This window comes from Nerophis lumbriciformis, linkage group LG32, assembly GCF_033978685.3.
Source record: "Nerophis lumbriciformis linkage group LG32, RoL_Nlum_v2.1, whole genome shotgun sequence".
Taxonomy (NCBI): Eukaryota; Metazoa; Chordata; class Actinopteri; order Syngnathiformes; family Syngnathidae; genus Nerophis; species Nerophis lumbriciformis.
This window is the reverse complement of record NC_084579.2, coordinates 6,510,992-6,655,170: the sequence shown is the minus strand read 5'-3', so window position 1 is coordinate 6,655,170 and position 144,179 is coordinate 6,510,992. Positions and strand designations below refer to the sequence as shown.

The 144,179-nt window shown below is 40.9% G+C and overlaps 6 protein-coding genes across 11 annotated transcripts; 4 read left to right on the top strand and 2 right to left on the bottom strand.

The window, feature by feature from the left end:
- Window positions 1–3,630: 3,630 nt before the first annotated feature.
- fktn (fukutin) lies at window positions 3,631–25,790 on the bottom strand. The gene is made up of 10 exons (XM_061926834.2): window positions 25,564–25,790; window positions 19,281–19,337; window positions 16,120–16,311; window positions 15,906–16,052; window positions 15,697–15,827; window positions 15,506–15,638; window positions 15,301–15,430; window positions 4,362–4,495; window positions 4,154–4,278; window positions 3,631–4,024 (listed from the first exon to the last, which is right to left on the bottom strand). The coding sequence occupies exons 1-10, from the start codon at window positions 25,663–25,665 to the stop codon at window positions 3,811–3,813; spliced, it is 1,365 nt and encodes a 454-aa protein (XP_061782818.1). The 5' UTR covers window positions 25,666–25,790; the 3' UTR covers window positions 3,631–3,810.
- A 5,459-nt stretch (window positions 25,791–31,249) lies between these two features.
- apc (APC regulator of WNT signaling pathway) lies at window positions 31,250–59,524 on the top strand. 2 transcript variants are annotated; one of them, XM_061927092.1, is made up of 18 exons: window positions 31,250–31,437; window positions 32,269–32,436; window positions 41,240–41,395; window positions 46,133–46,220; window positions 46,291–46,486; window positions 46,582–46,690; window positions 47,118–47,231; window positions 47,299–47,361; window positions 47,443–47,493; window positions 48,810–48,896; window positions 51,033–51,210; window positions 51,291–51,491; window positions 51,571–51,666; window positions 53,600–53,739; window positions 53,823–53,900; window positions 53,978–54,094; window positions 54,174–54,388; window positions 54,462–59,524. In XM_061927092.1, the coding sequence occupies exons 2-18, from the start codon at window positions 32,308–32,310 to the stop codon at window positions 59,224–59,226; spliced, it is 6,783 nt and encodes a 2,260-aa protein (XP_061783076.1). In that variant the 5' UTR covers window positions 31,250–31,437; window positions 32,269–32,307; the 3' UTR covers window positions 59,227–59,524. The 2 variants fall into 2 exon arrangements, with proteins under 2 accessions (XP_061783076.1, XP_061783077.1); XM_061927093.1 differs by lacking the exon at window positions 32,269–32,436.
- A 4,789-nt stretch (window positions 59,525–64,313) lies between these two features.
- LOC133574751 (uncharacterized) lies at window positions 64,314–77,493 on the top strand. Of its 4 annotated transcripts, XM_061927006.2 has the most exons (12): window positions 64,314–64,741; window positions 64,880–64,954; window positions 65,031–65,291; window positions 65,370–65,544; window positions 65,629–65,691; window positions 67,562–67,846; window positions 67,914–67,940; window positions 68,000–68,111; window positions 68,188–68,279; window positions 68,338–68,409; window positions 68,484–68,614; window positions 77,060–77,493. In XM_061927006.2, exons 1-12 carry the CDS (start codon window positions 64,630–64,632, stop codon window positions 77,218–77,220), a joined length of 1,566 nt encoding a protein of 521 aa, XP_061782990.1. In that variant the 5' UTR covers window positions 64,314–64,629; the 3' UTR covers window positions 77,221–77,493. The 4 variants fall into 4 exon arrangements, with proteins under 4 accessions (XP_061782990.1, XP_061782989.1, XP_061782988.1 ...); XM_061927005.2 differs by having other exon boundaries at window positions 64,315–64,741; window positions 65,370–65,691; window positions 68,191–68,279; XM_061927004.2 differs by having other exon boundaries at window positions 64,320–64,741; window positions 65,370–65,691; window positions 77,060–77,491.
- Window positions 77,494–92,183: 14,690 nt separating this feature from the next.
- On the top strand, window positions 92,184–107,281 carry ugcg (UDP-glucose ceramide glucosyltransferase). The gene is made up of 10 exons (XM_061926824.2): window positions 92,184–92,795; window positions 98,345–98,489; window positions 98,555–98,657; window positions 98,725–98,826; window positions 98,897–99,009; window positions 105,921–106,099; window positions 106,174–106,260; window positions 106,337–106,444; window positions 106,522–106,600; window positions 106,668–107,281. Exons 1-10 carry the CDS (start codon window positions 92,698–92,700, stop codon window positions 106,836–106,838), a joined length of 1,185 nt encoding a protein of 394 aa, XP_061782808.1. The 5' UTR covers window positions 92,184–92,697; the 3' UTR covers window positions 106,839–107,281.
- A 3,885-nt stretch (window positions 107,282–111,166) lies between these two features.
- hsdl2 (hydroxysteroid dehydrogenase like 2) lies at window positions 111,167–116,469 on the top strand. Its single transcript, XM_061926823.2, has 10 exons — window positions 111,167–111,307; window positions 114,688–114,851; window positions 114,917–115,015; window positions 115,077–115,191; window positions 115,257–115,360; window positions 115,422–115,520; window positions 115,589–115,783; window positions 115,860–115,931; window positions 115,985–116,131; window positions 116,194–116,469. The coding sequence occupies exons 1-10, from the start codon at window positions 111,291–111,293 to the stop codon at window positions 116,436–116,438; spliced, it is 1,257 nt and encodes a 418-aa protein (XP_061782807.1). The 5' UTR covers window positions 111,167–111,290; the 3' UTR covers window positions 116,439–116,469.
- On the bottom strand, window positions 116,465–143,442 carry LOC133574629 (serine/threonine-protein phosphatase 2B catalytic subunit beta isoform-like). Of its 2 annotated transcripts, XM_061926821.2 has the most exons (14): window positions 142,943–143,439; window positions 142,560–142,757; window positions 142,361–142,485; window positions 130,421–130,532; window positions 130,202–130,347; window positions 127,633–127,772; window positions 123,608–123,685; window positions 120,822–120,916; window positions 120,614–120,739; window positions 120,470–120,547; window positions 120,319–120,403; window positions 120,150–120,247; window positions 116,819–116,845; window positions 116,465–116,749 (listed from the first exon to the last, which is right to left on the bottom strand). In XM_061926821.2, exons 1-14 carry the CDS (start codon window positions 142,992–142,994, stop codon window positions 116,595–116,597), a joined length of 1,515 nt encoding a protein of 504 aa, XP_061782805.1. In that variant the 5' UTR covers window positions 142,995–143,439; the 3' UTR covers window positions 116,465–116,594. The 2 variants fall into 2 exon arrangements, with proteins under 2 accessions (XP_061782805.1, XP_061782804.1); XM_061926820.2 differs by having other exon boundaries at window positions 120,319–120,547; window positions 142,943–143,442.
- Between the last annotated feature and the right edge of the window lie 737 nt (window positions 143,443–144,179).

Sequence of the window (144,179 nt, the reverse complement as noted above, 5' to 3'; positions counted from 1 at the left end):
GAGATGTACAATATTTTTAGTCATTTTTAATGTGTTACAATTTTCATGAATTTTATCGGTATCATACAAGTGTTTTTATGTATTCAATTTAAATGCTTTTTTTTTTTAATTGTATTTTATTGGTGGCATACAAGTTTGTCATGTATTTCATCATTTTTAAAATGTACTTTATTGGTAGTGTACAAATTATTTTAATTTGTATGTATTTTACTTGTACTATACAAGTTTTTTTTTTATGTACTTATATTTTTATGTATTACATTTTAATAAATGTTATCGTTTTTTTTATTTTTTTTATTGGAGATATACAAGGTTTTTAATCGTTTTTAATGTGTTTCATTTTTCATGAATTGTATTGGTATCATACAAGTGTTTTTATGTATTTAATGTAAATGCATGTTATCATTTTTTATTGTATTTTATTAGTGGCATACAAGGTTTTTAATGTATTTTACTGATAGTATACAAAGTTTTCATGTACTTTGTTTTTTTTGTATTTTATTGGTGGCATACAAGTTTGTCATGTATTTCATCATTTTTAAAATGCACTTTATTGGTGGTGTACAATTATTTAAAATTATATTTTAATGTATTTACATTTTCATGTATTTTACTGGTAGTATACAAGTTATTTTTTCATGTATTTATATTTTTATGTATCTAATTTTAATAAAAAAATTGTTTTTATTGGAGATGTACAAGGTTTTTAATCATTTTAATGTGTTTCATTTTTCATGAATTGTATTGGTATCATACAAGTGTTTTATGTATTTAATTTAAATGCATTTTATATATTTTTTATTGTATTTTATTAGGGGCATACAATGTTTTAAATGTATTTTACTGATAATATACAATGTTTTCATGTACTTTGTTTTTTTTGTATTTTATTGGTGGCATACAAGTTTGTCATGTATTTCATAATTTTTAAAATGCACTTTATTGGTGGTGTACAATTATTTTAAATCATATTTTTAATGTACTTACATTTTCATGTATTTTACTGGTAGTATACAAGTTTTTTTTCATGTATTTATATTTTTATGTATTTAATTTCAATTAAAACTTTTTTTATATTGGAGATGTACAATATTTTTAGTCATTTTTAATGTGTTACAATTTTCATGAATTTTATCGGTATCATACAAGTGTTTTTATGTATTCAATTTAAATGCTTTTTTTTTTTAATTGTATTTTATTGGTGGCATACAAGTTTGTCATGTATTTCATCATTTTTAAAATGTACTTTATTGGTAGTGTACAAATTATTTTAATTTGTATGTATTTTACTTGTACTATACAAGTTTTTTTTTTATGTACTTATATTTTTATGTATTACATTTTAATAAATGTTATCGTTTTTTTTATTTTTTTTATTGGAGATATACAAGGTTTTTAATCGTTTTTAATGTGTTTCATTTTTCATGAATTGTATTGGTATCATACAAGTGTTTTTATGTATTTAATGTAAATGCATGTTATCATTTTTTATTGTATTTTATTAGTGGCATACAAGGTTTTTAATGTATTTTACTGATAGTATACAAAGTTTTCATGTACTTTGTTTTTTTTGTATTTTATTGGTGGCATACAAGTTTGTCATGTATTTCATCATTTTTAAAATGCACTTTATTGGTGGTGTACAATTATTTAAAATTATATTTTAATGTATTTACATTTTCATGTATTTTACTGGTAGTATACAAGTTATTTTTTCATGTATTTATATTTTTATGTATCTAATTTTAATAAAAAAATTGTTTTTATTGGAGATGTACAAGGTTTTTAATCATTTTAATGTGTTTCATTTTTCATGAATTGTATTGGTATCATACAAGTGTTTTATGTATTTAATTTAAATGCATTTTATATATTTTTTATTGTATTTTATTAGGGGCATACAATGTTTTAAATGTATTTTACTGATAATATACAATGTTTTCATGTACTTTGTTTTTTTTGTATTTTATTGGTGGCATACAAGTTTGTCATGTATTTCATAATTTTTAAAATGCACTTTATTGGTGGTGTACAATTATTTTAAATCATATTTTTAATGTACTTACATTTTCATGTATTTTACTGGTAGTATACAAGTTTTTTTTCATGTATTTATATTTTTATGTATTTAATTTCAATTAAAACTTTTTTTATATTGGAGATGTACAATATTTTTAGTCATTTTTAATGTGTTACAATTTTCATGAATTTTATCGGTATCATACAAGTGTTTTTATGTATTCAATTTAAATGCTTTTTTTTTTTAATTGTATATTATTGGTGGCATACAAGTTTGTCATGTATTTCATCATTTTTAAAATGTACTTTATTGGTAGTGTACAAATTATTTTAATTTGTATGTATTTTACTTGTACTATACAAGTTTTTTTTTTATGTACTTATATTTTTATGTATTACATTTTAATAAATGTTATCGTTTTTTTAATTTTTTTTATTGGAGATATACAAGGTTTTTAATCGTTTTTAATGTGTTTCATTTTTCATGAATTGTATTGGTATCATACAAGTGTTTTTATGTATTTAATGTAAATGCATGTTATCATTTTTTATTGTATTTTATTAGTGGCATACAAGGTTTTTAATGTATTTTACTGATAGTATACAAAGTTTTCATGTACTTTGTTTTTTTTGTATTTTATTGGTGGCATACAAGTTTGTCATGTATTTCATCATTTTTAAAATGCACTTTATTGGTGGTGTACAATTATTTTAAATTATATTTTAATGTATTTATATTTTCATGTATTTTACTGGTAGTATACAAGTTTTTTTTCATGTATTTATATTTTTATTTATCTAATTTTAATTAAAAAATTGTTTTTAATGGAGATGTCCAAGGTTTTTAATCATTTTAATGTGTTTCATTTTTCATGAATTGTATTGGTATCATACAAGTGTTTTATGTATTTAATTTAAATGCATTTTATATATTTTTTATTGTATTTTATTAGTGGCATACAATGTTTTAAATGTATTTTACTGATAATATACAAGGTTTTCATGTACTTTGTTTTTTTTGTATTTTATTGGTGGCATACAAGTTTGTCATGTATTTCATCATTTTTAAAATGCACTTTAAAATTATATTTTAATGTATTTCACTGGTAGTACACAAGTTTTAAAATTTATTTATATTTTTATGTATTTAATTTTAATTAAAACATTTTTTTTGGAGATGTACAAGGTTTTTAATCATTTTTAATGTGTTACATTTTTCATGAATTTTATCGGTATCATACAAGTGTTTTTATGTATTCAATTTAAATGCATTTGTTTTTAAATTGTATTTTATTGGTGGCATACAAAGTTTGTCATGTATTTCATCATTTTTAAAATGTACTTTATTGGTAGTGTACAAATGATTTTAATTTGTATGTATTTTACTGGTACTATACAAGTTTTTTTTATGTACTTATATTTTTATGTATTAAATTTTAATAAATGTTATCGTTTTTTTAAATGTATTTTATTGGAGGTGTACAAGGTTTTTAATCGTTTTTAATGTGTTTCACTTTTCATGAATTGTATTGGTATCATACAAGTGTTTTTATGTATTTAATTTAAATGCATTTTATCATTTTTAAAATTGTAATTTATTAGTGGCATACAAGGTTTTTAATGTATTTTACTGATAGTATACAAGGTTTTCTTGTACTTTATTATTTTTTTGTATTTCATTGGTGACATGCATGTCTTTTAATGTATTTTATTGATGGCACACAGGGTTTTTTTTTAAAGTATTTTTATACAAGTGTAAGATGAAAGAATGCAGGGATGTTTTGAAGAAAGTCAGTAAACTTGAATCAGCGTCTCCCACTGAGAGAGAGGCCACACCCCATTTTCCTGCACGTTGCTCGGAGAAGACTTCCAGTCCCACGTCCTTAGCGGGACGCTCCACGACGGGCCGTAATTGGCTGTCACGTAGTCCAGGGTCTGACACGGGACACGAACTTTGACCTCCGCAAGCTCCGCCCAGCACAGGGAGAAGTGAGGGAAGGTGTACCTGTCACAGGTGCTTTCATTATTCTGTGGGCGGTTCTAAATCCTGCCATGTTTATAGTTTTAGCAGCACTCTGGCCATAGACCAGGGATGTAACATCACATTTGGAGATGTCGGCCACATTTCACGTACTTGAATTTCCTGCCGCTCTTGACCTGCGTGCCGCCGTTCCAGATGATATCTCGCTCCTGGTAGAAGAAAAAGATGTCCAGCTTGACGTCGTCCTTGACGAAAGAAAGTTCTAAGCTGTCCTCCACCTTGCAGACAAAAAAGGGTCAAAACTTTGTCAAACATCAAGCAAGGCCTTCAAAATAAGAGCACGGGCAAACGACGTCTTCACCTTTCCGAACTTGTGCTTGAGTGACAGGCCGACCGCTTGGAAGGCAGTGATGATGTCGGAGCGGAAGTCGCTGATAAAAATGCCGATGTCAACGTCACGACTGTATGAGATGATGCTGCACTGCCTGAACCAGCCTGCAGGGGGGCGACAGAGCAGCAGAAATATTGCCTCTCTGGGTGGGTGAGAAGTCTATCCATGTGTGTTCTATTATTAGTGTACCCTTACCATATTTTCTAAACAATACAGCGCACCAGTGTATAACCCACACCTACAAAATTTTAAAAGAAAACACTTTTTTTTTTAATTTATTAGCCGCATCGGACTATAAATCGCAGATACAGTGGGGCAAAAAAGTATTTAGTCAGCCACCAATTGTGCAAGTTCTCCCACTTAAAATGATGACAGAGGTCTGTAATTTTTTTTAAACAATTTAAACAATTTTTAAAAAAAGTAATTTTTTTAAACAATTTTAACAATTAATTTATTTTTTTTAATTTAAAAAAAAAAAATTAAAACATTTTTTTAATTTTTTAATTTCTTTAAAAAATAAATAAAAATTTTAACACTTCACTTCAACTGTGAGAGACAGAATGTGAACAAAAAAATCCAGGAACTCACATTGTAGGATTTTTAAAGAATTTATTTGTAAATTATGGTGGAAAATAAGTATTTGGTCAATAACGAAAAATTCAACTCAATACTTTGTAATATAACCTTTGTTGGCAATAACAGAGGTCAAACGATTACTATAGGTCTTTACCAGGTTTGCACACACAGTAGTTGGTATTTTGGTCCATTCCTCCATGCAGATCTTCTCGAGAGCAGTGATGTTTTGGGGCTGTCGCCGAACAACACGGACTTTCAACTCCCTCCACAGATTTTCTATGGGGTTGAGGTCTGGAGACTGGCTAGGCCACTCCAGGACTTTCAAATGCTTCTTACGGAGCCACTCCTTCGTTGCCCGGGCGGTGTGTTTGGGATCATTGTCATGCTGGAAGACCCAGCCACGTTTCATCTTCAAAGCTCTCACTGATGGAAGGAGGTTTTGGCTCAAAATCTCACGATACATGGCCCCGTTCATTCTTTCCTTAACACGGATCAGTCGGCCTGTCCCCTTAGCAGAAAAACAGCCCCAAAGCATGATGTTTCCACCCCCATGCTTCACAGTAGGTATGGTGTTCTTGGGATGCAACTCAGTATTCTTCTTCCTCCAAACACGACGTGTTGAGTTTATACCAAAAAATTCTATTTTGGTTTCATCTGACCACATGACATTCTCCCAATCCTCTGCTGTATCATCCATGTGCTCTCTGGCAAACTTCAGACGGGCTGGCTTAAGCAGGGGGACACGTCTGCCACTGCAGGATTTGATTCCCTGTCGGCGTAGTGTGCTACTGATGGTAACCTTTGTTACTTTGGTCCCAGCTCTCTGCAGGTCATTCACCAGGTCCCCCCCGTGTGGTTCTGGGATTTTTGCTCACCGTTCTCATGATCATCTGGAGCCCCAGATCGAGGGAGATTATCAGTGGTCTTGTATGTCTTCCATTTTCTGATAATTGCTCCCACAGTTGATTTTTTCACACCAAGCTGCTTGCCTATTGTAGATTCACTCTTCACAGTCTGGTGCAGGTCTACAATTCTTTTCCTGGTGTCCTTCGACAGCTCTTTGGTCTTGGCCATAGTGGAGTTTGGAGTCTGACTGTTTGAGGCTGTGGACAGGTGTCTTTTATACAGATAACGAGTTCAAACAGGTGCCATTAATACAGGTAACGAGTGGAGGACAGAAGAGCTTCTTAAAGAAGAAGTTACAGGTCTGTGAGAGCCAGAGATCTTCCTTGTTTGAAGTGACCAAATACTTATTTTCCACCATAATTTACAAATAAATTCTTTAAAATTCCTACAATGTGAATTCCTGGATTTTTTTTTCACATTCTGTCTCTCACAGTTGAAGTGTACCTATGATGAAAATTACAGATCTCTGTCATCATTTTAAGTGGGAGAACTTGCACAATCGGTGGCTGACTAAATACTTTTTTGCCCCACTGTATATACAGTACAGGCCAAAAGTTTAGCTGGTTTACGGAAAAAGTTGGCAGCTTAGTTGCCAGAATGTTTGTGTTAAATTGACATTGGTTTTTACAACATTATATTGTTCATGGAAAAACAGTACAAGTTATTATTTTATTCTGGCAACTTAGCTGACAGTTTTTCTACCGTAAAAAAAAAAAAGGACCGTCTTTCCATTTACAGTAATACGTCATTAAAAACAACAACTGTAGATTTTACAGTCAAGAACTGGCAGCTCAGTCACCATAATTCATACTTGCCAACCTTGAGACCTCCGATTTCGGGAGGTGGGGGGTGGGGGGCGGGGCGGGGGGAGTAGTTGGGGGCGTGGTTAAGATATATATATATATATATATATATATATATATATATATATATATAAATAAATAAAATAAATACTTGAATTTCAGTGTTCATTTATTTACACATATACACACACATAACATTCCTCTACTCATTGTTGAGTTAAGGGTTGAATTGTCCATCCTTGTTCTATTCTCTGTCACTATTTCAGAACACACACATTATACAAATATACATTATAAAATCAATAAGAAAATGGGAGCTCTAATTTGGGAGTCTGAATTAGGATCAGAAGTTCCTACATAAACATTGCGCACTCACGTCGCCATTTTGTATTGATTACTGCAGCTGTGCACTGGATTCATTCACAAATACAAACTACAACTCACAAACACTTTAGAGTTAGGCTCCACCATCAGAATGTGTACTTAAACTTATAAAGATCACATGGATATTATTCAGTGAGTTGATTCACCAAAACTAACCTGTTATAGAGGAGGAAAAAGCACACAGGACGTTTCAATTGTTCACAGACTGGTCGCGCTCATCAGAATGACAAGACACTTCCGGTCTGCAGGTGATAGCATTCAATTGGGAAGAAATGCCCTACTGCCCTCTACTGACCAATGTGAATACTGATAAATGTGTAATGACAGCTCCAAAAACGAATTCAAACCACAAAATAAACTAAATAAATCAACACAAAAATGTGACAAATTATGGGTGGGTCACATATGCATGTACAACAGGCTGTCAACACGTCACTCAGGTCCGCATGGAGCTGGAGGGGGCGTGGCCTCCAGTTCCGCCTGAATTTCGGGAGATTTTCGGGAGAAAATTTGTCCCGGGAGGTTTTCGGGAGAGGCGCTGAATTTCGGGAGTCTCCCGGAAAATCCGGGAGGGTTGGCAAGTATGACATAATTTTAACGCAAAAAACAGTAGTAGTTTTTTTCAATTGACAGTAATATGCTGTAAAGAACAACGTAAAATGTATTGTCCTTTTTATTAATTTGATGGTTAGTTTTCTGTAAAGTAAAGTATTTTTATTTATTTTATTTAGACAAAACATGTTTGGAAAGTACGATAATATACTGTATTATTTGTTGCAATGTTGGATACTATTAAAGTTTAAAAAGGTACGCAATTTCAAGCAGTATATATTAGGGCTGCGAATCTTTGTTGTCCCACGATTCGATTCAATATCGATTCTTGGGGTCACGATTCGATTCAAAATCAATTTTTTTCGATTCAACGCAATTCACGATTCAAAAACGATATTTTCCCGATTAAAAGGATTGTCTATTCATTCCATACTTGCCAACCTTCCCGGATTTTCCGGGAGACTCCCGAAATTCAGCGCCTCTCCCGAAAACCTTCCGGGACAAATTTTCTCCCGAAAATGTCCCGAAATTCAGGCGGAGCTGGAGGCCACGCCCCCTCCAGCTCCATGCGGACCTGAGTGACGTGTTGACAGCCTGTTGTACATGCATATGTGACCCACCCATAATGTGTCACATTTTTGTGTTGATTTATTTAGTTTATTTTGTGGTTTGAATTCGTTTTTGGAGCTGTCATTACACATTTATCAGTATTCACATTGGTCAGTAGGGGGCAATAGGGCGTTTCTTCCCAATTGAATGCTATCACCTGCAGACCGGAAGTGTATTGTCATTCTGATGAGAGCGACCAGTCTGTGAACAATTGAAACGTCCTGTGTGCTTTTTCCTCCTGTATAACAGGTTAGTTTTGGTGAATCAACTCACTGAATAATATCCATGTGATCTTTATAAGTTTAAGTACACATTCTGATGGTGGAGCCTAACTCTAAAGTGTTTGTGAGTTGTAGTTTGTATTTGTGAATGAATCCAGTGCACAGCTGCAGTAATCAATACAAAATGGAGACGTGAGTACGCAATGTTTATATAGGAACTTCTGATCCTAATTCAGACTCCCAAATTAGAGCTCCCGTTTTCTTATTGATTTTATAATGTATATTTGTATAATGTGTGTGTTCTGAAATAGTGACAGAGAATAGAACAAGGATGGACAATTCAACCCTTAACTCAACAATGAGTAGAGGAATGTTATGTGTGTGTATATGTGTAAATAAATGAACACTGAAATTCAAGTATTTCTTTTATTTATTCATATATATATATATATATATATATAGCTAGAATTCACTGAAAGTCAAGTATTTCTTATATATATATATATATATATATATCTTAACCACGCCCCCAACCACGCCCCCGCCCCACCCCCGACCACGCCCCCCGCCCCCCACCTCCCGAAATCGGAGGTCTCAAGGTTGGCAAGTATGATTCATTCAATACATAGGATTTCAGCAGGATCTACCCCAGTCTGCTGACATGCACGCAGAGTAGTAGATTTTTGTAAAAAGCTTTTATAATTGTAAAGGACATCAACTGATTGCAATAATGTAAATTTGTTTTAACTATTAAATGAACCAAAAATATGACTTATTTTATCTTTGTGAAAATATTGGACACAGTGTGTTGTCAAGCTTATGAGATGCGATGCAAGTGTAAGCCACTGTGACACTATTGTTCATTTATTTTTATTTTTATAAATGTCTAATGATAATGTCAATGAGGGATTTTTAATCACTGCTATGTTGAAATTGTAACTAATATTGATACTGTTGTTGATAATATTCATTTTTGTTTCACTACTTTTGGTTTGTTCTGTGTGGTGTTTGTGTCTCCTCTCAATTGCTCTGTTTATTGCAGTTCTGAGTGTTGCTGGGTCGGGTTTGGTTTTGGAATTGGATTGCATTGTTACGGTATTGCTGTGTATTGTTTTGTTGGATTGATTAATTAAAAAAAATACAAGAATAAAAAAATTATTTAAAAAAAAAAAAAAAAAAAAAAAATAGATTTAAAAAAAAAAAGAGAATCGATTCTGAATCGCACAACGTGAGAATCGCGATTAGAATTCAAATCGATTTTTTCCCACACCCCTAGTACAGGGGTCGGCAACCCGCGGCTCCGGAGCCGAATGCGGCTCTTTGATCACTCTGATGCGGCTCAGCAGCTTACTTGCTGAACCCCCCAATTTTCCCGTGGGTCTTCCGGATTTCGGTGCCTCTCGCAGAAAACTCCCGGGATTAATATTCACCGATTTTCACCCTTACAGCTATAATAAGGGCGTGCCGTGATGGTACAACATTTGGCGCTCTCTACAGTCTGTATTAACAGCGTGCCAGCTCAACACTTGTTATACAATATACATCTTCTGCTTGCACACGTATGTGACAGCAAGGCATACTTGGTCAACAGCCACACAGGTTACACTGACGGTGACCATATAAAACAACTTTAACACTCTTACTAATAATGCGCCACACTTTGAACCAAAACCAAACAAGAATGACAAACACATTTCGGGAGAACATCTGCACCTTAACACAACATAAACACAACAGAACAAACACCCAGAATCCCATGCAGCCCTGACTATTCCGGGCTACATTATACACCCCTGCTACCACCAAACCCTGCCCCCACCCCAACCCTGCTCCCTCACAGATCAACCCCCCCCCCTCTGTGCGTCGGTTGAGGCGGGCGGGGTTTGGTAGCGGGGGTGTATAATGTATCCCGGAAGAGTTAGGGCTGCATGGGATTCTGGGTATTTGTCCTGTTGTGTTTATGTTGTGTTACTGTGCAGATGTTCTCCCGAAATGTGTTTGTCATTCTTGTTTGGTGTGGGTTCACAGTGTGGCGCATTATTAGTAAGAGTGTTATAGTTTTTTTTATACCGCCACCGTCAGTGTAACCTGTGTGGTTGTTGACCAAGTATGCCTTGCTGTCTCTTGAGTGAGCAAGCGGAAACACCATACAACGTGTGGCTGATTAGGCACGCTGGTTGTAGTGAGTGCTATATGCTGTACGATCACGGCACGCATGACGCTGGCAAGCGCCATTCATTTAAAACCCGCGTGCCGCACCAGCTTTCAAATTCCATATAAAAGTGTGGGCAGCGTGTCTGAGAACACCTGGTTTATACATAGCACAAAGCAAAAAAAAACTTTGTATACAGTGTTATTTCATTTAAAATTTCAAGAAATTTTGCGGCTTGTTTTCTATAATTTGCGAAACTGGTCAAAATGGCTCTTTGACTGGTAAAGGTTGCCGACCCCTGCCCTAGTATATATATTTTTTCTGTCAAAATGGAAAAAAATCAATTACATTTAGTGAGAAAATATGAAGTACTTTATTGACGCAGGTGTTCGCGGGCCAGATAAAATGATGTCGCGGGCCAGATCTGGCCCCCCGGGCCTTGAGTTTGACACCTGTGCTGTAGACGTTCAAAAGACGGCGCTGTAGCACAAACAATGACACATCTTTTTGGTGTCTCTCACTGTTTTATAAAAAAAAGTATTTGTAGAATTCAAAACCCGTTATGCCCGTTTGTGCGCAAAGATCCATAAATTAGCCTCACCGTTTTATAAGCCATGAGGTTCAAAGCGTAGGGGGAAAAAAGTAGCGGCTTATAGTCCGGAAAATACGGTGACCGATTTTGTCATTTTTGTCCGGTAGCTCGCGATCGACGTAATATGACACCCCTGCTGTAGGCAATTCGGTATATATTACAAACCCCGTTTCCATATGAGTTGGGAAATTGTGTTAGATGTAAATATAAACAGAATACAATGATTTGCAAATCATTTTCAACCCATATTCAGTTGAATATGCTACAAAGACAACATATTTGATGTTCAAACTGATAAACATTTTTTTTTTTTTTTGCAAATAATCATTAACTTTAGAATTTGATGCCAGCAACACGTGATAAAGAAGTTGGGAAAGGTGGTAATAAATACTGATAAAGTTGGGGAATGCTCATCAAACACTTATTTGGAACATCCCACAGGTGTGCAGGCTAATTGGGAACAGGTGGGTGCCATGATTGGGTATAAAAACAGCTTCCCAAAAAATGCTCAGTCTTTCACAAGAAAGGATGGGGCGAGGTACACCACTTTGTCCACAACTGCGTGAGCAAATTGTTGAACAGTTTAAGAACAACGTTTCTCAAAGTGCAATTGCAAGAAATTTTAGGGATTTCAACATCTACGGTCCATAATATCATCAAAAGGTTCAGAGAATCTGGAGAAATCACTCCACGTAAGCGGCATGGCCGGAAACCAACATTGAATTGACCGTGACCTTCGATCCCTCAGACGGCACTGTATCAAAAACCGACATCAATCTCTAAAGGATATCACCACATGGGCTCAGGAACACTTCAGAAAACCACTGTCACTAAATACAGTTGGTCGCTACATCTGTAAGTGCAAGTTAAAGCTCTACTATGCAAAGCCAAAGCCATTTATCAACAACACCCAGAAACGCCGCCGGCTTCTCTGGGCCCGAGATCATCTAAGATGGACTCAAGCAAAGTGGAAAAGTGTTCTGTGGTCTGACGAGTCCACATTTCAAATTGTTTTTGGAAATATTCGACATCGTGTCATCCGGACCAAAGGGGAAACGAACCATCCAGGCTGTTATCGACGCAAAGTTCAAAAGCCAGCATCTGTGATGGTATGGGGGTGCATTAGTGCCCAAGGCATGGGTAACTTACACATCTGTGAAGGCACCATTAATGCTGAAAGGTACATACAGGTTTTGGAACAACATATGCTGCCATCTAAGCGCCGCCTTTTTCATGGACGCCCCTGCTTATTTCAGCAAGACAATGCCAAGCCACATTCAGCACGTGTTACAACAGCGTGGCTTCGTAAAAAAAAAAAAAAAAAGAGTGTGGGTACTTTCCTGGCCCGCCTGCAGTCCAGACCTGTCTCCCATCGAAAACGTGTGGGGCATTATGAAGCGTAAAATACGACAGCGGAGACCCCGGACTGTTGAACGACTGAAGCTCTACATAAAACAAGAATGGGAAATAATTCCACTTTCAAAGCTTCAACTGTTGGAATAATTGTTTGTAAGTTATCACAAAAGAAACAATGTATTACATTATGTTCCTGATGAGAAGATGAAGGCTGTCTTTCGAGGCCTAACAAGAGGAAGAAGGCTCGTGAAACTCCACTGTGATTTCAACACGGACAGATGGCAGGATCTGCTCAACTTCCAGAGGAACTCTCTTTGAAGTGTTAAACGAACTCTCTTTGAAGTATTTCACAAACTCTCTTCCAACTATTTGGTAACCGAGGTCAACGCTATTTACGACCCGCTGCCCTCTTGAAGTCGCTGTGGTCAGGAGACGGGAGGGGTTATCCATTGTCCTCCAACACCTGCCCCAGCTGGATCCAGGAAGAGCCCAAGCCCGAGACATCCTCTTCTTGGTCTTCAATGTGACCGAAAACAATGACTGTTTTACATACTTTCCATTCCCGCTGAGACATGTGTTGGTGCGTGAACATTGAACATCTAAATAAACGAGGAGACGAAAACCTTCTTCGTCAGAGCGTGGTGCAGGACTGTACAGACAGTGCAGTGGCCATGTCTCTCCTCAATATTGAGTCCAAATTGAATTCTGTCTCTGTTTGATTCCTTGCCTTTTGTCTTGTTTAATAGATGTCCTCAGTGTTTGAACGTGACATCAACAATTAGTTTCCTCAGTTCCCAATCGTTTATTGACTGTTGTTAAAAGAAAAGGTGATGTAACACAGTGGTGAACATGCCCTTTCCCAACTCCTTTGGCACGTGTTGCAGCCATGAAATTCTAAGTTAATTATTATTTGCAAAAAAAAAAAAAAAGTTTATGAGTTTGAACATCAAATATCTTGTCTTTGTAGTGCATTCAACTGAATATGGATTGAAAAGGATTTGCAAACCATTGTATTCCGTTCATATTTACATCTAACACAATTTCCCAACTCATATGGAAACGGGGTTTGTACAGGTAAAAGCCAGTAAATTAGAATATTTTGAAAAACTTGATTTATTTCAGTAATTGCATTCAAAAGGTGTAACTTGTACATTATATTTATTCATTGCACACAGACTGATGCATTCAAATGTTTATTTCATTTAATTTTGATGATTTGAAGTGGCAACAAATGAAAATCCAAAATTCCGTGTGTCACAAAATTAGAATATTGTGTAAGGGTTAAATTTTGAAGACACCTGGTGCCACAAACTAATCAGCTGATTAACTCAAAACACCTGCAAAGGGCTTTAAATGGTCTCTCAGTCCAGTTCTGAAGCCTACACAAACATGGGGAAGACTTCAGATTTGACAGCTGTCCAAAAGGCAACCATCGACATATTGCACAAGGAGGGAAAGACACAAAAGGTTATTGCTGAAGAGGCTGGCTGTTCTCAGAGCTCTGTGTCCAAACACATTAATGGAGAGGCAAAGGGAAGGAAAAACTGTGGTCAGAAAAAGTGTACAAGCGATAGGGATCACCGCGCCCTGGTCAAGATTGTGAAAAAAAAAACCATTCAAAAATGTGGGGGAGATTCAGAAGGAGTGGACAGCTGCTGGAGTCAGTGCTTCAAGATCCACCACCAAGAGACGCTTGAAAGACATGGGTTTCAACTGCCGCATACCTCGTGCCAAGCCACTGTTGACCAAGAAACAGCGCGAAAAGCGTCTCACCTGGGCTAAGGAAAAAAAGAGCTGGACTGCTGCTGAGTGGTCCAAAGTCATGTTTTCTGACGAAAGCAAATTTTGCATTTCCTTTGGAAATCGAGGTCCCAGAGTCTGGAGGAAGACAGGAGAGGCACAGGATCCACGTTGCCTGAAGTCTAGTGTAAAGTTTCCACCATCAGTGATGGTTTGGGGTGCCATGTCATCTGCTGGTGTCGGTCCACTCTGTTTCCTGAGATCCAGGGTCAACGCAGCCGTCTACCAGCAAGTTTTAGAGCACTTCATGCTTCCTGCTGCTGACCTGCTCTATGGAGATGGAGATTTCAAGTTCCAACAGGACTTGGCGCCTGCACACAGCGCAAAATCTACCCGTGCCTGGTTTACAGACCATGGTATTTCTGTTCTAAATTGGCCCGCCAACTCCCCTGACCTTAGCCCCATAGAAAATCTGTGGGGTATTGTGAAAAGGAAGATGCAGAATGCCAGACCCAAAAACGCAGAAGAGTTGAAGGCCACTATCAGAGCAACCTGGGCTCTCATAACACCTGAGCAGTGCCAGAAACTCATCGACTCCATGCCACGCCGCATTAACGCAGTAATTGAGGCAAAAGGAGCTCCAACCAAGTATTGAGTATTGTACATGCTCATATTTTTCATTTTCATACTTTTCAGTTGGCCAACATTTCTAAAAATCCCTTTTTTGTATTAGCCTTAAGTAATATTCTAATTTTGTGACACACGGAATTTTGGATTTTCATTTGTTGCCACTTCAAATCATCAAAATTAAATGAAATAAACATTTGAATGCATCAGTCTGTGTGCAATGAATAAATATAATGTACAAGTTACACCTTTTGAATGCAATTACTGAAATAAATCAAGTTTTTCAAAATATTCTAATTTACTGGCTTTTACCTGTATATTACAAAGGCAGGATTAAAGAGTATGCGACTATATCTACGCCAGTAAAGGTGTGAGATGTCAGGTGTGGTACCGAGGCAGGTTCCACTGCTGATCCAGAACGGGACGTGGAGACGTGTGAGGGTTTGTGCGGCCAACCCGAGCAAAGACTTGGCTTTGTTACGAAAATCCAAGGCGTCGGGAGTCGTGTCGTCCGGGTAGCTCTGACAGATCAAGCACACGCATATTTAAAAGGTCATGTGACTGAATGCTTTGGTTGACCTGCCGGGGTCTCGCACCTGCAGGAAGCGCCGGGCGTCACGGTGACGGCACTCCAGGAAGCGAGCTCGCCGCTGCTCGGACAGGAAGTCGGATATGTTCTGCGGGATTCGAACGTCGAGGCCGTCCATGACGGTCAGTATCAGTCGTGGCCTGCCGGGGCAGAAATCATCAGCTGCTAAGAAGAACCATCTTGATGGCGTGACAGAACCTGTTGTAGGCGCCGGCGTGGCGTCCAAAGTCCAGGTGCTTGAACGGCGCAAAGCCGCGATCCGTGTTCGCTTTGAGGCGAAGCGGGCCGTGCCAGAGGTAGTTGCCGCTACGCTCGTACAGGAAGACCACCTTCAAAATAAAAGCAAAAACCACAAGATTTATCAGAAGTGACCTTTTTTTGGGGGAGGGGTCTCGTGAGTGGCGCACCTGAATAAAGTAACCGTTGAGGCGGAGCAGAAGGTGCAAAGGGATCTCCTGCGCTGACAGGATGTCCAAACCGGCCAGTCGGGGATCTTCTCCTCGCAGCTCCAGCACCTCAAAACCCTTTTGCTCGGCAGCCGAGGAAAAAGCAGCCTGGGAGAAATAACGACGTCAAAGCCAGGCGCCGCTGCAACGCGATTGGCCATCTGCTGACACTCACGTCGTACTTCCACGAGTTGGCGAGGACGGCGAAGGACGTGACGGGCCGGCCGGTACACAGGAAGCTGCAGCGCTCCTCGCGCTCGCCTCGCTGCAATGCATCCTGGGTCAGCTGCCTCAGCGCGGCCCCGTCGGCGAGGAACAGCGGTACGTGGGAATGGCGTGACAACGCCAGGAACGTCTTCACTGTTTGCTGAGGACGAGTCAACCATTCAGATGAGCATGGAGGCACTAGCTACACTCACTCCTGACCCAAATGCACTAGCTACACGTAACTGCTGGAGGCACTAGCTACAGTCACACACTAAATGCACTAGCTACACTTACCTGCTGGAGGCACTAGCTACAGTCACACACTAAATGCACTAGCTACACATACCTGCTGGAGGCACTAGCTACAGTCACACACTAAATGCACTAGCTACACTTACCTGCTGGAGGCACTAGCTACAGTCACACACTAAATGCACTAGCTACACATACCTGCTGGAGGCATTAGCTACAGACACACACTAAATGCACTAACTACACTTACCTGCTGGAGGCATTAGCTACAGTCACACACTAAATGCACTAGCTACACTTAACTGCTGTATGCACTAGCTACAGTCACACACTAAATGCACTAGCTACACATACCTGCTGGAGGCATTACCTACAGTCACACACTAAATGCACTAGCTACACTTACCTGCTGGAGGCATTAGCTACAGACACACACTGAATGCACTAGCTACACTTAACTGCTGTATGCACTAGCTACAGTCACACACTAAATGCACTAACTACACTTACCTGCTGGAGGCATTAGCTACAGTCACACACTAAATGCACTAGCTACACTTAACTGTTGGAGGCACTAGCTACAGTCACCCACTAAATGCACTACCTACACTCACTAGCGACCCAAGTTACACTACCCCGCTAAATGCACTAGCCACACTTAACTGCTGGAGGCACTAGCTACATTCACCCACTAAATGCACTAGCTACACTCACGAGTGACCCAAGCTACACTATCCCGCTAAATGCACTAGCTACACTTAACTGCTGGAGGCACTAGCTACAGTCACACACTAAATGCACTAACTACACTTACCTGCTGGAGGCATTAGCTACAGTCACACACTAAATGCACTAGCTACACTCACTAGCGACCCAAGTTACACTATCCCGCTAAATGCACTAGCTACACTTAACTGCTGGAGGCATTAGCTACAGTCACGCACTAAATGCACTAGCTACACTTAACTGCTGGAGGCATTAGCTACAGTCACGCACTAAATGCACTAGCTACACTTACCTGCTGGAGGCACTAGCTACATTCACCCACTAAATGCACTAGCTACACTCACTAGCGACCCAAGTTACACTACCCCGCTAAATGCACTAGCTACACTTAACTGCTGGAGGCATTAGCTACAGTCACGCACTAAATGCACTAGCTACACTCACTAGCGACCCAAGATACAATACCCCGCTAAATGCACTAGCCACACTTAACTGCTGGAGGCACTAGCTACATTCACCCACTAAATGCACTAGCTACACTCACTAGCGACCCAAGCTATGCTAACCCGCTAAATGCACTAACTGCACTTAATTGCTGGAGGCACTAGCTACAGTCACACACTAAATGCACTAGCTACACTCACGAGTGACCCAAGCTACACTACCCCGCTAAATGCACTAGCTACACTTAACTGCTGTATGCACTAGCTACAGTCACACACTAAATGCACTAGCTACACTTACCTGCTGTATGCACTAGCTACAGTCCCACACTAAATGCACTAGCAACACTTAACTGCTGGAGGCACTAGCTACAGTCACACACTAAATGCACTAGCTACACTTAACTGCTGGAGGCATTAGCTACAGTCACACACTAAATGCACTAGCTACACTCACTAGCGACCCAAGCTATATTAACTCGCTAAATGCACTAGCTACACTTAACTGCTGGAGGCATTAGCTACAGTCACACACTAAACGCACTAGCTACACTCACTAGCGACCCAAGCTATATTAACTCGCTAAATGCACTAACTACACTTAATTGCTGGAGGCACTAACTACAGTGACCCACTAAATGCACTAGCTACACTCACTAGCGACCCAAGCTACACTACCCCGCTAAATGCACTAGCTACACTTAACTGCTGGATGCATTAGCTACATTCACCCACTAAATGCACTAGCTACACTCACTAGCGACCCAAGCTACACTACCCCGCTAAATGCACTAGCTACACTTAACTGCTGGATGCATTAGCTACATTCACCCACTAAATGCACTAGCTACACTCACTAGTGACGCAAGCTACACTACCCGTCTAAATGCATTAGCTACACTCACCTGCTGGATGCATTAGCTACATTCACCCACTAAATGCACTAGCTACACTCACTAGTGACGCAAGCTACACTACCCGCCTAAATGCACTAGCTACACTTAACTGCTGGATGCACTAGCTACACTCACCTTCTGGATGCACTAGCAACACTCACCTGCTGGATGCACTAGCTACACTCACCTGCTGGATGCACTAGCTACACTCACCCACTAAATGCACTAGCTACACTCACTAGTGACCCAAATTACACTACCCTGCTAAATGCACTAGCTACACTTAACTGCTGGATGCATTAGCTACCCTCACTCACTAATTGCACTAGCTACACTCACCCGTTAAATGCACTTGATGCCCTAACCCGTTTAATGCACTCGCTACACTAACCCGCTGAATGCACTAGCTACATTCACCCACTAAATGCACTAGCTACACTCACTCGTTAAATGCACTTGATACACTAACCCATTTAATACACGCGCTACACTAACCCGCTGGATGCGCTAGCTACACTAGCCCCTAAATGCACTAGCCCACTAAATAAAATAGCTATAAGGAACTGCTAAATGCACTTGCTACACTCACCCAATAAATGCACAAGCTATACTAACCCATTAAATGCACAAGCTATACTAACCCATTAAATGCACAAGCTATACTAACCCATTAAATGCACAAGCTATACTAACCCATTAAATGCACTAGTTACACTCACTCGCTGGATGCACTAGCGACACTAACCCACTAAATAAAATATCTACAACAAACTGCACTCGCTACACTCACTAGGGACACTAGCTACACTCACCCACTGGAGGTTGTGGTCCGTCAGGTGAGCTGTGCTACTCAGGAGGCGAGGGCCAGACTGTGGAAGAGATCACATGTCATTGACAAAGACGGCTGCCATCAAGTAACCCATACTTGCCAACTCTCCCGGATTTCCCGGGAGACTCCCGAAATTCAGGCGGAGCTGGAGGCCACGCCCCCTCCAGCTCCATGCGGACCTGAGTGACGTGTTGACAGCCTGTTGTACATGCACATGTGACCCACCCATAATGTGTCACATTTTTGTGTTGATTTATCTAGTTTATTTTGTGGTTTGAATTCGTTTTTGGAGCTGTCATTCCACATTTATCAGTATTCACATTGGTCAGTAGGGGGCAGTAGGGCGTTTCTTCCCAATTGAATGCTATCACCTGCAGACCGGAAGTGTCTTGTCATTCTGATGAGCGCGACCAGTCTGTGAACAATTGAAACGTCCTGTGTGCTTTTTCCTCCTGTATAACAGGTTAGTTTTGGTGAATCAACTCACTGAATAATATCCATGTGATCTTTATAAGTTTAAGTACACATTCTGATGGTGGAGCCTAACTCTAAAGTGTTTGTGAGTTGTAGTTTGTATTTGTGAATGAATCCAGTGTACAGCTGCAGTAATCAATACAAAATGGCGACGTGAGTACGCAATGTTTATATAGGAACTTCTGATCCTAATTCAGACTCCCAAATTAGAGCTCCCGTTTTCTTATTGATTTTATAATGTATATTTGTATAATGTGTGTGTTCTGAAATAGTGACAGAGAATAGAACAAGGATGGACAATTCAACCCTTAACTCAACAATGAGTAGAGGAGTGTTATGTGTGTGTATATGTGTAAATAAATGAACACTGAAATTCAAGTATTTCTTTTATTTATATATATATATATATATATATATATATATATATATATATATATATATATATATATATATATATATATATATATATATATATATATATATATATATATATATATAAAAAATAAAATAAAATAAAAAATATATATATATATATATATAGCTAGAATTCACTGAAAGTCAAGCATTTCTTATATATATATATATATATATATATATATATATATATATATATATCTCTTAACCACGCCCCCAACCACGCCCCCCGCCCCCCACCCCCCATCTCCCGAAATCGGAGGTCTCAAGGTTGGCAAGTATGAAGTAACCCATCCACTGGGTTAGCATTGACATCGACTAGTAAAAGTGCATTGGAACGGCAATTCCTATTGGTGAACAATAAATATAAATATAAAAGTTTCATCCTAAGAAAATATTTCTGTGCCATTTACTACAATGTCAAACTTTTATCCAACGTGCTTAGGCGAGCTGGCCGTGGACACTCAGCTCAAAGTATGTAGTTATATAGTATAGTGCGAGCCATAGACATCTTCTAAGGGTACGCAGCATGGAGCGCTACTGCCTACTGGCGCTGACGAGACGCGGGGCCGCCATCTTGGAGTGGTGATCCGCTCCACTCAGTGCAATTCATTTGGCAGGAGCAATGAACTGTCAGCGCATTTAATTCATCTTACCTCACTGAATACCACTGATTTTCACGCGCTTTTTTGTCATATGTTTAGCTATGATAAAGGACCCATTTTATTATTCATAGTTTGCTTAACAGTAATAGAATATTCTTATATGCTATAAGCATACTTGCCAACTAGAGATGCGCGGTTTGCGGACACAACCGCGGAGTCCGCGGATTATCCGCGGATCGGGCGGATGACATTAAAAAAAATTAGATTTTATCCGCGAGTCGGGTCGGGTCGGGCGGTTGAAATAAAAAAAAATTAGATTTTAAATAGATTCAGGCGGGTGGCAGTTAAACCAATTGGGAAATATATATACATATTTAAATGTTGTTACCCACATACGAAAAACGAGCAGGCACCTGCTGCATATGCCACAACAGAAGAAAGAAAAAAAAAGAGATGGACACTTTTACGGAGCGGAGAAGGGACGCCTCGCCGGGGTCCGGGACCGAGGCCCCTTCCCTCGAGAGGGCCCCACCGGGAGCCGTAGCTGAGGCGATCCGCGAGAAGGGCCCGACGCACGTCCAGGGTCACCACCGCGCCCACCGCACAGACACCCCGCCTCGTCCGCCTTCGCCGCGGCCGGCGTCACGCGCAGCAGGTAAGCAGCTTACCTGCCCGCCACCCCCGTGGCCGGGGGCTCATAACAGGGGTCACTCCGCGCGCTCCGCCCGCGCAGCTTACCTGCAACAGGGGTCACTCCGCGCGCAGTGCGCTCACGAAAGGGGTGGGGCTCACCCTGGTTGATATAGACAGCAGGACGGTGGCCATGGAAGTCGGAACCCGCTAAGGAGTGTGTAACAACCCACCTGCCGAATCAACTAGCCCTGAAAATGGATGGCGCTGGAGCGTCGGGCCCACACCCGGCCGTCGCCGGCAGCGAGACGCGCTTGGAGGTGCGCTCAGCGCGGCTCCCATATGATTGCGCACTGGTGTGCGTCTGGGCCGTGACGGCGTGGCACGCGAATATCTGTGCTGCATTGGATCAGTCTCCTTTCTTTAACAGGCAAAAGCTTTATAACCGTCAGGGACGGCGTGGCGCAGTGGAAGAATGGCCGTGCGCGACCCGAGGGTCCCTGGTTCAATCCCCACCTAGTACCAACCTCGTCATGTCCGTTGTGTCCTGAGCAAGACACTTCACCCTTGCTCCTAATGGGTGCTGGTTAGCGCCTTGCATGGCAGCTCCCTCCATCAGTGTGTGAATGTGTGTGTGAATGGGTAAATGTGGAAGTAGTGTCAAAGCGCTTTGAGTACCTTGAAGGTAGAAAAGCGCTATACAAGTACAACCCATTTATCATTTATCATTTATAATGCCTTGCATCGTCTATATTAGATATATAACAACGGGCGGGTGCGGGCGGGTGCGGTTCTGATCAAATGTTACATCGGGTGGATGGCGGATGGTTGACGACTTTCTGATGCGGTTGCGGATTAAATAATTGCCTATCCGCGCATCTCTATTGCCAACCCTCCTGAATTTTCCGGGAGACTCCCGAAATTCAGCGCCTCTCCCGAAAACCTCCCGGGACAAATATTCTCCCGAAAATCTCCCGATTTTCAGCCGAAGCTGGAGGCCACGCCCCCTCCAGCTCCATGCGGACCTGAGTGAGGACAGCCTTTTTTCACGATGGGAGGACAACAGGGTGACAAGAACTAAATCATCCAGACAAGAGATAAATTGTATTATTATGTTTATCTTACCTAAAAATAAATATATGTATTAATTTTTTTTTTTTAAACTAAATACATTTTCACTATATTTTGCTAAAAACATCAAAATTAATTTTATTTTTATTTGTATTTTTTCTGACTCCTTATTACATCCAGGCATTAGAATTATACATTAAAATAAACATATTTGAAATAATTAATTTTAAATTATCATAATAATTCATTTAAAATGACCATATTTAATTATTAAAATAATTGCTTGTTTATCAACAACTTTAGCATTTTATTCATTACATTTTGAAGCTCTCAGAAGCCAAGTTATGTTATATTCCTTAAGATTTATTTACGCAAGTTTGAAGTATCAACTATCTAAACACAGTTTTGTTTGCATATTTTCAGGATATATATATATATATATATATATATATATATATATATATATATACATATATATGTATGAAATACTTGACTTGGTGAATTCTAGCTGTCAATATACTCCTCCCCTCTTAACCACGCCCCCAACCACGCCCTGCCCCACCCCCGACCACGCCCCCAGCCCCCACCTCCCGAAATCGGAGGTCTCAAGGTTGGCAAGTATGGCTATAAGTGACCAGACGTCCGAGATCAAAACTGGGAATATAATCCCAGAGAAGGGGGGAAAAAACGGTCAAGTTGAAGAAACAATATGATTAAGTTATTTATACATGCGTATATCCTACATAAACAATGTATGAATACATTACATATCTATATGTATATATGCTTATGGGACGGCGTGGCGCTGTGGGAAAGTGGCCGTGCGCGACCCGAGGGTCCCTGGTTCAATCCCCACCTAGTACCAACCTCGTCATGTCCGTTGTGTCCTGAGCAAGACACTTCACCCTTGCTCCTGATGGGTGCTGGTTAGCGCCTTGCATGGCAGCTCCCTCCATCAGTGTGTGAATGTGTGTGTGAATGGGTAAATGTGGAAGTAGTGTCAAAGCGCTTTGAGTACCTTGAAGGTAGAAAAGTGCTATACAAGTACAACCCATTTATCATTTATCATTATATATCTTAGGGACCTATAGACTGTATCTCTGTTGCTGCAGCAGCAGAGTTTATTCTGTCTTGACACTTTGTATTGATATTTTGTATTACATTCTTCCCTTAAATGATCATGTTTACAGTGATTGTTTTATTTGTATTTTTTATGTATGTCGCTTTGGATAAAAGCGTCTGCCAAATACTTAAACATACATAAACACCTGAAAGTCTTTATATCAGCTAAAACCACCAATCTGTTTCACTGGATTCAGAATAAAACCAAATTCTGTCTTACCCAACAATGTTAGTATTTGAATATTGTTACTTGAAGACTTATTCCTGGTTACAATTATACTGTTAAGAAAGTATTGTCTTATACTTTGCCTAAAATGAGAATGCATCATAATCAGTGGCGGCTGGTGAATTTTGTTTTAGGTGGGGCTGAAAGTTTGTAAACCAAACCCCTGTAGGGGGGGGTCATCCTCCCCCAGAAGATTTTTTTGTGATTTTCACATACAAATATTGAAGATCTTTGCTCCTTCTCAACTCTGTGGTAATATTCTTTTCACAAAATACAACCAATAGTGGGCTTCACGGTGGAAGAGGGGTTAGTGCATCTGCCTCACAATACGAAGGTCCTGAGTAGTCTTGGGTTCAATCCCGGGCTCGGGATCTTTCTGTGTGGAGTTTGCATGTTCTCCCCGTGACTGCGTGGGTTCCCTCCGGGTACTCCGGCTTCCTCCCACTTCCAAAGACATGCACCTGGGGATAGGTTGATTGGCAACACTAAATTGGCCCTAGTGTGTGAATGTGAGTGTGAATGTTGTCTGTCTATCTGTGTTGGCCCTGTGATGAGGTGGCGACTTGTCCATGGTATACCCCGCCTTCCGCCCGATTGTAGCTGAGATAGGCTCCAGCGCCCCCCGCGACCCCAAAGGGAATAAGCGGTAGAAAATGGATGGATGGACAACCAATAATACGTTAATGTTAAATCTTACTTGTGAAAAGTAATCCCCCGATTCCTATTTTCAACAGTCCGCTCATTTGAGCAGGAAAACGCTGAACGCCATCTTTGTTTTCTACCTGTCAACTGTCAGTTTAGGCCAGGGGTCGGCAACCCGCGGCTGCGGAGCCGCATGCGGCTCTTTGATCACTCTGATGCGGCTCAGCAGCTTACTTGCTGAACCTCCCAATTTTCCCGTGAGACTTCCGGATTTCAGTGCCTCTCGCAGAAAACTCCCGGGATTAATATTCACCGATTTTCACCCATACGGCTATAATAAGGGCGTGCCATGATGGTACAACATTTGGCGCACTCTACAATCTGTAGGGGGCCGGGGGGTGTATAATGTATCCCGGAAGAGTTAGGGCTGCATGGGATTCTGGGTATTTGTCCTGTTGTGTTTATGTTGTGTTACGGTGCAGATGTTCTCCCGAAATGTGTTTGTCATTCTTGTTTGGTGTGGGTTCACAGTGTGGCGCATTATTAGTAAGAGTGTTAAAGTTTTTTTATTTGTTTTTTTTATACCGCCACCGTCAGTGTGACCTGTGTGGTTGTTGACCAAGTATGCCTTGCTGTCACCTACGTGAGCAAGTGGAAGCCCCATACAACGTGTGGCTGTTCAGGCACGCACGCTGACAAACGCCATTAATTTAAAACTCGCGTGCCGCACCAGCTTTCAAATTCCACATAAAGGTGTGGGCAGCATGTCTGAGACCCCTGGTTTATACATAGCACAAAGCAAAAAAAAAAACTTTGTATGCCGTGTTATTTCATTTAAAATTTCAAAATATTTTTGTGGCTCCCATTGTCTTCTATAATTTGTGAAACTGGTCAAAATGGCTCTTTGACTGGTAAAGGTTGCCGACCCTTGGTTTAGGCTGCTCGCCGGCTCCTCATCACCACTTCAAGATGGCGGCCCAATTTCTCGTGTCACAGCAGCCAATGCTGCGTCTACTTATAACATGTCTATGGTGCGAGCAGCGTGGCATGAACCTTGACATTATCAGGGAAAGACGTCTCACCTTGCCGACGTACTTCCGGTAGTAATAAAGCTGAAACAGGAGGAACAAACAGCTGCTCGCAATCAGCAGCCATAGCACCGCCGTCTGCTTCACACGAGACATCCGGTCCACTTGACGGAACCGCGCTCCTCATTCCCGCCGAACACTACTTGTGAGCGCAACCGGCAAAAGACGCGAAAAGTGTGCACTTGTTCACAACGAATCAACCTGCCGCCATCTTGAAAACAAGCTCAAATGAACCAACCACTTCCGCTTGGACCCTTCACAATAAAACACGCATCCTCGTTTTTTGTCTGGAGCGTTAGCCACTTTCGAATGAAATAATGATAATAACGACTGGAAACTAGGGATGTCCGATAATGGCTTTTTGCCAATATTGTCCAACTCTTTAATTACCGATACCAATATCAACCGATACCGATATATACAGTAGTGGAATTAACACATTATTATGCCTAATTTGGACAACCAGGTATGGTGAAGATAAGGTACTTAAAAAAAAAAAATTATAAAATAAAATAAGATAAATAAATTAAAAACATTTTCTTGAATAAAAAGAAATATATAAAAACAGTTACATAGAAAGTAGTAATTAATGAAAATGAGTAAAATTAACTGTTAAAGGTTAGTACTATTAGTGGACCAGCAGCACGCACAATCATGTGTGCTGACGGACTGTATCCCTTGCAGACTGTATTGATATATATTGATATATAATGTAGGAACCAGAATATTAATAACAGAAACAAACAACCCTTTTGTGTGAATGAGTGTAAATGGGGTAGGGAGGTTTTTTTTGGGTTGATGCACTAATTTTAAGTGTATCTTGTGTTTTTTTATGTTGATTTAATTAAAAAAATTTTTTAAAAAAAACGATACCGATAATTTCCGATATTACATTTTAACGCATCTCTACTGGAAACTGTACATATCGATTAAGTATGTTTAACAGGAACATACCATGAATTGATTAACGTGGACCCCGACTTAAACAAGTTGAAAAACTTATTGGGGTGTTACCATTTAGTGGTCAATTGTACGGAATATGTACTGTACTGTGCAATCTACTAATAGAAGTTTCAATCAATCAATCAAAACTAATACCTATTTATGAATTATATCATGAAAATATAAAGTACTTAAACATCCATCCATCCATTTTCTACCGCTTGTCCCTCTCGGCGGAAGTGGGTGCTAGATATATCCATCCATCCATCCATTTTCCTACCGCTTGTCCCGTTCGGGGTCGCTGGGGGTGCTGGAGCCTATCTCAGCTGCATTCGGGTGGAAGGCGGGGTACACCCTGGACAAGTCGCCACCTCACCTCAGGGCCAACACAGATAGACAGACAACATTCACACTCACATTCACACTCTAGGGACCATTTAAAGTAATTAAATCGTGTATGATAGAAATGTTTGTCAACATTATTATGCTCCAGGCAAAACAAATGTCTACTTAAATGTCGATTTATGAAAGTAAGGCCTACATTTTCTAATTGGCTTAATGGTTTGATTGATTGATTGAAACTTTTATTAGTAGATTGCACAGTACAGTACATATTCCGACAATTGACCACTAAATGGTAACACCCGAATACGTTTTTCAACTTGTTTAAGTCGGGGTCCACGTACAATTATCAATCACATGTTGGATGATGATTAAGAGTACAAAGGTCCTTAAATTGATATCTTTGTTAAAAACATTTAAAGTGATTTAGGTAGCCCTTTTTGGCTTTTTTTTTTTTTCATATTTTTTATTAATATTTAATACTCTGTCTGTATTTGCTTTTGTTTTCTTTCCTTGACATGTTTCGAGCTAATTCAAAAACTCCTTAATTCCGCACTCCATCCAGCTGTATAATCACTCGCCATACAGCAATAGATGATATCTGCCTATTACCTAACACCTTCTATGTCAGCTACTTCTCTTTGTTTCTAATGTCTATTTTCTATTTTCTGCTGGATCTACTCTCTATTTTATGCTGCTGCTGTCACATATACTGTAATATTGTACATGGTAATTGTTATATATTGTATATATGTTATAGACATAATATAATACATCTGTATATATAATATACTGTACACATATTATGTATATATCCGCATATATTCGTATATATGTTATATTTTATATCGCTATACTTAGTCTATTTATACCTGCATTGTCCTTTCTATCCTTACACTTTCCATCATTGTAACTGAGCTACTGTGTTGAACAATTTCCCTTGTGGATCATTAAAGTTTGTCTAAGTCTAAGTTTTGCTGATGTCGTGATTTGCTTAACCTGATGTGTAGATTGTTGGTCATGTTCAGGGGTCGGCAACCCAAAATGTTGAAAGACCAAAAATACAAAAAAAAATGTGTCTGGAGCCGCAAAAAATTAAAAGCCATATTACATACAGATAGTGTGTCATGAGATATAAATTGAATTAAGAGGACTTAAAGGAAACTAAATGACCTAAAATATAGCTACAAATGAGGCATTATGATGCAATATGTACATATAGCTAGCCTAAATAGCATGTTAGCATCGATTAGCTTGCAATCATGCAGTGAACAAATATGTCTGATTAGCACTCCAACAAGTGAATAACATCAATAAAACTCACCTTTCATGCACAACCTTAAAAGTTTGGTGGACAAAATGAGACAGAAAAAGAAGTGGCATAAAACACGTCCTAGAAAGTTATACATGTAAACCAGGGGTGCTCATTACGTCGATCGCGAGCTACCGGTCGATCTCGGAGGGTGTGTCAGTCGATCACCAGCCAGGCATTAAAAAAATAGTCCTAAAAATGAGCGATCATAAATCTTCACTATGACGTCACTTTCGTCACTTGATTGACATTCACGGCACCCGAGGGTCTTCTGAGATGACGCTGGCTGCTGCCAGCTCATTAAAATTACCGACTGGAAGGCGAGAAACACTTTATTTCAACAGACTCTGGCGCCGTACCTGTCGTCAAAACTCCAAAGACCGACTGCACAGTTGCACAGTTGCGCTAACAAAATAAGAGTCTCAGAAAGCTGGCGTGCACAAGCTAGCAAGCTACGGAGTTTGCCGACAATGTATTTCTTGTAAAGTGTATACAAAGGAGTACGGAAGCTGGACAAAAAAGATGCCAAAAACCAACCACTTTCATGTGGTATTGGACAGAAAGGAGGACTTTTTTTCTCCTCCATTCAAAAATGCGGACATTATCAGCACCACTGTCTAATTCCAATCAATGCAAGTCATCAGAATCAGGTAATACACCAACTTATGTTCTTGTCTTCATGAAAGAAAGGAATCTATATGTGTTAAACATGCTTGTATTATCTTTAAACACCTTTAACTTATTAACAATATTAACTATATGTGTTAAACATGCTTGTATTATCTTTAAACACCTTTAACTTATTAACAATATTAACTATATGTGTTAAACATGCTTGTATTATCTTTAAACACCTTTAACTTGTTAACAATATTAACTATATGTATTAAACATGCTTGTATTATCATTAAACACCTTTAATTTTTTAACAATATTAACTATGTGTTAAACATGCTTGTATTATCATTAAACACCTTTAACTTGTTAACAATATTAACTATATGTATTAAACATACTTGTATTATCATTAAACACCTTTAACTTGTTAACAATATTAACTATATGTGTTAAACATGCTTGCATTATCATTAAACACCTTTAACTTGTTAACAAAAACATATATTTCATAAATAAGTAAATGTAAATTATATATATGAATGAGGTAGATCCCCACGACTTGATCAATTGAAAAGTAGCTCGCCTGCAGAAAAAGTGTGAGCACCCCTGATGTAAACAAACTACGGTGAGTTCAAGGACCACCAAAATTAGTAGGACAAAACGACGCTCGCCAAATACTCGAATCAGTGAAGCATGTGTAATATAAACAGTGTGCTTTATAACAATTAGGGGGGTTTGTGTCATGTTTGTCCTCCTACAGAAACCATATTAAAACAAAAAATAGATTGTTTCCCCCTCATCTTTTTCCATTTTTCATACATTTCTGAAAAAGCTCCAGAGAGCCACTAGGGCGGCGCTAAAGAGCCGCGGGTTGCCGACCCCTGGCCATGTTTAAAGTGCCTTGACTTTTGTGTGCATTATACATACTTGCCAACCTTGAGACCTCCAATTTCGGGAGGTGGGGAGTGGGTGCGGGGGGCGTGGTTGGGGCGGGGGCGTGGTTAAGAGGGGAGGAGTATATTTACAGCTAGAATTCACCAAGTCAAGTATTTCATATATATATATATATATATATATATATATATATATATATATATATATATATATATATATATGTATATATATATATATATATATATATATATATATATATATATATATATATATATATATATATATATATATATATATATATATATATATATATATATATCCCCGCGACCCCGAAGGGAATAAGCGGTAGGAAATGGATGGATGGATGGATATATATATATATATATATATATATATATATATATATATATATATATATATACATACATACATATATATATATATATATATATATATATATATACATACATATATATATATATATATATATATATATATATATAAATAATTGACTTTCAGTGAATTCTAGCTATATATATATATATATATATATATATATATATATATATAATATATATATATATATATATATATATATATATATATATAATATATATATATATATATATATATATAAGAAATAATTGACTTTCAGTGAATTCTAGCTATATATATATATATATATATATATATATATATATAATATATATATATATATATATATATATATATAAGAAATAATTGACTTTCAGTGAATTCTAGCTATATATATATATATATATATATATATATATATATATATATATATATAATATATGTATGTATATATATATATATATATGTATATATATATATAAATAAAAGAAATACTTGAATTTCAGTGTTCATTTATTTACACATATACACACACACAACACTCATCTACTCATTGTTGAGTTAAGGGTTGAATTGTCCATCCTTTTTCTATTCTCTGTCACTATCTTTCTAACCATGCTGAACACCCTCTCTGATGATGCATTGCTGTGTGGCACGCACAAAAGTGCTTTCATCAAATGCACTAGATGGCAGTATTGTCCTGTTCAAGAGTGTCGCAACATTGCTGTTTACGGCAGACGGACTGCTTTACTGTAGACGTTCTTTATATTGTGGGAAAGCGGACTCAGGTCCGCATGGAGCTGGAGGGGGCGTGGCCTCCAGCTCCGCCTGAATTTCGGGAGATTTTCGGTAGAAAATTTGTCCCGGGAGGTTTTCGGGAGAGGCGCTGAATTTCGGGAGTCTCCCAGAAAATCCGGGAGGGTTGGCAAGTATGGCATTATAAATGTATGTTTGTTGTTCAATAAAAAAAATAATTTTTTTTTAAAATTAAATCGTGTAAATAAAATTTAAAAAAATTAAATCGTAATTTAAATCGTGTATGAATCAAACAGTTCAATTTTATATATTTTTTTGTTATTAACTAGCGCCCCCCAAAATAGTTAAAACAATCCATTCGTATATCTACTGTAAAGTTGTTTTAATCTCGCGTGCACGCACGCCTACTTGCACACGCACGCACATGCACACGCACACGCACGCACACAGAAACAAGATGGCGGAGGAGAGGCCGAGTGAAAAGTTTAAAGTTCACAGCTAGAAGTTCAAGTATTTGTTTGGAGAAGCAGGAGGGGAAATGTCGTCGCCGCTCCACTCGGTTTTGTTGTTTTTCGTTGCAAACATGTGACGAGTGTCGAGGACTTCGATGCTTTTCTAGAACGCAGAAGGTAAAAAAAAACAACCAAAAAAACACAATTGGAATCGCTCGTTAGCATAGCGGCTAAGTGTTTGTTTTGGTCAGACTGTTCGTGTTCGAAGATTCAAACTCTTGTTTTGCTGCCTCCACTTGGAACCAAACGTGTCCCGGCTTGTTTAAGAAACAAAAATGTGGTTTTTTTTTTGACGTTTAATGGCCAAGTAGCGGGTTGTCGCACGCTTGCTAATAGTTAGCATCAAAACTCTTTTACGTTCCGTGACAGTGACGTGGTTTAAACTATTAATATCACTACTTTTACTTTTAAGCATGCGATGTACGAGTCATACAAGTTGTTTTGACGTTACATTTCCAATATTTATTTGAAGAGATGAAACGAGTCATTGCAATAACGGCAAGTAGTGGTACATATTTCATATAAGTACAATATGTTATGATTCATATGTCTCTTAATTGCCTTCTAATTCGGGAGTCAATTATATTAATTCATAATGTGCTAGGAAGACGTTTTTTTTGCACTCAGAAAAAAAGCAAATCATCATAAATATGTCAAAATAGTAATAATGCTGGTCATGATAATTAGTGTAATATAACTTGCATTGTGCACACAGACAATATATGACGGCTGCATGATGATGATGGTGTGAGGCGACATGATTAGTCTATTTTAACAGATTTTTGTGGCTATGTGCATATATGATAAAATAAGAATAATGATGGTGTGAGGTGACCTATATTATAAGCTTATTTCAACTAATTTTCTCTTGTGTGCATACTATTAGATGATAATATTAGAATATTGATGGCGTTTTAACTGATTTTCTGCACACACAATAATTGCCAGACATCGGTAGCAGTCTGCTTGCTGCAGCTCGGGCAAAGCATGCTGGGAGAAGTGGGGCGTGGGCCCTCCCTCTTCGCAGTGAGCGGGGCTCCTGATTGGGCGGCGTGCAGCCCAGCTGACGCTTCTGTCAGACACGGCAGAGGAGGTGATGGAGGCGACAGCGATGGGGTAAGCTGCCATTTTCTCCTCTTTCTTCTTCCCTTCCTGGCGTTCTCGCGTCTCTGTGCGTGTCTTTGTCCGCCGCTGGACGGCGGGGAGGAAGATGAGGAAGCGGGGGAGGCGGCGGGGGAGGAGGCGCCCTCCTGTCATTGTCTTTTGTTTGGCGACCCGTCTTTCTCCGTTCTAAATGTTCTCTCAGACTTAGTAAGCCATGGAGGGAGGAAGAAGGGTGGGGTGGGCTGTGAGGGGGGTGCGAGGTTGATGGTGGGAGAGAAAATGGCCGACCACTAATGGAAGATGGAGATGAGGATAGAGATGAAAAGGAAATCCATCTGATTTATTTCTGTCTGTGTATTATATTTGTGTGGTGCGGCTGTACTTGTGATGTTGGTGACAGTAAACTAGTAGTCTTTGGCTACTGCTTTTACTAACATTTGATTGGTCCTTTCCATTCTTCTTGTGAGATTATCATTGATACGTGGTTAATGGGTGGATAGTAATCAGTACAAAATAAATAGAGGTCCGGTCAAGTTGAGTACTGCTTCGACCTGCTACTTTTTGAATAATTCATTAAAATGTTGTGTACCGTATTTTCCGCACCATAAGGCGCCCTGGGTTATAAGCCGCGCCTTCAATGAACGGCATATTTCAAAACTTTGTCCACCTATAAGCCGCCCCGTGTTATAAGCCGCATCTAACTGCGCTAAAGGAATGTCAAAAAAACAGTCAGATAGGTCAGTCAAACTTTAATAATATATTAAAAACCAGCGTGATGTGGGCGCGCATGGAGTCGTATATCAACATGGACGGAGCTGCGTGAAAAAAGCCACCCGGCCTCTTCGCGTAAACTTACCTTAACCACTCGCTCATCTTTTCTTCATCTATCCATCCCTTCGAGTTAGCTTTTATGATGACGCCGGCTGGAAAGGTCTCTTTTGGCAAGGTCTTCCTTTTGAATATCACCATGGGTGGAAGTTTCTGGCCATTAGCATGGCAAGCTAGAACCACAGTGAAGGATGACTTCTCATTCCCTGTGGTGCGAATATTCACCGTACGTGCTCCCGTTGTATCCACAGTGCGGTTCACAGGAATATCAAAAGTCAGTGGAACCTCGTCCATGTTGATAATGTTCTCTGGCCGGATCTTTTTTTCAGCTATCTTGTTTTTACAATATGCACGGAAAGTAGCCAGCTTTTCTTGAAAGTCTTTAGGCAGTTGCTGTGAAATAGTAGTCCGTGTGCGGATGGAGAGATTGCGTCTTTTCATGAACCGGAAACCTGTCGCTTAGTAGGAGCCATTTTGTGGTCTTTACAGATGTAAACACACAAAGGAAATGAAACGTAATATCCGCGCGCTTCTTCTTCTTCTACGCGGGCGGGTGGTTGCTTACAGTAGAAGAAGAAGCGCTTCCTGTTCTATGGGGGCGGGTGCTTACCTTGGCGGTTGCTTGCGTAGAAGAAGAAGCACTTCCTCTTCTACGGGGAAAAAAGATGGCGGCTGTTTACCGTAGTTGCGAGACCGAAACTTTATGAAAATGAATCTTAATATTAATCCATATATAAAGCGCACCGGGTTATAAGCCGCACTGTCAGCTTTTGAGTAAATTTGTGGTTTTTAGGTGCGGCTAATAGTGCGGAAAATACATACAGGATGAAATACAAGCCAATGTTTTTTTTTAATCAAAAATATTTATGATGGTCTCTTCTGAAGACTTGCTAATCTTCTCCTAAATAATCAAATATGCACTATGCCAATCACCTTGCAAATGTACTTTGTACAACGCAGTACAACTTGGTGTACTTACTAGAGTCAAGTTTTTTAGTTCAAAGTGTTGGTTCGTTTGGCTCCTCCCTGAGAATTAAAGACATACTGTGGATATGCAAGAACTCATAAATCAATAAAATAAAATGCAACTAAGTGCACAAACAGTGCCTGGATTTTCGTGGCATTATTGTATGTTTTTAAAAGCGGCTCGGCAGGAGAAAGTGTGTACACTTATTTCTTTGGCCTGACTTTGAACACACCCTCAGCCCATATCTAAAAGCCTTTTCAAGAATTCAATAAACTTTATTGTCCTACCAGCACACGTGAGATGGCACCAAATTTAGTACCCGAGGTCCCAGATTTACCACAGGAACAATATAGTATGTTCATTAGAGAGCAACTTCCATTTTTTTTGCTGAGAATTCCAGTTTTTGTCCTTCATCCCAGGAGTCTTCCTCCCGTTTTGTTTGTTGTGACAAGCCTCTGTTCACAACGCTCGCGGTATGGGCTCATTTATGGACCGCGGCAAGTTTTTATGTTTCGTGATTCAATCAAATAACGTGACAGAGATGGCTGGACATGAAGATGACATAATACACAGTACAGGCCAAAAGCTTGGACACACCTTCTCATTCAATGGGTTTTCTTTATTTTCATGACTATTTACATTATAGATTGTCACTGAAGGCATCAAAACTATGTATAAACATGATTTATATTCTCGTTTCTTTCAAAATAGCCACCCTTTGCTCTGATTACTGTTTTGCACACTCTTGGCATTCTCTCGATGAGCTTCAAGAGGTAGTCACCTGAAATGGTTTTCCACTTCACAGGTGTCATAGTTTTGATGCCTTCTGTGCCAATGTACAATGTAAATAGTCATGAAAATAGAGAAAATGCATTGAAATGAGAAGGTGTGTCCAAACTTTTGGCCTGTACTGTATATCTCTGCATAAAATTCCAAACTACGGTAGTAAGTCGGACACGTTTCCAGTGAGGGTTGGACTCCACCAAGGCTGCCCTTTGTCACCGATTCTGTTCATAACTTTTATGGACAGAATTTCTAGGCGCAGTCAAGGCGTTGAGGGGATCTGGTTTGGTGGCTGCGGGATTAGGTCTCTGCTTTTTGCAGATGATGTGGTCCTGATGGCTTCATCTGGCCAGGATTTGCCGGAAGGCAAAGCTCTCAATTTACCGGTCGATCTACGTTCCCATCCTCACCTATGGTCATGAGCTTTGGGTTATGACCGAAAGGACAAGATCACGGGTACAAGCGGCCGAAATGAGTTTCCTTAGAGAAGGGTGAGAAGCTCTGCCATCCGGGAGGAGCTCAAAGTAAAGCCGCTGCTCCTCCACATCGAGAGGAGCCAGATGAGGTGGTTCGGGCATCTGGTCAGGATGCCACCCGAACGCCTCCCTAGGGAGGTGTTTAGGGCACGTCCGACCGGTAGGAGGCCACGGGGAAGACCCAGGACACGTTGGGAAGACTATGTCTCCCGGCTGGCCTGGGAACGCCTCGGGGTCCCACAGGAAGAGCTGGACGAAGTGGCTGGGGAGAGGGAAGTCTGGGCTTCCCTGCTTAGGCTGCTGCCCCCGCGACCCGACCTCGGATAAGCGGAAGAAGATGGATGGATGGATGGAAAATTCCAAACTTTGTGTAAATTGACAAATAGGAGACTTATGTAATAAGTAACAAAGAGCAGGCAGCAGCTCACACTTTCTGTAACATCCTGGAAGAAATGATGTCAGCCAGCTTGAAAAATGTCTCACCTATCAGCTACTTGAAGGAGCCGAGAATTGTTTGTTTAAATGTTTGCCATATTTAGGAATCATATATTTCATGTTATTCGTACCATATTGAAAAATCCTTGATGTAAATGATGTTACAAATTGGGAAACAGGACGTGAAGATATGTCAGAACTTGCTATGAAGTGGTAAAGGGATAGGATTAAATAAACTCTGCTTCTTCCTACTCGATTAAAAAAAACATGTGATATAACATATTGAAACTGTCCGAAATAAACCTAACCAACCGACCAATATTTCAGGGTTGCTCACGAAAACACTTAATGTTCATCCTAATCCATGAGTTGCTATAAAATTGAGTGGATGGCGAGTTATTGCGATCAAGAAAAAATCCCATATTTCCCAGGAGATTTCCATTTTTTGAAATACAAATGTTGATGTCCCTCTTAAAACACATAATAAAGGTGTTTGTCAAACCCCTGATGTTTGGTTCTAAAGTAACCACAACATTAATGTCGCTCCTGCTCCGATGATTCCTGAAAAATATATATTTTTAAAACAACTTAAATCCTTGTTGATCTTTTTACTGATGTATACTATTCATGTTCAAATAACTTTTACGACAAATGAATATTGGCTCCAAATATCGGTTATTGGCTGATACTGCTAATAACAAACGGAAATGGCCCTGAAAAAAATCTTATTGGTCGATCTCTAATGTACATAATGATTTTTGCTTTTGAGTTTTACTGACATCATGTCCCACCCTTTAAATTTGCGTGGTGGTCAAGCTAGCTGTGTTCTCAATAGGTGCTAGGCGCCATTTAGCCTTTCTTGAAGACAACATGCCCTATGCTTGTGTTGTTTTCGGTTGTACGTCCATCCATCCATCCATCTTCTTCCGCTTATCCGAGGTCGGGTCGCGGGGGCAGCAGCCTAAGCAGGGAAGCCCAGACTTCCCTCTCCCCAGCCACTTCGTCCAGCTCCTCCTGTGGGACCCCGAGGCGTTCCCAGGCCAGCCGGGAGACATAGTCTTCCCAACGTGTCCTGGGTCTTCCCCGCGGCCTCCTACCGGTCGGACGTGCCCTAAACACCTCCCTAGGGAGGCGTTCGGGTGGCATCCTGACCAGATGCCCGAACCACCTCATCTGGCTCCTCTCGATGTGGAGGAGCAGCGGCTTTACTTTGAGCTCCTCCCGGATGGCAGAGCTTCTCACCCTATCTCTAAGGGAGAGCCCCGCCACCCGGCGGAGGAAACTCATTTCGGCCGCTTGTACCCGTGATCTTGTCCTTTCGGTCATAACCCAAAGCTCATGACCATAGGTGAGGATGGGAACGTAGATCGACCGGTAAATTGAGAGCTTTGCCTTCCGGCTCAGCTCCTTCTTCACCACAACGGATCGATACAGCGTCCGCATTACTGAAGACGCCGCACCGATCCGCCTGTCAATCTCACGATCCACTCTTCCCTCACTCGTGAACAAAACTCCGAGGTACTTGAACTCCTCCACTTGGGGCAAGATCTCCTCCCCAACCCGGAGATGGCACTCCACCCTTTTCCGGGCGAGAACCATGGACTCGGACTTGGAGGTGCTGATTCTCATCCCAGTCGCTTCACACTCAGCTGCGAACCGATCCAGTGAGAGCTGAAGATCCTGGCCAGATGAAGCCATCAGGACCACATCATCTGCAAAAAGCAGAGACCTAATCCTGCAGCCACCAAACCAGATCCCCTCAACGCCTTGACTGCGCCTAGAAATTCTGTCCATAAAAGTTATGAACAGAATCGGTGACAAAGGGCAGCTTTGGCGGAGTCCAACCCTCACTGGAAACGTGTCCGACTTACTACCGGCAATGCGGACCAAGCTCTGGCACTGATCATACAGGGAGCGGACTGCCACAATCAGACAGTCCGATACCCCATACTCTCTGAGCACTCCCCACAGGACTTCCCGAGGGACACGGTCGAATGCCTTCTCCAAGTCCACAAAACACATGTAGACTGGTTGGGCAAACTCCCATGCACCCTCAAGGACCCTGCCGAGAGTATAGAGCTGGTCCACAGTTCCACGACCAGGACGAAAACCACACTGTTCCTCCTGAATCCGAGGTTCGACTATCCGGCGTAGCCTCCTCTCCAGTACACCTGAATAGACCTTACCGGGAAGGCTGAGGAGTGTGATCCCACGATAGTTAGAACACACCCTCCGGTTCCCCTTCTTAAAGAGAGGAACCACCACCCCGGTCTGCCAATCCAGTGGTACCGCCCCCGGTTGTACGAACCTGCTCAAATCACAAAAAAGGGTCAAGGTTTCGTCAGAGTTCCTCAAGAGGTTATTAAAGAAGGCGGAAGGCAAGAAAAGCAGCTCACACTCCAGTCCAAGGGAGCAGAGTCGAATAATGCTAGAGTTTGCAGTGTTCACTTCCTTAAAGGTTTGTTTGACATACTTTTAACGGTTATTAGTTCCCATTTAAGTATTATCTTGATATTATTTGTATTTCTTAAACACACGTTTGCTACGAGTGTTTAGAAAAGCACCAACTCGGCGTCTAAATAAAAGGAAGCAATTGGGAGCAAAATCTAAAAGCTTTGACCAAAGGCAGCAGTCTTAAATAAAGCTTTCAGCACATACACAATGTTGATATCTATAGTTATATTTTAATAAAGACGGGGAAAAACACGCTGCTTGTAAACGTTACTTACAACAACAGAAACAAACATGGCTTAGACGCAAAGTTCAATTTTGAAATGCAACCTTACCCGAGCAAAAACGATGCATGTTTACCCGGGAGAGTCTTAATACCAATTTCCTTGACCCAGCCACACAAAGAAGTTGTAGACCTCCATGCTTTTCCAAGTTTCCATCTGTTTTGTCGCGTAGCATGGCGTCTGGAGCACAATAGTCCGATTTGTCTGAGAAAGCGACCGACGTGTAACCTTTGATATCACTCAAAAAATATTGTTTTGATAAAACTATAGGGATCTGCAAAGTTAGATTTTTTTTTGTTCGTCTGCTTTTTGCAGGAAGATTTAAGCCTCTTTTGTACTCCGATAGTTTGTGCGCAGCTTGCTGTACAACAGCCATCTTGGTTTGGTTGACCAACACTTCCGGAAAGAAGTCACATGTCGGAATACAAGCAATAGGATATAATTAGAGTAGGTTATAAATAGCATAGGTTAATAGAAATAGATAATAAACAGAATGTAGTCCAAATAGAATGTAAACAGTGTTTCCCGGAGATTGCCAAACTATTTGTGGCGGTATGGCCACGTCAACATGACGTCATCGTATAGTGCTATGACGCTTGTATTTTTCTTAAAATGGGTAAAAATGATGCGTCTTAAAATGTATCGAAATACAAATCTGTTATTAGTATCAACTAAGACGGTCAAAAATGAACACATTTAACTGATGCAATTACTGACAGGAAATGATCGCATTAATCGTGTATACATGCAGAATATTTTCACAACGTATTTTGACTGTACATGCTAACGCAGATGGTTACATAAAAGATGGTGCAGGTTCTTATTTGTCTTAAGTGTCCGCCCTGAGATGGGTAGGTCGTGAGTTCAAACCCCGGCCGAGTCATACCAAAGACTATCAAAATGGGAGCCATTACCTCCCTGCTTGGCACTCAGCATCAAGGGTTGGAATTGGGGGTTAAATCACCAAAATTATTCCTGCTGCTCACTGTTCCCCTCACCTCCCAGGGGGTGGAACAAGGGGATGGGTCAAATGCAGAGGGTAATTTCACCACACCTAGTGTGTGTGACTATCAGTGGTACTTTAACTTTTAACTTTATGCGGTCAGTGCAAAGATGATTTAGGAGACTCTGACTGGTGTACTATGGTAAACTTTACTTCAAAGTACACCCAGATGGGGCTTTAGATAAAACTATTTCAAAAAAGTAAGTTTTGAGGAAAATAAGTTACAAGAATTTAAGTAAAACATCAAAAAAATACATGACAATGAATTTGCATTTGTGTCCAAATATTGGGCTCTTTTTTAAGTTAATTTAAATTTGCAAGCGAACAATAATATAAATCATTCATCCAAATTCAAAAGCGTGATTAATCTGATTTTTAAAAAATCTGATTTGACAGCACTATTTTTTTTTCTACATTATATTGTTTTGCTGCTACACCCCGAGACTCCTTTTTAGAATTTTCTTTGTTTCTTTTAAAAAACGAAAACGGCGCAGAGTAGAGATGCGCGGATAGGCAATTATTTCATCCGCAACCGCATCAGAAAGTCGTCAACCATCCGCCATCCACCCGATCTAACATTTGATCAGAACCGCACCCGCCCGTTGTTATATATCTAATATAGACGATGCAAGGCATTAGTGAGGTTATAAAGCTTTTGCCTGTTAAAGAAAGGAGACTGATCCAATGCAGCACAGACATTCGCGTGCCACGCTGTCACGACCCAGACGCACACCAGTGCGCAATCATATGGGAGCCGCGCTGAGCGCACCTCCAAGCGCGTCTCGCTGCCGGCGACGGCCGGGTATGGGCCCGACGCTCCAGCGCCATCCATTTTCAGGGTTAGTTGATTCGGCAGGTGGGTTGTTACACACTCCTTAGCGGGTTCCAACTTCCATGGCCACCGTCCTGCTGTCTATATCAACCAGGGTGAGCCCCACCCCATTTCGTGAGCGCACTGCGCGCGGAGTGACCCCTGTTACGCGCCCCCGGCAACAGGGGTGGCGGGCAGGTAAGCTGCACGGGCGGAGCGCGCGGAGTGACCCCTGTTACGAGCCCCCGGACACGGGGGTGGCGGGCAGGTAAGCTGCTTACCTGCTGCGCGTAACGCCGGCTGCGGCGAAGGCGGACGAGGCGGGGTGTCGGTGCGGTGGGCGCGGTGGTGACCCTGGACGTGCGTCGGGCCCTTTTGCGGATCGCCTCAGCTACGGCTCCCGGTGGGGCCCTCTCGGGGGAAGGGGCCTCGGTCCCGGACCCCGGTGAGGCGTCCCTTCTCCGCTCCGTAAAAGTGTCCATCTCCTTTTTTTTTTTCTTCTGTTGTGGCATATGCTCGTTTTTCGTATGTGGGTAACAACATTTAACTATGTATATATATTTCCGAATTGGTTTAACTGCCACCCGCCTGAATCTATTTAAAATCTAATTTTTTTTTATTTCAACCGCCCGACCCGACCCGACCCGCGGATAAAATCTAATTTTTTTTTATTTCATCCGCCCGATCCGCGGTTGTGCCCGCAAACCGCGCATCTCTAGCGCAGAGCTTTTTGGGAGACATCACCGTGTCCATCACCATGTCCTCTATTGTCCACAGGTCAGACGCCAGCAGTCCAACATGGCGGCGGCATCGTACGACCAACTGCTGAGGCAAGTAGAGGTGCTGAAGATGGAGAACTCCAACCTACGACAGGAGCTGCAGGACAACTCCAATCATCTGAGCAAGCTGGAGACGGAGGCGTCCAGCATGAAGGTTAGTCCGAGGTGGTGTAGAATAAATAGATTGTAAGGCGCACGAGCGGAAAAGAAGACAAACGAGGGATGTTTAAGGTGGTGAGGTGCCAGTTCTAGTTGACTTTTACAGTAGTACAACTTATAATGCTGGGAAAACACAGCTGTTTGAGATTTGACTGTTTATTTCTTTTGACTTTACTTTCAGTTGTTTCCAGACTCTCACCAGCATTTTTGTGCTTCCTGTCCCAACAACACACACTCCCTCTCATGTCCTGTTTCCTTTTTCCTGTCTGTTGTTGTTGCTTGGCGTCATGGCTCCGTATGAACATTGTCCGATACATTGTTTCGTACGACATTAAAGACTTCAGTGTTGCTGTTTCTGTGGCTCACGGTGGGCTGTTGTTACTGGCAAGGATGAGTCTGAATGCAAGAATGATGCATTTGATGCATCACACCAGATGCTGACTTGGGCGTCGCTGTGCATCTAGTGATTGTAGAGGTTAGTATTGGTTGTACAGTAGTACCTCAACTTCTGAGCTTAATTGGGTCTGTGACATAGCGCTTAACTCAAAGCATTTGTATCTAAAATCATTTGTCATTTAAATTAATTGCAATCAATTTAATTCGTACCACCAAAACAATACAATTTCCATCCATCCATCTTCTTCCGCTTATCCGAGGTCGGGTCGCGGGGGCAGCAGCCTAAGCAGGGAAGCCCAGACTTCCCTCTCCCCAGCCACTTCGTCCAGCTCCTCCTGGGGGATCCCGAGGCGTTCCCAGGCCAGCCGGGAGACATAGTCTTCCCAACGTGTCCTGGGTCTTCCCCGTGGCCTCCTACCGGTCGGACGTGCCCGAAACACCTCCCAAGGGAGGCCTTCGGGTGGCATCCTGACCAGATGCCCGAACCACCTCATCTGGCTCCTCTCGATGTGGAGGAGCAGCGGCTTTACTTTGAGCCTCCCCCGGATGACAGAGCTTCTCACCCTATCTCTAAGGGAGAGCCTCGCCACCCGGCGGAGGAAACTCATTTCGGCCGCTTGTACCCGTGATCTTGTCCTTTCGGTCATGACCCAAAGCTCATGACCATAGGTGAGGATGGGAACGTAGATCGACCGGTAAATCGAGAGCTTTGCCTTCTGGCTCAGCTCCTTCTTCACCACAACGGATCGATACAGCGTCCGCATTACTGAAGACGCCGCACCGATCCGCCTGTCGATCTCACGATCCACTCTTCCCTCACTCGTGAACAAGACTCCGAGGTACTTGAACTCCTCCACTTGGGGCAAGATCTCCTCCCCAACCCGGAGATGGCACTCCACCCTTTTCCGGGCGAGAACCATGGACTCGGATTTGGAGGTGCTGATTCCCATCCCAGTCGCTTCACACTCGGCTGCGAACCGATCCAGTGAGAGCTGAAGATCTTGGCCAGATGAAGCCATCAGGACCACATCATCTGCAAAAAGCAGAGACCTAATCCTGCAGCCACCAAACCAGATACCCTCAACGCCCTGACTGCGCCTAGAAATTCTGTCCATAAAGGTTATGAACAGAATCGGTGACAAAGGGCAGCCCTGGCGGAGTCCAACCCTCACTGGAAACGGGTCCGACTTACTGCCGGCAATGCGGACCAAGCTCTGACACTGATTATACAGGGAGCGAACCGCCACAATAAGACAGTCCGTTACCCCATACTCTCTGAGCACTCCCCACAGGACTTCCCGGGGTACACGGTCGAATGCCTTCTCCAAGTCCACAAAGCACATGTAGATTGGTTGAGCAAACTCCCATGCACCCTCAAGGACCCTGCCGAGAGCATAGAGCTGGTCCACAGTTCCACGACCAAGACGAAAACCACACTGTTCCTCCTGAATCCGAGGTTCGACTATCCGGCGTAGCCTCCTCTCCAGTACACCTGAATAGACCTTACCGGGAAGGCTGATAATACAATTTGAACACGTAAAATGCCTTTTAAAAAGAATAAACTTTTAGAAAATATTGTATAAATCTCATACAGTAGAATGTACTACTAACTACTACACAAGGACTTAACGATCAACGGTAGAATGATAAACCTCTGTACAACTCACGACAGACAGTATTACAGTTTTAAATTAAAATTATCGTAAAACCGTGATTGCTAACTCACTGTCTTCCTTACGATGCTTGGAAAAACGAAGTTGTCAATCTCTAGGTATTAGTTAATTCTAGCAACTAAGACCAGATGTTTTGGGCGGATCTTACGGGGTTCACACGGCAACTAATGGCAGAGATGCTTGTAACTTAAATTTAAGCTTGCAACTTAAAGGGGAACTTAACTTTTTTGAGATTTTTGCATATCATTCCCAATCCTTATGTAAGACAAGAACATATGTTTGTCATTTATTAGGCATTCTAACAAGTAAATCAATGCGAGGCAAAGTCTTTTTACAATGGAGCCTGTGGGTGTCGCTCTATTCTGTCTATAAAGCGCTTAAAAAAACATTCAAGACTTCGATAAACGTTTTATATACACGCCGTAAGTATATATGTAATGTAACAGGCACATCAATTATAACATGTACCGTATTTTTTGGAGTATAAGTCACACCGGAGTATAAGTCGCACCTGCCGAAAATGCATAATAAAAAAGGAAAAAATATATATATAAGTCGCACTGGAGCCCGGCCAAACTATGAAAAAAACTGCGACTTATAGTCCGAAAAATACGGTAGTATTTATCTATTTTGCTCATTCTAAGCATACGGCGCCGCATTAATTTAAAAAACACACAACATACACTTTTTTTCCTTCAACATCACTTATTACTACTCACTGCAGACTTCATGAGCGCTAACCAACATATTAAAACATCATTTACTGTACAATGTCTGCTGTCACTGGGACTGTTAGGATGTTGATATATCCCCGTTTGGATGAGGAATGAATCCTAATCTTCACACACAAAAAAAGGAGGTGGAACGATGCGTTTTTTCAGGGGGTTTTTTCCGCCATTTCCGGGTCAAAGTGTACCAACTTCTCAGTTTGTCCACATCATTTTACTATCCAGGTGAAAGACATGATTTATAATCAAGAATAAACTGTCACAAGCTCTGAGGCGATGCAGGAGCTTACCAGCTGATGACTCATCAATGCGCCACTAAATATAAGTCAATAACAATATTGCTAATACTTAGCTAATGTTCAGGTCACGAAATGTAAATGGAGTAATGTGGCGCTTTTTGGATTGTTATTTATTGAGTTTTAATGTCGAAATAGACGCAATGATGTCATAGCTCTTATCGACTCTATTGTAAGCAGGCTTTTATTAACGTTTGTGTTAGAATGCATTAATAAAGACGTGGGTTCTTGTCTCTCATAAGGATTGTGAACTATAGGCAAAATTCCAAAAACAGTGCAATTCCCCTTTTAAGCATAACAATGGCAGAGAGACAGCTCTTATTTCAAAACACTCTTGAGTTGAGGTACCATTGTACATGCCAATGCCATCACTCCCCTTCAGTTACATACAATTACCACCTTCAATGATAGAAAGTAATAGAAATAATGTGCATAGTCAAAACCCACAGCATACTGGCTCCTAAATATGCCACATATAATTACTGCTGTCACTGTGCTGTGTGCAGACCGCATATGAGGAATTGTAAACACGCAATCATGTAGAGACAAATCACTTGCCCTTGTGTTTACAAGTAAAATAAGTTATTTTGCTATAGGAAGAATATATACTGTATATTACCAAATAAACGCCCTTGGGCAAATAACCGCCCATGTCCTAATAACCGCCCGGGGTCTGACCCCATTTTGTGAATTAACCGCCTCTTCCTAATAACCGCCTATGTCCAAATAGCCGCCCATGGGCTGTTATTTGCATGATTTAGATTAAAATGCTACTGGGGTTGCATTTGCGGCAGTATTATTTTTTTGATGGTTTTATAGAGTACTTGGTACCATAATTTTATTTTTCCTGTATGCTGCTTTATTTAAAACTTGGAGTACTGTAGCCTTTATTTTATTTAAGTGACAGTATTATTGTTCTGTTTTGATGGTGGGTTTTGTACTTGAGTACTTGGTACCATAATTAAATTTTTCCCGGTAGGCTGCTTTATTTAAAAAGTTTATTTATTTTTAGTGTTGGTATTCTATTTGACAATTGTTGCACTACTGCCATGTTGAGGCCTTGTTGATCTCTTGTCTTTTGATAGCCTACCTCATGTTGATCTCTTCTTTTTTTGTTTTGTATGTTTACAATAGCTTTAACATTTAAAGTTTTTTGTACGAAAAAAAATACTGGACAGTAACCCTTGTAACCAAATAATGGCCTGGTGCAGGCTGGTGCAAAAATAAATAAAAGCCTTGTGCAAATAACCGCCTGCTTCTTTTAAACGCCTGTCTCCAAAATTGATTTTGTGAAATAAACGCCCGGGCTACTATTTGGTAATATACGGTACATCTGTTCTATATGAAAGGTATCCTTGAAGGACTTCTGCTGAACAAAAAAATAAATCAAATGATGGTTGATCTATTATTAAGTTATCAAAGATAGCGTAAATACATGAACATCTTGTGAAACATTTTTATAGAATCTCTGAGTAAGTCTTTCTCTCATCAGTGAAGATGACGAGGATGAGGCTATGCTTGTAAATGAAGTTCCACAAAAGGAGTTGCTCTTAAACGCTTACAAAGCTTCATTGTCTGACTGAGGACACGCCCCCCTCTCATATGGGAAGTCAATCACATTTCTCTATCTCGCAAACAGGAAGTACTGAAGCAGCTACAGGGTAGCATAGAAGAAGAGTCTGGGGAGGCGTCTGGCTCTCAGCTGGAGCTGATAGTGAGACTGAAAGGTAAAAAAATACACACGCACACACACACACACACACACACACACATGGTCTAACGCTCAATCCTCTGCAGAAATGAGCCTGGAATCTGCGGGTTTTAAGGCCAGGCAGAGGCCTCCCGTGCCGCATTCTTCCTCATCCAGCTCGGCCTCTTCTAGTGGAGCAGCCGGAGGTTCTATTGGTTCTGCTTCGTCAGTCCCCAGGAGAGGACCACTCTGCGCGTCCAGAGACGGTCATGAGCGCTGCCTGGAGGAGCTGGAGAAGGAGAGGTAGTGCTGTGGCAGCAGTTTGTAACCATGGTAATAACATCACTGCACTATTACCAACGCTGTCCTGCTCTGTGATTGGCTGTGGCCACCGACAGGGCTCTCCTATTGGCTGAGCTGGAGAAAGAAGAGAAGGAGAAGGGATGGTACTACGCTCAACTGCTCAATTTGACCAAGAGGATTGACAGTCTGCCTCTCACTGAAAATGTAAGCAATCCACTAACCTGCTTTTTGCAGTGCATTGTGGGAATTGTTTTTTTGAGGACTAGGGACACACGCACACACCATGTGCTTACGGTTCAAAGAAATCAGTCATTTATTATTGGCATTATTATTATCATTATACTCCTCATTGTCTTGTAATTAAAATACATTTCCAGTGGTCTTTATTAAAATGAATAGAAAGAAAGAAAAGAATCCATCAAGTCAAAAACATGAAACTTGCTCAAAGCTCGCTAACTCCACAGTACATTCATGGATGTATTAAAGTCGGGTTAAAGGAAAAGTCAATTAATTCATGCAGTTTTCCGGACCACGGGTCAATGAATTATGACAATGAAAATCACTTTCATTTTTAAATGACATCACATGTTAGTTTCAATCAAGCTTGTGGTTTGTGCGTGTTTGTTGTCAGTTCACACTACAGACCGACATGAGTCGTCGTCAGCTGGAGTTTGAGGCTCGTCAGATCCACTCGGCCATGGAGGAGCAGCTGGGCTCCCGTCAGGAGATGGAGAGGAGAGCTGAGGTCCGTCCCGAGTCAAGTCTGTGTGTGCTCAATTGTCCACACGCTCATTCTGCTTGTGTGTTTGCAGGCTCGTACGTCTCGTATTCACCAGATTGAGAAGGACATCCTGAAACTGGGAGCTCGACTCCAGGTAGCGTGACCCTCCCCAATCCCAAAGCTCCTGCCACATGTTGCTGGTACTGATCCATTCTTTGTGGTTATGTATGTCCAGGTGGAGACATCGCAGGCTGCCAGTGACAGTGGCGTCTTGGGGGTTGCTCAGGTGAGCGTCTCTGTAAGCAGATGTTTAAATTGCTGTGATACAGCTGTATACTCATGCAGGCCTCGAATTTTAACTTTTTAAGGTCAGGGCAAGTGTTGCCTAAAAGGAGGGCTCATATTTTAGGGCACCAAGGCAAACATTATTATTATATATATATATGAACTTGTCATCTTTTTGTCATTACATGATGCCTTTATCTCTATTTTTGCATTTTGATAGAGGGAGGTATTTCTTTTAATTATTTATTCATGTTTTTAAGTTATGTACATTTATATGTAGATGCTGTATCGGGACAGATCCATTAAGAGTTTGAGCAGAAATATGTCATATAGGAATTAACTATACACATTTAACAAAATGATGTCACATGAATGGTTTTTGAAGTAACACCTTTATGACATGAAAAAAACATGGCGTTTATTTTTGATATTAATATACAACTCAAAGCAGTTTGGCTAATGAAGATGAAGTCTAATAAACAAGCGTTGTTCTTCTCCAACAACGCCTCCTTGTCGTTCAGTGCAACAGTTTGACGAAAAAAAAATAGTGACACCTCTCACATCGAATACACAATCTTCACACCCAGCGTTCAGTTCGATGAGATGACAAAACAATTTAGCCAGTGTTGATGTTATTTGAACACTGATACAGTTTGTAGTTAAAGGACAAGTAAACATCCCAGTAAACTAAAGACTTTATAAACAAGTTGTGACAATGTTTACGACACATCACCTGCTGCATGTTTCCTTACGTCATTAGCTCTGTCTCAGCAGCTGATGTACGCTGTATTGAGAAAATGAAAGCAACATCAAACAGTTTTTTCCTTCGCTGTGTACTTTTAGTGTGGGGACAAGTGCGTCTGTCTCCAATATTGTCCACACCTGTTGCCATTTAAACGCAGCAGTGCGCTCTTAAACGCACGGTGGGAAGCGAGGGAAAATGACGTTAAACCAAGTGCTTGGCTCCGTTTACTCCGAGGGGAAATCTCCGGAGCAAAGTCCGCGTAGCTTGTCCGCCACAATTATCAAGCCAATCGATGCTAGTGTGCATGCGCCTGACTTCTTGTTGTCTAAAATGCATGAATAAATTACATTTTTTCGGTAATTCAAAAATTAGACGGTATTACTAACCGTCGGGAATTATCATTATACCGTTTATTGTTACATCCCTTGTCCATTAACAAGTAAAAAGTCAAGGGCAGTCACGGCAACAACAATGTTGATACATTTTTTAGGGTATTGCGGCAAGTCACAAGGGCGGTTGCCGCGTTAGCTGTGGTTAAATTCGAGCCCTGCTAATGTCATGTTTCCCTGCAGAACACTGGTGCGCGGCTGGACCACGAGCCGGCAAATGAGACGGCCTATTCTGTGCCTCGACGAATCACCAGCCACCTTGGAACAAAGGTAAGCACCTCCCCAAACATTAAAGGGGAACATATAATCACAATTTCAGAAGGGTTAAAACCATTAAAAATCAGTTCCCAGTGGCTTATTTTATTTTTCGAAGTTTTTTTCAAAATTTTACCCATCATGCAATATCCCTAAAAAAAGCTTCAAAGTGCCTGATTTTAACCATCGTTATATACACCCGTCCATTTTCCTGTGACGTCACATAGTGAAGCCAACACAAACAAACATGGCGCATAGAACAGCAAGGTATAGCGACATTAGCTCGGATTCAGACTCGGATTTCAGCGGTTTAAGCGATTCAACAGATTACACATGAATTGAAACGGATGGTTGTAGTGTGGAGGCAGGTAGCGAAATTGAAGAAGAAACTGAAGCTATTGAGCCATATCGGTTTGAACCGTATGCAAGCGAAAACGAAACGACAGCCAGCGACACGGGAGAAAGCGAGGACGAATTCGGCGATCGCCTTCTAACCAACGATTGGTATGTGTTTGTTTGGCATTAAAGGAAACTAACAACTATGAACTAGGTTTACAGCATATGAAATACATTTAGCAACAACATGCACTTTGAGAGTGCAGACAGCCCATTTCAGGCGCGCTAAGAACATATATTTTTCCACGATTTCAGCACTCGGGTTAACCATACCTAAATAGACACAAAATACTGCATTACACAAGACTACCCGAATGTACTCGAATGATTGAAAAAAATAAATGTTTTTAAGCTAAATTATTGGTATCAATCAATCAATCAATCAATCAATCTTTATTTATATAGCCCTAAATCACAAGTGTCTCAAAGGGCTGCACAAGCCACAACGACATCCTCGGTACAAAGCCCACATAAGGGCAAGGAAAAACTCACCCCAGTGGGACGTCGATGTGAATGACTATGAGAAACCTTGGAGAGGACCGCATATGTGGGTAACCCCCCCCCCTCTAGGGGAGACCGAAAGCAATGGATGTCGAGTGGGTCTGACATAATATTGTGAGAGTCCAGTCCATAGTGGATCCAACATAATAGTAAGAGTCCAGTCCATAGTGGGGCCAGCAGGACACCATCCCGAGCGGAGACGGGTCAGCAGCGCAGAGATGTTCTCAGCCGATGCACAGGCGAGCGGTCCACCCCGGGTCCCGACTCTGGACAGCCAGCACTTCATCCATGGCCACCGGACCTGTGCCCCCCCCCCCCCCCCCCCCCCCCCCTCAAGGAAAAGGGGAGCAGAGGAGAAAAGAAAAGAAACGGCAGATCAACTGGTCTAACAGGGGGGCTATTTAAAGGCTAGAGTATACAAATGAGTTTTAAGATGGGACTTAAATGCTTCTACTGAGGTAGCATCTCTAATTGTTACCGGGAGGGCATTCCATAGTACTGGAGCCCGAATAGAAAACGCTCTATAGCCCGCAGACTTTTTTTGGGCTCTGGGAATCACTAATAAGCCGGAGTTCTTTGAACGCAAATTTCTTGCCGGGACATATATAATGTATAATAATTTACGTAAAACCGCGAGTAATGAATAAAGTTTTCATCAATTAATATATTCTGTAGACATACCCTCATCCGCTCTCTTTTCCTGAAAGCTGATCTGTCCAGTTTTGGAGTTGATGTCAGCATCTGCTTTGAGTGTCGCAGGATATCCACACATCCTTGCCATCTCTGTCGTAGCATAGCTTTCGTCGGTAAAGTGTGCGGAACAAACGACTGACCATTTCGTCGGCTTTCCCCACAGCCTCGTATTTTGAACAAATTTCGTCCAATTTCTTGCCACTTTCGCATCTTTGGGCCACTGGTGCAACTTGAATCCGTCCCTGTTCGTGTTGTTACACCCTCCGACAACACACCGACGAAAGTGAGAAAATGGCGGATTGCTTCCCGATGTGACGTCACGTTGTGACGTCATCGCTCCGAGAGCGAATATTAGAAAGGCGTTTAATTCGCCAAAATTCACCCATTTAGAGTTCGAAAATTGGTTAAAAAAATATATGGTCTTTTTTCTGCAACATCAAGGTATATATTGACGCTTACATAGGTCTGGTGATAATGTTCCCCTTTAAAGGTGTTTCATTAGTCAGTGACAGTGTGTGTGTGTGTGTGTGTGTGTGTGTGTGTGTGTGTGTGTCCCTGTAGGTAGAGATGGTGTACAGTCTTCTGTCCATGTTGGGCACTCACGACAAGGACGATATGTCCCGCACGCTGCTGGCCATGTCCAGCTCACAGGACTCGTGCATCGCCATGCGCCAATCTGGCTGCCTGCCGCTGCTCATACAGCTGCTGCATGGCAATGACAAGGACTCGCTGTTGCTGGGTAGGCATCACGGTTTGCACGGGAATCTACTCCGCTCAAGAATCTCCTTCCCTCACTTCCCTTTGTTGCGCGTTGCCAAGGTAACTCTCGCGGAAGCAAAGAGGCTCGTGCGCGAGCGTCCTCGGCGCTGCACAATATTGTGCACAGTCAACCGGATGACAAACGGGGGCGGCGGGAGATCCGAGTGCTCCACCTGCTGGAGCAGGTGCGTCATTACTGCGAGGCCTGCTGGACTTGGCAGGAGAACCACGAGAGAGGCGCCGACCAGGAAGACAACCCAAGTGAGTGATGTCACTCACGCTTGGCGTGCACAAAACACTGTCTCACGTGCATGCTCATGTCTGTGCTTGCGTGTTGCAGTGCCATCGCCTGTCGACCATCAGATCTGTCCCGCCGCGTGCGTCCTCATGAAGCTGTCCTTTGACGAGGAACATCGGCACGCCATGAACGAGCTTGGTGAGCTTCTAGCATCCAAACAGAAGCTAATAGCTTAATAGCAAATTAAAGTGGAACCTCGATTTACGGACCAATTAAGTTCGTAAATTGAAACGTTTGTATACTGAAGAAAATGTTTCCATCAACAATGTTAACATAATGGGTTCCAGCCTTGTCAAAAGTCCATATTTTAGTAAAGGTTTGAACACAATATAAAGTCCTATACAGCAGTAGTCCCCAACCACCAGGCCACGGCCCGGTGGTTGGTAAGATATTATTAGATATATATACCCGGTATATATACAGTGGGGCAAAAAAGTATTTAGTCAGCCACCAATTGTGAAAGTTCTCCCACTTAAAATGATGAGAGGTCTGTAATTTTCATCATAGGTACACTTCAACTGTGAGAGACAGAATGTGAAAAAAAAATCCAGGAATTCACATTGTAGGATTTTTAAAGAATTTATTTGTAAATTATGGTGGAAAATAAGTATTTGGTCAATAACAAAAATTCAACTCAATACTTTATTGCCAACAAAGGTTATATTACAGAGGTCAAACGATTACTATAGGTCTTTACCAGGTTTGCACACACAGTAGCTGGTATTTTGGCCCATTTCTCCATGCAGATCTTCTCGAGAGCAGTGATGTTTTGGGGCTGTCGCCGAGCAACACAGACTTTCAACTCCCTCCACAGATTTTCTATGGGGTTGAGGTCTGGAGACTGGCTAGGCCACTCCAGGACTTTCAAATGCTTCTTACGGAGCCACTCCTTCGTTACCCGGGCGGTGTGTTTGGGATCATTGTCATGCTGGAAGACCCAGCCACGTTTCATCTTCAAAGCTCTCACTGATGGAAGGAGGTTTTGGCTCAAAATCTCACGATACATGGCCCCATTCATTCTTTCCTTTACACTGATCAGTCGGCCTGTCCCCTTAGCAGAAAAACAGCCCCAAAGCATGATGTTTCCAACCCCATGCTTCACAGTATGTATGGTGTTCTTGGGATGCAACTCAGTATTCTTCTTCCTCCAAACGCAACGAGTTGAGTTTATACCAAAAAGTTCTATTTTGGTTTCATCTGACCACATGACATTCTCCCAATCCTCTGCTGTATCATCCATGTGCTCTCTGGCAAACTTCAGACGGGCCTGGACATGCACTGGCTTAAGCAGGGGCACACGTCTGGCACTGCAGGATTTGATTCCTGTCGGCCTAGTGTGTTACTGATGGTAACCTTTGTTACTTTGGTCCCAGCTCTCTGCAGGCCATTCACCAGGTCCCCCCGTGTGGTTCTGGGATTTTTGTTCACCGTTCTCATGATCATTTTGACCCCACGGGATGAGATCTTGCGTGGAGCCCCAGATCGAGGGAGATTATCAGTGGTCTTGTATGTCTTCCATTTTCTGATAATTGCTCCCACAGTTGATTTTTTCACACCAAGCTGCTTGCCTATTGTAGATTCACTCTTCACAGTCTGGTGCAGGTCTACAATTCTTTTCCTGGTGTCCTTCGACAGCTCTTTGGTCTTGGCCATAGTGGAGTTTGGAGTCTGACTGTTTGAAGCTGTGGACAGGTGTCTTTTATACAGATAACCAGTTCAAACAGGTGCCATTAAGACAGGTAATGAGTGGAGGACAGAAGAGCTTCTTAAAGAAGAAGTTACAGGTCTGTGAGAGCCAGAGATCTTCCTTGTTTGAAGTGACCAAATACTTATTTTCCACCATAATTTACAAATAAATTCTTTAAAATTCCTACAATGTGAATTCCTGGATTTTTTTTCACATTCTGTCTCTCACAGTTGAAGTGTACCTATGATGAAAATTACAGACCTCTGTCATCATTTTAAGTGGGAGAACTTGCACAATCGGTGGCTGACTAAATACTTTTTTGCCCCACTGTATATTTATATTTATATTTATATTTATATTTGGATGGTGATTGTCGCCCTTCAGGTGGTCTTCAGGCGGTGGCAGAGCTGCTGCAGGTGGACTGCGAGATGTTGGGTCTCAGCGGCGATCACTACAGCGTAACACTGCGACGATACGCCGGCATGGCCCTCACCAACCTGACGTTTGGAGACGTTGCCAACAAGGTCTGAGGACCGCGTTGTTCCATTTGTGTGCATTGTTTTTTTGTCTCCACGTCCCTAAACGCCATCTTTTTATTCTGCCTCAGGCCACGTTGTGCTCCATGAAGGGCTGCATGCGGGCCATGGTCACCCAGCTGAAGTCTGAGAGTGAAGATCTCCAACAGGTGTGTTTTTTTTCTTACACTTTTTTTTTTTTTTACCTTCAGCACAATGTTGAGCCTTTGTGTCAATCACGGCTCAGGTGATTGCGAGCGTGCTGAGGAACTTGTCATGGCGAGCGGATGTAAACAGCAAGAAGACTCTGCGGGAGGTGGGCAGCGTGCGAGCGCTGATGGGCTGCGCTCTGGAGGTCCAGAAGGTGAGTCACATGTTTCCTCTATCTGACATGGCTCTTTGTGCTCAGGTGGCTCATCAACCTCGTGTTCTGCTTTTGGCAGGAATCTACGCTGAAGTCTGTACTGAGCGCACTCTGGAACCTGTCGGCGCACTGCACGGAAAACAAGGCGGACATCTGTTCGGTGGACGGCGCTCTGGCCTTTTTGGTGGGAACGCTGACGCACCGCAGCCACACCAACACGTTGGCCATCATCGAGAGTGGCGGCGGAATCCTGAGGAACGTCTCCAGCCTCATCGCCACCAATGAGGTGTACAGGTGAGCGCCCTCGTCCGTTATGTCACACTTCATGGGCTATGAAAGCTAACGGCGCATGCGTGCGGTCTTTCAGACACACCCTGCGAGAACATGGCTGCCTGCCCACACTCCTGCAGCACCTCAAGTCTCACAGCCTGACCATCGTGTCCAACGCCTGCGGAACACTCTGGAACCTGTCGGCACGCGACGCCAAGGACCAGGAGGCATTGTGGGAGTTGGGCGCCGTTGGAATGCTGCGCAACCTCATCCATTCCCGACACAAGATGATCGCCATGGGGAGCGCCGCTGCCCTGCGCAACCTGATGGCGAATCGCCCAGCTCGCTACAAGGACGCCAGCGTTGTTTCGCCGGGGGCTGGGGCGCCATCGCTGCACGCCCGCAAACAGAAGGCGCTGTTCAATGAGCTGAATGCCCAGCAGCTGTCAGAGACTTTCGATAACATTGACAACCTCAGCCCCAAGGCGGCGCACAGGAAGGTGCGGGGCTCTAATGGTAGCAGCAGTGGAGCGCCAAACGCCACACGCTCCTACACGAACACGCCGGTGCTGTCCAGTCCCAAAAACGCAGACGGGTCAAAGCGAAACGGTGACGACACGACGTATGTGCGACCCGTCTTCTCGGGCAGCGTGCGAGCATCCAGCGACAGCCTCAACAGCGTCACCAGCGCAGACGGCTACGGCAACCGTGGAAAAACTAAACCGTCTTCCGAACCGCTGTACTCCTCAGACGACAGCGGTGCCAACAGGTGCTGCATTTACAGGAAGTACCCAGCCGACCTGGCTTTAAAGATTCGCAGCGCTAACCACATGGCGGACGATGACGGTGCCGAGTTAGACACGCCCATCAATTATAGTCTCAAGTACTCTGATGAGCAGCTGAATTCTGGGCGGCAGAGTCCCAGCCACCGCGGCAGGACCGAGGCCGACGACGATGACGAGCAAGCAGGCAGGCTGAGGATGAGAAGTGACGGCCCTACATCTATAACCGCCAACGCCCGCATGACACAGTCACCGCCCTCGCGCTACGTCACGGCCACATCCAACTATGGCGCTGACACCACACCCGAGCAGCCAATTGACTACAGCCTGAAATACGGAGATGTTTCACGCAAGCCTTTGTTTGAAGCCCAAGATGCTGCTGACCCCTCCCTGCCTGCGCCCCCAGCCGCCTCCGCAAGTAAGCCCCGCCCACCTTCTCAAGCTCCCAGCCGCTCGGCGCCAAAGAGCAACCAGGAGTCCACACAGACTTACTGTGTGGAGGACACGCCCATCTGTTTCTCTGGAGGAAGCTCACTGTCCTCCTTGTCTCCCGAGGAAGAAGAGGAAGATGCAGAGGTCATAGGGAGGAAGAGTCGAAGGGCGAACGCGGTTGGCAACGACTTCTCGGCGCTCAGCGTCAGTGAGAAGGAAGAGCAGCAGAGTATGAGGCATCAGAAGGAAGTTGAGATCCAGACAGCCGCCGAGGTTCCCGCCACTCGCGGACGGCGGGGGCACCACCACCACCACCACCACCACGGGCACAGCCACCATCACCATCCTCATCAGCACCAGGTGACCTCATCATCGGGCGCCAGGACCCCGAAAAGCCCGCCTGAGCAACCTTACGCTCAGGAAACGCCACTGATGTTCAGTCGCTGCACGTCGGTCAGCTCCTTGGACAGCTTCTCCACGTCTTCTATTGCTAGCTCTGTGCGCTCCAGCGAGCCGTGTAGCGACATGCCCAGCGGCGTGATCAGCCCCAGCGATCTGCCGGACAGTCCTGGACAGACAATGCCACCCAGCCGTGCCAAAACGCCCCCGGTGGCGGCGCCGCCTCCTCCTCCAAGGAGCACGGAGGAGGAAAAGGTCAGCAAGAAGGAGGCACAGGAGAGCAGTGCGGACGTTCTGCTGCACTTTGCTACTGAGTGCACTCCACACGGTTTCTCGTACGCCTCCAGTTTGAGCGCGCTCAGTCTTGACGAGCCGTTCATCGCCCCCCGCATGAACGAGGAGGACGTGGGCAGCAAAGAGGTCGGGGAGGAGTCGGACGATGATGACGACACACAGATCCTGGAAGCGTGCATCAATATGGCCATGCCTAAATCGTCACGAAAACCAAAGAAGCCACAGCAAACGGCTCCAAGCAAACCCAGCCAGCTTCCTGTTTACAAGCTCCTCCCTCCTCCGAGCCGCAGCCAATCGCAGCACAGGAAGGACCTGCTGGCGGCGGAAGAAGTGCCTCGCGTCTACTGTGTGGAAGGAACCCCACTGAATTTTTCCACAGCCACATCGCTCAGCGACCTCACCATTGACTCACCGCCGAACGAAGTAGCCAACGCGCCTTTTGCTCCGCCCACCATATCCCAGAGACAACGCACCGCAATTCCTGAAGGCGAGAACGGGGATGACATCCTTGCCGAGTGCATCAGCGCCGCCATGCCAAAAGCCAAACCCAGGAAGTCGGTCCGAACTTCATCTAACACCGATCCAGTCCACACACCGCCCAACCCGCCTCCTCCACCGGCCCCGCCCCTTTTCAGTCCCCAGCAGCACAAGAAAAAGCCCACGTCACCGGTGAAGCCTATGCCCCAACGTGCCGCGTACACCAAAGTCAAACCAGGCTTTGCCTTCGACTCGCCGCATCATTACACGCCCATCGAGGGCACGCCATGTTGCTTTTCTCGCAACGACTCGCTCAGCTCGCTGGACTTTGACGAAGACGACAAGGACGAAGACAAGAAAAGGAAAGAGCAGAACAAAAAGAACAAGCAGCAAGCAGCGGCCATCTTCCCACAAAGCAAAGCTGCTACAAACCCGCCCACCATGGACGAGAAACAGAAGTTTGCCATCGAGGACACGCCCGTCTGCTTTTCGCGGAACTCCTCCCTCAGCTCTCTGAGTGACATTGACCAGGAGAACAACAACAAAGAGTTTGCGGCGCCAGACCGTCAAAATGGAAGCAAAGAGGCCGCAAAGGCTCCCCCTGGTCCTCCGGCGCCGGCAGACTCTAAGACCCGCCCATCTGCAGCTTGCAGCTACACCCCCAAAGCCTTCCACGTAGAGGACACGCCCGTGTGCTTTTCTAGGAACTCGTCGCTCAGCTCGCTCAGCATCGACTCGGAAGACGACTTGCTGCAGGAGTGCATCAGCTCCGCCATGCCCAAGAAAAAGAAAAAGACCACCGCCGTTGCCGCGCCGCCGCCTGCTGCCGCATCACCGCCTGCCGCTCCAAAAGCAGACGACAACATTCTGGCCGAGGAGGAACCCACGGAGGTGCCAAGAAGCCCCGTCTCCCCAGATTCTGAGTCTTTTGATTGGAAGGCAATTCAAGAAGGAGCCAACTCCATCGTCAGCAGCCTCAACGCCGCCGCCGCTTCTTCCCTGTCCCGCCAAGCGTCGTCAGACTCCGACTCCGTGCTGTCACTCAAGTCTGCCGGTTCGCCGTTCCGCCTACGGCGCACCAGCAACAACGCTGAAGAGGCTGAGGAGGAAGGGGAGGGGCTTAAGACAAGAGCGAAGATTGTGAAGCCGTCTGCGGACACAAAGAAGGAGGAAGACGAGGAGGCGAAGTCTGTGAGGGGCGGGAAGAAGGTATACAAGAGTCTAATCACTGGAAAGCCTAGGGCGGAGCTAGCAGCAAGGGGGCGGAGCAAACCCAGAGCAACTGTCGCGGCTAAAGCTCCAGGAAGCGGTGACGGAGGTGGCTCTTCACGGGATTCCACACCGTCACGCTCTTCCCAGAGAGGAGGAAGATCCTCACAGCTGCCGCGCACAACGTCTCCAGGTAGCGCAAAGGCGGTCCCCAAAGCCGCCAAACAGAGCGCAGGTGCGGCGAGGGGCGGGTCTAGCATCACACGGAGCGATTCCGCCTCTAGGATCAGTGGCGCCACAGTCGCCAAGAAGCAGAAGGCGGAGCCCGAAAAACCCACGCTGGTCCGTCAGTCAACATTCATCAAGGAGGCACCCAGCCCCACCCTGAAGAGAAAGCTGGAAGAATCGGCGAATGCGGCGTCAGTCGAGTCCCCGTCTAGCCCGGATGTGCCGCCGGCGGCGTCCAGGAGACAGGACACGACCCGGTCCCACTCAGAAAGTCCGTCACGCCCTCAAGACGCCACATCGTCTCGCTTTAGTCGCACGGGCACCTGGAAGCGTGACAGCGGCGGAGGAAACGGTGGCAAACATTCGACCTCATTGCCACGCGTGGGGACATGGAAGCGCACAGGAAGCTCGTCCTCCGTGCTCTCCGCCTCCTCCGAGTCCAGTGAGAAGGGGCGGAGCGAGGAGGAGGCCAGCGCGAGGTCCAAAGGAACATGGCGAAGGGCTAAAAGTGCCAGCGGCGTCGCCATAAACAGTTCCGACAACTCTGAGGAGGTGTGGGTGCGTCTTGAAGACTGTCCCGTAAACAACCCACGCTCATCATCCTCATGCTCTGCTCGCTCTCCAACCGCCGCCAACGCCCCGCCTGTCATCCACAGCCCCGCCCCTTCTAAAATCCCCTCCTCCTCATCCTCGTCCTCTTCCAACCTCAACTTGCGTCAGAGCTGTGAGAGCCTGGATGACAAGCCTCCGCCCGAACGCCAGCAGCAGCAGCAGCAGCAGCAGCGAGGTCAGCAGCGCAGCGGCACTGTGGCCGCCAGGGTCAGCCCCTTCAACTACACGCCAAGTCCCAGGAAGAGCAACCCCGACATTACCACGCCGACCACCACCACCTCCACCACCTCATCGTCATCTGCTGCCAGCTCATCGACCACGCCCACACGGCCCTCGCTCATACCCACCCCTGTCACCAAAAAACGGGACCCCAAGGGTGGCGAAGGCGGTGGCGGCGAGCGTGGCTCGTACATCGTGACGTCCGTATAAGAAAAACTGTATTTAATATAGCCCCGCCCCTTTTCCCTCAAGGAATCCACTATTAATGTTTTTTTACCACAGTGATGTGTAGCGCTTAGCTCCGCCCCCCCGTCATCTTCCTGCATGGCCCTGCCCCTTTATCACCACGGTGACGCCAAGACGATTCTGGACTCATTCTACGTGACGGACTTCCTGTCAGCTGACTGTAAACAAAGACATAACTTATTAATTTAAATATAAACGTTTCACCTTGATTGTCACTGTCAACATGTACGGAAGAATAAAAGTCAACATTCTAGCTGAACAATTCCCCGTCTTATTTCCATGGGCATCTTTTGTCAGGAGACACTCTGGAACGTCTAAAACACACAGTAGGTAAGGTTGTATTTGTGCCTCATACCTGTGAGAATCCTGTGACTTAAAAGCATTAAGGAGTGGGACTAGCTGCTGTGTGCTCAAACAACCACCAGGGACCATCTGTGGGCAGATAATACTCATATTTTTCTCTTTCTGACTTATCAGGTTGCTAGTGCATTTAACTGAAGGACGAGGGAACACCACAACCTTACCTACTGTAATACACACTAATTGATCGTTCAGACAGGAAGTGAGGCTTTTGCTTCTCTGACGTCACCTCCAGCCAAAGACCGCTAGCATTTAGCACGTTAGCAGGTAGCTAATGTCCAGTCAGGATGACCAACTACTTTATTTTATGGAGGTTCGCCACAAACGTCTTAAGTGCACACCGCCACCCATTGTATCGGAGTGTGTTTCCTGCTGTAAACTAGCATGCTTTTACTTTGAAGGCTAGACTGAACCTGAATGTGCGTGTGGGGGAGAGACAGAGCCAGATTTAGCAAGTTGGCGAGATGTTAGAAAAAAATAACACAGGTTACAGATAGAGATGTCCGATAACATGGGATTGCTGATATTATCGGCCGATAAATGCTTTAAAATGTAATATTGGAAATGATCGGTATCGGTTTCAAAAAGTAAAATGTATGACTTTTTAAAACGCCGCTGTACGGAGTGGTACACGGACGTAGGGAGAAGTACAGAGCGCAAATAAAACTTTGTCACATAATATCTACGGCTTTTCACACACAAGGGAATGCAATTCATACTTGGTCAACAGCCATACAGGTCACACTGAGGGTGGCCATATGAACAACTTTAACACTGTTACAAATATGTGCCACACTGTGAACCCACACCAAACAAGAATGACAAAACATATTTCGGGAGAACATCCACACCGTAACACAACAGAACAAATACCCAGAACCCCTTGCAGCACTAACTCTTCCGGGACGCTACAATATACACCCCCCGCTACCTCCTAGCCCCCCCACCTCAACCCCGCCCACCTCAATCTCCTCATGGTCTCTCAGGGAGAGCATGTCCCAAATTCCAAGCTGCTGTTTTGAGGCATGTTAAAAAAAAAAAAAAAATGCACTTTGTGACTTCAATAATAAATATGACATTTTTTTCCATAACTTGAGTTGATTTATTTTGGAAAACCTTGTTACATTGTTTTAATGCATCCAGCCGGGCATCACAACAAAATTAGGCATAATGATGTATATATCGGTATCGGTTGATATCGGAATCGGTAATTAAAAGTTGGACAATATCGGCAAAAAAGCCATTATTGGACATCTCTAGTCACAGACTAAGTTTCTATCTATACATATTTACGACTAACTAGCTTGAGCGGCTTGTAACTTTGGTTGTGACCCGTCTTAAAATAAATGACCTTGCACCTCTTGACCTGCTGCTGTATTGCCTTTGAGTGAGGACTAGTCTGAATTTAACAGGAGAGCGCAAGTGCTGAAAGATACAACCATCTCAATCTATTGGCATCCCAGTGAGATGGGACATAAGTCGCTGTTTTATCTTCTTATTTGAAAGGGTTAGCAATAATGCTATGTGATAACGCTGCCATTAGTGGAAGCAAATATAAAGTCCTCTTTTTGCTGCCGTTGTTGACGGAAGTAGTGTCCATGCACCCAGGAAATAGGGTTACAGTAATGCTTAAAATGAGCAAAATACTGTAAATATTACATGTTATGAATGTGCCTGTTGCTACATTACATATATCAAAAGTGCATGGGGTTTCTTTTAAAGGGCTTTATAGGCAGAACAGATCAAATACCAGTGACCTGCATTGTTAGCCGCCTCATACTAGCAGTATTTCACCGTTTAGAATGCACAGAAAAGGGAAAGACATGTTCTTGTCTCAGGTTGTGATTGTGGATGATAGGCAACATTAAGTGCAGTTTTCCCTACGATGGCTTTCATCCTTTGATTGATTGATTGAAACTTTTATTAGTAGATTGCACAGTGCAGTTCATATTCCGTACAATTGACCACTAAATGGTAACACCCCAATAAGTTTTTCAACTTGACTTACTTTGTTCAATACTCGTATTAAACAATGTCATACAATCATGTAAGGTTTATGATTTTTTTGTGAGCTTGCAGAAGGTTCTGGATGCATCTGCAGGTTTTTTTTTAGGTGTTTTTATACAACTCCGAATCAGAATGTGCAGGTGTACCTAATGTTGTGACCGGGTGAATCTATCCATCCATCATCTTCTGCTTATTCAAGCCAGCTGGAGCAGACAAGCCTAGATACCAAGTAATACAATGCTAAAACCGATATTTTTTTTAAACTAATTTGTAGACCATACAACAGCGGACAAAAGCATATCAACAAAATAAAACTACTTTTGGCTCTCTAATTCAAGTAAATAACATCATACCATACTTGCCAACCTTGAGACCTCCGATTTCGGGAGGTGGGGGCGTGGTCGGGGGTGGGGCGGGGCGTGGTTGGGGGCGTGGTTAAGAGGGGAGGAGTATATTGACAGCTAGAATTCACCAAGTCAAGTATTTCATACATATACATATATATATACACACATATATATATACACACACATATATATATATACACACACATATATATATATATACATCCTGAAAATATGCAAACAAAACTGTGTTTGGATAATTGATACTTCAAACTTGCATAAATAAATATAACATGGATATAACATAACTTGGCTTCTGAGAGCTTCAAAATGTAGTGAATAAAATACTAAAGTTGTTGATAAACAAGCAATTATTTTAATAATTAAATATGGTCATTTTAAATGAATTATTATGATAATTTAAAATTACTTATTTCAAATATGTTTATTTTAATGTAAAATTCTATGGCTGGATGTATGAGTCAGAAAAAATTAAAATTAAAATACAATTAATTTTGATGTTTTTAGCAAAATATAGTAAAAATTTATTTATTTTTTATTTATTTTTTTAATTAATAAATATATTTATTTTTAGGTAAGATAAACATAATAATACAATTTATCTCTAGTCTGGATGATTTAGTTCTTGTCACCCTGTTGTCCTCTCTTCATGAAAAAAGGCTGTCCTCACTCAGGTCCGGCTGAAAATCGGGATATTTTCGGGAGAATATTTGTCCCGGGAGGTTTTCGGGAGAGGCGCTGAATTTCGGGAGTCTCCCGGAAAATTCGGGAGGGTTGGCAAGTATGTCATACTAGTATTCAATCAAATTGATATCTAAAAAAATCAATATTGTATTATCCACCCATCATCCTTTGATTTGCGGCACATTGTCTCTGTCACATTTTAGACAATTGAGCGTAAACAATAGATAACTTAATGTTTGCTTGGTTATTCAATTGTCACGTTTGGTAGTTTTACGTCGTTTAGTTATAAACAGAGGTGGGTAGAGTAGCCAGAAATTGTACTCAAGTAAGAGTACTGTTACTTTAGAGATTTATTACTCAAGTAAAAGTAAGGAGTAGTCACCCAAATATTTACTTGAGTAAAAGTAAAAAGTATGTTGTGAAAAAACTACTCAAGTACTGAGTAACTGATGAGTAACATACACACTCATATCATATATATATATATATATATATATATATACATACATACATACATATACATTGATATATACAGTATATAATTTATATGTATTTATTTTGCTGTTTTTGTTTACATGTTAAAGGTGTTTTAATGAATATACATGCATGTTTAACATATAGATTCCTTTCTTTCATGAAGACTAGAATATAAGTTGGTGTATTACCTGATTCTGATGACTTGCATTGATTGTAATCAGGCAGTCGTGATGATAACGTCCACGTTTTCAAATGGAGGAGAAAAGAAGTTCCTCCTTTCTGTCTAATACCACATGAAAGTGGTGAGTTTTTGGCATCTTATTTGTCCAGCTTCCATATTCGTTTTTATACACTTTACAATAAATATATTGGTGTCAAACTCCGTAGCTTGCTAGCTTGTTTGCGCTGGCTTTCGGAGACTCTTATTTTGAAAGCGCAGGCGCGATGGAGCGGCACTTTTATTGTGAAGACAGGAACGTCCTCATGTGCGGTCAGTTTTTAGGCTTTTGACGGGATGTATGGTTGGAATGAAAAAGTATCTTTTTTCCTTCACACTTTTGATTCATTGATTGGAACTTGTATTAGTAGATTGCACAGTACAGTACATATTCCGTACAATTGACCACTAAATGGTAACACCCCAATAAGTTTTTCAACTTGTTTAAGTCAGGTCATGTGACCACCTGGCTCTGTTTGATTGGTCCAACGTCACCAGTGACTGCATCTGATTGGTGGAACGAAGTGAAACGTCACCAGTAAGGCAGGCACTTTGAAGGTCTGTCTGACAGACCAAAACAAACAAAGCGTGCATTAACAGATCGATAAAAATTAGTAGCGAGTAGCGAGCTGAATGTAGATAAAAGTAGCGGAGTAAAAGTAGCGTTCCTTCTCTATAAATATACTTAAGTAAAAGTAAAAGTAGGTTGCATTAAAACTACTCTTAGAAGTACAATTTATCCCAAAAGTTACTCAAGTAGATGTAACGGAGTAAATGTAGCGCGTTACTACCCACCTCTGGTTATAAAATATGTCTAACTCGAATTCATAAACGCAAGCTAGGTTAGCTGAGAATTAGTTTTAGTTAACGATATAATATGTATCAAATTAATAGTACTAACATTAAACTTAACACTGGGGACACATTTAAAAAAAAATGCTTTTGGTGCCTTAGTTTTTAGAGCTCATAATACAGCCTTTATTTTGACAATCCTGCCGGAAGTTCTGCGATTTTTCATCAGCTTAACGCTGGTTCGCGAAAGACCGCATTCTTTTGGAATATCCTCTTTACATTTACCTCAAACCACATGAAAATGACATTTAAGGAGTCCGCCGAGCCGCGAGGGTGACGAAGGTAACATGTTTATTGAGAAACGTGACATTTAAAAGCGCGTTACGTTACGTACACAAGTGTAGCATGCTAACGGTAGCTAGCGGCTGTAGTTAGCGGCATCGCCGCGGCGCTCTGCCCCAACAAATGTCGTCGTTTGCCGGCTCAGTTGGCATCTTTCCACGACGTTGCCGCGGTGCTTCTCAAAGGAGCCGCGACGAGGCTATAAAGTTAGCTTCACCGCTGCTACAAGCCGGAGGTTAGTCTGTGTCAAATCTCGCGAGAATACATTTGAATGTCAAGTCGATGTAAAATACATTTTCTCCTAAACGGCATTTGTCGGTTCTGTCTTTATTTGCTTTGTAATTGTTATTTATTGATGGTGATTTTTGGATAGTCGTCATGGCGGCTGTGACTCCGCCCCCCGCGCTCCCATTGGCTGACGGTGATGACGCTGGAGTGGCACAAACAAGTGAGGATGTCCTCTTTTTCTAGCGCTTTCCTTCCTTTAGATGACTCGGTCCATCGTTGCTTTTTTTCCCTCCTAGGTGCGCCTACCGCCACCGCCGACATGTGCCATCGTCCTTGTCCACGCTGTCCTTGTTCCACCCTCCTGCCCCGCCTGCTCGCCGCTCACAGGATGGAGATGCGTCGCCTCCTGCGAGGAGCGCTGATGTCTTTGGGTCGGCGGTTGGACGCCCTGGAAAGGAGGAGTGGAAGGAGGCCGAGGAAGAGGAGCAGACCGACAGAAGAAGGAGGAGGCGGAGGAGGAGCCACTAAATATCCTCCACATGGCTCAGATAACACATGTACTTGTTGTCATTACCTTATAAGGACTTCCCCTCTTACTCAACCTCTGACGCCATCTCATTTTGTTTCCTGTTTAGCTTCCTTGTGTAGCCCCGCCCCTCTTACTTCATCGTCACTTGACCCGGTTCTCTGCTGGAAGAGCAGCCAATCAGGAGAGGAGGAGGAGGAGGAGGAAGGGAGGGACAGAAAGCGAAGGAAGAAGAGCCACAGAAGAAGAGGAGCGGTGGAAGAGAGAGAAGAGGATGCTGGGAGGTTCGTGGGCCGCATGGTGCTCTGCCGGCCAGGGGGCGGAGCTAAGGAGGACGTGCCGCTCACGCTTGTCAACTTTAATCAAAGACAGGAAGGCGGCGGCCAATCAGGAAAGGCTATGAAGGATGTCGCCAGGCGGAATGGTTGCAGGTGAGAGGTGGATAAATCAAACTTGCCAACCCTCCAGAATATTCCGGGAGACTCCCGAATTTCAGTGCCTCTCCCGAAAATCAACCATTCTCCCGAATTTCTCCCGATTTCCGCCGCCCCCTCCAGGTCCGTGCGGACCTGAGTGAGGACAGCCTGTCGTCACGTCCGCTTGGCCAACCAAAAAGTAACCACAGAACACTATACCGTGTAGTGTTCTGTGGTTACTTTTTGGTTGGCCAACGGTTTACGTTGTATTGCGCACCCTGACGGCAAGTGTGGGAGTCGGTTCTGAAGTACGAAGTAAAGAGACGTAACTTCGTCACCTTGCCTGGTTATTGACTCCGACCCAGAATATTACACTGCCCATACCTATGCTCCTTCAAAGGCTGTGCTACTGGCTGCAAAGCATTGCACTTTCAAATACAACAATGAGTAGAGAGGAGTGTTATGTGTGTATGTGTGTAAATAAATGAACACTGAAATTCAAGTTTTATATATATATACATATATATATATATATATATATATATATATATATATATATTTATACCCCCCTTCTTCCAGGGGGGTGTTGACATATCTTTGCTACAACTAGCATAGTATAAGATGGACACAATTGCTGTCCCACATTGTTCCCTTGCTCTTTGCCCCGCCTACAAAACCAAAGACTTAGGTCCAATGATAAAACACGGCGTAGCTGCCACTCATTGCACCGACACCCAAAACCACATTTTCACATAGCTATGGGCTGCACTTTGGACATGTTGCGTTTTGGACCAGTTGTTCCTCCCAGGGAATTCAAGTCACAATTCGCTCCCAAGTTCTTTCCGACACTTAAAGCTGAGTTGAAAAACCACCGGAGACAGAATAGGTATTTTGTTGTATATATTCTCAAAGCTTTGACAATATACATTTTAGATTGAGACCAGTCTAACCCTAGAACCTTCTATCCCGCACACCCAAAATGGTCTCCCTTCCCAACGCCAAAAACCTCTCTTCCCTTCCACCTCCCTAGCCATAACAAAAGCACGTCTCCCTAGCCATAATACATTCCAAAGAACTCGAGGTTAACACACAGAGTTTGCTTGCTGACAGAGCATCAAGAGAAGAAGTGCAAAAGACGAGCTGTTTTCAAATATGACAAAGAAACGGACGAAGTACAACTTAAATTCGGATATATGTAAATATCTGCCTCCGACAATATATATATATATATTGAGATATATATATATATCTCCATCTTTGGCAGCGTAGTCACAGATGACCATGCTAATTTACGCTCTTGTGTCAGACACTTATTTCAATTTGATGTTTATTTTTTTAATTTAATTTATTTTAAATTTTTTAAATTTTGTAATGGTACTTTAATTATTATTAAGTTTATTTATTTATTTTTTTAATTTAAATCGTTTTGTCATCCTGTTTTAGTCAAATATTAGTAATATCTTTTCAGTTTTAATGAGTGTTGTAATTATACAATGCACATATTTAATTATAATTTTCACATTTTAACTTGATGTTTTGTTGATACGGTACATTCATATATATATATATATATATATATATATATATATATATATATATATATATATATAGAGCTAGAATTCACTGAAAGTCAAATATTTCTTTTATTTACATACAGGTATATATATATATATATATATATAAGAAATACTTGAATTTCAGTTAATTCTAGCTATAAATATACTCCTCACCCCTTAACCCCGCCCCCCCAGCCCCGCCCACCTCAAAACCCCCCTAAAATCTCCCGAATTTGGAGGTCTCAAGGTTGGCAAGTATGGGATAGATTGATGGATGAAAATGATACAGTTGGGCAAAAAAGTGAAATAAATGGTCTTTTTTTTTCCAGCGACACATTTTCCCACAATGCTTTTCACTTCCTGCACTTGTCAGGCGTCTCCAGCCAATGGCGCTTCTCAGACTTCACCCCCGCCCCTTCGCACGGCTCCAATCACAGAACGCCGCGGCCGTCTTCGCTGGTCTTCGCCTCCTTTGGCCCCGCCCCCCTGCTGCATCTCTCTGTGGTGGTCGTGGCGGCGGCGGCGGGGGTCTTAGTGATGGGCGGCACTTGTTGGAATCCCTGGCGGTGTCTGCGAGACTGGACGGCGCCGCCCAGTCTCAGCACCGATCACTGGTGGGTTGTTTGCCGTGTGGCCTCATTTGCATATTGTGTCGCTCACGCTTGTGTTTGGAATTGGCAGCTACGGGCGACCTTCGGCAGATCTCAGGTCAGTTGACGTTTTTTTTCCAACCTTACTTCCTTCCATTGACGTCTTGTTATTTTCAGTCGCAGGCACACCAAGCGGCGAGTTAATCGCGGCGCCTGGAGCCGCCTCCGTTTGGCCCCGCCTTCATCAGCTCCGCCCCCGGCCGACCAATCAGCATCCAGCGCTAGGGAGGTTAGCGCCGAGGCTAACTTTGAGCATTCGTGAATATTTCGCCCTGTTGACTTTTTGGCTCTTTTTTTGCTCACAGCAGAGAGAAAAACGAGTGTCCCAGATTCCAATCCGCCGGGCGCCGCCGCGCGAGACGCATCTCACGCCGATGGGACTGCCCAAGGTCCAGAGGTAGGACACAATGATGCCCACCAGAAAGGACAAAGAGGACAAAGTCTTGATGTTTCAGAGTGAAGAAGAAAGACTTCAGCGTGGAGGAGATTTACACCAACAAGAACTACAAATCTCCCAGCAACAACAGGTCAGCGAGGTCACCGTCACCATGACGATGACATCACAAACTACATGTCCCAGCATGCACTGCTCTCCCCGCAGGAGCTTAGAGACCATCTTTGAGGAGCCTCGGGAGAAAGACGGAGCCCTGCTTCTGATTGGCCAGCAGAGGCGGCGCAGGCTCCTCCTCTTTCCTGACTTCACTCAACCCAGGAAGAGGAAGCGGCCCCAAGGTATTCTGGGTATTTTTGCTAGACCAGCACACTCTAGATAACACTTTTAATAATATATTTTGACGACATGACATAAAAATTATTTATATCTCATACTTTATACCAAATTGTCATTTTCAAGTAGCAAATGTTGTATGAAGGTTATTTTGTGTCTTGAATATGGAAGCTTTTTTAGGACACTGAATTTATTTAACTGATATTTTTACATTTGAATTTTGTGAACTGATTGTTTTTATTTCATTGAATAAAAATGTGTGAGCAAAATTTGTTTAAAAATTCAGTTTGTTAAAATACAGCATACAAAATTTAAGTGTTCAAATATTCTGTTTGTTAAATTAAATTGTTCTAAAATTCAGTGTTTAAAAATGCAACGTTCAAACAAATTGTTTAAAAATTTGGTTTGTTAAAATACAGTGTCCTAAAATTCAATGTAAAAAAATCTATGTTTTAAAATTCAGTTTGTTAAAATACGGTGTAAAAAATTGTTTTAAAAATCAATTTGTTAAAATACGGTGTTAAAAAAATTGGGTTTAAAAAAATGGAGTTTGTTCAAACACAGTGTTAAAAAATTCAGTTAGTTAAAATACAGTTTTGTAAAAAATTAGTGTTTAAAAATTCAGTTTGTTTACAAACAATGTCTTAAAATTCAGTGTAAAAAATCAATTTGTTAAAATACAGTATAAAAAAATCAGGGTCTAAAAATTCAGTTTGTTGAAACAGTGTTAAAAAATTCAGTGAGTTAAAATACCGTGTGGTAAAATACACTGTAAAAAAAAATCAGTGTTTAAAAATTCAGTTTGTTAAAAAACAATGTCTTAAAATTCAGTGTAAAAAATGTTGTGTTTAAAAATTCAGCTTGTAAAAATTTAGTTTAAAAAATCAATTTGTTTAAATACAGTATAAAAAAATCAGGGTCTAAAAATTCAGTTTGTTAAAACAGTGTTCAAAAATTCAGTGAGTTAAAATACTGTGTGGTAAAATACACTGTAAAAAATCAGTGTTTAAAAATTCAGTTAAAGAACAATGTCTTAAAATTCAGTGTAAAAAAATGTGTTCAAAAATTCAGTTTGTTAAAATACAGTGTAAAAAATTAAATTAAAAAAAAAAATCAATTTGTTAAAATACAGTTTTCTAAAATACAGTGTAAAAAATCAGGGTTAAAAAATTCAGTTAGTTAAAAATTCAGTTTGTTAAAAAACAATGTCTTAAAATTCAGTGTAAAAAATGTTGTGTTTAAAAATTCAGCTTGTAAAAATTCAGTTTAAAAAATCAATTTGTTAAAATACAGTATAAAAAAATCAGGGTCTAAAAATTCAGTTTGTTAAAACAGTGTTCAAAAATTCAGTGAGTTAAAATACCGTGTGGTAAAATACACTGTAAAAAAATCAGTGTTTAAAAATTCAGTTAAAGAGCAATGTCTTAAAATTCAGTGTAAAAAAATGTGTTCAAAAATTCAGTTTGTTAAAATACAGTGTAAAAAAATCAGTTTAAAAAAATCAATTTGTTAAAATACAGTTTTCTAAAATACAGTGTTAAAAATCAGGGTTTAAAAATTCAGTTTGTTAAAAAACAATGTCTTAAAATTCAGTGTAAAAAATGTGTTTAAAAATTCAGCTCTTTAAAACACAGTGTTCTAAAATTTAGCATAAAAAAATCAGTTTATCAAAATGCAATGTTTTAAAATATGGTGTAGAAAAATTATTGTTCGAAAATTCATTGCAGAAATATTTGTTGCTTCAAAACTCAAGACTCACTTCTGAAATTTAAGAGTAAACCAAACCTGTCTCAGAACCAGTCCACAAGGTGTCAAGTTTTGGGTCTTGAGTTTGGAAGAACAAATAATTCCTGCACTGAATTTTCTTACACTGATTTTGTTTTACACTAAATTTTAAAACACTGCCCTATATGTGGGTTGTGGGGGCGTGGTCAATATGACATCATCAATTCTGACATGAAAATGTTGATTTGCAATGATGCACATATTTTCTTTTAAAAGGCTAAACACATGTTTTATGTATGTTTAAAAAAACATGTTAGTGTTATTAGCTATTAATAATACCATTAATAATAATAATAACATAGATATATATATATTTTTTCTTCTTATATCAGCAGAATCACAATCAGTACAATAAATCTGACTTGGTAGATAGACTGTGCTCTCTTTGTTCAATGCAACAATTGTTGCTGCTTATTGTAAAATGTAACACTTTATTATTCTGCCCTCCCTGAATGTTGCAATTTAGTTTGCCAAATGTGTAAACAGTCCTTTCAGTTGGATTTGGAAAATATAACAAGGTGCGCTTCTGACAGCCTATTTAGACTGACTTTTTTTTCAAAATAAAGCAATGTGGAACATTTTTATGATATTTGAGCTGTTTTTCAAACATATTATACTAGTACCAATAGTACATAAATAATAGATTATATAATATATCGATTATTAGAATATATCACTTAAATTTGTTTTCATGTTAAAAAAAAGTTTTCATGGAGAGAAGAAAAAAAAGAAAAACATTATTTTGAAGGTGTGACGGCATTAAAGTTGCCCATGTAAGGAAACCCTGACTGCATTTTAACAAACTGGATTTTTAAACACACAAATTTTGCTCATAATTTTCTATTTAATGGAATTTTCAGCATTTTTTATGTAGAAAAAAATATTAAGTTCAGATAATTCAAACACAAAAAAAAGTATGTTTGGGAATTGTGTGCTCTACCTCAACAATTCTTTAAAACTCCTTTTTTTGATTTTTCATTTTCCCCATTCAAAATGAATTGTCCATTTTTCAACAGATTCAAACCATTCCCCCTTCAACACATTCAATTCATCCTGGACATTCAAACTACCATTTTTCCATGTTCAACACATTTCCAGGAATTCCTGTTTTTGGGGTTTTTTTTTAACCCTATTTCCAATGTTTTTCGTTTGACTACTCCTTTTCCTTTTTTCATCCCATTTTAACCATTCCACTGTCAACACATGTTTCTTAGTCAGGACAAAAAACAAGTTGGTTTAGGAACTAGAAACTTTCCCGAAATTCCAGGAATCTCATAGTACAATTTCTCAATGAAAAAACTGTTACTACCGTACTTCAACATTTCTTGACCGATTTAAACAATTCCAACACCAACCAATTCATCTAATTCAGGACATTTGTGTTTAGGTAATTTTTTTTCAAATCCCGCTTTTCCCGAATTTCCCAAATTTTTGGGAAATTCCCGTTGAAATCAATAGGACATTCTTCAAAGTTCCACAATTCCCACATTTTTCATCTGATTCAAACTGTTCTAACTTCAAAATATTCAGCCTGTTTGGGAATGGTGTGCTGTCCTTCAACAATTCTAAAAAAAATTCAACACATTTCCAGGAATTCCTGTTTTTTTGTTTTTTAACCCTATTTCCAAACTTTTTTGTTTGACTACTCCTTTTCCTTGTTTCATCCCATTTCAACCGTTCCACTGTCAAAACATGTTTCTTAGTCAGGACAAAAAACAAGTTGGTTTAGGAACTAGAAACATTCCCGGTTTTCCCGAAATTCCAGGAATCTAATAGTACAATTTCTCAATTAAAAAACTGTTACTACTTCAACATTTCTTGACCGATTTAAACAATTCCAACACCAACCAATTCATCTAATTCAGGACATTCGTGCTTAGGTAATTTTTTTTTCAAATCCCGCTTTTCCCGAATTTCCCAAATTTTTGGGAAATTCCCATTGAAATCAATAGGACATTCTTCAAAGTTCCACATTTTTCATCTGATTCAAACTGTTCTAACTTCAAAATATTCAGCCTGTTTGGGAATGGTGTGCTGTCCTTCAACAATTCTAAAAAAATTCAACACATTTCCAGGAATTCCTGTTTTTTGTTTTTTAACCCTTTTTCCAAACTTTTTTGTTTGACTACCGGTACTCCTTTTCCTTTTTTCATCCCATTTCAACCGTTCCACTGTCAACACATGTTTCTAAGTCAGGACAAAAAACAAGTTGGTTTAGGAACTAGAAACATTCCCGGTTTTCCCGAAATTCCAGGAATCTCATAGTACAATTTCTCAATTAAAAAACTGTTACTACTTCAACATTTCTTGACCGATTTAAACAATTCCAACACCAACCAATTCATCTAATTCAGGACATTCATGCTTAGGTAAAAATTTTTCAAATCCCGCTTTTCCCGAATTTCCCAAATTTTTGGGAAATTCCCATTGAAATCAATAGGACATTCTTCAAAGTTCCACAATTCCCACATTTTTCATCTGATTCAAACTGTTCTAACTTCAAAATATTCAGCCTGTTTGGGAATGGTGTGCTGTCCTTCAACAATTCTAAAAAAAATTCAACACATTTCCAGGAATTTCTGTTTTTTTGTTTTTTTAACCCTATTTCCAAACTTTTTTGTTTGACTACTCCTTTTCCTTTTTTCATCCCATTTCAACCGTTCCACTGTCAACACATGTTTCTTAGTCAGGACAACAAACAAGTTGGTTTAGGAACTAGAAACATTCCCGGTTTTCCCGAAATTCCAGGAATCTAATAGTACAATTTCTCAATTAAAAAACTGTTACTACTTTAACATTTCTTGGCCGATTTAAACAACTCCAACACCAACCAATTCATCTAATTCAGGACATTCGTGCTTAGGTAATTTTTTTTCAAATCCCGCTTTTCCCGAATTTCCCACATTTTTGGGAAATTCCCATTGAAATCAATAGGACATTCTTCAAAGTTCCACAATTCCCACATTTTTCATCTGATTCAAACTGTTCTAACTTCAAAATATTCAGCCTGTTTGGGAATGGTGTGCTGTCCTTCAACAATTCTACAAAAATTCAACACATTTCCAGGAATTCATGTTTTTTTGTTTTTTTTTAACCCTATTTCCAAACTTTTTTGTTTGACTACTCCTTTTCCTTTTTTCATCCCATTTCAACCGTTCCAATGTCAAAAAAAAATTTCTTAGTCAGGACAAAAACAAGTTGGTTTAGGAACTAGAAACATTCCTGGTTTTCCCAAAATTCCAGGAATTCCATAGTACAATTTCTCAATGAAAAAACTGTTACTACTTTAACATTTCTTGGCCGATTTAAACAATTCCAACACCAACCAATTCATCTAATTCAGGACATTTGTGCTTAGGTAATTTTTTTTCAAATCCCGCTTTTCCTGAATTTCCCAAATTTTTGGGAAATTCCCATTGAAATCAATAGGACATTCTTCAAAGTTCCACAATTCCCACATTTTTCATCTGATTCAAACTGTTCTAACTTCAAAATATTCAGCCTGTTTGGGAATGGTGTGCTGTCCTTCAACAATTCTAAAAAAAAATTCAACACATTTCCAGGAATTCCTGTTTTTTTGTTTTTTTTAACCCTATTTCCAAACTTTTTTCTTTGACTACTCCTTTTCCTTTTTTCATCCCATTTTAACCGTTCCACTGTCAAAACATGTTTCTTAGTCAGGACAAAAAACAAGTTGGTTTAGGAACTAGAAACATTCCCGGTTTTCCCGAAATTCCAGGAATCTCATAGTACAATTTCTCAATGAAAAAACTGTTACTACTTCAACATTTCTTGACCGATTTAAACAATTCCAACACCAACCAATTCATCTAATTCAGGACATTCGTGCTTAGGTAATTTGTTTTCAAATCCCGCTTTTCCCGAAATTCTCAAATTTTTGGGAAATTCCCATTGAAATCAATAGGACATTCTTCAAAGTTCCACAATTCCCACATTTTTCATCTGATTCAAACTGTTCTAACTTCAAAATATTCAGCCTATTTGGGAATGGTGTGCTGTCCTTCAACAATTCTAAAAAAATTCAACACATTTCCAGGAATTCCTGTTTTTTTGTTTTTTTTAACCCTATTTCCAAACTTTTTTCTTTGACTACTCCTTTTCCTTTTTTCATCCCATTTTAACCGTTCCACTGTCAAAACATGTTTCTTAGTCAGGACAAAAAACAAGTTGGTTTAGGAACTAGAAACATTCCCGGTTTTCCCGAAATTCCAGGAATCTCATAGTACAATTTCTCAATGAAAAAACTGTTACTACTTCAACATTTCTTGACCGATTTAAACAATTCCAACACCAACCAATTCATCTAATTCAGGACATTCGTGCTTAGGTAATTTTTTTTCAAATCCCGCTTTTCCCGAATTTCCCAAATTTTTGGGAAATTCCCATTGAAATCAATAGGACATTCTTCAAAGTTCCACAATTCCCACATTTTTCATCTGATTCAAACTGTTCTAACTTCAAAATATTCAGCCTGTTTGGGAATGGTGTGCTGTCCTTCAACAATTCTAAAAAAAATTCAACACATTTCCAGGAATTTCTGTTTTTTTGTTGTTTTTTTAACCCTATTTCCAAACGTTTTTGTTTGACTACTCCTTTTCCTTTTTTCATCCCATTTCAACCGTTCCACTGTCAAAACATGTTTCTTAGTCAGGACAAAAAACAAGTTGGTTTAGGAACTAGAAACATTCCTGGTTTTCCCAAAATTCCAGGAATTCCATAGTACAATTTCTCAATTAAAAAACTGTTACTACTTTAACATTTCTTGACCGATTTAAACAATTCCAACACCAACCAATTCATCTAATTCAGGACATTCGTGCTTAGGTAATTTTTTTTTCAAATGCCGCTTTTCCCGAAATTCCCAAATTTTGGGGAAATTCCCATTGAAATCAATAGGACATTCTTCAAAGTTCCACAATTCCCACATTTTTCATCTGATTCAAATTGTTCTAACTTCAAAATATTCAGCCTGTTTGGGAATGGTGTGCTGTCCTTCAACAATTCTAAAAAAAGTCAACACATTTCCAGGAATTCCTGTTTTTTTGTTTTTTTAACCCTATTTCCAAACTTTTTTGTTTGACTACTCCTTTTCCTTTTTTCATCCCATTTCAACCGTTCCACTGTCAAAACATGTTTCTTAGTCAGGACAAAAAACAAGTTGGTTTAGGAACTAGAAACATTCCTGGTTTTCCCAAAATTCCAGGAATCTCATAGTACAATTTCTCAATGAAAAAACTGTTACGACTTCAACATTTCTTGACCGATTTAAACAATTCCAACACCAACCAATTCATCTAATTCAGGACATTCGTGCTTAGGTAATTTTTTTTCAAATCCCGCTTTTCCCGAAATTCTCAAATTTTTGGGAAATTCCCATTGCAATCAATAGGACATTCTTCAAAGTTCCACAATTCCCACATTTTCATCTGATTCAAACTGTTTTAACTTCAAAATATTCAGCCTGTTTGGGAATGGTGTGCTGTCCTTCAACAATTCTAAAAAAAATTCAACACATTTCCAGGAATTCCTGTTTTTTTGTTTTTTTAACCCTATTTCCAAACTTTTTTGTTTGACTACTCCTTTTCCTTTTTTCATCCCACTTCAACCGTTCCACTGTCAACACATGTTTCTTAGTCAGGACAAAAAACGAGTTGGTTTAGGAACTAGAAACATTCCTGGTTTTCCCAAAATTCCAGGAATTCCACAGTACAATTTCTCAATTAAAAAACTGTTACTACTTCAACATTTCTTGACCGATTTAAACATTTCCAACACCAACCAATTCATCTAATTCAGGACATTCGTGCTTAGGTAAATTTTTTTCAAATCCCGCTTTTCCCAAAATTCCCAAATGTTTGGGAAATTCCCATTGAAATCAATAGGACATTCTTCAAAGTCCCACATTTTTCATCTGATTCAAACTGTTCTAACTTCAAAATATTCAGCCTGTTTGGGAATGGTGTGCTGTCCTTCAACAATTCTAAAAAAATTCAACACATTTCCAGGAATTCCTGTTTTTTTTGTTTTTTTTAACACTATTTCAAAACTTTTTTGTTTGACTACTCCTTTTCCTTTTCCCATCCCATTTCAACCGTTCCACTGTCAAAACATGTTTCTTAGTCAGGACAAAAAACAAGTTGGTTTAGGAACTAGAAACATTCCTGGTTTTCCCAAAATTCCAGGAATTCCACAGTACAATTTCTCAATTAAAAAACTGTTACTACTTTAACATTTCTTGGCCGATTTAAACAATTCCAACACCAACAAATTCAGCTCATTCAGGACATTCATGGTATTAATCATTTTCCCAAAATTCCCACATTTCCAGGAAGTTCCCATTGAAATGAATGGGAGATTTTTCAACCTTTTCAAAGCATTCCAACATCAACACATTCCACTCATCAAACTAACACTTTCCCAAGTTCCAAATCAAATTCCGGTTTTCCTGGAAATTCAAACTCTTCAACATTTAAACCATTTCAACATTCACACTATTCTTACATTCATACTACATTCTGTCAGCAATACAGTGTAAGATGATTAGATTTATAGTAGTGAAAGACGAGCACATTAGTGATGATTTTTAAGTTATGTTACACTGAGAAGGCTCCGGAAGAAAATAAATGGGTTGTGTCTCTTTAAAGGGGCGGGGCTTCCAGCCGCTTTTACGCCAAGGAAGCGTACCGGCGCTCGGCGTCAGTACGGCGCAGTGGAAGGCGCCGACGAGTCGGACGTGGACGTGATGCTGGTCGAGCGGCTGAGCGCACTGGAAGACTTCCTGACTCGTCAAGGACTGGACATGTGATGTCACTTCCTGTGCCGACGTTTGGCGTGGATTCATGCTGCGGAAGGCCTCGCCCGCTGCAGGCGTGGCGTTTTTAACTCATTCAAATGGGCTATTTTTGGAACGAATTAAGTTTTTAAAGTGTAGAGAACTTCTGGAGAAGGTCTTGAGAGATGATAGTGTGGACCACGAGGGACATGTGCGGGGGGGGGGAAATGCTGCTGTGTTGAAGCTGTCACTCAGTTAGAGTCAAGACAACAACAAGCCTGTGAAATAAATTAACTGTGCACAAAATAAACTGTGAAAGCATGTTTTTTATCATTTATTTCTTGTCACTCAATATACTTGCATATGAACACTTTTAATGTGTATTCTATTCTGTATGCTGCTATTGTTAGCATCAAGAAAACCTTGTTAAACAGTATTAAAAACTAGATTAATATGTAATTTATAGCAAAAATATAATTGATCTTGATCAAATATACCCAAATATTGTTAAACTAAACAGCTTTAAAAAAAATCTAACTACACATTTAAACGTGTAGTAAGCTTAAGCAATGGCAGGCTCTCAATTGTCGATGACGTCACTTTCGGAAGCTTGCGTGACCTTATATGGGCGTGACTGCTGCCGACTTCCGCATTTAACACCTCTTGAGGGAAAATACAAAAGGGGTAGCGAGGCTGACCAATGGAAAGGCTGATTGTCCAGAGGAGGCCACGCCCTCAAGAGTCGTAAACAAAAACACAAAAACAGCATTTTGTAACCAAAAACGATTTGCAGTTAAAATGTTTGTTTGAAAATGTTTGTATACTATCCATACTTGCCAACCTTGAGACCTCCGATTTCGGGAGGTGGGGGGCGGGGGGCGTGGTTAATATATATATATATATATACATATATAAGAAATACTTGACTTTCAGTGAATTCTAGCTATATATATATATATATATATATATATATATATATATATATATATACATATATATTTTATTATATATATATATAAATAAATAAAAGAAATACTTGAATTTCAGTGTTCATTTATTTACACATATACACACACATAACACTCATCTACTCATTGTTGAGTTAAGGGTTGAATTATCCATCCTTGTTCTATTCTCTGTGACTATTTCAGAACACACACATACAAATATACATTATAAAATCAATAAGAAAACGGGAGCTCTAATTTGGGAGTCTGAATTAGGATCAGAAGTTCCTATATAAACATTGCGTACTCACGTCGCCATTTTGTATTGATTACTGCAGCTGTGCACTGGATTCATTCACAAATACAAACTACAACTCACAAACACTTTAGAGTTAGGCTCCACCATCAGAATGTGTACTTAAACTTATAAAGATCACATGGATATTATTCAGTGAGTTGATTCACCAAAACTAACCTGTTATACAGGAGGAAAAAGCACACAGGACGTTTTCAATTGTTCACAGACTGGTCGCGCTCATCAGAATGACAAGACACTTCCGGTCTGCAGGTGATAGCATTCGATTGGGAAGAAACGCCCTACTGCCCCCTACTGACCAATGTGAATACTGATAAATGTGTAATGACAGCTCCAAAAACGAATTCAAACCACAAAATAAACTAAATAAATCAACACAAAAATGTGACACATTATGGGTGGGTCACATATGCATGTACAACAGGCTGTCAACACGTCACTCAGGTCCGCATGGAGCTGGAGGGGGCGTGGCCTCCAGCTCCGCCTGAATTTCGGGAGATTTTTGGGAGAAAATTTGTCCCGGGAGGTTTTCGGGAGAGGCGCTGAATTTCGGGAGTCTCCCGGAAAATCCGGGAGGGTTGGCAAGTATGATACTATCAACAAATAAGTTGTTTGTTTTTACAAATGATGAGATGTTTCCCTCCAAAATAAGGGATTTCTTTTTCTAAGACTTTTTTTTTTTTACCACTGAAAATTTAAAAATATATTTTTTCCCCTAAAAAATAAAAGGAAATTTTAATCTTTAATATTTCAGTAAATGTTTTATACTATATTACTTATACAATACTATATTATTATATTAGAATCGTTCTCCTGTGTTGTTGTAGTCGTAATCAACTAAGTAGAGACAAAGTTACAAAACGATGATGCGTTCCAAGTCAAAGTATCAGTGTCAGTATCGACACATGTCCTGTATTTACTTTGTATCGAATCGATACCAACATTTTGAGTATCACCCACCGCTACTTTGCACACCAGTTGTCAGATTAGCAGGCTAGTTGTCAGCTCGTAATTTGCACGCTAGTTGTCAGCTAGCGATTAGCGTCCTCGATATCAGTTATCAATCAGCGCATCAGTTATCAACTAGCAATTAGCGCAGCAGTTGTCAGCTAGCATTTAGGGCAGTGGTTCTTAAAGGGGAACATTATCACCAGACCTATGTAAGCGTCAATATATACCTTGATGTTGCAGAAAAAAGACCATATATTTTTTGAACCGATTTCCGAACTCTAAATGGGTGAATTTTAGTTTAATATTCGCTCTCGGAGCGATGACGTCACAACGTGGCGTCACATCGGGAAGCAATCCGCCATTTTCTCAAACACCGAGTCAAATCAGCTCTGTTATTTTCCGTTTTTTCGACTGTTTTTCGTACCTTGGAGACATCACGCCTCGTCGGTGTGTTGTCGGAGGGTGTAACAACACGAACAGGGACGGATTCAAGTTGCACCAGTGGCCCAAAGATGCGAAAGTGGCAAGAAATTGGACGTTTGTTCCGCACACTTTACCGACGAAAGCTATGCTACGACAGAGATGGCAAGAATGTGTGGATATCCTGCGACACTCAAAGCAGATGCATTTCCAACGATGAAGTCAAAGAAATCTGCCGCCAGACCCCCATTGAATCTGCCGGAGTGTGTGAGCAATTCAGGGACAAAGGACCTCGTTAGCACGGCAAGCAACGGCGGCAGTTTGTTCCCGCAGACGAGCGAGCTATCGACCCTAGCTTCCCTGGCCTGCTGACATCAACTCCAAAACTGGACAGATCAGCTTTCAGGAAAAGAGCGCGGATGAGGGTATGTCTACAGAATATATGAAAATTGGGCTGTCTGCACTCTCAAAGTGCATGTTGTTGCCAAATGTATTTCATATGCTGTAAACCTAGTTCATAGTTGTTAGTTTCCTTTAATGCCAAACAAACACATACCAATCGTTGGTTAGAAGGCGATCGCCGAATTCGTCCTCGCTTTCTCCCGTGTCGCTGGCTGTCGTGTCGTTTTCGTCGGTTTCGCTTGCATACGGTTCAAACCGATATGGCTCAATAGCTTCAGTTTCTTCTTCAATTTCGTTTTCGCTACCTGCCTCCACACTACAACCATCCGTTTCAATACATGCGTAATCTGTTGAATCGCTTAAGCCGCTGAAATCCGAGTCTGAATCCGAGCTAATGTCGCTATAGCTTGCTGTTCTTTCCGCCATGTTTGTTTGTGTTGGCTTCACTATGTGACGTCACAGGAAAATGGACGGGTGGTTAAAATCAGGCACTTTGAAGCTTTTTTTAGGGATATTGCGTGATGGGTAACATTTTGAAACAAACTTCGAAAAATAAAATAAGCCACTGGGAACTGATTTTTAATGGTTTTAACCCTTCTGAAATTGTGATAATGTTCCCCTTCGACCTTGTTGGAGGTACCGAACCCCACCAGTTTCATATGCGCATTCACCGAAACCTTCTTTCGTGAAAAATACATTTTTGATTTTTATTTTCAAATGCAAGGCAAAGTTATATGTTGTTTTTTTACTGGTGCACAAAATGAAGCGTGCATGAACATGACCTTGTTCAAAGGACAAAACCAACAAAGTGCATAAACTCACAACAAATTCCACACCTGCAACTCAGTGTGACTTCTGCTGTTGCCTTTGAGAGACCAGTTCAGATATGCGTGGCTTCACCTTGACAAGCGCCACTCTCATGTCATTTTAGATGATAAATGATCAAATAAAATAATGTATTTGTTTTCACAGCAATTAAAGTCTGTTCCTTTTCTTAATTTTCCACCTAAACATACAATACTAGTACACAGCTCATGAAAAACAATATTTTTTCTTATTGTCATTGTAAGTGGGCCAAAACATTTTTATTAGAAAATAATCTCATGGAAATGACTGCTGTCATTTGATTATAATAATAAAACATTTAATTTGTTATTTAGTCAGGTTTGGCACAGGTGTGCTAACATGTGCTCCACTGCAGTGGTTCTCAAATGGGGGTACGCGTACCCCTGGGGGTACTTGAAGGTATGCTAAGGGGTATGTGAGATTTTTTCAAAATATTCTAAAAATAGCAACAATTTAAAAATCCTTTATAAATATAAATAAAAAACTTTTTTTCCCCAAATAGTTCAAGAAAGACCACTACAAATGAGCAATATTTTGCACTGTTATACAATTTAATAAATCAGAAACTGATGACATAGTGCTGTATTTTACTTCTTTATCTTTTTTTTTCAACCAAAAATACTTTGTCAGCTTCACTGATTCGAGTATTTTGCGAGCCCCGTTTTGTCCTACTAATTTTGGCGGTCCTTGAACTCACGTAGTTTGTTTACATGTATAACTTTCTCCGACTTTCTAGGACGTGTTTTATTCCACTTCTTTTTCTGTCTCATTTTGTCCACCAAACTTTTAAGGTTGTGCGTGAATGCACAAAGGTGAGTTTTGTTGATGTTATTGACTTGTGTGGAGTGCTAATCAGGCATATTTGGTCACTGCATGACTGCAAGCTAATCGATGCTAACATGCTATTTAGGCTAGCTATATGTACATATTGCATCATTATGCCTCATTTGTAGCTACATTTGAGGTCATTTAGTTTCCTTTAAGTCCTCTTAATTCAATTTATATCTCATGACACACTATCTGTATGTAATATGGCTTTTAATTGTTTGTGGCTCCAGACAGATTTGTTTTTGTATTTTTGGTCCAATATGGCTCTTTCAACATTTTGGGTTGCCGACCCCTGCCCTAGGGTTCCATCGAACCCAGGTTAAAGGCCTACTGAAATGCAATTTTCCTATTTAAACGGGGATATAGCAGGTCCATTCTATGTGTCATACTTGATCATTTCGCGATATTGCCATATTTTTGCTGAAAGGATTTAGTAGAGAACATCGACGATAAAGTTCGCAACTTTTGGTCGCTGATAAAAAAGCTGTCACGTTCAAACACTGAGGACATCTATTAAACAGGACAAAAGGCAAGGAATCAAACAGAGACAGAATTCAATTTGGACTCAATTGAGGAGAGACGGCGTCGACCTGTAACCTCTTACAGTGTCTTAGCATGCTCTGACGAAGAAGGTTTCTGTCTCCTCTTTTATTTAGATGTTCAATGTTCACGCACCAACACATGTCACAGCAGGAATGGGAAGTATGTAAAACAGTCATTGTTTTCGGTCACATTGAAGACCAAGAAGAGGATGTCTCGGGCTTGGGCTCTCCCTGGATCCAGCTGGGGCAGGTGTTGGTGGACAATGGATAACCCCTCCCGTCTCCTGACCACAGTTGCTTCAAGAGGGCAGCGGGTCGTAAATAGCGTTGACTTCAAAGAGAGTTCCTCTGGAAGTTGAGCAGATCCTGCCATCTGTCCGTGTTGAAATCACAGTGGAGTTTCACGAGCCTTCTTCCTCTTGTTAGGCCTCGAAAGACAGCCTTCATCTTCTTATCAGGAACATAATGTAATACAACGTTTCTTTTGCGATAACTTACAAACAATTATTCCAACAAAAGCCTTGCCTGTACTGGAAGTAGCAGACGAGTAGCGTGACGTCACAGGTTGTGGAGCTCCTCACATCCGCACATTGTTTACAATCATGGCCACCAGCAGCGAGAGCGATTCGGACCGAGAAAGCGACGATTTCCCCATTAATTTGAGCGAGGATGAAAGATTTGTGGATGAGGAAAGTGAGAGTGAAGGACTGGAGGGCAGTGGGAGCGATTCAGATAGGGAAGATGCTGGGACCTGATATTCAGCTGGGAATGACTAAAACAGTAAATAAACACAAGACATATATATACTTTATTAGCCACAACACAACCAAGCTTGTATTTAATATGCCACAAATTAATCCCGCATAACAAACACCTCCCCCCTCCCGTCCATATAACCCGCCAATACAACTCAAACACCTGCACAACACACTCAATCCCACATCCCAAAGTACCGTTCACCTCCCCAAAGTTCATACAGCACATATATTTCCCCAAAGTCCCCAAAGTTACGTACGCATACTTGCCAACCCTCCCGAATTTTCCGGGAGACTCCCGAAATTCAGCGCCTCTCCCGAAAACATACCGGGACAAATATTCTCCCGAAAATCTCCCGATTTTCAGCCGGAGCTGAGGACAGCCTTTCTTCATGACGGGAGGACAACAGATTGACAAGAACTAAATCATCCAGACAAGAGATAAATTGTATTATTATGTTTATCTTACCTAAAAATAAATATATTTATTAATTAAAAAAAAAAAAAAATCTAAATACATTTTTACTATATTTTGCTAATAACATCAAAATTAATTGTATTTTTATTTGTATTTTTTCTGACTCCTTATTACATCCAGGCATTAGAATTATACATTAAAATAAACATATTTGAAATAATTAATTTTAAATTATCATAATAATTCATTTAAAATGACCATATTTAATTATTAAAAATAATTGCTTGTTTATCAACAACTTTAGCATTTTATTCATTACATTTTGAAGCTCTCAGAAGCCAAGTTATGTTATATTCCTTAAGATTTATTTATGCAAGTTGAAGTATCAATTATCTAAACACAGTTTTGTTTGCATATTTTCAGGATGTAGATATATATATATATATATATATATATGTATGAAATACTTGACTTGGTGAATTCTAGCTGTCAATATACTCCTCCCCTCTTAACCACGCCCCCAAACGCGCCCTGCCCCACCCCCGACCACGCCCCCACCCCCCACCTCCCGAAATCGGAGGTCTCAAGGTTGGCAAGTATGCGTACGTGACATGCACATAGCGGAACGCACGTACGGGCAAGCGATCAAATGTTTGGAAGCGTACTCACGGTACCGTGTCTGCGCATCCAACTCAAAGTCCTCCTGGTAAGAGTCTCTGTTGTCGCAGTTCTCCACGGGCCAATGGTAAAGCTTGACTGTCATCTTCCGGGAATGTAAACAATGAAACACCGGCTGTGTTTGCGTTGCTGCGGTCGGCCGCGATACACCGCTTCCCACCTACAGCTTTCTTCTTTGCTGTCTCCATTGTTCATTGAACAAATTGCAAAAGATTCACCAACGCAGATGTCCAGAATACTGTGGAATTTTGCGATGAAAACAGACGACTTAATAGCTGGCCACCATGCTGTCCCAAAAATGTCCTCTACAATCCGTGACGTCACGCGCTGACGTCATCATATCGAGACGTTTTCAGCAGGATATTTCGCGCGAAATTTAAAATTGCACTTTAGTAAGCTTGTGTTGCAATGTTAAGATTTCATCATTGATATATAAACTATCAGACTGCGTGGTCGGTAGTAGTGGTTTTCAGTAGGCCTTTAAGAACCACTGATTAGGGCTTTAGTTGTCAGCTGGCAGTTAGCACTCTAGTTGTCAGCTAGTAATTAGCGCAGCAGTTGTCTGCAATTAGGGCTTTAGTTGTCAGCTAGCAATTAGAGCACCAGTTTTCAGGTACCAATTGTGACTTTGGTTGTCAGCCAACATTTAGAACTTTAGTTGTCAGCTAGCGATTAGCACACCAGTTGTCAACTAGCTATTACGCACGTTAGTTGTCAGCTCGCAATTAACACGCCAGTTGTCATCTTACATTAGCAGGCGTTAGTATATTATATGAAAATCTTAATCCATTGCATCTGGAAAGTCTTCACAGCGCTTCACTTTTTCATCATTTTGTTACGGCCAAGCCTTATTCCCTTTTTGTCCTCAAAATTCTACACACAATTCCCCATTAAGAAAATGTAAACATTTTATTATTCACTTTTGCGTATGTACAACGCTTCGTTCATCTTTCCCTCTATCCTGACTAGTCTCTCAGTTCCTGCCGCTAAAAAGAAAAAACCCCACACCATGATGCTGCCACACCCATTCTTCACTGTTGTTAGCCTGGTGATGAGCCGTGTCTGGTTTCCTCCTAACATGACGCCTGGAATTCACGCCAAAAAGTTCACGCTTTGTCTCGTCAGACCAGATAAATGTGTTTCTCGCGGTCTGAGAGTCTTTCAGGTGCATTTTGGCAAACTTTTAAATAAGAAATGGCTTCCGTCCCTACCATACAGGCCTGATTGGTGGTTTGTCTTTCTGGAAGGTTCTCTCTCTCTCTCTCTCTCTCCACAGAGGAATGCTGTAGCTCTGACAGAGGGACCATCAGGTTCTTGGTCACCTCCCTGACTATGTTTTTTTAGTGGCACGAACTGGGAGACTAGTCAGGATAGAGGGAAAGATGAATGCAGCAATGTACAGAGACATCCTGGATGAAAACCGACACTTTCCATCCACTCTGACAGAGATTGAGAGGTGCTGCAAAGAGGAGTGGGTGAAATTTACCAAAGATAGATGTGCCAAGATTGTGGCATCGTGTTCAAAAAGACTTGAGGCTGTAATTGCATCAACAAAGTATCGAGCAAAGGCTGTGAATACTTTTGTGCATGTGATTTTTTTTAGATGTTTCAAATCAAATTAATTAATTAATTAAATGAATACATTTACAGACATTTTTAAATAAAAACGTTTTAATTATGGGGTACACTGTAAAAAAAAAAATCTGTAATAAAACGGTCATCTACTGGCAGCTATGGCTGCCAAACGAAAACCATAAAATTCAAGTAAAACATTGTAAACCAAATAATGATCATTATATTTACAGAAGTTTTCATGAAACGTTTTACGGAAAAATATCGTAATTTTACATGAATTTGAAAGGTAATTTAAGAAAACAGAAAATGCTATGTATAGTTAATTTGGTATTTTTCTGTAAAAATATAGAAATATACATAGTTTGTCTTTACTGGCATATTACTTAAAATAACAGGCGGATTGTTTATCTACAGATAATGTCTTCAATTCTACTGTTTTATAAACCATTTAAACAAAATAGAAAAATTACAGTAGAAATTTAGAGTAAATTAACCATAAAAATAGGATTTTTTTTTTTACAGTGTATTGTGTGTAGAATTTTGAGGGGGGGGAAATGACTGTATTCATTACATAACAAACTGTGGAAAAAGTTGCACTGTATTGCACAATAACAATGTACCTTTAGGAGCAGTTTAACTGAAAACTATTTGATATATAATTGGGGGTCCCCACTCCATCCCTCCATGAGTTTGGGGGTCCTGGGCCTGGAAAACATTGAAGACCCTGTCATATAATATATACTGTACATATAAACATTTTTAAATAAAAACGTTATAATTATGGGGTACACTGTAAAAAAAATTATGTAAAAAAAACTACGGCTGCCAAACGAAAACCATAAAATTAAAGTAAAACACTGTAAACCAAATAATGATCAAAAACATTATATTTACAGAAATTTTCATGAAACGTTTTACGGAAAAATATCGTAATTTTACATGAATTTGTAAGGTAATTTAAGAAAACAGAAAATGCTATGTATAATTAATTTGGTATTTTTCTGTAAAAAAATAAAAATATACATAGTTTGTCATTACTGGCATATTACTTAAAATAACAGGCGGATTGTTTATTGACAGATAATGTCTTCAATTCTACAGTTTTATAAACTATTTAAAAAAAATAGAAAAATTACAGTAGAAATTTAGAGTAAATTAACCATTAAAATAGGATTATTTTTTTTTACAGTGTGTAGAATTTTGAGGGGGAAAGAATGACTGTATTCATTACATAACAAACTGTGGAAAAAGTTGCACTGTATTGCACAATAACAATGTACCTTTAGGAGCAGTTTAACTGAAAACTATTTGATATATAATTGGGGGTCCCCACTCCATCCCTCCATGAGTTTGGGGGTCCTGGGCCTGGAAAACATTGAAGACCCAGTCATATAATATATACATATAAAACATTTTAAATAAAAACGTTTTAATTATGGGGTACACTGTAAAAAAAACTACGGCTGCCTAACGAAAACCATAAAATTAAAGTAAAATATTGTAAACCAAATAATGATCAAAAACATTATATTTACAGAAATTTTCATGAAACGTTTTACGGAATAATATCGTAATTTTACATGAATTTGAAAGGTAATTTAAGAAAACAGAAAATGCTATGTATAATTAATTTGGTATTTTTCTGTAAAAAAAAAAATAGAAATATACATAGTTTGTCATTACTGGCATATTACTTAAAATAACAGGCGGATTGTTTATTTACAGATAATGTCTTCAATTCTACAGTTTTATAAACTATTTAAAAAAAATAGAAAAATTACAGTAGAAATTTAGAGTAAATTAACCATTAAAATAGGATATTTTTTTTTACAGTGTGTAGAATTTTAAGGGGGAAAGAATGACTGTATTCATTACATAACAAACTGTGGAAAAAGTTGCACTGTATTGCACAATAACAATGTACCTTTAGGAGCAGTTTAACTGAAAACTATTTGATATATAATTGGGGGTCCCCGCTCCATCCCTCCATGAGTTTGGGGGTCCTGGGCCTGGAAAACATTGAAGACCCTGTCATATAATATATACATATAAAACAACGTTTTAATTATGGGGTACTGTAAAAAAAATTCTGTAAAAAAACTACGGCTGCCAAACAAAAACCATAAAATTAAAGTAAAACACTGTAAACCAAATAATGATCAAAAACATTACATATACAGAAATTTTCATGAAACGTTTTACGGAAAAATATCGTAATTTTACATGAATTTGAAAGTAATTTAAGAAAACAGAAAATGTTATATATAGTTTATTTGGTATTTTTCTGTAAAAAAATAGAAATATACATAGTTTGTCATTACTGGCATATTACTTAAAATAACAGGCGGATTGTTTATTTACAGATAATGTCTTCAATTCTACAGTTTTATAAACTATTTAAAAAAAATAGAAAAATTACAGTAGAAATTTAGAGTAAATTAACCATAAAAATAGGATTTTTTTTTACAGTGTGTAGAATTTTGAGGGGGAAAGAATGAATGTATTCATTACATAACAAACTGCTGTGGAAAAAGTTGCACTGCATTGCACAATAACAATGTACCTTTAGGAGCAGTTTAACTGAAAACTATTTGATATATAATTGGGGGTCCCCACTCCATCCCTCCATGAGTTTAGGGGTCCTGGGCCTGGAAAACATTGAAGACCCTGTCATATAATATATACTGTACATATAAACATTTTTAAATAAAAACGTTTTAATTATGGGGTACACTGTAAAAAAAATTATGTAAAAAAACTACGGCTGCCAAACGAAAACCATAAAATTAAAGTAAAATATTGTAAACCAAATAATGATCAAAAACATTATATTTACAGAAATTTTCATGAAACGTTTTGCGGAAAAATATCGTAATTTTACATGAATTTGAAAGGTAATTTAAGAAAACAGAAAATGCTATGTATAATTAATTTGGTATTTTTCTGTAAAAAAAAATAGAAATATACACAGTTTATCATTACTGGCATATTACTTAAAATAACAGGCGGATTGTTTATTTACAGATAATGTCTTCAATTCTACAGTTTTATAAACTATTTAAAAAAAATAGAAAAATTACAGTAGAAATTTAAAGTAAATTAACCATTAAAATAGGATTTTTTTTTACAGTGTGTAGAATTTTGAGGGGGAAAGAATGACTGTATTCATTACATAACAAACTGTGGAAAAAGTTGCACTGTATTGCACAATAACAATGTACCTTTAGGAGCAGTTTAACTGAAAACTGTTTGATATATAATTGGGGGTCCCCACTCCATCCCTCCATGAGTTTGGGGGTCCTGGGCCTGGAAAACATTGAAGACCCAGTCATATAATATATACATATAAAACATTTTAAATAAAAACGTTTTAATTATGGGGTACACTGTAAAAAAAATTATGTAAAAAAACTACGGCTGCCAAACGAAAACCATAAAATTAAAGTAAAATATTGTAAACCAAATAATGATCAAAAACATTATATTTACAGAAATTTTCATGAAAGGTTTTACGGAAAAATATCGTAATTTTACATGAATTTGAAAGGTAATTTAAGAAAACAGAAAATGCTATGTATAATTAATTTGGTATTTTTCTGTAAAAAAAAAATAGAAATATACATAGTTTGTCATTACTGGCATATTACTTAAAATAACAGGCGGATTGTTTATTTGCAGATAATGTCTTCAATTCTACAGTTTTATAAACTATTTACAAAAAATAGAAAAATTACAGTAGAAATTTAGAGTAAATTAACCATTAAAATAGGATTTTTTTTTACAGTGTGTAGAATTTTGAGGGGGAAAGAATGACTGTATCCATTACATAACAAACTGTGGAAAAAGTTGCACTGTATTGCACAATAACAATGTACCTTTAGGAGCAGTTTAACTGAAAACTATTTGATATATAATTGGGGGTCCCCACTCCATCCCTCCACGAGTTTAGGGGTCCTGGGCCTGGAAAACATTGAAGACCCTGTCATATAGTATATACATATAAAACATTTTAAATAAAAACGTTTTAATTATGGGGTACACTGTAAAAAAAATTATGTAAAAAAACTACGGCTGCCAAACAAAAAACATAAAATTAAAGTAAAACACTGTAAACCAAATAATGATCAAAAACATTATATTTACAGAAATTTTCATGAAACGTTTTACGGAAAAATATCGTAATTTTACATGAATTTGAAAGGTAATTTAAGAAAACAGAAAATGCTATGTATAATTAATTTGGTATTTTTCTGTAAAAAAAAAATAGAAATATACATAGTTTGTCATTACTGGCATATTACTTAAAATAACAGGCGGATTGTTTATTTACAGATAATGTCTTCAATTCTACAGTTTTATAAACTATTTAAAAAAAATAGAAAAATTACAGTAGAAATTTAGAGTAAATTAACCATTAAAATAGGATTTTTTTTTTACAGTGTGTAGAATTTTGAGGGGGGGGAAATTAATGTATTCATTACATAACAAACTGTGGAAAAAGTTGCACTGTATTGCACAATAACAATGTACCTTTAGGAGCAGTTTAACTGAAAACTGTTTGATATATAATTGGGGGTCCCCGCTCCATCCCTCCATGAGTTTGGGGGTCCTGGGCCTGGAAAACATTGAAGACCCTGTCATATAATATATACTGTACATATAAACATTTTTAAATAAAAACGTTTTAATTATGGGGTACACTGTAAAAAAAAGTATGTAAAAAAACTACGGCTGCCAAACGAAAACCATAAAATTAAAGTAAAACATTGTAAACCAAATAATGATCAAAAACATTATATTTACAGAAATTTTCATGAAACGTTTTGCGGAAAAATATCGTAATTTTACATGAATTTGAAAGGTAATTTAAGAAAACAGAAAATGCTGTGTATAATTAATTTGGTATTTTTCTGTAAAAAAAAAAATAGAAATATACATAGTTTGTCATTACTGGCATATTACTTAAAATAACAGGCGGATTGTTTATTTGCAGATAATGAGTTGTGTGGTCCTCTGTTGTCCTCTGTGTTTTTAAAATTTTGCTTTCTATTTACTGTTTTAATTGGTTTTACCCTTTGAAATTGTTTTTAATCATATTTATTTTTTTATTGTTTTTAATTGTGTTTAATATTGTTGTGCAGCACTTTGGAAACATTTTGTTGTTTAAATGTGCTATATAAATAAAGTGGATTGGATTGGATTGGATAATGTCTTCAATTCTACAGTTTTATAAACTATTTTAAAAAAAATAGATAAATTACAGTAGTAATTTAGAGTAAATTAACCATTAAAATAGGATTTTTTTTTTTTACAGTGTGTAGAATTTTGAGGGGGGGGAAATTAATGTATTCATTACATAACAAACTGTGGAAAAAGTTGCACTGTATTGCACAATAACAATGTACCTTTAGGAGCAGTTTAACTGAAAACTGTTTGATATATAATTGGGGGTCCCCACTCCATCCCTCCATGAGTTTGGGGGTCCTGGGCCTGGAAAACATTGAAGACCCTGTCATATAGTATACACATATAAAACATTTTAAATAAAAAACGTTTTAATTATGGGGTACACTGTAAAAAAAAATTCTGTAAAAAAACTACGGCTGCCAAACGAAAACCATAAAATTAAAGTAAAACATTGTAAACCAAATAATGATCAAAAACATTATATTTACAGAAATTTTCATGAAAGGTTTTGCGGAAAAATATCGTAATTTTACATGAATTTGAAAGATAATTTAAGAAAACAGAAAATGCTGTGTATAATTAATTTGGTATTTTTCTGTAAAAAAATAAAAATATACATAGTTTGTCATTCCTGGCATATGACTTAAAATAACAGGCGGATTGTTTATTTACAGATAATGTCTTCAATTCTACAGTTTTATAAACTATTTAAAAAAAAATAGAAAAATTACAGTAGACATTTAGAGTAAATTAACCATTAAAATAGGATTTTTTTTTTTTTTACAGTGTATTGTGTGTAGAATTTTGAGGTGGGGAAATTAATGTATTCATTACATAACAAACTGTGGAAAAAGTTGCACTGTATTGCACAATAACAATGTACCTTTAGGAGCAGTTTAACGGAAAACTATTTGATATATAATTGGGGGTCCCCGCTCCATCCCTCCATGAGTTTGGGGGTCCTGGGCCTGGAAAACATTGAAAACCCTGTCATATAATATATACATATAAGATCAGGTGTTAGACAGGAAGGAGGAAATAGATGAATGAATAAGAGTCAAGGGGAAATCATCCACTCAGGAATGAGAAACCAAAAATGACGCAATACGTTCGCGTTGACGTCATCCTCGTCAGCCAGCCGGAGAAGATTGTAGTTATTCCAGTTCGAACTATTTATTTGGTGAAACGTTATGCTTTCCACGCCACTCTATAGGTTACTGGACACCTTGTTATTTTTTTATCACTCCCCCCCACCTTTAGTGGTATTATAATGTGTACAAAATGACGGGATTAATAGGTTTGGTACACTCAGTGACTTCCTGGTTAACAATTATTTTGAAAGTGGTCGGAAGTGGGACAACCACTCCTGCCTGCCGGGTCAGCTGAGTGACCGTCCGCCGGTCTGCTGACTGTCAAACCGCAGGAGGCTCCAGTTCGGGCGGGGTGGGACTCTCTCCGTGTCCCCTGCTGGTGGATCTCCTGAGCGGACTGCTGGGGCGCCTCTTCGGGCTGTTTTTTTGTCGGCTTCTTTTGGAGCCGAGCTCGTCGCACTTTTTGCCTGGAGAGTCCCGGTGTCCACTCGTCCCTCCCGAGGCCGCTCGGCTGCTCGACACCTTTGAGCCCGGCGGCCCCCCCGAGGAGCAACATGGAGGTGTTGGAGGTCGTCATGCAGGGCCTGGCCGTGTTCGGCTTCTTGTTGTTTGTGGTGCTGTGGCTCATGCACCTCATGTCCATCATTTACGTGTGAGTAGCTTCGCGTTAGCCTAGCCTAGCATCGCCGCTAGCTTAGCTAGCTAGCTAGCACGCTAACGAGCCGCTTCCTGCTCCTCATTCGGACTTTGGAAAATAGTCCAAATATCAACAAAATCCAAACTCAACCTCAACGTTTTAAACTCGACATTTTTTTGTGTGAAACTCGTATTTCGAAATGTCACTAAGGTCGACGAGCGCTTGAATTGGACCTAATCGCGATGTTTTGATTCAAACATGATGTAAATATTACATTGTTATTAATTGTTTATTTAATTTCAAATGTTCCACAAGTATTTATTCTAAAGGGATATATTTAACGATTATCACACAATAATAATTACACAATAATAAAAAAAACGCTAGGAAGAAATAAAATTGTATTTCCTGGTCACGTGACGCGTCCGACCTCTGACCCCTGCAGGCGCCTCCACCTTCACAAGAAGAGGTCAGAGGTGAAGCAGCCCTTGGAAAATAGTCCAAATATCAACATAGTCAAAACACAACCTTGCGGTATTAAACTTGATATTTTTATATGTGAAACTTGAATTTAAAACTATCAGTAAGGGTGAATAGTAGGGCTGCAGCTAACGATTATTTTTCTATCGATTTGTTTTTTCGATTAATCGGTTAATCTATAGATTATTTTTTTCGATTAATCTATAGATTATTTTTCCTTTTACCGATTTTTTTTTTTATTTAAAATGAAGAGGAAAAAATAAATGTAGGCCAGTTTTTTCAAAAGGCATGGCTTTTATTTACAAAAAAAAAAGTATGGCCACTCAGTCAACATTGACAACAACATGACAAAATATTCTGTAACAATGTAAACATTTAAAACTTTTAACATTTAACAAAATTAAAAGTAGCTTATTTGCTTTTTAATGTGCAAATATAAAAGTAAACATCCAGTGCAAATCTTAATATTCTGGAATAGTATAAGCATTTCAAAAGTAAAAGTATTGCTTATTTTGCTTTAAAATGTGCAAAAATAAAGATAAACATCCAATACAAAAAAGTGCAAAACGGAAATATTCTGTAACAAGTGTAAACATTTCAACAAAAGTAAAAGTATTGCTTATTTGCTGAAATGTGCAAAAATAAAGCTAAACATCCAATACAAAAAAGTGTACAGTGTAAACATTTCAACAAAAGTAAAAGTATTGCTTATTTTGCTTAATAACACAACAATGATAGTATGATTAAAGTGAAAGTTAATTGTTGGTTTGTACATAGTATATGTAACTGTTAATGTTGTAAAAGGTATTTGCACAACTAATTAACGTTAGCGTTTGTGACACGTCTTGTGCCGTGGGGTTCTTTCGGGACCGACAGACTGAACGCCAGACGGCTTTGCCAGGTTTACAATCTTTTAATTTTACACAAAGTCTTTTCTCTTCCAACTCTTTTCTCTTTCTTTCCTCGCTTTTCTCCTCTTCCTCGCTCGCTCGTCGTCCCCTGTCTCTTGCGGCGTCGCTCCCGGCGCGCCCCACCTCGCCGCTCGCTTGCCGCCGCCGCCTCTCCACAGCGTTAAAGAGGAGCGCGTCTTTGTAAACACTGAACAGGCACGCCAAACGCGCCTCTCAGAGCAAACGGTGCTTTAGTTTATGAATTTACAACGCAGATACAAATGACACATTCATGTTTTTGTGTAATAATGACAACGTATACGCACGCGGACGATTGACTTGTTGATGGTGATGGCAAGAACGCTGTCGGGGGTTTTCTTTTCAAATGTTCGTTCATAGCCGTTGTGCTGCTATGATAGGCCATTTCCGCTCGACACAGTGTGCATACAACAACATTATTAGGCCGTTTATTGAAATACTCCGACACTTTTGACGACTTTTGGCGTGCTTTTTTCCCCTCGCTCGCATCGTCTGCTTTGCGCTCCGCCATGACAGTAGTGTGACGTAAATATGCGACGCGCCGACGCACAAAAACGGCGTCGACGTATTTACGTAACCGATGACGTCGACTATGTCGACGCGTCGTTTCAGCCTTAGTGAATAGCGCTTAAATTTGACCTAATCGTGATGTTTTGATTCCAACATAATGTGAATATTACATTATTAATAATAATAAATAAATAAATGAATAGCGCTCAAATTTGACCTAATCGAGATGTTTTGATTCAAACATAATGTGAATATTATATTATTAATAATAATAAATAAATAAATAAATAGTAATAAATAGGGTGAATAGCGCTTACATTTGACTTAATCGCGATGTTTTGATTCCAACATAATGTGAATATTACATTATTAATAATAATAAATAAATAAATAGTAATAAATAGGGTGAATGGCGCTTAAATTTGACCTAATCGCGATGTTTTGATTCAAACATAATGTGAATATTATATTATTAATAATAATAATAAATAAATAAATAAATAGTAATAGATAGGGTGAATGGCGCTTAAATTTGACCTAATCGTGATGTTTTGATTCAAACATAATGTGAATATTATATTATTAATAATAATAAATAAATAAAAAATAATAAATAGGGTGAATAACGCTTAAATTTGACCTAATCGCAATGTTTTGATTCAAACATAATGTGATTATTATATTATTAATAATAATAAATAAATAAATAGTAATAAATAGGGTGAATAGCGCTTAAATTTGACCTAATCGCGATGTTTTGATTCAGACATAATGTGAATATTACATTATTAATAATAATAAATAAATAAATAATAATAATAAATAGGGTGATTAGCGCTTAAATTTGACCTAATTGCGATGTTTTGATTCAGACATAATGTGAATATTACATTATTAATAATAAATAAATAAATAATAATAATAAATAGGGTGAATAGCGCTTAAATTTGACCTAATCGCGATGTTTTGATTCAGACATAATGTGAATATTACATTATTAATAATAATAAATAAATAAATAATAATAAATAGGATGAATAGCGCTTGAATTTGACCTAATCGCGATGTTTTGATTCAGACATAATGTGAATATCACATTATTAATAATAATAATAAATAGGGTGAATAGCGCTTAAATTTGACCTAATCGCGATGTTTTGATTCAACCATAATGTGAATATTACATTACTACTAATAATAAATAAATAAGTAATAATAAATAGGGTGAATAGCGCTTAAATTTGACCTAATCACGATGTTTTGATTAAGACATAATGTGAATATTACATTATTAATAATAATAAATAAATAAATAAATAATAAATAGGGTGAATAGCGCTTAAATTGGACCTAATCGTGATGTTTTGATTCCAACATAATGTGAATATTACATTATTAATAATATTAAGTAAATAAATAATAATACATAGGGTGAATAGCGCTCAAATTTGACCTAATTGAGATGTTTTGATTCAAACACAATGTGAATATCACATTATTAATAATAATAAGTAGGGTGAATAGTGCTTAAATTTGACCTAATCGCGATGTTTTGATTCAACCATAATGTGAATATTACATTACTACTATTAATAAATAAATAAGTAATAATAAATAGGGTGAATAGCGCTTAAATTTGACTTAATCGCGATGTTTTGATTCCAACATAATGTGAATATTACATTATTAATAATAATAAATAAATAGTAATAAATAGGGTGAATGGCGCTTAAATTTGACCTAATCACGATGTTTTGATTCAAACATAATGTGAATATTATATTATATTATTAATAAAAATAAATAAATAAATAAATAGTAATAAATAGGGTGAATAAAGCTTACATTTGACCTAATTGCGATGTTTTGATTCAGACATAATATGAATATTACATTATTAATAATAATAAATAAATAATAATAATAAATAGGGTGAATAGCGCTTAAATTTTATCTAATCGTGATGTTTTGATTCAGACATAATGTGAATATTACATTATTAATAATAAATAGGGTGAATAGCGCTTAAATATGACCTAATCGCGATGTTTTGATTCAACCATAATGTGAATATTACATTACTACTAATAATAAATAAATAAGTAATAATAAATAGGGTGAATAGCGCTTAAATTTGACCTAATCGCGATGTTTTGATTCAGACATAATGTGAATATTACATTATTAATAATAATAAATAAATAAATAATAAATAGGGTGAATAGCGCTTAATTTTGACCTAATCGCGATGTTTTGATTCAGACATAATGTGAATATTACATTATTAATAATAATAAATAAATAAATAATAATAAATAGGGTGAATAGCGCTTAAATTTGACCTAATCGTGATGTTTTGACTCAGACATAATGTGAATATCACATTATTAATAATAATAAATAGGGTGACTAGCGCTTAAATATGACCTAATCGCGATGTTTTGATTCAACCATAATGTGAATATTACATTATTAATAATAATAAATAAATAAATAATAATAAATAGGGTGAATAGCGCTTAAATTTGACCTAATCGTGATGTTTTGATTCAGACATAATGTGAATATTACATTATTAATAATAATAAATAAATAATAATAATAAATAGGGTGAATAGCGCTTAAATTTTGACCTAATCGCGATGTTTTGATTCCAACATAATGTGAATATTACATTATTAATAATAATAAATAAATAGTAATAAATAGGGTGAATGGCGCTTAAATTTGACCTAATCGTGATGTTTTGATTCAGACATAATGTGAATATTACATTATTAATAATAATAATAAACAAATAAATAATAATAAATAGGGTGAATAGTGCTTAAATTTGACCTAATCATGATGTTTTGATTCAGACTTAATGTGAATATTACATTATTAATAATAATAAATAAATAAATAATAATAAATAGGGTGAATAGCGCTTACATTTTATCTAATCGCGATGTTTTGATTCAGACATAAAGTGAATATTACATTATTAATAATAATAAATAAATAATATTAATAAATAGGGTGAATAGCGCTTACATTTGACCTAATCGTGATGTTTTGATTCAGACATAATGTGAATATTACATTATTAATAATAATAATAAATAAATAAATAATAATAAATAGGGTGAATAGCGCTTAAATTTGACCTAATCATGATGTTTTGATTCAGACTTAATGTGAATATTACATTATTAATAATAATAAATAAATAAATAATAATAAATAGGGTGAATAGCACTTAGATTTGACCTAATCGTGAAGTTTTGATTCAAACATAATGTGAATATTACATTATTAATAATAATAAATAAATAATAATAATTAGGGTGAATAGCGCTTAAATTAGACCTAATCGCGATGTTTTGATTCAGACATAATGTGAATATTACATTATTAATAATAATAAATAATAATAATAAATAGGGTGAATAGCGCTTAAATTGGACCTAATCGCGATGTTTTGATTGCAACATGATGTGAAGTATTACTTTATTATTAATAGTTTATTCAACAGCAAATGTTCCACAAGTATTTGTTGTAAAGGGATATATTTAACCACTATTACACAATAATAAAGGACGCTCAGAAGAAAAACATTGCATTTCATGGTCACGTGACGCCTCTGACCTCTGACCCCCGCAGGCGCCTCCACCTTCACAAGAAGAGGTCAGAGGTCAAGCAGCCCTTTGCGCAAATGGCGGGAGTCTCTCTGCTGAAGCCCCTTAAGGGCATGGACTCCAACCTCATCTCCAACCTGGAGACCTTCTTCATGCTGGATTACCCCAAGGTGAAGGAAGCCACGCCCCCCCTCCACTTGACCCCGCTGACTCCAGCACTGTGTTTGTTCCGCAGTACGAGATCCTCATGTGCGTCCAGGACCAAGACGACCCGGCGGTGGACGTTTGCAAGAAACTTTTGGGAAAGTATCCCAACGTGGACGCCCGCCTCTTCATCGGTAAGACCGCCTCCCTCGCCACGTCTTCTAGTCGCGGCGCTAACGTCCGTCAATGTGTCGCCGGCAGGCGGGAAAAAGGTGGGGATCAACCCCAAGATAAACAACCTGATGCCGGGCTACGAGGGCGCCAAGTACGGGCTGGTGTGGATCTGCGACAGCGGCATCAGAGGTCGCTGACCTTCGCCTTCTCGACTGCTTGTGCTAATGCTAACGCATGCTAACTGCGTTTGTGTGCGCAGTGAAAGCGGACACACTGACGGACATGACCAACCAGATGACGGAGAAGGTGGGCCTGGTCCACGGGCTGCCCTACGTCGCCGATCGCCAGGGCTTCGCCGCCACGCTGGAGCAGGTGAGGCTCAGACAAAGTGCGACCCTGGGGCTTTTATTTTGCTCATTTTTTACATTTTAAAAATACTATTACACAAAAAAACACTAAAAAGTGGAATAAAAGATCAAACAGTAACGAGAAAAAGTTGCAATGTTGACTAAAGCTGACATTTATTTTAATATTTCATTGATTGTTTTTGTGTACCACTACATGCTATGTGTCAAAGTCAAGGGATAAATGATCTGTGACCCCCGAGATGATTTTGATTAGTAGTAGAACCACATTTTGGTCTATCACTAGATGCTATGTGTCAAAGTCTTGGGATAAATGATATTTGATTAGTATTAAAACCAACTTTTGGTCTACTACTAGATGCTATGTGTCAAAGTCAAGGGATGAATGATCTGTGACCCCTGAGATGATTTTGATTAGTAGTAGAACCACATTTTGGTCTACCACTACATGCTGTGTGTCAAAGTCTTGGGATAAATGATATTTGATTAGTATTAAAACCAACTTTTGGTGTACCACTAGATGCTATGTGTCAAAGTTAAGGGATGAATTATATTTGATTAGTATTAAAACCAATTTATGTGTCAAAGTCAAGAAATGAATGATCTATGGCCCCCGGGATGATATTTGATTAGTATTAAAACCAACTTTTGGTGTACCACTAGATGCTATGTGTCAAAGTCAAGGGATGAATGATCTGTGGCCCTCGGGATGATATTTGATTAGTAGTAGAACCAAATTTTGGTGTACCACTAGATGCTATGTGTCAAAGTCTTGGGATAAATGATATTTGATTAGTATTAAAACCAACTTTTGGTCTACCACTAGGTGCTATGTGTCAAAGTCAAGGAACGAATGATCTGTGGCCCCCGGGATGATATTTGATTAGTATTAAAACCAATTTATGTGTCAAAGTCAAGGAACGAATGATCTATGACCCCCGGGATGATATTTGATTAGTATTAAAACCAACTTTTGGTCTACCACTACATGCTGTGTGTCAAAGTTAAGGGATGAATGATCTGTGGCCCCCGAGATGATTTTGATTAGTAGTAGAACCAAATTTTGGTGTACCACTAGATGCTATGTGTCAAAGTCAAGGAACAAATGATCTATGGCCCACGGGATGATATTTGATTAGTATTAAAACCAACTTTTGGTGTACCACTAGATGCTATGTGTCAAAGTCAAGGGATGAATGATCTGTGGCCCCCGAGATTATTTTGATTAGTAGTAGAACCAAATTTTGGTGTACTACTAGATGCTATGTGTCAAAGTCAAGGAACGAATGATCTGTGGCCCCCGGGATGATATTTGATTAGTATTAAAACCAATTTATGTGTCAAAGTCAAGGAATGAATGATCTGTGGCCCCCGGGATGATATTTGATTAGTATTAAAACCAACTTTTGGTCTACCACTACATGCTGTGTGTCAAAGTCAAGGGATGAATGATCTGTGGCCCCCGGGATGATATTTGATTAGTAGTAGAACCAAATTTTGGTGTACCACTACATGCTATGTGTCAAAGTCTTGGGATAAATGATATTTGATTAGTATTAAAACCAACTTTTGGTCTACCACTAGATGCTATGTGTCAAAGACAAGGGATGAATGATCTGTGGCCCCCGGGATGGTATTTGATTAGTATTAGAAGCGGCCCACAGGCCACAGCCACCTGCTGCTGTTCTGCACGCACCAATACTCCATCAATGTTGGCGCTAGGAATTTATATATATACATTTATGGGACCCCATCAAGTCATAAAAATGGGGGTCCCACAGTAGATTTTTGGGGTGACACTTTTTTGTAAGCGTTTTGAAAACAAATGATAAATGTGTGCATTATCCTGTTATATCTCACATTCATGGAAAAAGGTTGTCATAAACATGACTTCATTCTTAAAAAATAATAATAATCCAAAAGAAAAGAGATGATTATGCGTATTTAAATGTATTGAGTTATAAACATTCATTCACTTTCTGCTTTCCTTCATGGATTTAAACTTTACCGCTATTTCTTTCTATATTTTTATTGTATTATTTTTAGAATGTGTTTGTTCTATTTTTGGACAAAATAAGACAAAGAAAACAATCTGAAGTTGTCTTTATTTTGTAGTTTTAATACAGTTAGAGAGTCAGAGCCCTCAATTTGGCCCGCTCAACAACACCCAAATAGACTTGATGAAAGCATGTAGAACAGGGTTGCTCATACATGCAGTACTCCTGCCACCCTGCGGGGGGCGAGAGTGAGGCAGATGTGTCACAATGAAGTAGAAGAAGATGGCACTATCCACCCCCAAAAAAATCTGCGAAAATTGGAGATTTAACAGCAACTGTACAACAAAGTATACATTTATTGAAATGGCTTTAGTTGTCAGCTAGCAATTAGAGCACCGGTTTTCAGCTAGCAATTATGGCTTTGGTTGTCAGCCAACAATTAGAACTTTAGTTGTTGGCTAGCAAATAGCACACCAGTGGTCAGCTAGAGATTAGCGCAATTGGTGTCAGCTAGCAGTTAGGACTTTTTTTTGTCAGCTCACGATTAGCGCTTTATATGTCTGCTAGCAATTAGCACACCAGTTGTCAGCTAGCGATTAGCGTCCTAGATATCAGCTAGCATATGTGCATCAGTTATCAAATAGCTATTAGCGCACCAGTTGTCAGCTAGCATTTAGGGCTTTAGTTGTCACCTAGCAACTGGCACTCTAGTTGTCAGCTAGTAATTAGCGCACCCGTTGTTAGCAAGCAATTAGGGCTTTACTTGTCAGCTAGCAATTATGGCTTTGGTTGGCAGTCAAAAATTACAACTTTAGTTGTTGGCTAGCAAATAGCACACGAGTTGTCAGCTAGCGATTAGCGCAATTGGTGTCAGCTAGCAGTTAGGACTTTTTTTGTCAGCTCACGATTAGCGCTTTAGATGTCTGCTAGCAATTAGCACACCAGTTGTCAGCTAGCAATTAGCGTTCTAGATATCAGCTAGCAATTAGCGCATCAGTTATCAAATAGCGATTAGCGTTCTAGATATCAGCTAGCAATTAGCGCATCAGTTATCAAATAGCTATTAGCGCACCAGTTGTCAGCTAGCATTTAGGGCTTTAGTTGTCACCTAGCAACTGGCACTCTAGTTGTCAGCCAGTAATTAGCGCAGCCGTTGTTAGCAAGCAATTAGGGCTTTAGTTGTCAGCTAGCAATTAGAGCACCGGTTTTCAGCTAGCAATTATGGCTTTGGTTGTCAGCCAACAATTAGAACTTTAGTTGTTGGCTAGCAAATAGCACACCAGTTGTCAGCTAGCGATTAGCGCATCCGATATCAAATAGCTATTAGCGCACCAGTTGTCAGCTAGCATTTAGGGCTTTAGTTGTCACCTAGCAACTGGCACTCTAGTTGTCAGCTAGTAATTAGCGCAGCCGTTGTTAGCAAGCAATTAGGGCTTTAGTTGTCAGCTAGCAATTAGAGCACCGGTTTTCAGCTAGCAATTATGGCTTTGGTTGTCAGCCAACAATTAGAACTTTAGTTGTTGGCTAGCAAATAGCACACCTGTTGTCAGCTAGAGATTAGCGCAATTGGTGTCAGCTAGCAGTTAGGACTTTTTTTGTCAGCTCACGATTAGCGCTTTAGATGTCTGCTAGCAATTAGCACACCAGTTGTCGGCTAGCGATTAGCGTCCTAGATATCAGTTAGCAATTAGCGCATCAGTTATCAACTAGCTATTAGCGCACCAGTTGTCAGCTAGCATTTAGGGCTTTAGTTGTCACCTAGCAACTGGCACTCTAGTTGTCAGCTAGTAATTAGTGCACCCGTTGTTAGCAAGCAATTAGAGCACCGGTTTTCAGCTAGCAATTATGGCTTTGGTTGTCAGCCAACAATTAGAACTTTAGTTGTTGGCTAGCAAATAGCACACCAGTTGTCAGCTAGCGATTAGCGCACTATTTGTCGGCTAGCAGTTGCAGCTAGCGATTAGTGCACTAGTTGTCAGCTAGCAGTTAGGACTATTTGTCCGCTCACGATTAGCACTTTAGATGTCAGCTAGCAATTAGTGCACCAGTTGTCAGCTAGCGATTAATGCACCAGTTGTCAGCTAGTGATTAGCGTGCTAGTTGTCAGCTAGCAATCAGCATACCACTTAACAACAAAGTATGCATTTTTTTAAATTGCTGACTTTAATGTCTTTTGTTTAATTTTGTCGATCAAAACTGGTTAAATACATGCAGCGCTGAATTTGACCAGCAGAGGTCGGTAAAGCTACACCTCAGGTTTCATTGTCTTAAACCATGTGTGTGTGTGTGTGCAATGTTTGCTGTGTGTATCAACATTAAACCTGCTATGTTATGTGTGTAAAATACACAATATACTTTTGTAATGTTTATATTTTTTAGTTCTACAATCCTAAATAAAGGAAGCGGTGTAAAGAAATAAAACTGAGGAAGAAAAATAAATCAAAAGAAAAACTTCTGTTTCTTCAAGCTGTTAACTCATACTTGCCAACCCTCCCGGATTTTCCGGGAGACTCCCGAAATTCAGCGCCTCTCCCAAAAACCTCCCGGGACAAATTTTCTCCCGAAAATCTCCCGAAATTCAAGCGGAGCTGGAAGCCACGCCCCCTCCAGCTCCATGCGGACCTGAATGACGTCAGGTGCGCAACACCACGTAAATCGTTGGCCAACCAAAAAGTAACCCCAGTACGCTATAGCCAACATTCACCAGGAGATGGCAACAGACAAACATAGATCACTATTACATTCCTCCCCTTTTAGAAATGTATAGAAGTTACTCAAAATAAATAAACAACCCAACCGAAAAATGCAGCAGCTCAATTAAAAAACTGTACTTAAGCCACATTCTTTTCTTTCTTTTTTTTAGTACTGAACTCTTAACCCTCATTTGTAAAAAAAAATAACATGCTTATTATACAAACAGTATTTGTACACCATTAACACAGATTTTTATACTGTCTTCAGAGATTCAGTTTTTTTGGTGGTACTCGAAACCTTTCTGGGTACCTGCGAAAGGGTGTTCGGCATGGTTGGAAAAATAGTGACAGAGAATAGAACAAGGATTTCAACCCTTAACTCAACAATGAGTAGATGAGTGTTATGTGTGTGTATATGTGTAAATAAATGAACACTGAAATTCAAGTATTTCTTTTATTTTTATATATATATATATATATATATATATATAAATATATATATATATATTAGAGATGCGCGGATAGGCAATTATTTCATCCGCAACCGCATCAGAAAGTCGTCAACCATCCGCCATCCACCCGATGTAACATTTGATCAGAACCGCACCCGCCCGTTGTTATATATCTAATATAGACGATGCAAGGCATTAGTGAGGTTATAAAGCTTTTGCCTGTTAAAGAAAGGAGACTAATCCAATGCAGCACAGACATTCGCGTGCCACGCTGTCACGACCCAGACGCACACCAGTGCGCAATCATATGGGAGCCGCGCTGAGCGCACCTCCAAGCGCGTCTCGCTGCCGGCGACGGCCGGGTATGGGCCCGACGCTCCAGCGCCATCCATTTTCAGGGCTAGTTGATTCGGCAGGTGGGTTGTTACACACTCCTTAGCGGGTTCCGACTTCCATGGCCACCGTCCTGCTGTCTATATCAACCAGGGTGAGCCCCACCCCTTTCGTGAGCGCACTGCGCGCGGAGTGACCCCTGTTACGCGCCCCCGGCAACAGGGGTGGCGGGCAGGTAAGCTGCGCGGGCGGAGCGCGCGGAGTGACCCATGTTACGAGCCCCCGGCCACGGGGGTGGCGGGCAGGTAAGCTGCTTACCTGCTGCGCGTGACGCCGGCCACGGCGAAGGCGGACGAGGCGGGGTGTCGGTGCGGTGGGCACAGTGGTGACCCTGGACGTGCGTCGGGCCCTTCTCGTGGATCACCTCAGCTACGGCTCCCGGTGGGGCCCTCTCGGGGGAAGGGGCCTCGGTCCCGGACCCCGGCGAGGCGTCGGGGGCCTTCTCCGCTCCGTAAAAGTGTCCATCTCTTTTTTTTTTCTTCTTCTTCTGTTGTGGCATATGCTGCAGGTGCCTGCTCGTTTTTCGTATGTGGGTAACAACATTTAACTATGTATATATATTTCCCAATTGGTTTAACTGTGTTGGCCCTGCGATGAGGTGGCGACTTGTCCAGGGTGTACCCCGCCTTCCGCCCGATTGTAGCTGAGATAGGCTCCAGCGCCCCCCGCGACCCCAAAGGGAATAAGCGGTAGAAAATGGATGGATGGATGGATGGTTTAACTGCCACCCGCCTGAATTTATTTAAAATCTAATTTTTTTTTATTTCAACCGCCCAACCCGACCCGCGGATAAAATCTAATTTTTTTTTAATTTCATCCGCCCGATCCGCGGATAATCCGCGGTTGTGCCCGCAAACCGCGCATCTCTATTGTACACCTTTAACACAGATTTTTATACTGTCTTCAGAGATTCAGTTTTTTTGGTGGTACTCGAAACCTTTCTGGGTACCTGCGAAAGGGTGTTCGGCATGGTTAGAAAAATAGTGACAGAGAACAAGGATTTCAACCCTTAACTCAACAATGAGTAGATGAGTGTTATGTGTGTGTATATGGTGAATTCTAGCTGTAAATATACTCCTCCCCTCTTAGCACCGCCCCCTACCACGCCCCCGCCGCCCCCGACCACGCCCCCCCCACCCCCCCACCCCCGGAAATCGGAGGTCTCAAGGTTGGCAAGTATGTGTTAACTATCTGTCTCGGCGCGCACGCTGGGAAGGAGAAGTGAGGGCAGAATAATAAAATGTGTCTTAAAGCTGATGTGTTGACTTTGTAAAGAAGTAATCTTTGTTTTGAAAATGAAAAATATCCAAATGGCCTCCGCATGCTTTTATTTTTCAAACCTTCGGCCAGTCCTGATGTAGCGTGACCGTCTTCTGCTCGCAGGTCTACTTCGGCACGTCGCACCCGCGCTCCTACATCTCCGCCAACGTGATGGGCATCAAGTGCGTGACGGGGATGTCCTGCCTGATGAGGAAGGACGTCCTGGACCAGGCCGGCGGGCTGGTGGCGTTCGCGCAATACATCGCAGAGGACTACTTTATGGCGAAGGCCATCGCCGACAGGTTAGCGTGCTGGCGTGGGGGCCTCGTGGGCGGGGCCTCGGCGCTGACCTCCGTGTCCATTTGGTTCTCCTCAGAGGCTGGAAGTTCTCCATGGCGACGCAGGTGGCCCTGCAGAACTCCGGCTCGTACTCCATCGGCCAGTTCCAGTCACGCCTGATCAGGTGACCTGTCCTTTGCTGACCACGCCCACTTCGCCAATAATGATGATGATGATGATGACGTTTTGGCATGTTGCAGGTGGACCAAGCTAAGGATTAACATGCTTCCTGGCACCGTGCTGGAACCCATCTCCGAGTGCTTCCTGGCCAGCCTCATCATTGGCTGGGCGGCGCATCACGTCTTCAGGTCAGTCGCCAACCACGCCGCCGTAAAAGTGGGCGGCGAGCAGGAAGTGATGCAATAAAAGTGTGGACTTTGTCCAGGTGGGACATGATGGTGTTCTTCATGTGTCACTGTCTGGCCTGGTTCTTGGCGGACTACGTCCAACTGACGGGCGTTCAGGTACCGACACGTTTGTTGGGCTCCGCCTCCGCCGCCGCCGCCGCCAACTTGACTCTTTGATTGACAGGGCGGACCGCCGAGCTTCTCCAAGCTGGACTTTGCCGTGGCGTGGTTCATCAGGGAGTCCATGGCGGTGCAGATCTTCCTGTCGGCGCTGTGGGACCCGACCATCAGCTGGCGGACCGGCCGGTACCGGCTCCGCTGCGGCGGCACAGCTGAGGAGATTCTGGACGTCTAGTTGCCGCGGCGACGTCCCTCCACAGAAGACTTTAATGTTTTTAAAGTATTTATGTTTGAATTTCGGTGCTAACGTCAACGAGGCCTCGGCGGCCAATGAGAGCGCGGGAAGACGTGGCGATGCGGGATGACGTCGCCAGAGCGGTCCAATGGGGAGCCCACGTGCTCCCACGCTGTCAAACAGTGTTATGAGCGTGCACGTGACAAAAAAAAAACACGCTTGCGCACGCCAGTGTTGCGTCCCAACATTTCAGCTAGCAGGCGCCAGATTAGCATAGTATTAGCTGTTAGCATAGCCACGGGGGGTTCGGTTGATGACGTCTCGCGACGTCGGATGAACCCGCCTGGTTGGCGTCCAATCAGACGTCCTTTCATGTCGCAGCTGACCAATCACAGCGCCGCGTGTTGTCAAAACGGAACAATAAAGTTTTGTCTTCGACCATTCTGAGGTGCTGCTCGGGACACTTTATATTGTTTTGTCGCAGACTGAAAGGTGAAGTGACGTCAATATTGTAATGTCTTTATTGCACAACATGCGATATAAGCACACGACAAACCCCAATGTGAGTCTCCATTCTTTTTCCCGACAATTACGTCACTTTTTTATCTCTTCCTGAAAGTCCCGCCCCCCCAGATAAAGTCATAGGCTAACACCCGTAGACATCTTATAAGTAGACGCAGCATTGGCTGCTGTGACGCGAGAAATTGGGCTGCCATCTTGAAGTGGTGATGAGCAGCCTAAACTGACAGTTGACAGGCAGAAAACAAAGATGGTGTTCAGCGTTTTCCTGCTCAAATGAGCGGACTGTTGAAAATAGGAATCGGGGGATTACTTTTCACAAGTAAGATTTAACATTAACGTACTATTGGTTGTATTTTGTGAAAATAATATTACCACAGAGTTGAGAAGGAGCAATCAATCAATCAATCAATGTTTATTTATATAGCCCTAAATCACAAGTGTCTCAAAGGGCTGCACAAGCCACAACGACATCCTCGGTACAAAGCCCACATACGAGCAAGGAAAAACTCACCCCAGTGGGACGTCGATGTGAATGACTGAGAAACCTTGGAGAGGACCGCATATGTGGGTAACCCCCCCCCTCTAGGGGAGACCGAAAGCAATGGATGTCGAGTGGGTCTGACATAATATTGTGAGAGTCCAGTCCATAGTGGATCCAACATAATAGTAAGAGTCCAGTCCATAGTGGGGCCAGCAGGACACCATCCCGAGCGGAGACGGGTCAGCAGCGCAGAGATGTTCCCAACCGATGCACAGGCGAGCGGTCCACCCCGGGTCACGAGCAAAGATCTTCAATAGTACTGAAATCGGAGCCGCTACCAAACAAGAGTATGACCATAATAGAATTGCTTGTCAATGAAATTAATTACATTTAAAAATGTCATACTTTAATACAGATACAACAAAATTCACCAGCCGCCACTGATTATGATGCATTCTCATTTTAGGCAAAGTATAAGACAATACTTTCTTAACAGTATAATTGTAACCAGCAATAAGTCTTCAAGTATCCATCCATCCATCCATCTTCTTCCGCTTATCCGAGGTCGGGTCGCGGGGGCAGCAGCCTAAGCAGGGAAGCCCAGACTTTCCTCTCCCCAGCCACTTCGTCCAGCTCCTCCCGGGGGATCCCGAGGCGTTCCCAGGCCAGCCGGGAGAGATAGTCTTCCCAGCGTGTCCTGGGTCCGTGGCCTCCTACCGGTCGGACGTGCCCAAAACACCTCCCTAGGGAGGCGTTCGGGTGGCATCCTGACCAGATGCCCGAACCACCTCATCTGGCTCCTCTCGATGTGGAGGAGCAGCGGCTTTACTTTGAGCTCCTCCCGGATGACAGAGCTTCTCACCCTATCTCTAAGGGAGAGCCCCGCCACCCGGCGGAGGAAACTCATTTGGGCCGCTTGTACCCGTGATCTTGTCCTTTCGGTCATAACCCAAAGCTCATGACCATAGGTGAGGATGGGAACGTAGATCGACCGGTAAATCGAGAGCTTTGCCTTCCGGCTCAGCTCCTTCTTCACCACAACGGATCGATACAGCGTCCGCATTACTGAAGACGCCGCACCGATCCGCCTGTCGATCTCACGATCCACTCTTCCCCCACTCGTGAACAAGACTCCGAGGTACTTGAACTCCTCCACTTGGGGCAAGATCTCCTCCCCAACCCGGAGATGGCACTCCACCCTTTTACGGGAGAGAACCATGGACTCGGATTTGGAGGTGCTGATTCCCATCCCAGTCGCTTCACACTCGGCTGCGAACCGATCCAGTGAGAGCTGAAGATCTTGGCCGGAGGAAGCCATCAGGACCACATCATCTGCAAATAGCAGAGACCTAATCCTGCAGCCACCAAACCAGATCCCCTCAACGCCCTGACTGCGCCTAGAAATTCTGTCCATAAAGGTTATGAACAGAATAAAACCAAATTCTGTCTTACCCAACAATGTTAGTATTTGAATATTGTTAGTCTTCGAGTAACAATATTCAAATACTAACATTGTTGGGTAAGACAGAATTTGGTTTTATTCTGAATCCAGTGAAACAGATTGGTGGTTTTAGCTGATATAAAGACTTTCAGGTGTTTATATATGTTTATGTTTGAGTATTTGGCAGACGCTTTTATCCAAAGCAACATACATAAAAACTACATATAAAACAATCACTGTAAACATGATCATTTAAGGAAAGAATGTAATACAAAATATCAATACAAAGTGTCAAGACAGAATAAACTCTCAGCTGCTGCAGCAACAGAGATACAGTCTATAGATATATAGATATCTAATGTAATCATACATTGTTTATGTAGGATATACGCATGTATATATAACCTAATCCAGTGGTTCTTAACCTTGTTGGAGGTACCGAACCCCACCAGTTTCATATGCGCATTCACCACACCCTTTAGTGAAAAATAAAATGTTTTTTCATAATTGAATCTTAATTTATAAATGTTAATCATGAAATGATTAATATTATATTAAAGAAATACAAATAAAGATATATTTTACAAACAGGAAGTTACAGATGATGATCCCATGTTTACATCTCATTGTGCAACATGTGAATGTTTTAGTGGGAACTAAATGCGATATCTGAAAGGGGTACAAATTATTTCCAAAGCAGAATCCCCACCCAGACATACAATACTAGTGCACAGCTCATGAAAAACAATATGTTTTGTTATTATCATTGTAAGTGTGCCTAAAACACTTATATTAGAAAATAATCTCATGGAAATGACAGCTGTCATTTGATTATAATAATAAAATATTTAACTTATTTAGTCAGGTTTAGGACAGGTGTGGTGCTGGTGTGGCCACGGTGCATGTGCACGTCTGACGTCGCTCACATGTGCTCCACTGAATGCTCAAGGAGTTTTTGTGTTTGCTCACGCATATGGAAAATTAGAGGGAACATTGTCTGGGGGCATCCATAATACGTCGATAGGGAGAAGTTTGTATTTACATGATGAGTCGGGTGTGTCTTAATTGACCTCCACCGAACCCCTGAGGCCGACTCACAGAACCCCTAGGGTTCAATCGAACCCAGGTTAAGAACCACTGACCTAATCATATTGTGTCTTCAATTTAAAAATAGCTGACCGTTTTTTCCCCCTTCTCTGGGATTATATTCCCAGTTTTGATCTCGGACGTCTGGTCACTTATAGCATATAAGAATATTCTATTACTGTTAAGCAAACTATGAATAATAAAACATGTGTCCTTTATCATAGCTACACGTATGATAAAAAAAGCGCGTGAAAATCAGTGGTATTCAGTGAGGTAAGATGAATTAAATGCGCTGACAGTTCATTGCTCCTGTCAAATGAATTGCACTGAGTGGAGCGGATCACCACTCCAAGATGGCGGCCCCGCGTCTCGTCAGCGCCAGTAGCTGCAGATGTCTATGCCGTAGCCTATCGCTCCCCGGAAGTCCCGCCCCCCGGCCAAAGTCATTGGCTAACATTCCGCAACCAGCTGCTCCAACACTTCTATTTAAGTGAACAAATCAATGATCTCCATAAAGTAATAAACACGTGCAGCAAAATGAGTCGTCTTGCCTCACCTACTCGAGGCTCTTTGGTGATACGGTGCATCGTGGTGTCAAGCCGATACCAAGTGAACGCAGGCCCAGTATCGTCACTGCCGATACTTATCACCTTCAATGTTTCAAGATTATTATCAACATGCAAACACAGAGGATAACAAAAAACACAGAGGATAACAAAAATATCAACATACTTTGACTTCATGCAGTCCTACGTATCGCTCCGATCTTTGGTGTCGATGTAATAAATATTTGGATCGATCCGTTTACCCTCTATCTTTTTTGAAGTGGGGCTGGCGCCGGAAGTGAAGCATTTGGGAACTTCCGGTGGCTCCAGTGGGTGAAAGGTGGCGATTGAAGTGTCCTTCTGCTGCTCAAGTCACGATGATACCAAACACTGGGTGAGTCCTAACGTCCTCCTTCACAACTCGAACTGCACCCAAAGCTCGTCCGTGTGGGAAAAAACATTTATGTGCTGAAACGAGACATTTCAAATCGGTTGACGAAGAGCGGCGAATCCAACATAAAATAACTTTGCTTCCATAATGAAAGTTCAGGTTGGGGTTTCGGCTTCGTCACATTAAAAGGAGATCACTTTTTAACTTGTTTGTAAGAATTGACGCGTTTGCGTAAGGTTGTGTTGATAAAAATGCATTAAATAGTACCGTTAATCAGCTAGCTGGCTAATCAAATGTATTATTCAGTAAAGTTAACATTGCATTGTTAGCATGACAGCTTCCTGTTTGACAGGAAGTTAGCAAATAAAATGTATTTAGTAATATTTAGCATTGCAGTGCTAGCATTTCAGCTACCCGTTTGATTGACAGGAAGGTAGCTAATTAAATGCAGTATTATATATTGTCGAACAGCATCATTAGCGTGTCTGCTGCCTCTTTGATTGACATGAAGGTAGCCAGAGGTGGGTAGAGTAGCCAGAACTTGTACTCAAGTAAGAGTACTGTTACTTTAAAGATTTATTACTCAAGTAAAAGTAAGGAGTAGTCACCCAAATATTTACTTGAGTAAAAGTAAAAAGTATGTTGTGAAAAAACTACTCAAGTACTGAGTAACTGATGAGTAACATACACACTCATATCATTCATATATATATATATATATATATATATATATATATATATATATATATATATATACTGTATATATATATACATACATACATATACATTGATATATACAGTATATCAATAATATATGTATTTATTTTGCTGTTTTTGTTTACATGTTAAAGGTGTTTTAATGAATATACATGCATGTTTAAAACATATAGATTCCTTTCTTTCATGAAGACAAGAATATAAATTGGTGTATTACCTGATTCTGATGACTTGCATTGATTGTAATCAGACAGTAGTGATGATAACGTCCACGTTTTCAAATGGAGAAGAAAAGTTCCTCCTTTCTGTCTAATACCACATGAAAGTGGTGGGTTTTTGGCATCTTATTTGTCCAGCTTCCATATTCGTTTTTATACACTTTACAAGAAATATATTGGCGTCAAACTCCGTAGCTTGCTAGCTTGTTTACGCTGGCTTTCGGAGACTCTTATTTTGAAAGCGCAGGCGCGATGGAGCGGCACTTTTATTGTGAAGACAGGAACGTCCTCATGTGCGATCAGTCTTTAGGCTTTTGACGGCATGTACGGTTGAAATAAAGTATCTTTTTTCCTTCACACTTTTGATTGATTGATTGGAACTTTTATTAGTCGATTGCACAGTGAAGTACACATTCCGTACAATTGACCACTAAATGGTAACACCCCAATAAGTTTTTCCACTTGTTTAAGTCAGGTCATGTGACCACCTGGCTCTGTTTGATTGGTCCAACGTCACCAGTGACTGCATCTGATTGGTGGAACGAAGTGAAACGTCACCAGTAACGCAGGCACTATGAAAGTCTGTCTGACAGACCAAAACAAACAAAGCGTGCATTAACAGATCGATAAAAATTAGTAGCGAGTAGCGAGCTGAATGTAGATAAAAGTAGCGGAGTAAAAGTAGCGTTCCTTCTCTATAAATATACTTAAGTAAAAGTAAAAGTATGTTGCATTAAAACTACTCTTAGAAGTACAATTTATCCCAAAAGTTACTCAAGTAGATGTAACGGAGTAAATGTAGCGCGTTACTACCCACCTCTGAAGGTAGCTAATTAAATGTGTGTAGTAGTATTTTCTATCATTAAATGTTAGCACGTTATCTTCCTAATTAATAAACAGGAACCTTTTGTAATGAAATGTTATCAAATATTGTTAAACATAGCATTGTTAACATATCAATATTGTTTAAATGTTTTCCTGAGGGAACTGTCCTGAAGGAATCAATAAAGTACTATATATCTATATCAGCTAACTCATACTTGCCAACCCTCCCGGATTTTCCGGGAGACTCCCGAAATTCAGCGCCTCTCCCGAAAACCTCCCGGGACAAATTTTCTCCCGAAAAACTCCAGAAATTCAGGCGGCCCTGAGTGACGTGTTGACAACACACAACAACAGTGTCTACCGTAAAGCAGTTCGTCTGCCGTAAACAGCAATGTTGTGACACCTTTAAACAGGACAATACTGCCATCTACTGTACATGCATATGTGACCCACCCATAATGTGTCACATTTTTGTGTTGATTTATTTATTTTATTTTGTGGTTTGAATTCGTTTTTGGAGCTGTCATTACACATTTATCAGTATTCACATTGGTGAGTAGGGGGCAGTAGGGCGTTTCTTCCCAATTGAATGCTATCACCTGCAGACCGGAAGTGTCTTGTCATTCTGATGAGCGCGACCAGTCTGTGAACAATTGAAACGTCCTGTGTGCTTTTTCCTCCTGTATAACAGGTTAGTTTTGGTGAATCAACTCACTGAATAATATCCATGTGATCTTTATAAGTTTAAGTACACATTCTGATGGTGGAGCCTAACTCTAAAGTGTTTGTGAGTTGTAGTTTGTAAATGACCACTGAAATTCAAGTATTTATTTTATTTATATATATATATATAGCTAGAATTCACTGAAAGTCAAGTAGTTCTTATATATATATATATATATATATATCTTAACCACGCCCCCCGCCCCCCACCTCCCGAAATCGGAGGTCTCAAGGTTGGCAAGTATGAGCTAACTGTTAGTTTGATAGGAAGTAAAAAAAAAAAGTATCAAGCATTTAGCATTGCTCGCATGTCAACTTCCTGTTTGACAGGAAGTTAGCTAATTAAATGTGTAAATATTGTTTAACATAGCATTGTTAGCACGTCAGCTTCCTGTTTTTGTTTGATTGACAGGAAGTTAGCTCATAAAATGTGTAAATATTGTTTAACATAGCATTGTTAGCACGTCAGCTTCCTGTTTTTGTTTGATTGACAGGAAGTTAGCTAATAAAATGTGTAAATATTGTTTAACATAGCATTGTTAGCACGTCAGCTTCCTGTTTTTGCTTGATTGACAGGAAGTTAGCTAATAAAATGTGTAAATATTGTTTAACATAGCATTGTTAGCACGTCAACTTCCTGTTTTTGATTGACAGGAAGTTAGCTAATAAAATGTGTAAATATTGTTTAACATAGCATTGTTAGCACGTCAGCTTCCTGTTTTTGTCTGATTGACAGGAAGTTAGCTAATAAAATGTGTAAATATTGTTTAACATAGCATTGTTAGCACGTCAACTTCCTGTTTTTGTTTGATTGACAGGAAGTTAGCTAATAAAATGTGTAAATATTGTTTAACATAGCATTGTTAGCACGTCAGCTTCCTGTTTTTGTTTGATTGACAGGAAGTTAGCCGGCCGCACGCTGTTCATCACAGGGGCCAGTCGCGGTATCGGTAAAGCCATTGCCTTGAAGGCGGCCAGAGATGGCGCCAATATCGTCATCGCCGCCAAGACCGCCAAACCTCACCCGAAACTACCCGGAACAATCTATACCGCCGCCAAGGAGGGTGAGCGCTGACAGGCTGACGTGTTGCCGCGGCGATGACGTCACATGTGTGTTTTTGCCCTTCAGTGGAGCAGGTTGGCGGGAAAGCGCTGGCGTGCGTGGTGGACATCCGAGATGAACAACAAGTTGAGAACGCGGTTAAAAAAGCGGTTGAGAAATTCGGAGGTGAGTTTTCTTTTTCTTTTTTTTTAACTAACTTGACCATCATGACCGCTGTCATCGTCAGGCATCGACATCCTGGTGAACAACGCCAGCGCCATCAACCTGACGGGAACTTTAGATACGTCCATGAAGAAGGTGGACCTCATGCTGGGCATCAACCTGAGAGGAACATACATGACGTATGATGTCACACATACATGACGTATGATGTCACTCGCGCTGCTTAACGAGCGGCGTGTTGCAGGTCCAAGACGGTGATTCCTCACCTGCTGAAGGCGTCTTCTCCTCACATCCTCAACTTGTCGCCGCCCCTCAACCTCAACCCCGTCTGGTTCAAGAACCACACAGGTAACCACGGCGACGCCGGGCCCCCCACCCCGCACCTGTGCACTGACGCCTGTCCTTCCAGCCTACACCATGGCCAAATATGGCATGTCCATGTGCGTCCTGGGCATGGCGGAAGAGTTCAGAGGTCAAATTGCGGTCAACGCCCTGTGGCCGAAAACTGGTCAGTAGCACGCGAACGCCGCCAACGCTAACATGCTAAAGAGACGAGCGCGTGTTTTGCCGCCACAGCCATCCAGACGGCGGCCATGGACATGCTGGGCGGCGACGGCGTGGGCAAACAGTGCCGCACAGTGGACATCATGGCGGACGCGGCCTACGCCGTGCTGTCTCAGCCCAAGGACTACACGGGTCACTTCCTGGTGGACGAGGACATCCTCAAAGAGCGCGGCGTCCACGACTTTGATCAGTACGCCGTGCAGCCAGGTGACGTGACTACCTCGCTGTGTAGTCACATGACCACTCGTCGTGTGACCGTCTCGCCGCTCTGATTGGTCCGCAGGTCACCCGCTCCTGCCCGACTTCTTCCTGGACGAAGCGCCCGAAGTCCTCGTCCAGCAGATGGAGCAACACGGTAAGCGCCCGCTAGCGTTGGCGTGTGGCGTGTGATTGATGTGTTGTCGCCAGGTGCGTCACCGGCCTTCCAAGTGCCGCCATCCTCGGCCACGCCCCCTTCAGGGGGACCAATAGAAGGCACATTTGAGGTCATCAGAGGTGTGCTGAGTGAGGACGTGGTCAAGTCTACGCAGGCCGTCTATCAGTTTGACCTGTCAGGTAAGGAGAAGGCCCGCCCATATAAGGACGTGTCCCTGACAAGCGTATGTGTGTGTGTGCAGGAGACCACAGCGGCGTTTGGTTTCTGGACTTGAAAAGCGGCTCGGGCAGCGCGGGTCCGGGCCCGCCGCCGGCCAAAGCCGACGTCGTCATGACGATGGACTCGGGAGACTTCAGCAAGATGTTTGCAGGGAAGCTGAAGCCCACCATGGCGTTCATGGCGGGGAAGCTTCGCATCAAAGGCGACATGACGCTGGCCCTGAAGTTGGAGAAAATGATGAGTCGCATGAACAAGTCCAAACTGTGACGTGCTCGCTCAATAAAAGCCTTCAAGTGTGTTTGCTCTTTATTGATGAATCCTCCTGAGCTCGCCCCCACACCATCAGCCAAGCTAAAAAGAAAAGTTTGTGATGAGACATGCGACTCGCTGGCTGGCCGCTCCTCTGAGGGTGGGGGAGGGGCGCTAGGTGCCGTTCTTGTCGCCGTCCAGGGGAGGCTGAGGCTGCTGCTGCTGCAGCTGGGCGTCACGGCGGGGCGGCATCCTCTCGTTAATCCGGTCCAGTCCTCGTGCCTCCTCGAAACTTTGGATTCTGAGCGGCGGCTTGAAGTCATCCCCGGCTGGCAGGGAACACAGCAGGAGCGTCAGCACGGCCGCCAGCGGGACAAGGTGGTGAGCGGGAGACTTACCTCGCGCTTCCTCCGCCTCCTCGGTGGCTGAGTGGCATCGCATGCGGTGACAAGAGGTTCATGTCAATCATTGGCACAAGCCCCGCCCACTCTGGGGTCCATCTTAATTGTTAGTGTGAGTGTTGTCTACCATGAGGTGCAGCTGGGATAGGCTCCAGCACCCCCGAGGGACAAGCGGTAGAAAATGGACGGATAGCATTGTACTTGTTGCTGTCATCTAGCATCATATAGTCTCTTAGCGTGGTGTTGTTAGCATTACGTAACATCAAGCGTATTAGCATGTGGTGCCTTCATAGCATCAAGCACTGTCATCTATGTTCTTGGTAGCATAATACATCGTAAACTATGTTCTTGTTAGCATAATACATCGTAATCTATGTTCTTGTTAGCATAATGTCGTAATCTATGTTTTTAGCATAATAAATCGTAATCTATGTTCTTGTTAGCATAATACGTCGTAATCTGTTCTTGTTAGCATAATACGTTGTAATCTATGTTTTTGTTAGCATAATACGTCATAGTCCAGTTTTAACGTAAATGATGTTCTTGTTAGCATAATACGTCGTAATCTATGTTCTTGTTAGCATAATACGTCATAGTCCAGTTTTAACGTAAATTATGTTCTTGTTAGCATAATACGTCATAGTCCAGTTTTAACGTAATTTATGTTCTTGTTAGCATAATACGTCGTAATCTATGTTCTTGTTAGCATTATACGTCATAGTCCAGTTTTAACGTAATTTATGTTCTTGTTAGCATAATACGTCGAAATCTATGTTCTTATTAGCATAATACGTTGTAATCTATGTTCTTGTTAGCATAATATGTCGTAAACTATGTTCTTGTTAGCATAATATGTCGTCGTCCAGTTAACGTAATTATGTTCTTGTTAGCATAATACGTTGTAATCTATGTTTTTGTTAGCCTAATGTCGTAATCTATGTTCTTGTTAGCATAATACGTCATAGTCCAGTTTTAACGTAAATTATGTTCTTGTTAGCATAATACATCCTAATCTATGTTCTTGTTAGTATAATACGTCGTAAATTTTGTTCTTGTTAGCATAATATGTCGTCGTCCAGTTAACGTAATTATGTTCTTGTTAGCATAATACGTCGTAAACTATATTTTTGTTAGCATAATGTCGTAATCTATGTTCTTGTTAGCATAATACGTCATAGTCCAGTTTTAACGTAAATTATGTTCTTGTTAGCATAATACGTCATAGTCCAGTTTTAACGTAATTTATGTTCTTGTCAGCAAACTATGTCGTAATCTATGTTCTTATTAGCATAATACGCGGTAAACTATGTTCTTGTTAGCATAATACGTCGTAATCTATGTTCTTGTTAGCATAATAAATTGTAATCTATGTTTTTGTTATCATAATGTCGTAATCTATGTTCTTGTTAGCATAATACGTCGTAATCTATGTCCTTAGCATATTACGTCAGTGTCCAGTTTTAGCGTAAACTATGTTCCTGTTAGCATAATATGTCGTAATCTATGTTCTTGTTAACATAATACGTCGTCGTCCAGTTTTAACGTAATCTATGTTCTTGTTAGCATAATACGTCGTAAACGATGTTCTTGTTAGCATTATATGTCGTCGTCCAGTTAACGTAATTATGTTCTTGTTATCATAAAACGCCGTAATATATGTGATTGTTTCCATAATACGTCATAATCTATGTTCTTGTTAGCATAATACGTCGTAATCTATGTTCTTGTTATCATAATACGTCGTAATCTATGTTCTTGTTATCATAATACGTCGTAATCTATGTTCTTGTTAGCATAATACGTCGTAATCTATGTTCTTGTTAGCATAATACGTCGTAATCTATGTTCTTGTTATCATAATACATCGTAATCTATGTTCTTGTTAGCATAATACATTTTAATCTATGTTTTTGTTATCATAATACGTCATAATCTATGTTCTTATTAGCATAATATGTAGAAAACTATGTTCTTGTTAGCATAATATGTCGTAAACTATGTTCTTGTTACCATAATACGTCGTAATCTATGTTCTTGTTAGCATAATATGTCATAAACGATGTTCATGTTAGCATAATATGTCGTCGTCCAGTTAACGTAATTATGTTCTTGTTATCATAAAACGCCGTAATCTATGTTCTTGTTACCATAATACGTCGTATTCTATGTTCTTGTTACCATAATACGTCGTAATCTATGTTCTTGTTAGCATAATACATCGTAAACGATGTTCTTGTTAGCATATGTCGTCGTCCAGTTAACGTAATTATGTTCTTGTTATCATAAAACGCCGTAATCTATGTTCTTGTTACCATAATACGTCGTAATCTATGTTCTTGTTAGCATAATACGTCGTAAACGATGTTCTTGTTAGCATAATATGTCGTCGTCCAGTTAACGTAATTATGTTCTTGTTATCATAAAACGCCGTAATCTATGTTCTTGTTATCATAAAACGCCGTAATCTATGTTCTTGTTACCATAATACGTCGTATTCTATGTTCTTGTTACCATAATACGTCGTAATCTATGTTCTTGTTAGCATAATACGTCGTATAACGATGTTCTTGTTAGCATAATATGTCGTCGTCCAGTTAACGTAATTATGTTCTTGTTATCATAAAACACCGTAATCTATGTTTTTGTTACCATAATACGTCGTAATCTATGTTCTTGTTAGCATAATACGTCATAAACAATGTTCATGTTAGCATAATATGTCGTCGTCCAGTTAACGTAATTATGTTCTTGTTATCATAAAACGCCGTAATCTATGTTCTTGTTACCATAATACGTCGTATTCTATGTTCTTGTTACCATAGTACGTCGTAATCTATGTTCTTGTTAGCATAATACGTCGTAAACGATGTTCTTGTTAGCATAATATGTCGTCGTCCAGTTAACGTAATTATGTTCTTGTTATCATAAAACGCCGTAATCTATGTTCTTGTTACCATAATACGTCGTATTCTATGTTCTTGTTATCATAAAACGCCGTAATCTGTGATTGTTAGCATAATACGTCGTAACCTATGTTCTTGTTACCATAATACGTCGTAATCTATGTTCTTAGCATAATACGTTGTCGTACAATTTTAACGTAATCTGTTCTTTATAGCATAATACGTCATAATCTATGTCGTCGTCCAGTTTTAACGTAATCTGTTCTTGTTAGCATATTACGTCAGTGTCCAGTTTTAACGTAATCTATGTTCTTAGCATATCAGTTTCTAGTTTTAGCGTAATCCATGCATCATGTAACATCATCTAGGTTCTTGTTAGCATCACGTAACATCTAGCATGATGTAACGCCACTGCCAATACTCACCGCTCTGCAGCGTGCGGCGTCCTCCTGACAGCACGCCAAGTGGCAAAGTGCCCGTGGGCGTTAACCCCTTGAGCTGCAGCACACTCTCGTTCTCCTCCCTGCACACACACAATGCTTCTAAAGGTTCTAGCTCTGCTCCCATGGGACATCTCACACGCGCTTTCCTGACCTGAGCACGGAGAAGACTCTGGCCATCTTCCCGATGGCGCGGATCTTATTTCTGATCACTTCCTTTCTGACGGCGGGCGTGCCCTCTGCGGGGGGGGGGGAAGTGGGCGTGAGCTTACAGGGGCGGGCGGGTGAAGGAGTGGCGAGGTTACCTTCACACGTGTCGTCGCCCTCGGACATGAGCTCGTCGTCGGAGCAGATGTTCAGCACATTGACCAGCATCTCCGTCACTATGGAAACAGGACAAGTGTGAGGGTGGATCACGCTGCTAAGAGGGGGGGGGGGGGGGGGGCTACCTTTCTCGCCCACGAAGGGCAGCGACCACGTGAACACGTCCATGAAGTTGGGCAGCCAATAGGGATGCGGCGAGCAGTTGAACTGGCGAATGTTCATCACGTTGTTCTCGTACTTCAACACGGCCGCTGAGGACACACACACACACACACACACACACACGCTCTTCTTCATCGTCATCCTGGAATGTGCCGTCGCCATGGAGACTACCTTTGTTGTTGTATACATCCAAGTAGTTTGGTGCTGAGAAGATGGTGATGAGGGACGGGAAACCTGTTGTCTCACTCTTCCTGTACATGCGGTACCTGACACACACCCACACACACCCACACACACACACACACACACACACACACACACGCACACGCACGCACACACACACACACACAAGTGTGTAAAGAGTTAATATGGTTCATGGGGACACAATTTAAATCATTTTGCATAATTCACACAAATGTGTACGTGACTAATGAGGACCATTTAAAAAAAACAAACCACCTTCGTTATGGGGACCAGGTGGAAGTGATTAACTATACGCGGAAGAAGTGTGAGCAGAGCAGCGAGTGCAGTACCAGCTACAGCCCGATGAGGGGGCTGCTGTGCAAATGTCTCACACTCTAACCAGTAAAGATGATTTATGGGCCAAAGCTTAAAAATCACTTAGGCATCTTCAGAATGGATCTGACTATCATTTAAAAAGGTTTCCCTTTAGGGGACCTGTTTTTTTTGTCCCCATACCGTCAGAGGTCCCCTAAAGGTGACTGTGTAAACAGAGCCATGTCCCCATTAAGTAAGCATTGCCAAAACACACACACACACACACACACACACACACACAACCAACCACACGCACACACATCGAGGGTGATGGGTCAAATGCAGAGAATAATTTCGCCACACCTAGTGTGTGTGTGTGTGTGTGTGTGATAGAGATGCGCGGATAGGCAATTATTTCATCCGCAACCGCATCAGAAAGTCGTCAACCATCCGCCATCCACCCGATCTAACATTTGATCAGAACCGCACCCGCCCGCACCCGCCCGTTGTTATATATCTAATATAGACGATGCAAGGCATTAGTGAGGTTATAAAGCTTTTGCCTGTTAAAGAAAGGAGACTGATCCAATGCAGCACAGACATTCGCGTGCCACGCTGTCACGACCCAGACGCACACCAGTGCGCAATCATATGGGAGCCGCGCTGAGCGCACCTCCAAGCGCGTCTCGCTGCCGGCGACGGCCGGGTATGGGCCCGACGCTCCAGCGCCATCCATTTTCAGGGCTAGTTGATTCGGCAGGTGGGTTGTTACACACTCCTTAGCGGGTTCCGACTTCCATGGCCACCGTCCTGCTGTCTATATCAACCAGGGTGAGCCCCACCCCTTTCGTGAGCGCACTGCGCGCGGAGTGACCCCTGTTACGCGCCCCCGGCAACAGGGGTGGCGGGCAGGTAAGCTGCGCGGGCGGAGCGCGCGGAGTGACCCCTGTTACGAGCCCCCGGCCACGGGGGTGGCGGGCAGGTAAGCTGCTTACCTGCTGCGCGTGACGCCGGCCGCGGCGAAGGCGGACGAGGCGCGGTGGTGACCCTGGACGTGCGTCGGGCCCTTCTCGCGGATCGCCTCAGCTACGGCTCCCGGTGGGGCCCTCTCGGGGGAAGGGGCCTCGGTCCCGGACCCCGGCGAGGCGTCCCTTCTCCGCTCCGTAAAAGTGTCCATCTCTTTTTTTTTTTTCTTCTGTTGTGGCATATGCTGCAGGTGCCTGCTCGTTTTTCGTATGTGGGTAACAACATTTAACTATGTATATATATTTCCCAATTGGTTTAACTGCCACCCGCCTGAATCTATTTAAAATCTAATTTTTTTTTATTTCAACCGCCCGACCCGACCCGACGATAAAATCTAATTTTTTTTTTAATTTCATCCGCCCGATCCGCGGATAATCCGCGGACTCCACGGTTGTGCCCGCAAACCGCGCATCTCTAGTGTTAAAGTTAAAGTTAAAGTACCAATGATTGTCACACACACACTAGGTGTGGCGAAATTATTCTCTGCATTTGACCCATCACCCTTGATCACCCCCTGGGAGGTGAGGGGAGCAGTGGGCAGCAGCGGTGGCTGCGCCCGGGAATCATTTTTGGTGATTTAACCCCCAATTCCAACCCTTGATGCTGAGTGCCAAGCAGGGAGGTAATGGGTCCCATTTTTATAGTCTTTGGTATGACTCGGCCGGGATTTGAACTCCCAACCTACGGACACTCTAACCACTAGGCCACTGAGTAGTGTGTGACAATCATTGGCACACACACATATTCTTGTATTGTTACCTTCTTGAGACCTGTGGAGAAAAAAAATGTCTATCTCTTAACGACCACCCTTTCTAGATATATAAAGATTTGTATTTACAACATTAACAACATATACATACTATGCAAATATAAAAAAAGGTAAGCTTTTGGTCAATTTTGAATTCTTTGTTTGTATTTGTTTTTTAATTTTCATTATGTACTTCAAGCTATTACAGTATGTCTCTATATACATATTTATGTTATTAATTTTGGCCAATGGGGGCGCATTTCAATTTCTTACACACACTTATGTGTGTAAGAGGGGCCAGAGGGGGAGCACTTCAAATTTTTACACACACTTGTTATTTCATATGTTAGCCACAGGGGGATCACTTCAATTTTTTTTACACACACTTGTTATTTCATATGTTGACCAGAGGGGGAGCACTTTTAAAAGCGACACACAGTCCATTTGAAAAATCCCTCTTTTTTGGGACCACCCTCATGTTGATAGATGTCACCAGCAGGGGTGCAAATGAGACATTGTCTATTAGATGCAATGCTATTGGGACCATGATTTATGTCATCACCTCCTCATATGGAAGCTACTTTTCCTCCATGTCTCAAGAAGGGTGGAAACACACACACACACACACACACACACACACACACACACACGGATTGGTGGCCACAATCATCATAATCATCCTCACCCTGCATCCTGGGCCTCGTGTGCTCGTATGATTGACAGCAGGTTGTTGTTCATTAGGAAGTCGCACACAGCTGCGTAGCTGCAACACAAACATTCCACTGACATCAAACATCAAGGTGAGGATACGCCCCCTGCAGGGTGTCACCTAAGTCTGCATTCCTGTATGTGAGCTACTAGATAAATATATATACATATGTATTTCATGTTGTTTGTTCATTGTTCAGAGCTCAAAGGTGTGAAATTATATTTCAGATTTGACCGCATTGCTATATAACTGGCGGCCCATGGGCCAAATCCGGTCCAGGAATGACACCATACCGGTCCGGTTCCAAACTTTGGAGACAAACATTTTTGCAGCAAATTCCTAAAACCAGTGCTGCTGTTTCCTGCATTGACAGTTTGACTTTGGGTCTAGACTTGTGAGTTGCGTAACTGAGGCGTTCCTCAAAGCGCCACTTTAAGTCCTCTCCTTTTTGGCAGTTTTTTTGGTAATAATAATAATAATACCTGGGATTTATATAGCGCTTTTCTAAGTACCCAAAGTCGCTTTACATGTAGAACCCATCATGGTAATGTGAGTTATGCAAGTAAGGTGTTGCTGTAACTTCCTCATTTCACATGCAGTCGTCATTTGTGCAACGTCTTTAGAGTTCAGTTAAAAAAATGTGTGAGAGGCTCACATTTTAGCAGACAAAATCAATAAATAAATAACTTTTTTGGGGGGGGGGATATACACAAAATAAGACCAATAGTCCAGTCCCTTGGTCCTTGGGCTATTCAACTGGTGAAAATGTGGCCCCCAAAGCAATTTAGTTGAATATCCCTGTTCAGATTGGATGTGTTACTTGGAGAAACTTTTTTTTTTTTTTTTTAATTTGTACCACAGAGGAAAAATAACATGCAACTGATTCATTAAATAAAAGAACGGTTCACAAAATCGACGATTCGTTTTGTGACAGGGTTTTCTGTCGAGTGTACGTTGTCGTTTTTAAGTCGTACCGTATAGAGAGCGTGCCTTTAAAAGTTCAGCACCTGTTGCCAGGTGACATGACGGAGGGAGAGACCTGTTAGCTGTGACTGGAACTACAAGATGCTGCAGAGACATGTCCTGTTCAAAGCATTTTTCTAGTGCTGCTTAAAAACACCTCACTCAATTGTTGTCAATCATTCCTCTACAGTAGTAGTAGTAGTCGTGTGACTGGTATAGTAGTTGTTGTTGTAGTAGTCATGTGACTGTTGTAGTAGTTGTTCTTGTTGTAGTACTAATGTGTCATCGGGACAGATCCATTGAGCGTTTGAGCAGAAATATGTTGTATAGGAATTAACTTTACACAATAAAACATTAACAAAATGCTATGAATGGTTTTTAAAGTAATAACTTTGTGGAATGAAAAAACAATGTAATGTAAAAAGAACATGGTGTTTACTTTTTGATATCAATATAAAACACAAAGCAGTCTGGCTAATGAAAATAAAGTCTAATAAACAAGCTTTGTTCTTTAACAAAACCTCCTCATGGTTCAGTGCAACAGTTTAGCCAACAAAAATAAACAGGAGTGATACCTCTCACATCGAATACACAATCCTCGTGCCTCACGGACAACTTGGCCCGTGTTCAATTCGATGAGACGGCAAAACATTTGAACTAGTATTTACGTTATTGGAACACTAACAAAGTTAGCAGTTAAAGGACGAGTGAGCATCCCAGTAAACAAACTAAAGACTTTATATACAAGTTGTGAAACGTTCCCGACACATCGCCTGCTGCATGGTAACTCTGTCCCAGCAGCTGACGTAAGGACGCTAGTTGCACTTTCAAAATGAAACATCAAATATTTTTCTCCTCCAACAGCATCGCGCTCTTAAAAGCACACTTGAGACTCCACGGAAGTAGAAGCGAGTGAAATTAAGTGAAACGAAGCGATCAGCTCTATTTAATCAGAGGAAACATTTTCATAGCAAAGTCTGTGTAGTCGCTGCCATGCTTCCTCGAGCCTAATGGCTCTAGTGCGCATGCGCTGGCTCTTCATTTTCCAGGAAGTAAGCAGTGTTGCCTAAAATGTATCAATAAATGACGGTTTTTCGGGAATTAAAAATGTAAACAGTATTACTCATCGTCTGGAATTTTATGGCAGTTAATCATTATCATGTTTAATCATCAATCAATCAATGTTTACTTATATAGCCCTAAATCACAAGTGTCTCAAAGGGCTGCACAAGCCACAACGACATCCTCGGCTCAGATCCCACATCAGGGCAAGGAAAAACTCAACCCAATGGGATGACAATGAGAAACCTTGGAGGGGACCGCAGCTGCGGGGAGATTTTTCACCATCATTCTCGTTAGCTTGCGAGTAATGTTGTTACTCTCCTAGACACATACAAAAAGGCTACTAACGTTAGTCTAGCTCAGTGTTTTTCAACCACTGTGCCGCGGCACACTAGTGTGCCGTGAGATACAATCTGGTGTGCCGTGGGAGATGATCTAATTTCACCTATTTGGAGTAAAAAATATTTTTTGCAAACCAGTAATTATAGTCTGCAAATGATGTGTTGTTGTTGAGTTTCTGTGCTGTCTAGAGCTCGGCAGAGTAACCGTGTAATACTCTTCCATATCAGTAGGTGGCAGCCGGTAGCTAATTGCTTTGTAGATGTCGGGAACAGCGGGAGGCAGTGTGCAGGTAAAAATGTATTTAATGCTTAAACACAAAATAAACAAAAGGTAAGTGCCCCTAAGAAAAGGCATTGAAGCTTAGGGAAGGCTAAACTGGCTACAAAGTAAACAAAAACAGAATGCTGGACGACAGCAAAGACTTACTGTGGAGCAAAGATGGCGTCCACAATGTACATCCGAACATGACATGACAATCGACAATGTCCCCACGAAGAAGGATAAAAACAAAGTAGATGTGGGAAATATTGCTCAAAGGAAGACATGAAACTGCTACAGGAAAATACCAAAAAAAGAGAAAAAGCCACCAAAATAGGAGAACAAGACAACAACTAAAACACTACAAACAGGAAAACAGAAAAAAGTCAAAATAAGTAACGGCGTGATGTGACAGGTGGTGATAGTACACCTACTTTGAGACGAGTTATAGTGATGCATGCTTGGTTATGGTTTAAATTCATATCCAACAATTGCGACAACGACTTTTTACTGTCAACTGAGTTTCGTTTTTAATGATTTCTGCTGGTGGTGTGCCTCCGCATTTTTTCAACGCAAAAAATGTGCCTTGGCTCAAAAAAGGTTGAAAACACTGGTCTAGCTAACATTACTGCAGTCCTGGTTAACATAAGAGGTAATGTTATTTTAGCCTAAAGGCTACAAGTGAGCAGATATGGAAATTAACCGGCAACAGTTAACGCTAGTTACTCACCGGCACTATCACTGGGACTGCAGGTTGAAGCAGAGGAAGAGGGGCGTGCTTCGTCATCTGTCGCTGCTTCTCCACGACACGTTTCTCTAACCTTCCGGTTATGTGCGGCCTGAACATGTTTTAACATGTTTGTTGTACTGCTCCCCCTTACAGGAAAGCGAAGCCTGGCAATAATTGTGGATAGTAGTATTGGTTTGTCGTATTTCTTAGTAAAGTGAAGCTATGCCTTGAAGCGTTTTTTTTCCGGTCCATTGTTGTTGCTGCTTCTGTATCTGCCGCCGAATGACTGAGCTACGTCATTTCCTGTGACGTGCCACAGGGCATTTCCTGTGACACGGGATTCAAATAAAGAACCAAATCTTTTTCTTTACTATAGTGGCTTCGATAATGGGAACCGTTTCTCAAAAGGGGATTTGAATCCATGGAATCGGTTCTTTTCTTATCGAACTATCGGGAGAACTGGTTTTCGAACATCATCCCTACTGCAGAACTGCTGCTAGCGTGTCGAAGCTCTTCGAAATGGCTGCGCTCGTGTGTACTGGATGTAAACAGGATGCGACGTAGGGAGCCCCCCCAACTCTTCAAAACAGCAATGCCCATGAGTACAGTGAGTGATGGCCAGTGTTGGCGCCATTGCGGGCATTACCTGTAGAAGTAGGAGCATCCCCTGACGCTGTTGTGACTGAAGTGGTCCTGGTTCTTCTCTGCGCCGTAGTCCTCGGCCGGGTCCGACCACAGCAGGTCACACATGGGCCCGAAGGCCGGCGGCTCCTTAAAGCGCTCCAACTGCGCACACACACACACACACACCTTGTCAGCAAGGCGGAAAGTTCAAAGGGCAGCAAGAAATAACACTAAATTCCACCGAGTGCGTTTGCGTTGCGACTGTGATGCGTGCTTCGTGATCCACTACAGAGCAAGGCACTATCATAGGACACCGAGCGTTTTATTCTGAAAAATCAACCGGATTCATTTTGTTTATGTGCCCTTTTCTTTTACATAACAGTTGCTAAAACTTTTGTTCACTTCCTGTTCTCAATTTATTCACAATGTACTCCATAAGTAATCACAATAAAAAAATAATACTCGGTGATGTAAGTTACATTTCATATGGTGAGATGAGTAAGATTATTTTGAAAAAATGAACAGATGGATGGATGAAATAAATTCAGAATGTTTATCATGGTTCTTCTTCTATGTACTTTGTAGACAGTTTTCTGAAGTGGATCATATTAGTACATTGTTTGATTGCTTTGTTTAATCCATTCCATCATTTAATTCCACATACTGATATACTGAAGGCATACCTGCCAACTTTTGAAATCAGAAAAACCTAGTAGCCAGGGTCCAGGGGCCGCAGGCCCCAGTAGGTCCAGGACAAAGTCCTGGTGGGGGGTTCAGGCTTCGCCCCCCGACGCAAAATGATTATTAGCATTCAGACAGGTTAAAATGTTGCTAAAACCATCACTTTTCTATCAGTCACAGTGACTTTTCAAAACAAAAATATTACAGCAAAAATCATATGGGTTGATTGACATGTTTATTCTGTAAGCTAACTTCAATAGTTTGAAATTATTTTGACAGTTAATGCCGGTTATCCTGTCAACCTTTCACAAGACTTCAATTTGTTAATTGAAAGTATAAACAGTATTAACACTTTTTACAGTAAACAAATGGTAAAACAGTACTAAACAATTCCATTAAAAAAAAAAATTGGTGTCATTATTAACTTTCTGTCCAAGCTTGTATAATCTACTGCCTTGTTCAATTGTAAAAAATATTCTGTGCCTAAAATTCACATTTCTATCACAATTATCATACTGTAAACATGGTAAGCTAACTTCATTAAAATTAATAGTCCTGTCAATAGCATGGAATTACAATTCAAATGTAGTTTTTTTGTAAGCCTTTCAAAAGAATTCAAAATATGAAAAATTAATGAAAATTAATTTAAGCCATCAGACACTTGAAAAGTGGCACATCACATCTCTAATGTAATCATTTGAACTTTTCAACAGAAATAGCACTGCAAAAATATTAAGGACATACTTCTGTATTTTGGTAGTTATGCTGTCAACATTTAACAAGATTTCTTCAACTTGGACTTGAAAGCATAAATAGTATAAACACTTTTAACAGTATAACAGTACTAAACAATTCCAATAGATAACATTGGTGTCATTACCCTTTTGTTTGCTCAATTATTGCCTCCGTAAATAAAACTTCGGCATTTATCACATCCAAAGAATCTGTTTGGGCGACGAAAAACGTTGAAAGTTTTCCACTTGTATCGCTAGCAACGGCATTAGACTTGTGTTTTTTTGTCCCAACGTGGTCTTTTACATCGCTAATTCCTCCGTGTCCGATCGAGAAATCTTGTCTGCGCAAGGTGCAATTCGCGTAGTTTTCACCCTTTTTGGAACGGATAATTATTCCCGGATAGGCTTTTGAATATTCTTCACGGAATGACTGCGGTTTTCTTTTCGGTTTAAGACTCGTATGCGATTTTTCTCCGGCTGATTCCATGATCGTTCGCTCGTTTGGAAACAATGGCAACTGGTGCCTCGTGCTTGGCAGCGGTGCTATAAATAGCCTCGCGCATGGCATTCGGAATGGCTCGATAGGAAGTTACGGGAAGCAGTGTCGATTGTCATTGTTGTTACGCGATATCGTGAAGAAAACTTTTTTTAAAATATATTTTTTTAATTAATGAAAAACCGTATTTTTTATCACTGCAACCGTAACCCGGAATAGGTTGATGAAAACCGTACTAATTACGGGAAAACCGGAGTAGTTGGCAGGTATGTGAAGGTCTTAAGTGTTGTACGTGCGTACAAATGTTTTAAATTACATTTTTCTCTAAGATTTTATTCCTCCTCTTTTTTTGAGAAGAATTGTTGTATATTCTTGGGTAGCAGGTTATAGTTTGCTTTGTGTATAATTTTAGCTGTTTGCAAATTCACTATGTGAACAAGTTTTAATGTTGTAAATGTGATGTTTTATGTGTCGTTTACAGTTTTTAATGTAACCTTGCTGCTGCCCTCTTGGCCAGGTCTGCCTTGGAAAAGAGATCTTTGATCTCAATGGGATTTTACCTGGTTAAATAAAGGCTAAATAAAATAAATAAAAAGTATGTGTCGAACTTCCTGACTCCAGAGGAATTGTATTGTCTCCACAGCCGCAACGCAAACGGTGGAATTTGAGGGTCAGGAGACCTTGCGGATGTCGTCCAGACATGTGACCTCGGGACTCAGACCGCCGTGCAGGCACAGGAACTGATGGTTGAGAAGCGCCGCCAGCGGGAGGCAGTCAAACGCCTCCATGCACGCGTCGTACACGCGCTCGGAGTACTTGATTTTACCTAAACACACACATATACACACAGAGTGAGGGCGGTCAGGTACAGGTGCGTCCACATGTGCAGGTAGACTCACACTCTTGCTTGAAGGTGAAGTACTCGGTCAGGTGGCGACACTCGTGGTTTCCCCGCAGCAGGAAGAGCGTGTCGGGGTGGTTGATCTTCAAAGCCCAAAGGAAGAGGACGCACTGTTGGGACACAGATGGTTTTCTTTGTCTTACACATTCTGAAAATATTACAATACAAATATTTGAAAGTAAAGTTTAGAACCATTAAGGAAGGAAGAAAGTGAATGAATGTTTATAACTGAATACAATTACATATGCATAATCAATCAATCAATATTTATTTATACAGCCCTAAATCACAAGTGTCTCAAAGGGCTGCACAAGCCACAACGACATCCTCGGTTCAGATCCCACATCAGGGCAAGGAAAAATTCAACCCAATGGGACAATAGGGCGACCGGTGGTATGGACGTCGAGTGGATCTAACATAATAGTGAGAGTCCAGTCCATAGTGGATCTAACATAATAGTGAGAGTCCAGTCCATAGTGGATCTAACATAATAGTGAGAGTCCAGTCCATAGTGGATCTAACATAATAGTGTGAGAGTCCAGTCCATAGTGGATCTAACATAATAGTGAGAGTCCAGTCCATAGTGGATCTAACATAATGGTGAGAGTCCAGTCCATAGTGGATCTAATATAATAGTGTGAGAGTCCAGTCCATAGTGGATCTAACATAATAGTGAGAGTCCAGTCCATAGTGGATCTAACATAATAGTGAGAGTCCAGTCCATAGTGGATCTAACATAATAGTGTGAGAGTACAGTCCATAGTGGATCTAACATAATAGTGAGAGAGTCCAGTCCATAGTGGATCTAACATAATGGTGAGAGTCCAGTCCATAGTGGATCTAATATAATAGTGTGAGAGTCCAGTCCATAGTGGATCTAACATAATAGTGTGAGAGTCCAGTCCATAGTGGATCTAACATAATAGTGAGAGTCCAGTCCATAGTGGATCTAACATAATAGTGAGAGTCCAGTCCATAGTGGATCTAACATAATAGTGAGAGTCCAGTCCATAGTGGATCTAACATAATAGTGAGAGTCCAGTCCATAGTGGATCTAACATAATAGTGAGAGTCCAGTCCATAGTGGATCTAACATAATAGTGAGAGTCCAGTCCATAGTGGATCAAACATAATAGTGAGAGTCCAGTCCATAGTGGATCTAACATAATAGTGAGAGTCCAGTCCATAGTGGATCTAACATAATAGTGTGAGAGTCCAGTCCATAGTGGATCTAGCATAATAGTGTGAGAGTCCAGTCCATAGTGGATCTAACATAATAGTGAGAGTCCAGTCCATAGTGGATCTAACATAATAGTGAGAGTCCAGTCCATAGTGGATCAAACATAATAGTGAGAGTCCAGTCCATAGTTGATCTAACATAATAGTGAGAGTCCAGTCCATTGTGGATCTAACATAATATTGTGAGAGTCCAGACCATAGTGGATCTAACATAATATTGTGAGAGTCCAGTCCACAGTGGATCTAATATAATAGTGAGAGTCCAGTCCATAGTGGATCTAATATAATAGTGAGAGTCCAGTCCATAGTGGATCTAACATAATAGTGAGAGTCCAGTCCATAGTGGATCTAACATAATTGTGTGAGAGTCCAGTCCATAGTGGATCTAACATAATAGTGTGAGAGTCCAGTCCATAGTGGATCTAATATAATAGTGTGAGAGTCCAGTCCATAGTGGATCTAACATAATGGTGAGAGTCCAGTCCATAGTGGATCTAACATAATAGTGTGAGAGTCCAGTCCATAGTGGATCAAACATAATAGTGAGAGTCCAGTCCATAGTGGATCTAACATAATAGTGAGAGTCCAGTCCATAGTGGATCTAACATAATAGTGAGAGTCCAGTCCATAGTGGATCTAACATAATAGTGAGAGTCCAGTCCATAGTGGATCAAACATAATAGTGAGAGTCCAGTCCATAGAGGATCTAACATAATAGTGAGAGTAATAGTGATAACTGTATTATGCTGATAGTATATATTTGTACCATGAATTGATTTACGTGGTTGAAAAACTTATTGGGGTGTTACCAATTAGTGGTCAATTGTACGGAATATGTACTGTACTGTGCAATATTCAATCAATCAATCAATCAATCAAGTCCTGTCCATAGTGGGGCCAGCAGGAGACCATCCCGAGCGGAGACAGGTCAGCAGCACAGAGATGTTCCCAACCGATGCACAGGCGAGTGGTCCACCCCGGGTCCCAAAGTCGGGACCCGGGGTGGACCGCTCGCCTGTGGTTTAAACATTTGTTTTATTTGGTATAATTTTTTTTTGATGAATCAAGTAACATTTATGACAACCTTTTTCCAAAACACAATATAGAATGTGAGATATAACAGGATAATGCATGCATTTAGCATTTGTTGTCTAAACGCTTACAAAAAAGTGGGACCCCAAAAATCTAGTGTGGGACCCCCATTATTATGACTTGATGGGGTCCCTGGAGCTAATATAATAGTGTGAGAGTCCAGTCCATAATGGATCTAACATAATAGTGAGAGTCCAGTCCATAGTGGATCTAACATAATAGTGAGAGTCCAGTCCATAGTGGATCTAACATAATAGTGAGAGTCCAGTCCATAGTGGATCTAACATAATAGTGAGAGTCCAGTCCATAGTGGATCTAACATAATAGTGAGAGTCCAGTCCATAGTGGATCTAACATAATAGTGAGAGTCCAGTCCATGGTGGATCTAACATAATAGTGAGAGTCCAGTCCATAGTGGATCAAACATAATAGTGAGAGTCCAGTCCATAGTGGATCAAACATAATAGTGAGAGTCCAGTCCATAGTGGATCTAACATAATAGTGTGAGAGTCCAGTCCATAGTGGATCTAACATAATGGTGTGAGAGTCCAGTCCATAGTGGATCTAACATAATAGTGAGAGTCCAGTCCATAGTGGATCTAACATAATGGTGTGAGAGTCCAGTCCATAGTGGATCTAACATAATAGTGAGAGTCCAGTCCATAGTGGATCTAACATAATAGTGAGAGTCCAGTCCATAATGGATCTAACATAATAGTGAGAGTCCAGTCCATAGTGGAGCTAACATAATAGTGTGATAGTCCAGTCCATAGTGGATCTAACATAATAGTGAGAGTCCAGTCCATAGTGGATCTAACATAATAGTGAGAGTCCAGTCCATAGTGGATCAAACATAATAGTGAGAGTCCAGTCCATAGTGGATCTAACATAATAGTGAGAGTCCAGTCCATAGTGGATCTAACATAATAGTGAGAAAGTCCAGTCCATAGTGGATCTAACATAATAGTGAGAGTCCAGTCCATAGTGGATCTAACATAATAGTGTGAGAGTCCAGTCCATAGTGGATCTAACATAATAGTGAGAGTCCAGTCCATAGTGGATCTAATATAATAGTGTGAGAGTCCAGTCCATAGTGGATCTAACATAATAGTGAGAGTCCAGTCCATAGTGGATCTAACATAATAGTGAGAGTCCAGTCCATAGTGGATCTAACATAATGGTGTGAGAGTCCAGTCCATAGTGGATCTAATATAATAGTGATAGTCCAGTCCATAGTGGATCTAACATAATAGTGAGAGTCCAGTCCGTAGTGGATCTAACATAATAGTGTGAGAGTCCAGTCCATAGTGGATCTAACATAATAGTGTGAGAGTCCAGTCCATAGTGGATCTAACATAATAGTGAGAGTCCAGTCCATAGTGGATCTAATATAATAGTGTGAGAGTCCAGTCCATAGTGGATCTAACATAATAGTGAGAGTCCAGTCCATAGTGGATCTAACATAATAGTGTGAGAGTCCAGTCCATAGTGGAGCTAATATAATAGTGAGAGTACAGTCCATAGTGGATCTAACATAATAGTGAGAGTCCAGTCCATAGTGGATCTAACATAATAGTGAGAGTCCAGTCCATAGTGGATCTAACATAATAGTGAGAGTCCAGTCCATAGTGGATCTAACATAATAGTGTAAGAGTCCAGTCCATAATGGATCCAACATAATAGTGAGAGTCCAGTCCATAGTGGATCTAACATAATAGTGAGAGTCCAGTCCATAGTGGATCTAACATAATAGTGTGAGAATCCAGTCAATAGTGGATCAAACATAATAGTGAGAGTCCAGTCCATAGTGGATCTAACATAATAGTGAGAGTCCAGTCCATAGTGGATCTAACATAATAGTGAGAGGCCAGTCCATAGTGGATCTAACATAATAGTGAGAGTCCAGTCCATAGTGGATCTAACATAATAGTGAGAGTCCAGTCCATAGTGGATCTAACATAATAGTGAGAGTCCAGTCCATAGTGGATCTAACATAATAGTGAGAGTCCAGTCCATAGTGGATCAAACATAATAGTGAGAGTCCAGTCCATAGTGGATCTAACATAATAGTGAGAGTCCAGTCCATAGTGGATCTAACATAATATTGAGAGTCCAGTCCATAGTGGATCTAACATAATAGTGAGAGTCCAGTCCATAGTGGATCAAACATAATAGTGAGAGTCCAGTCCATAGTGGATCTAACATAATAGTGTGAGAGTCCAGTCCATAGTGGATCTAACATAATAGTGAGAGTCCAGTCCATAGTGGATCAAACATAATAGTGAGAGTCCAGTCCATAGTGGATCTAACATAATAGTGAGAGTCCAGTCCATAGTGGATCTAACATAATAGTGAGAGTCCAGTCCATAGTGGATCTAACATAATAGTGAGAGTCCAGTCCATAGTGGATCTAACATAATAGTGAGAGTCCAGTCCATAGTGGATCAAACATAATAGTGAGAGTCCAGTCCATAGTGGATCTAACATAATAGTGTGAGAGTCCAGTCCATAGTGGATCTAACATAATAATGAGAGTCCAGTCCATAGTGGATCTAACATAATAGTGAGAATCCAGTCCATAGTGGATCTAACATAATAGTGAGAGTCCAGTCCATAGTGGATCTAACATAATAGTGAGAGTCCAGTCCATAGTGGATCTAACATAATAGTGAGAGTCCAGTCCATAGTGGATCTAACATAATAGTGAGAGTCCAGTCCATAGTGGAGCTAATATAATAGTGTGAGAGTCCAGTCCATAGTGGATCTAACATAATAGTGAGAGTCCAGTCCATAGTGGATCAAACATAATAGTGAGAGTCCAGTCCATAGTGGATCTAACATAATAGTGAGAGTCCAGTCCATAGTGGATCTAACATAATAGTGAGAGTCCAGTCCATAGTGGAGCTAATATAATAGTGTGAGAGTCCAGTCCATAGTGGATCTAACATAATAGTGAGAGTCCAGTCCATAGTGGATCAAACATAATAGTGAGAGTCCAGTCCATAGTGGATCTAACATAATAGTGAGAGTCCAGTCCATAGTGGATCTAACATAATAGTGAGAGTCCAGTCCATAGTGGAGCTAATATAATAGTGTGAGAGTCCAGTCCATAATGGATCTAACATAATAGTGAGAGTCCAGTCCATAGTGGATCTAACATAATAGTGAGAGTCCAGTCCATAGTGGATCTAACATAATAGTGAGAGTCCAGTCCATAGTGGATCTAACATAATAGTGAGAGTCCAGTCCATAGTGGATCTAACATAATAGTGAGAGTCCAGTCCATAGTGGATCTAACATAATAGTGAGAGTCCAGTCCATGGTGGATCTAACATAATAGTGAGAGTCCAGTCCATAGTGGATCAAACATAATAGTGAGAGTCCAGTCCATAGTGGATCAAACATAATAGTGAGAGTCCAGTCCATAGTGGATCTAACATAATAGTGTGAGAGTCCAGTCCATAGTGGATCTAACATAATGGTGTGAGAGTCCAGTCCATAGTGGATCTAACATAATAGTGAGAGTCCAGTCCATAGTGGATCTAACATAATGGTGTGAGAGTCCAGTCCATAGTGGATCTAACATAATAGTGAGAGTCCAGTCCATAGTGGATCTAACATAATGGTGTGAGAGTCCAGTCCATAGTGGATCTAACATAATAGTGTGAGAGTCCAGTCCATAGTGGAGCTAATATAATAGTGAGAGTCCAGTCCATAATGGATCTAACATAATAGTGAGAGTCCAGTCCATAGTGGAGCTAACATAATAGTGTGATAGTCCAGTCCATAGTGGATCTAACATAATAGTGAGAGTCCAGTCCATAGTGGATCTAACATAATAGTGAGAGTCCAGTCCATAGTGGATCAAACATAATAGTGAGAGTCCAGTCCATAGTGGATCTAACATAATAGTGAGAGTCCAGTCCATAGTGGATCTAACATAATAGTGAGAAAGTCCAGTCCATAGTGGATCTAACATAATAGTGAGAGTCCAGTCCATAGTGGATCTAACATAATAGTGTGAGAGTCCAGTCCATAGTGGATCTAACATAATAGTGAGAGTCCAGTCCATAGTGGATCTAATATAATAGTGTGAGAGTCCAGTCCATAGTGGATCTAACATAATAGTGAGAGTCCAGTCCATAGTGGATCTAACATAATAGTGAGAGTCCAGTCCATAGTGGATCTAACATAATGGTGTGAGAGTCCAGTCCATAGTGGATCTAATATAATAGTGATAGTCCAGTCCATAGTGGATCTAACATAATAGTGAGAGTCCAGTCCGTAGTGGATCTAACATAATAGTGTGAGAGTCCAGTCCATAGTGGATCTAACATAATAGTGTGAGAGTCCAGTCCATAGTGGATCTAACATAATAGTGAGAGTCCAGTCCATAGTGGATCTAATATAATAGTGTGAGAGTCCAGTCCATAGTGGATCTAACATAATAGTGAGAGTCCAGTCCATAGTGGATCTAACATAATAGTGTGAGAGTCCAGTCCATAGTGGAGCTAATATAATAGTGAGAGTACAGTCCATAGTGGATCTAACATAATAGTGAGAGTCCAGTCCATAGTGGATCTAACATAATAGTGAGAGTCCAGTCCATAGTGGATCTAACATAATAGTGAGAGTCCAGTCCATAGTGGATCTAACATAATAGTGTAAGAGTCCAGTCCATAATGGATCCAACATAATAGTGAGAGTCCAGTCCATAGTGGATCTAACATAATAGTGAGAGTCCAGTCCATAGTGGATCTAACATAATAGTGTGAGAATCCAGTCAATAGTGGATCAAACATAATAGTGAGAGTCCAGTCCATAGTGGATCTAACATAATAGTGAGAGTCCAGTCCATAGTGGATCAAACATAATAGTGAGAGTCCAGTCCATAGTGGATCTAACATAATAGTGAGAGTCCAGTCCATAGTGGATCTAACATAATAGTGAGAGTCCAGTCCATAGTGGATCTAACATAATAGTGAGAGTCCAGTCCATAGTGGATCTAACATAATAGTGAGAGTCCAGTCCATAGTGGATCAAACATAATAGTGAGAGTCCAGTCCATAGTGGATCTAACATAATAGTGAGAGTCCAGTCCATAGTGGATCTAACATAATATTGAGAGTCCAGTCCATAGTGGATCTAACATAATAGTGAGAGTCCAGTCCATAGTGGATCAAACATAATAGTGAGAGTCCAGTCCATAGTGGATCTAACATAATAGTGTGAGAGTCCAGTCCATAGTGGATCTAACATAATAGTGAGAGTCCAGTCCATAGTGGATCAAACATAATAGTGAGAGTCCAGTCCATAGTGGATCTAACATAATAGTGAGAGTCCAGTCCATAGTGGATCTAACATAATAGTGAGAGTCCAGTCCATAGTGGATCTAACATAATAGTGAGAGTCCAGTCCATAGTGGATCTAACATAATAGTGAGAGTCCAGTCCATAGTGGATCAAACATAATAGTGAGAGTCCAGTCCATAGTGGATCTAACATAATAGTGTGAGAGTCCAGTCCATAGTGGATCTAACATAATAATGAGAGTCCAGTCCATAGTGGATCTAACATAATAGTGAGAATCCAGTCCATAGTGGATCTAACATAATAGTGAGAGTCCAGTCCATAGTGGATCTAACATAATAGTGAGAGTCCAGTCCATAGTGGATCTAACATAATAGTGAGAGTCCAGTCCATAGTGGATCTAACATAATAGTGAGAGTCCAGTCCATAGTGGAGCTAATATAATAGTGTGAGAGTCCAGTCCATAGTGGATCTAACATAATAGTGAGAGTCCAGTCCATAGTGGATCAAACATAATAGTGAGAGTCCAGTCCATAGTGGATCTAACATAATAGTGAGAGTCCAGTCCATAGTGGATCTAACATAATAGTGAGAGTCCAGTCCATAGTGGAGCTAATATAATAGTGTGAGAGTCCAGTCCATAGTGGATCTAACATAATAGTGAGAGTCCAGTCCATAGTGGATCAAACATAATAGTGAGAGTCCAGTCCATAGTGGATCTAACATAATAGTGAGAGTCCAGTCCATAGTGGATCTAACATAATAGTGAGAGTCCAGTCCATAGTGGAGCTAATATAATAGTGTGAGAGTCCAGTCCATAGTGGATCTAACATAATAGTGAGAGTCCAGTCCATAGTGGAGCTAATATAATAGTGTGAGAGTCCAGTCCATAGTGGATCTAACATAATAGTGAGAGTCCAGTCCATAGTGGATCAAACATAATAGTGAGAGTCCAGTCCATAGTGGATCTAACATAATAGTGAGAGTCCAGTCCATAGTGGATCTAACATAATAGTGAGAGTCCAGTCCATAGTGGAGCTAATATAATAGTGTGAGAGTCCAGTCCATAGTGCATCTAACATAATAGTGAGAGTCCAGTCCATAGTGGATCTAACATAATAGTGAGAGTCCAGTCCATAGTGGATCTAACATAATAGTGAGAGTCCAGTCCATGGTGGATCTAACATAATAGTGAGAGTCCAGTCCATAGTGGATCAAACATAATAGTGAGAGTCCAGTCCATAGTGGATCAAACATAATAGTGAGAGTCCAGTCCATAGTGGATCTAACATAATAGTGTGAGAGTCCAGTCCATAGTGGATCTAACATAATGGTGTGAGAGTCCAGTCCATAGTGGATCTAACATAATAGTGAGAGTCCAGTCCATAGTGGATCTAACATAATGGTGTGAGAGTCCAGTCCATAGTGGATCTAACATAATAGTGAGAGTCCAGTCCATAGTGGATCTAACATAATGGTGTGAGAGTCCAGTCCATAGTGGATCTAACATAATAGTGAGAGTCCAGTCCATAGTGGATCTAACATAATGGTGTGAGAGTCCAGTCCATAGTGGATCTAACATAATAGTGTGAGAGTCCAGTCCATAGTGGAGCTAATATAATAGTGAGAGTCCAGTCCATAATGGATCTAACATAATAGTGAGAGTCCAGTCCATAGTGGAGCTAACATAATAGTGTGATAGTCCAGTCCATAGTGGATCTAACATAATAGTGAGAGTCCAGTCCATAGTGGATCTAACATAATAGTGAGAGTCCAGTCCATAGTGGATCAAACATAATAGTGAGAGTCCAGTCCATAGTGGATCTAACATAATAGTGAGAGTCCAGTCCATAGTGGATCTAACATAATAGTGAGAAAGTCCAGTCCATAGTGGATCTAACATAATAGTGAGAGCCCAGTCCATAGTGGATCTAACATAATAGTGTGAGAGTCCAGTCCATAGTGGATCTAACATAATAGTGAGAGTCCAGTCCATAGTGGATCTAATATAATAGTGTGAGAGTCCAGTCCATAGTGGATCTAACATAATAGTGAGAGTCCAGTCCATAGTGGATCTAACATAATAGTGAGAGTCCAGTCCATAGTGGATCTAACATAATGGTGTGAGAGTCCAGTCCATAGTGGATCTAATATAATAGTGATAGTCCAGTCCATAGTGGATCTAACATAATAGTGAGAGTCCAGTCCGTAGTGGATCTAACATAATAGTGTGAGAGTCCAGTCCATAGTGGATCTAACATAATAGTGTGAGAGTCCAGTCCATAGTGGATCTAACATAATAGTGAGAGTCCAGTCCATAGTGGATCTAATACAATAGTGTGAGAGTCCAGTCCATAGTGGATCTAACATAATAGTGAGAGTCCAGTCCATAGTGGATCTAACATAATAGTGTGAGAGTCCAGTCCATAGTGGAGCTAATATAATAGTGAGAGTACAGTCCATAGTGGATCTAACATAATAGTGAGAGTCCAGTCCATAGTGGATCTAACATAATAGTGAGAGTCCAGTCCATAGTGGATCTAACATAATAGTGAGAGTCCAGTCCATAGTGGATCTAACATAATAGTGTAAGAGTCCAGTCCATAATGGATCCAACATAATAGTGAGAGTCCAGTCCATAGTGGATCTAACATAATAGTGAGAGTCCAGTCCATAGTGGATCTAACATAATAGTGTGAGAATCCAGTCAATAGTGGATCAAACATAATAGTGAGAGTCCAGTCCATAGTGGATCTAACATAATAGTGAGAGTCCAGTCCATAGTGGATCTAACATAATAGTGAGAGGCCAGTCCATAGTGGATCTAACATAATAGTGAGAGTCCAGTCCATAGTGGATCTAACATAATAGTGAGAGTCCAGTCCATAGTGGATCTAACATAATAGTGAGAGTCCAGTCCATAGTGGATCTAACATAATAGTGAGAGTCCAGTCCATAGTGGATCAAACATAATAGTGAGAGTCCAGTCCATAGTGGATCTAACATAATAGTGAGAGTCCAGTCCATAGTGGATCTAACATAATATTGAGAGTCCAGTCCATAGTGGATCTAACATAATAGTGAGAGTCCAGTCCATAGTGGATCAAACATAATAGTGAGAGTCCAGTCCATAGTGGATCTAACATAATAGTGTGAGAGTCCAGTCCATAGTGGATCTAACATAATAGTGAGAGTCCAGTCCATAGTGGATCAAACATAATAGTGAGAGTCCAGTCCATAGTGGATCTAACATAATAGTGAGAGTCCAGTCCATAGTGGATCTAACATAATAGTGAGAGTCCAGTCCATAGTGGATCTAACATAATAGTGAGAGTCCAGTCCATAGTGGATCTAACATAATAGTGAGAGTCCAGTCCATAGTGGATCAAACATAATAGTGAGAGTCCAGTCCATAGTGGATCTAACATAATAGTGTGAGAGTCCAGTCCATAGTGGATCTAACATAATAATGAGAGTCCAGTCCATAGTGGATCTAACATAATAGTGAGAATCCAGTCCATAGTGGATCTAACATAATAGTGAGAGTCCAGTCCATAGTGGATCTAACATAATAGTGAGAGTCCAGTCCATAGTGGATCTAACATAATAGTGAGAGTCCAGTCCATAGTGGATCTAACATAATAGTGAGAGTCCAGTCCATAGTGGATCTAACATAATAGTGAGAAAGTCCAGTCCATAGTGGATCTAACATAATAGTGAGAGTCCAGTCCATAGTGGATCTAACATAATAGTGAGAGTCCAGTCCATAGTGGATCTAACATAATAGTGAGAGAGTCCAGTCCATAGTGGAGCTAACATAATAGTGTGAGAGTCCAGTCCATAGTGAATCTAACATAATAGTGAGAGTCCAGTCCATAGTGGATCTAACATAATAGTGTGAGAGTCCAGTCCATAGTGAATCTAACATAATAGTGAGAGTCCAGTCCATAATGGATCCAACATAATAGTGAGAGTCCAGTCCATAGTGGATCTAACATAATAGTGTGAGAGTCCAGTCCATAGTGAATCTAACATAATAGTGAGAGTCCAGTCCATAGTGGATCTAACATAATAGTGTGAGAGTCCAGTCCATAGTGAATCTAACATAATAGTGAGAGTCCAGTCCATAGTGGATCTAACATAATAGTGTAAGAGTCCAGTCCATAGTGGATCCAACATAATAGTGAGAGTCCAGTCCATAGTGGATCTAACATAATAGTGAGAGTCCAGTCCATAGTGGATCCCGCCCCGCCGCTATTACGTCTGCGCTCCAGAGGAAGTGCGAGCAGGGACCATACCTCGATACTGAAGTAGCCTCGGTCCACGTAGTCTCCCAGGAACAGGTAGCGGGTGCTGCTGGGAGATCCGCCCACTTCGAACAGTTTCATCAGGTCGAAGAACTGACCGTGCACGTCGCCGCACACTGCACACACACACACACACGACGACGTAAGAGCGTGCCCGTGACCGCCCACAGGGGGTAAAGATGCACCTCACCTGTGACAGGTGCCTCCACCTCCAGCATGCACTTCTCCTGGCGAAGGATGGCGGCGCCCTCGTCGATGACACGCAGCGCCGCCTCCTCCGCCAGACGACCCTCCTTCACCAGGTGAGCCTTGAGGACCTCCACGCTCGGCCTGCCGTCCACGTACAAGTCGTCGACGGTCAGACGCGTCCCCGGCGGATAGGGCACCGCTGCAACGAGTCGACACACCTCAATGACGTCACAACGTGCTCGGTTTCAAAGACGGGCAGTTTTTAACAAGTTGATCTTCTTTCCCCGTCTAAGCCGCCAAACTCTCCCTCACGCGCACCCACGCACTATTTACCTGGCGGCGGGCCAGCTACTGCCGGCTTTACCGATACAGAACCACACTCACCTTTTACGGGCCGTTCAGTGGTGGACACTTTGTTGTGGTCTTTCGTCGACATGTTGGCTGATGTTTGGACACCAACACGCTAAATAACTCCAGGCTAGCTAACTAGCTATCCGCGCTAGCTAGTCGCTGCTAGCTAGTAGCTAGCTGTGCGGTCTCGGACCACTTTGCGAACCGAACCGAGCAAAGTGGAGCAAAAGAGGCGGTCAGGTGTGCGGTGAGGGGCCAGGGGCCACGGCCAAATGTAATCTATTACTTTCTCCTGGCAGAGTAGGCTTGCTGGCTCAGCGGGGCGCATTGACCAGCTTTTCCGCCCTGATCCATTTAGTCAAGTTTCTTTCCCGCCCTGATCCATTTAGTCGTGTTCGTTTTTCCACACCGCTGAGCTCGGCCGCTGCGTCCTGATCCGATGTGTCGTCCTTTCTGTCGGATTACAATAATCTACACTAAAGCGGATTTCCTCCAAGCAGGACTCTGGCGGGAGTTTGTGGGTAATGGAGTCCTCCTCCAACATGGCGGCCTGTGCTTCGTCACTTCCGCCAGCAGAGTTTTATTTTATTTTATTTTTTTTAAATCAATTATTATTTTATTTTGGAGAAGATAAGACAAAAACATTTAAAATGTTGGAAATTCAGCAACCTAAACATAGTTATTATTATTTTTTAATTAAACAACAACCGGTAACAGTTAGAGATGCTACCTCAGTAGAATCTTAAAACTCTTTTGTATACTCTAGCCTTTAAATAGACCTCCTTTTTAGACCAGTTGATCTGTCGTTTCTTTTCTTTTCTGCTCTGTCCCCCCTCTCCCTTGTGGAGAGGTCCGGTGGCCATGGATGAAGTGCTGGCTGTCCAGAATCGGGACCCGGGGTGGACCGCTCGCCTGTGCATCGGTTGGGGACATCTCTGCGCTGCTGACCTGTCTCCGCTCGGGATGGTTTCCTGCTGGCCCCACTATGGACTGGACTCTCTCACTATTATGTTAGATCCACTATGGACTGGACTCTCACACTATTATGTTAGATCCACTATGGACTGGACTCTCACTATTATGTTAGATCCACTATGGACTGGACTCTCACTATTATGTTAGATCCACTATGGACTGGACTCTCACTATTATGTTAGATCCACTATGGACTGGACTCTCACATTATTATGTTAGATCCACTATGGACTGGACTCTCACACTATTATGTTAAATCCACTATGGACTGGACTCTCTCACTATTATGTTAGAT

What these genes read in the sequence shown, in the direction of transcription:
- fktn (XM_061926834.2), bottom strand. Translation starts at nt 25,665, where the DNA reads ATGTCTCGTGTGAAGCAGACGGCGGTGCTATGGCTGCTGATTGCGAGC. An exon ending in CACGCCGGCGCCTACAACAG is followed by an intron (nt 15,639 to 15,696) that starts GTTCTGTCACGC and finishes CTGCCCCGGCAG; the next exon opens with GCCACGACTGATACTGACCG. An exon ending in ACGCCCGGCGCTTCCTGCAG is followed by an intron (nt 15,431 to 15,505) that starts GTGCGAGACCCC and finishes TTGATCTGTCAG; the next exon opens with AGCTACCCGGACGACACGAC.
- hsdl2 (XM_061926823.2), top strand. An exon ending in CTATACCGCCGCCAAGGAGG is followed by an intron (nt 114,852 to 114,916) that starts GTGAGCGCTGAC and finishes TTTGCCCTTCAG; the next exon opens with TGGAGCAGGTTGGCGGGAAA. An exon ending in CCAGCAGATGGAGCAACACG is followed by an intron (nt 115,932 to 115,984) that starts GTAAGCGCCCGC and finishes TGTTGTCGCCAG; the next exon opens with GTGCGTCACCGGCCTTCCAA.
- apc (XM_061927092.1), top strand. Translation starts at nt 32,308, where the DNA reads ATGCTGGGAGAAGTGGGGCGTGGGCCCTCCCTCTTCGCAGTGAGCGGG. An exon ending in TTGGAGACGTTGCCAACAAG is followed by an intron (nt 53,740 to 53,822) that starts GTCTGAGGACCG and finishes ATTCTGCCTCAG; the next exon opens with GCCACGTTGTGCTCCATGAA. An exon ending in AGAGTGAAGATCTCCAACAG is followed by an intron (nt 53,901 to 53,977) that starts GTGTGTTTTTTT and finishes ATCACGGCTCAG; the next exon opens with GTGATTGCGAGCGTGCTGAG.
- ugcg (XM_061926824.2), top strand. Translation starts at nt 92,698, where the DNA reads ATGGAGGTGTTGGAGGTCGTCATGCAGGGCCTGGCCGTGTTCGGCTTC. An exon ending in TTCCAGTCACGCCTGATCAG is followed by an intron (nt 106,261 to 106,336) that starts GTGACCTGTCCT and finishes GGCATGTTGCAG; the next exon opens with GTGGACCAAGCTAAGGATTA. An exon ending in TCCAACTGACGGGCGTTCAG is followed by an intron (nt 106,601 to 106,667) that starts GTACCGACACGT and finishes TTTGATTGACAG; the next exon opens with GGCGGACCGCCGAGCTTCTC.
- LOC133574629 (XM_061926820.2), bottom strand. Translation starts at nt 142,994, where the DNA reads ATGTCGACGAAAGACCACAACAAAGTGTCCACCACTGAACGGCCCGTA. An exon ending in GGATGTATACAACAACAAAG is followed by an intron (nt 120,740 to 120,821) that starts GTAGTCTCCATG and finishes GTGTGTCCTCAG; the next exon opens with CGGCCGTGTTGAAGTACGAG. An exon ending in ACGCCGCACGCTGCAGAGCG is followed by an intron (nt 116,846 to 120,149) that starts GTGAGTATTGGC and finishes GATGCCACTCAG; the next exon opens with CCACCGAGGAGGCGGAGGAA.
- LOC133574751 (XM_061927004.2), top strand. Translation starts at nt 64,630, where the DNA reads ATGTCGTCGTTTGCCGGCTCAGTTGGCATCTTTCCACGACGTTGCCGC. An exon ending in CGCTGGAGTGGCACAAACAA is followed by an intron (nt 64,955 to 65,030) that starts GTGAGGATGTCC and finishes TTTCCCTCCTAG; the next exon opens with GTGCGCCTACCGCCACCGCC. An exon ending in CAGCATCCAGCGCTAGGGAG is followed by an intron (nt 68,112 to 68,187) that starts GTTAGCGCCGAG and finishes TTTTGCTCACAG; the next exon opens with CAGAGAGAAAAACGAGTGTC.